We start from the raw sequence: 132232 nt of genomic DNA, 5'->3' as shown, positions 1-132232 counted from the left end.
GTAGTGCACGCTGACACGGTCACCAGGTGTACGGTGTTTCCTCCGACACATTGGTGCAGCTGACTTCCAGGTTAAGTGGGCATTGTGTCAAGAAGCAGTGCGGCTTGGTTGGGTTGTGTTTCCGAGGACGCACGGATCTCGATCTTCGCCTCTCCCGAGTCCGTACGTGAGTTGCAGCGATGAGACAAGACTGTAACTACCAATTGTATACCACAAAATTGGGGAGAAAAAGGTGTAAAAAAAAAACCCAAGGGCATTAAATATGACCATAAACATTATACCCCATTCATTGCATTCCCAAATGCATAGAAACAAATATAGAACAATGGAATCGAGCCATGAATATGCTTATACCAGATATGTTGGTGTGTATCATGCGCTTAAACAGACTAACTTGCATATTACATATCATAATCCCTACCTATACTTACTAAAACATCAGGTACTAACCTTGTTTTTCACATATTTGACATGAATGGCACATACCATTCACTCTCATATCACAGCCGTACAATAACACACAAACTATTCCCAACAGTCTTACCCTTGTAACTAGAGGTCGACTGATTATGATTTGTCAACGCCGATACTGATACCAATTATTGGAGGACCAAAAAAAAGCCGATCTCTGGAGTTGATAGGCTTGAAGTCATAAACATAAACAGCGCAATGCTTGAAGCACTTTCCTGCTGGCAAATGCAGTAAAGTGCTGTTTGAATGAATGCTTACGAGCCTGCTGCTGCCTACCACCGCTCAGTCAGACTGCTCTATCAAATCATAGACTTAATTATAATATAATAACACACAGAAATACGAGCCTTAGGTCATTAGCATGGTAAAATCTGGAAACTACCATTTCGAAAACAAAACGTTTATTTTTCAGTGAAATACGGAACCGTTCCGTATTTTATTGAACGGGTGGCATCCCTAAGTCTAAATATTGCTATTACATTGCACAACCTTCAATGTTATGTCATAATGATGTAAAATTATGGCAAATTAATTACGGTCTTTGTTAGGAAGAAATTGTCTTAACACAGTTCGCAACGGGCCAGGCAACCCAAACTGCTGCATATACCCTGACTCTGCTTGCACAGAACGCAAGAGAAGTGACAGTTACCCTAGTTAAAAGAAATGTTAGCAGGCAATATTAACTAAATATGCAGGTTTAAAAAGATATAATTGTGTATTGATTTTAATAAAGGCATTGATGTTTATGATGTTTATGGTTAGATACAGTGCTTTTTTCGCGAATGCACTTGTTAAATCATCACCCGTTTGGTTTGATAAATTAACAGGCACTGCATCGATTATATGCAACGCAGGACAAGCTAGTTAACTACACATGGTTGATAATATTACTAGTTAAACTAGTAATATCATCAACCATGTGTAGTTAACTAGTGATAATGTTAAGAATGATTGTTTTTTATAAGATAAGTTTAATGCTAGCTAGCAACTTAACTTGGCTCCTTGCTGCACTCGCATTACAGGTAGTCAGCCTGCCACGCAGTCTCCTTGTGGAGTGCAATGTAATCGGCCATAATCGGTGTCCAAAAATGCAGATTACCGATTGTTAGGAAAACTTGAAATCGGCCCTAATTAATTGGCCATTCCGATTAATCGGTCGACCTCTACTTGTAACACCGCTAAGTGAATCCAATTACGCTCACATAAACAGTGCCAATAGAACCACTTCTAAACTCCCAAAACTCTCTCTTGTCTATTCATTGTTCAATTTGTGGCCCAGGAGTAATGAAAAATGTACAGACGTGTCAGAATTACTTTTCTTGGCGCAGGGATACAGAGTTTGTTTTGTGGTTGGATGGATACAGAATGTCAGTAGCTTTATCCTTCTCAACCACAAGGACTCATACAGAAGCACAGGCAGGCATGCATGAATAAAAACACTCACGCATAGATATTTGCATGCAAACCAAATTTCTGTTGAAATCCTATTTCAAATCTTTCAAACACTTATGGTGTCTGGAGCGCCAGACATGGTTTTGTGACTATTCTGTTGGTTCTATTGGGCCAGGTAAGCACAATCAAGCCCAGTTAACGTACATGAAATGATTTAAAATAGTATTTGAACCTGTCTGGTGCAAGCACACACCTACACACACACACACACACACACACACACACACACTCAGCCAAATGTCAATATTAGGAGGCTCTGTTCTGTGTTCTGTGTTTCATTAGCGAAGCTAGCCTACCTTTTACTGACCTAGGCCTCTTTTCTGTTTACCCCTGGTTCTTCTTATTAAGGACTGGGAGATCCTTAAAGACAGTCATGCTTACCTCTTCATATTTTACATCCTGCCTCCCTACCTCGCTGTCCTCATCTTTCAAAATCCCATCTTTCTGTGTCATGACTACCACAGCTGTCATCACCTTTTAATTGCTTCTCCTCGCTCTCACACACTTGCAGAGTTTGACAATCGTATTACGCTCTCGCTGACACACACACACACACACACTTTCAACCCCATCTCTCCATAATGCAATTCTTGAAGTATTCTTGAAGTTTTATCTTTTATATTGAGTTGGACTAGGAGTCCCAAATCAAAGTTTATTGGTCGCGTACACAGATTTACGGATGTTATCGCGGGTGCTGTGAAATGCTTGTGGGATGGGAGGAAAGCCCTTCTCATGGTCTTTTATGCTTGGGGGTGAAGTTTCCCCTAGGTACAGATCTAGGCTCCGCTTCCCCTCCCCCAATCCTAACCTTAACCATTAGTGGGGGAAATGAAAAACGGACCCAAGATCAGCGTCTTGGGGCAAATTCACCTTATTACCGTAACACTCCCCAAAGAGACTTAATTTTCAACTCATGGGACTACATACACAACATAATACATTATGCATGTGTCACAATTGATTGAGTAATAGTACAGTACATGTGTAGAAGTCATGATATGCAGATCCACTATACAGATTTAACAACAACACCGTAAAACAACTTTTATTTATGGGAATTTCATATGTGGTTGGCTCATTCTAGAAATGTGGTTTGCAACCATGGAAAACACTTTAAAATGCCAAATAGTTATATCTGTGAAATGTGATATCTGTCATATCTGTACAGTTCATTTCTGCAGAGACGGATACATTTTTTTGTAGTTGCTGCAGACTCGTGCACGTTCAATCTCAAACTTCATGATTGTACATCTGTTTTCCTCAGATAGACCATTGGTACTCTTGTGGCACCTTAAATAGATTTGCAGTCATGCTTTTGTGATTTGTAGCTCCAGATGCCTTGCCTAGCAGGTTGAAGAGACATTGCTCACTCGTTGACATTTCAGCCAACTGGGAGCTTCCTTTTCCCCGTCCTTTTTGTTTCAGTTTATAGATCTCTTGCTCTATTCCCCTTCCCCTAGCTCTGATCCAAGGTGTTACGCTCGGCTGGCTGATACTCGGCCAGCCGCACGCCCTGAACCAGAGCCCCATCTTCTCTCAGAGCAAAGACATCAGATCACCATACCATTTTGGTTGATATTTGATTGAGTGGTCAGCAAACTTAAATTCAATTTGAAATAAACCAACCATAGGAACTCTATTGGTGAATTGTGGTTGAAATCTGGGTTAAAATGAGACAAAGACTGTGTACGTTGTTCACTTTTAACAAATTCAACCAATCAGCTACGTTTGATGGACCATGATGACGTTGATAAATGAATGGGAAACTAGGTTGACTCAACCAATGTTAGCTCTGGCCTTGAGGGCATTGGGGGCTGCTGATGGATCTATCAGCAAAAGAGTGGCATGCTAACTCATTCAGGTTTATTAGGGCCCCTGATTATTAACTTAGTGGCACACTAACTCCTGATCATCATCATCATCATTGCATTCCCACAAACAAGTTCATTACAGGCAAACACTTCATGAAATCCCAGAGTTCCAGGCTACGAGTATGGACGGATCGTATAGACCTACAAGGAGTTCCAGGGAAAGTCAGTAGGACAGATGTGGTTGGGGAGCCATGTTCGGCATTGACCAAGTTGGCTGTACAGCACAAACCGACATGGGACCAGGCTAATGCTGGGCCTCCAAGTTGGGGATAGCGGTAGAGAGAGATGGTGGAAATGTAGTTTCAAAGCATTACTGGAGATGTCTAGTTCAATTATTTGCAGATTCAGTCCACATTTTTTTTTACCAAAAAGTGAAGTAAAAATGGCTGAACAGTAGATAGTTTGAGGTAACTGGAACCCATTTAGAAAGCAACAAAGAAGAGTATGGGTTGTTTTACAGTCTAGCATAGTGTTTGTGTGGGAGTCTTTACCCTTCAGGTGTCTTGCTTCTTTCTTCCTGTGTAGGCCTCTTCTCTTCTCACCTGAGACAGCTGCTGGGCACTGTCATGTTGGACTCCGATTTCGCTGCTGCTGCTGGTATTGAAATATCTGACCGCTGCTATTTGCTTGTTAAGCATGATCATGACCCTTTACCCTTGTGACAAAGTCACCACAATCGTGTAGCAGTCTAATGCTTGTGGCTAGCTGATGAAGTGGAGCTGCTGCATGGTTTTAGCGGTTGCTGTTTCTGTAATCTGTGAGGTAAGTTCTACAACTGTACAAATCCCCAAATTACCACTACGAATGTCATTTGTATGCAAGAGGAGTAGAAAAGCAGTATGAGGGTCTGCGCTCAGTCTTGAATGAATGGTGGCCGGGTGCGTGAGAGAGAGAATATTCAGCAGGTACTCCCACTCTAACCATAAAAATGAAAAAATAAATCAAGGAGGCTGAGATGCAAAAATATACTTCATTTTATTCCATGCTCAAAAGGATCCAAAAAGTGCCAGTGTAAAGTGCTAAACAAAAAAAGAGCATACCTTTTGTTGCAATGGCATGATTGTGCTGTATATTTTTGTATCTATTCCTCCTTGCCTTTTCCCCTTTTATGGTTTGAATGCGTGTGCCTGCTGAATTCTATGCAAGACGAGTGCCAAAGGTCTGTGGAGGGGAATACAGTTCTGCACACTTAAAGAAAGAATCATGCAAGTGAAAGTTTAATGTGAACCCCCCCCCCCCCCCCCCAAAAAAAATGATTTGGGCTTACACTGATAATAAAGTGTATTAGTTTCTTAACAACTAACTTTTTTGTTGTTTACAGAGGATAGATTTTTACATAAAAAAAAAGTTACATTCATAAAAGCTACCATTCACAGACTTTTGCCACTAAATTCACTCCATTATGTGGAGTGCGTTTTTAGTGCCTAAATACATAAAACATGTATTTAAATAACAGGTTATCAAGTCATTTCACATGCTATGGAACATGTTAGAATTGCAAAAGGAATGTGCTCATTTTGTATCGAACTTCTGTAATTGAATGGTTTGGATCGTAAACAACTTGCCATTAAAAAGATTATGCATGCAGCAGTGTGTAATCGAACAATAGCAGAGACGGACTGTCCATTTTTAGCCTAATGGGCCTGTATAAATTTTGGTTTTTAGTGGATCATTATTTGGCTAATTATTGGATCCTCAAATCAAAAAGTGAGCCGGTGTGGGGGGCGGTCCTCGAAGAAAAAAAATGGCCTGGTGTGTTAGATAGAAAATTCCCACGACGATTTCTGTTCCCAGTCCCTCCCTGAACAATAGTGACCTTGCTGTTGTTAAGAAGCTGCAGCACTATGACATGGAATGTTCCAGAAATTGTTATCGTTTATTCTACATCCACGTAAACGCATATTGAGACATTTGATTATTGTTATGAGGGATCTCAACGGATGTTTAGGATCACTGTATATTATTTACTGATAATTATTATGGCGTATAATAAGATTTCACTTTTAACTTTGAGCGTTCAGCTTTACAGTTCCTGTTACTGTCTTGTTTTAAGCTCCTATCGCCTTACAAGGTGAACATTTTAACCTCGCTTCTGTTGACATAATTACGTGAAAGGAGAGAGGGGTCGGGCCAAGCTTCTGGCAACACCAGTATCGCAGCCAATAATGAGTTGACTCAAATAGAATATATACTGATACTTATCAATGCATAGGCCTATACATCAAAGGGTCAACATTGCGATATTTCCCTTTTAAATGTATTCTTAATTGCATAATTTGGTAGGAAATGGAAAGAGGCAAGCAGCAAGCATTGGTATATTCCCATATTGAAAATAATCTATATGAATCATATAAGGATTCTTATATGGGTACTCCTGAAACATTTTAAGTAACATACAGTTGAAGCCGGAAGTTTACATACACTTAGGTTGGAGTTATTAAAACTTGTTTTTCAACCACTCTACTGTCACGTTCTGACCTTTTATTTTCTTTGTTTTGTCTTTATTTAGTATGGTTGGGGTGGGCAGTCTGTTTGTGTTTCTATGTTTTTTTCTATTTCTGTGTTTGGCCTGATATGGTTCTCAATCAGAGGCAGCTGTTTATCGTTGTCCCTGATTGAGAACCATATTTAGGTAGCCTGGGTTTCACTGTTGGTTTGTGGGTGTTTGTTTCCGTGTGAGTGTTTGTCGCCACACGGTACTGTTTCGGTTTGGTTATTTCACGTATTTGTTTATTGTTTTTGTATTTCATAGTGTTCAGTGCTTTTCTTATTAAAATCGTCTTGAACACTTACCACGCCGCATCTTACCACGCCAATCCTTACTCCTCTTCAGACGAAGAGGAGGAAATCTGCCGTTACATCTACAAATTTCTTGTTAATAACAAACTATGGTTTTGGCAAGACGGTTAGGACATCTACTTTGTGCATGACACAAGTAATTTTTCCAACAATTGTTTACAGACGGATTATTTCACTAATAATTCACTGTATTACAATTCCAGTGGGTCAGAAGTTTATATACACTGACTGTGCCTTTAAACAGCTTGGAAGATTCCTGAAAATGATGACATGGCTTTAGAAGCTTCGTATAGGCTAATTAACATCACTTGAATCAAATGTAGGTGTACCTGTGGATGTATTTTAAGGCCTACCTTCAAACTCAGTGCCTCTTTGATTTATTTGCTTGACATCATGGGAAAATCAAAAGAAATCAGCCAAGACCTCAGAAAAAAATTGTAGGTCTGGTTCATCCTTGGGAGCAATTTCCAAACGCCTGAAGGTACCACGTTCATCTGTACAAACAATAGTACGCAAGTATAAACACCAGGGGCCACACAGCCGTCATTGCTAAAAGTGCAAATCAATCCCAGAACAACAGCAAATAACCTTGTGAAGATGCTGGAGGAAACAGGTACAAAAGTATCTATATAAATACGAGTCCTATATTGACATAACCTGAAAGGCCGCTCAGCAAGGAAGAAGCCACTGCTCCAAAACTGCCATAAAAAAAGCCAGACTACGTTTTGCAACTGCACATGGGGATAAAGATCGTACTTTTTGGAGAAATATCCTCTGGTCTGATGAAACAAAAATATAACTGTTTGGCCATAATGACCATTGTTATGTTTGGAGGAAAAAGGGCGACGCTTGCAAGCCGAAGAACACCATCCCAACCGTGAAGCACGGGGGTGGCAGCATGATGCTGTGGGGGTGCTTTGCTGCAGGAGAGACTGGTGCCCTTCACAGAATAGATCGCATCATGATGAGGGAAAATTATGTGGATATATTGAAGCAACATCTCAAGACATCAGTCAGGAGGTTAAAGCTTGGTCGCAAATGGGTCTTCCAAATGTACAATGACCCCAAGCATACTTCCAAAGTTGTGGCAAAATGGCTTAAGGACAACAAAGTCAAGGTATTGGAGTGGCCATCACAAAGCCCTGACCTCAATCCCATAGAAAATGTGTGGGCAGAACTGAAAAAGCGTGTCCGAGCAAGGAGGCCTACAAACCTGACTCAGTTACACCAGCTCTGTCAGGAGGAATGGGCCAAAATTCACCCAACTTATTGTGGCAAGCTTGTGGAAGGCTACTCGAAACATTTGACCCAAGTTAAACAATTTAAAGGCAATGCTACCAAATACTAATTGAGTGTATGTAAACTTCTGATCCACTGGAAATGTGATGGAAGAAATAAAAGCCGAAATAAATAAAAAATAAATAATAAAGTGGTGATCCTAACTGAACTAAGACAGGGAATTTTTACTATGATTAAATGTCAGGAATTGTGAAAAACTGAGATTAATTGTATTTGGCTAAGGTGTATGTAAACATCCGACTTCGAATGTATGTGGTATGTCTTATAAGACGTAGTCCACAGTCATACACAGCCATAGTACAATATATATATTTTTTTTTACTTATACGTTGTATATACCTACTGTAAATGTGATAAACACAAGAATTCTATAAGAATTATACATGTTTTGTGTGTTTTCTTATATGAAGTAGGCCATAATAATCATATAAGATTGACAAATATGAAGACTGACATAAATAAAAATGTGTATGAATTCTTCCCATATGGATTAGCAGAGAATAGTCTTGTACAGTTTATACTGTAAAAACACAACATCGCTGGTGTACAGCCCTTCTATCTACACACTGTTTAGGGTCTATGTTATCTTCTCATTGTTATCTTTTTGTCACCTGCCTTTGCCAGTTCCATCTAAGGGCAAAATCTGTGAGACTTCCTTATGTTCAATGTTCAGATAATGATATATTGATATTTGAAGAATTATAACTTATTAATTATGAGCTTATTCATTAGTACAAGTGTTTTACTGTATCTTAACTCAACATCTAAGGTTGTATTGCTCCATTTCCGTATTATTATGATTATTTTTTAATTGAACCTTTATTTAAATATGCAAGTCAGTTAAGAACAAATTCTTATTTACAATGACAGCCTACCCCGGCCAAACCCGGACGACGCTGTTTCTCCACCGACTATTGGATAAAGGGAACCGTGAGGTGTTAACAACACTCGGTGGAGACTAAAGATTCTGACTGTCAATGTGTCCAGCCTGAGACATGCCCTTAACACTCGAACCGCTGGGCCTCGAGGGACGCCCCTTCAGAAGCGCTGGGCCTCGGGGGACGCCCTTTCAAGTTAAAGAGCAGTCATTATGATTGCTACATTCTTACAGTGTAATTAATAAATGTCATATATGCTATTGCAAAAATAATAATTTGGTTGTGTTTATGAAGGACTTGGGTAATATTAAAATAATGTTTATTTTATTTCAAATAACACAATAGCCTTTTCATTAGTTTATGTTACTGTAGGCTATATGTAAAAACAAAAAACACCAAAATTCAAGTGTCAATTTTATTCATGAGTGCCTTTGTTACAACTATGAAACAGAAAGCATATGTGTTGGAACACGGTAACAGTTTATTTTTATAACGACAAAATGTCGATGTTTATGACAAAAACGTTATGTTGTGTAATGGTCTGAGTGTAGCTGGTGCAGAGGAGTCAGGCGCAGGACAGCAGAGATGAGTAACACAAGTAACTTTACTCAAATATTCCAATAACATGTCGTAATACAGAGCCCACAATAATGGACCGAACATACATAAAACAATCACGCACAAAAACCATGGGGAAAACAGAGGGTTAAATAATGAACATGTAATTAGGGAATTGAAACCAGGTGTGTAAAACAAAGACAAAACAAATAGAAAATGAAAAGTGGATTGGCGATGGCTAGAAGGCCGGTGACGTCGACCGCCGAACGCCGCCCGAACAAGGAGAGGGACCGACTTCGGCGGAAGTCGTGACATGTTGTTAATGTTGTAATATCTGTATGCCATGGCAGAGCCAGGGTGTGTGTGTGTGTGTGTGTGTGTGTGTGTGTGTTTGGTCAGTAAAAAAATATTTTTTAAGACTTTTCAATGCAGACAAAAATGCTACACTTCCCCCAAAAGAACTGTTGCTGTCTAGGTTCTTGAAACATATTACTTCTTAAAATGGGAAACTGACTTATTAATTACCTTGTAATTACTCTTGTTTATTTCAGCTTCATTTAAACGAGCACCTCTGCACGTCATTTGGCATGTAATCAATTGTGTTTCATCATTCAATGTGTCAAATCACATGAAGTAAGTACGTAAAATTATCTATTGCTACAGTACCACACACTTTCATTATGAAGTGAATTCCAGAAATAGGACTATAAAATAAACTGGATCGACCCCATCCCACATAATCAGTGTACATCATCTTGTCTCTTTCTCTCTACCTCCCACCCTGCTCCCTCTTTCCCTCCATCATTGTCTCCTGCTCTCTCTTTCCCTCTTCCTTTTGCCTTAACCCACTCCTCCCTTCGATGACACCTTCCCACTCCCCCTCCTTCTGCTCTCTTTTTCTCTCTATTGTCTCTCTATCCCCCAGCCAAGACCCCACTCATCCCTAAACCCTCTTATACAACATCCTAAATCAATCAAAGCCCACGTTTGGTTTGTGTCTGCTTCAGGGCACTCCAAACAGCAAATTCACACCAAACTCAAAAGCATGACTACAGTTCTACCAGTCCCTGTTCTCAATGTGTCTGAGCTTGGATACCATTACTGTGTAGTACACATGTTCTTGATCCAACTTGTTAGTGTAACAGTTTTGCTCCCGCCCCTCTCCTTAGTCCAACCTGGGCTCGAACCAGGGACCCTCTGAACACATCGACGACAACCACTCACAAAATAATATTGACTTTCCGCACCGACAAATGAATGATGGCATATATCTTGGCAGGGAACCTTGATTGAATTTGGTGGATGTCTTGAACTGTGCTGCTTTCTCTACCTCTCCCTTTCCCCTCATCCTTGTCTACCTCCCCCCTTCCTGTTCAAATCTCATATTCTCTTCTCAGCTCACTCTCCATGGAAATGTAATCATACAGCGCCCTCTACTGTAAAATGGGATGTATTGTGATTATATTGTGTTAAGCAACGCTGAGCAATAATAGACACTACAGCATCCTTATATTGCTTTATCATGACTTTTTAATGTGAACACTGTGTAGAGAAATGGAAATAATCAAATGAATTCATGTTTGGAAACATTTGCCTGTTACACAAAATGATGTAATGTAAGCACTGTTTTGTTTTGGCTGTGTGTGATAGGATCATAATCCAATCACAACTGGTTTTGGGTCATTTTTAGTTACTTCATTCTTTTGGCTGTTAGTTTCCAGGGTTATGGGAAACAAAACTCTTCCCATGCTGTGAGAAAGTACTCTATGGTTTTACCAGAAACGAAAAGGCTCTGTGCTGAAACGGTGACAGTACAGTTTTTCTCAATCGCGTACAAGCATTTTTCTGGAATAATGTTGTCGGTTTTGAAACCGAGTCCAAAAGACACAGAACTCTGGACTTTTTCAAAACAGTAGTTGCCTTCTCAAAACATAAATACATTAATCAAAGCTATATTATACTATGAAAATTGGAAATACATTAATCAAAAGAACATAACTGTAGGCAAAAATATTAATGCAAGCAGGTAGTCTTTCTTTTCAAAATCCCAGTAGATCAATACATTTTCTTTGCAGTCACTAAATTATGAAAATCAAAACTGGAAGTACAACTATCTATTGCAGAATTATGGGAAATGACTCTCCTTTTATGCATATTCCACCATACAATTTCATACACTTCAAATAAAATATTATTAAAATAAGCACATTGTGTGAAGGATTCCTTCATCGGTATCATCACAATCCAATTCCATGTATTCAATACAAAGGTTGGTTTGCTCAGTTTTCTTGACGTTCCATTGGCGCACAGAAACACAATACACAATAGCAATAAGGAAAGGTAAATGCAATGGAAGAACACAACTGATATGAATGTATAGGAATAAAAAATAAATAAAAAAAAACTCAATAATGGAAGGTCACAATGTTGGAGATGATGATTTAGGACTTAATATTCTGTGAACAAAACACTTAACAGTACATTTGTATTACTGATGACATTTGTATTTTGTATTTCAATTTTACCAAAAGATGGTCGAAGATCTGCAAGTCAGGTACTAAGGCAAGAAAATGATCAGAAGTTCTGTAAATGTAGTTGAGCATTTGATCATCGCTGTCCTGCTATAGATACAGTACATTTCAACACAGACATAAAAATGTACACAATTGATCAAAATGGTTAACGCTCTCAACTATATCCCCACTTCTCGTTTTTCAATGGTATGTAGCCTAAGGGGATGAGCATTGACTGTGTAATGCTGATCTTCTTTATTATTCATTACCGGAAACTCAGTCACAAGTTTTGGCATATCAGGGGGTCCCCTGTGCAAAGCACCAAAAGCAATGGTGTAATTCAACATCATTATTGCCTAGTTAAATAAAGATAATAAAAAATGCCTCATCATGCCTCATCATAATAGATAAAAAAAAAAAAAAAACATCATCCCAATAGTTAGAATTACAGGTTGACCGATTTAATCGGTATCGGCTTTTTTTTGGTCCTCCAATAATCGGTATCGGCGTTGAAAAATCATAGTCGGTCGACCTCTAGTTAGAATGGTCCATTGACAATGGGAAATGCCACTTGTTTCTGAGAGCGCTATGTACAACTGACCATAATGGCACAGATACAAAGATGAGGCCTCTTTATATCTCTATGGTGTCAATTGTTTAGATTGTGACAGTTTCGGATTGGACTAATTATACTTATTTTTTACTGTAATTAATCCCCATAGCTAACATATGGCTGGGTAGATTTCATTTGGACAAATGTATAGTACATACCAGCAAACATATATTTTAGTCCAAAAAGCATACTTTACATATTTCTTGAAATATTAGATGTTCGGTATTGACACTTCTTAAAAATACTTGAAGATTTACCAACTTGCTTATTCACTTTCTCAAATATTTGCAGAGGGACTACTCACCATGTGGCCATGCTGGAGAGGGGTGGAATCTCTTTGCCTCATTATATTTGTAGGGGTGTGGCTTAAGGCACACACATTCTAGTCTTTTAATGTGTGTTTTTTTGAGAAAGATGTTTAAATATAAACTAAATGACTAATTATATCATTATCTTTCTGTTACGGTGCGTGAATGAGGACCCAAAAGCGAATCAACTTAAACAGAGCTTCTTTAATTACCAAACATAGGTAGGCTCAGATGGACCGGCAGATTCCGACAGGACAGGACAAGGTTACAGCAAACATGACGACAGTCTGGTTCAGGCATGAATGACACAAACAAACAAGAATCCGACAAGGACAGGAGCAGAAACAGAGAGAGATATAGGGACCTAATCAGAGGGAAAAAGGGAACAGGTGGGGAACGGGGTGAATGGGTAGTTAGAGGAGACAAGGGACAGCTGGGGGAAAGCGGGGGAGAAAAGGTAACCTAACACGACCAGCAGAGGGAGACAGGGTGAAGGGAAAGGACAGAGACAAGACAACATGACAGTACATGACAGTACCCCCCCACTCACCGAGCGCCTCCTGGCGCACTCGAGGAGGAAACCTGGCGGCAACGGAGGAAATCATCAATCAGCGCACGGTCCAGCACGTCCCGAGAGGGAACCCAACTCCTCTCCTCAGGACCGTACCCCTCCCAGTCAACTAGGTACTGATGACCACGGCCCCGAGGACGCATGTCCAAGATTTTACGGACCCTGTAGATAGGTGCGCCCTCGACAAGGATGGGGGGGGGGGGGGGGGGGAAGACGAGCGGGGGCGCGAAGAACGGGCTTAACACAGGAGACATGGAAGACCGGGTGGACGCGACGAAGATATCGCGGAAGAAGAAGTCGCACTGCGACAGGATTAATGACCTGAGAGATACGGAATGGACCAATGAACCGCGGGGTCAACTTGCGAGAAGCCGTCTTAAGGGGAAGGTTCTGAGTGGAGAGCCAAACTCTCTGACCGCGACAATATCTAGGGCTCTTAGTTCTACGCTTATTAGCAGCTCTCACAGTCTGCGCCCTATAACGGCAAAGTGCAGACCTGACCCTCTTCCAGGTGCGCTCGCAACGTTGGACAAAAGCCTGAGCGGAGGGGACGCTGGACTCGGCGAACTGAGATGAGAACAGCGGAGGCTGGTACCCGAGGCTACTCTGAAAAGGAGATAGCCCGGTCGCAGACGAAGGAAGCGAGTTGTGGGCGTATTCTGCCCAGGGGAGCTGTTCTGACCAAGACGCAGGGTTGCGAAAAGAAAGACTGCGTAAGATGCGACCAATAGTCTGATTGGCCCGTTCTGCTTGACCGTTAGACTGGGGGTGAAAGCCGGAAGAGAGACTGACGGAAGCCCCAATCAAACGGCAAAACTCCCTCCAAAATTGAGACGTGAATTGCGGACCTCTGTCCGAAACGACGTCTGACGGAAGGCCATGAATTCTGAAAACATTCTCGATGATGATTTGTGCCGTCTCTTTAGCAGAAGGAAGCTTAGCAAGGGGAATGAAATGGGCCGCCTTAGAGAACCTATCGACAACCGTAAGAATAACAGTCTTCCCCGCTGACGAAGGCAGTCCGGTGACAAAATCTAAGGCGATGTGAGACCACGGTCGAGAGGGAATAGGAAGCGGCCTGAGACGGCCGGCAGGAGGAGAGTTACCGGACTTAGTCTGCGCGCAGACCGAACAAGCAGCCACGAAACGACGCGTGTCATGCTCCCGGGTGGGCCACCAAAAACGCTGGCGAATGGAAGCAAGCGTACCCCGAACGCCAGGGTGGCCGGCTAACTTGGCAGAGTGAGCCCACTGAAGAACGGCCAGACGAGTAGGAACGGGAACGAAAAGAAGGTTCCTAGGACAAGCGCGCGGCGACGGAGTGTGAGTGAGCGCTTGTTTTACCTGCCTCTCAATTCCCCAGACAGTCAACCCGACAACACGCCCCTCAGGGAGAATCCCCTCGGGGTCAGTGGAGGCTACTGAAGAACTGAAGAGACGAGACAAAGCATCAGGCTTGGTGTTCTTAGAGCCCGGACGATAAGAAATCACGAACTCGAAACGAGCGAAAAACAGCGCCCAACGCGCCTGACGCGCATTAAGTCGTTTGGCAGAACGGATGTACTCAAGGTTCCTATGGTCAGTCCAAACGACAAAAGGAACGGTCGCCCCCTCCAACCACTGTCGCCATTCGCCTAGGGCTAACCGGATGGCGAGCAGTTCGCGGTTACCCACATCATAGTTACGTTCCGACGGCGACAGGCGATGAGAAAAATACGCGCATGGGTGGACCTTGTCGTCAGAGAGGGAGCGCTGAGAAAGAATGGCTCCCACGCCCACCTCTGACGCGTCAACCTCGACAACGAACTGTCTAGAGACGTCAGGTGTAACAAGGATAGGAGCGGATGTAAAACGATTCTTGAGGAGATCAAAAGCTCCCTGGGCGGAAACGGACCACTTAAAGCACGTCTTGACAGAAGTAAGGGCTGTGAGAGGAGCGGCCACCTGACCGAAATTACGGATGAAACGACGATAGAAGTTCGCGAAGCCGAGAAAGCGCTGCAGCTCGACGCGTGACTTAGGGACGGGCCAATCAATGACAGCTTGGACTTTAGCGGGATCCATCTTAATGCCTTCAGCGGAAATAACAGAACCGAGAAATGTGACGGAGGAGGCATGAAAAGTGCACTTCTCAGCCTTCACAAAAAGACAATTCTCTAAAAGGCGCTGGAGGACACGTCGAACGTGCTGAACATGAATCTGGAGTGACGGTGAAAAAATCAGGATATCGTCAAGGTAAACGAAAACAAAGATGTTCAGCATGTCTCTCAGGACATCATTGACTAATGCCTGAAAGACAGCTGGAGCGTTAGCGAGGCCGAAAGGAAGAACCCGGTATTCAAAGTGCCCTAACGGAGTGTTAAACGCCGTCTTCCACTCGTCCCCCTCCCTGATGCGCACGAGATGGTAAGCGTTACGAAGGTCCAACTTAGTGAAAAACCTGGCTCCCTGCAGGATCTCGAAGGCTGAAGACATAAGAGGAAGCGGATAACGATTCTTAACTGTTATGTCATTCAGCCCTCGATAATCTATGCAGGGGCGCAGAGACCCGTCCTTCTTCTTGACAAAAAAAAACCCCGCTCCGGCGGGAGAGGAGGAGGGGACTATGGTACCGGCGTCAAGAGCTACAGACAAATAATCCTCGAGAGCCTTACGTTCGGGAGCCGACAGAGAGTATAGTCTACCCCGGGGGGGAGTGGTTCCCGGAAGGAGATCAATACTACAATCATACGACCGGTGTGGAGGAAGAGAGGTGGCCCTGGACCGACTGAACACCGTGCGCAGATCGTGATATTCCTCCGGCACCCCTTTCAAATCACCAGGCTCCTCCTGTGAAGAAGAGACAGAGGAAACAGGAGGGATAGCAGACATTAAACATTTCACATGACAAGAGACGTTCCAGGAGAGGATAGAATTACTAGACCAATTAATGGAAGGATTATGACAAACTAGCCAGGGATGGCCCAAAACAACAGGTGTAAAAGGTGAACGAAAAATCAAAAAAGAAATGGTTTCGCTATGATTACCAGAAACAGTGAGGGTTAAAGGTAGCGTCTCACGCTGAATCCTGGGGAGAGGACTACCATCCAGGGCGAACAAGGCCGTGGACTCCCTTAACTGTCTGAGAGGAATGTCATGTTCCCGAGCCCAGGTCTCGTCCATAAAACAGCCCTCCGCCCCAGAGTCTATTAAGGCACTGCAGGAAGCTGACGAACCGGTCCAGCGTAGATGGACCGACAAGGTAGTGCAGGATCTTGAAGGAGAGACAGGAGTAGTAGCGCTCACCAGTAGCCCTCCGCTTACTGATGAGCTCTGGCTTTTACTGGACATGAAGTGACAAAATGACCAGCAGAACCGCAATAGAGACAGAGGCGGTTGGTGATTCTCCGTTCCCTCTCCTTAGTCGAGATGCGGATACCTCCCAGCTGCATAGGCTCAGCTCCCGAGCCGGCAGAGGAAGATGGTAGTGATGCGGAGAGGGGGGCAACGGAGAACGCGAGCTCCTTTCCACGAGCTCGGTGACGAAGATCAACCCGTCGCTCAATGCGAATAGCGAGTTCAATCAAGGAATCCACGCTGGAAGGAACCTCCCGGGAGAGAATCTCATCCTTTACCTCTGCGCGGAGACCCTCCAGAAGACGAGCGAGCAAGGCCGGCTCGTTCCAGCCACTGGAGACAACAAGAGTGCGAAACTCAATAGAGTAGTCTGTTATGGATCGATTGCCTTGACATAGGGAAGACAGGGCCCTGGAAGCCTCCTCCCCAAAAACAGATCGATCAAAAACCCGTATCATCTCCTCCTTAAAGTCTTGATACTGGTTAGTACACTCAGCCCTTGCCTCCCAGATTGCCGTGCCCCACTCACGAGCCCGTCCAATAAGGAGAGATATGACGTAGGCGACACGAGCAGTGCTCCTGGAGTAAGTGTTGGGCTGGAGAGAAAACACAATATCACACTGGGTGAGGAACGAGCGGCATTCAGTGGGCTCCCCAGAGTAACACGGCGGGTTATTGATTCTGGGCTCCGGAGATTCGAAAGCCCTGGAAGTGGCCGGTGGATCGAGGCGGAGATGGTGAACCTGTTCTGTGAGGTTGGAGACTTGGGTGGCCAGGGTCTCAACGGCATGTCGAGCAGCAGACAATTCCTGCTTGTGTCTGCCTAGCATCGCTCCCTGGATCTCGACGGCTGAGTGGAGAGGATCCGAAGTCGCTGGGTCCATTCTTGGTCGGATTCTTCTGTTACGGTGCGTGAATGAGGACCCAAAAGCGAATCAACTTAAACAGAGCTTCTTTAATTACCAAACATAGGTAGGCTCAGATGGACCGGCAGATTCCGACAGGACAGGACAAGGTTACAGCAAACATGACGACAGTCTGGTTCAGGCATGAATGACACAAACAAACAAGAATCCGACAAGGACAGGAGCAGAAACAGAGAGAGATATAGGGACCTAATCAGAGGGAAAAAGGGAACAGGTGGGGAACGGGGTGAATGGGTAGTTAGAGGAGACAAGGGACAGCTGGGGGAAAGCGGGGGAGAAAAGGTAACCTAACACGACCAGCAGAGGGAGACAGGGTGAAGGGAAAGGACAGAGACAAGACAACATGACAGTACATGACACTTTCAATGTAATAATAGAACAACTCAAGATGCTCTATAGAAATAAGTGTTGTATAAAATTACAATAATCATTCCTCTTTATTTTCAAAAACTTCAATTATGCGTCAAGAGACAATGATATTTGATATTAATCAAATCATATTATTATATCACTTATCATTAAGATATTCACAAGTCACAGGAACTTTCATGTCTGTTTTATTTCACCTAAGATTGGGGAGCTCAACAGAATTGGTACTGGTACCTATTGGTACTGCAAGAAATGATTAAAAAAAATATGTCCTGGCCAAATATAGTCATACTACTCAGATGTCTAGGTTGCCTACGTCATCACCAGACAGTGACCACTGATATGTCTATGCACAGTAGGCTAATAGTTGATGTGGAACTCAGAGTGAGTCAACCTCAGTAATAGACTTGACATCTGCATGGTAGGCTATTGGCTAAAAGTTTCTTTACGCTACTCTTTCATCATGACGGTGCATTTGCTCATCTTTTGTCTTTAAACTGTCGGCTGCATCTGACGTAGGCTATACGTTGTCCTCCGGTTTCCTGTGGATCGCGGAACATTGGCGTTTTAATCCCCAACAGCTGTGCAGCGTCTCTCGCATTGTCTCGGCTGGACAAACAGCACGGTACCGCATTACCTCATTCATGGCCGTTCCGCCACTTACCCCTGCAGTTTAACTTTTGCGTGCACACTGCTTGCACTAGGACTCTCTCTTTCTCTCTCTCTCTCCCCCTCCCTGATATTACGTCCACCAGTGAAGACGCGGAGACGAGCTGTACAAATTAGGAGAACATTCTAACGTCCTTGCGTAGCCTAGCCCTGGAAGACAGAGTGTTCTGAATGACCGTCGGTGGACGAGAATAGAAGAGGGGGAAAAAACACTCATGATGCCTCATTTTTGCGTAATTTGTCCCGGAGACTGTGCCCTTCCGGCGTTTTGAAGCTTGTGAACCGAGAGAGCGGCTACTCTAAGTCGAGGTGGCTATACGCTATGCTACCTCGCCCAGTGTTGTGATAGTGTGTCCGGATTGCTTGGATTGAGGAAGGCTCCCACCAACCCAAATCAATGAGGATTCTGAGGCCATTCCTTCAGAAAGGAGCGCATATGCTGCAGTGTTTCTGTGGAGAACGATCGAAGTCGACCACAATTACCGCCGGTGAGACATAGCCTCTACCCTTGCATGCTTTCTCTCTTGGGCGATGATGACAAAGAGGGGGGAAACGATTTCATTGGCCACCCGAGTGTGTGAGTAACATCTTCCGAGTCTGCGGTATAACAGGCTCCCCTTGCACTTGCCTCTGTCCCGAGTTTTGCCTCTCGCCCGCCGATGCGCGGCGCAGTGACGGCAGTGCGCGAGACTCGTCATCCCAACACTACTGTAGAAAGACCCAAGTATTTGTGTTCCAAGTCCTCATACAAACTGACACACCTCAGACATGTAGTCTTGTTCATCGGCTTTATGTCATTTATAGAGCTATTAGGAAATGCTATTTTAGGAATGAGTCATTTACAGCACTGCATATTAAGCAGGCCATCAGGACAGCCAATAGGCGACAAAACAGGTTAATGTCTTAAACTTACACGGCCTGGAATGTAATTTCATAACCCCAGACTGCAACCCAGAGCTTTCAATAGTTTAGGTTTAAGCACCAAAGACGAGTCATATCTTTCTATGTATGCTTGCGTTTCAACACCATGGACAGCATACATAGTGGCAGTCTTGAACTCAGTTATGCTGGGAGTAGATTCCCCTGCTTTTACCATTTCACTCAACATTTATGTTTCAGCACCATGGACAGCATACATATTCATAGTCTTTGTTAGTGAAAGATGCCAGCATCAGTTCACCCAGTTAGGCTTGAAGACCCCTGGCAAGTCCTGCAGTCCCCTCGTCCCACAACACACTGCAACGCTGCTCTCTGCAACGATCCAACTCACTTCCTTCATCAATGACACTAAACACTATTAATATTCCTCATCCTGATCTGATCAAATTCAGTTTCTGTTAAATTGAAACAAAGGCAACACCATTCTATCACACTTCCATCTCATCTCATCACATAGGACCTCAAGTTGTTTCAGTTCTAGCGCTTCTCAGATTCAGGGCAGAGACAATTAGAAACTCCATTAAGCACAGTTGATTCCTGGGGGGGTAGTTGGACCAAAAGCAGCATCCACATTGGGATCTCCTGGATAGAGAAGCACAGTCACTGACTATCCTATACAGCAATTTTGAAGAAGTTCAAGTGAACTGATTAGACTTGTAATTATACTTATACAACAAGAGTCAAATCATGGCTAAAACAGCATATGATTATGTCTATTTTGTTATAGTATTCTAGTGTCAATTTAAGACATCACAGATGAGTGGTAAAAAGGACTTAACGGCTTAAATAGTGAAGATACCCTTTAAGAAGTGGAAGTGAAGGGAACTACAACAATCTCCTTCAAAGCGAATTCAGCATTTCATTTTTATTGTAATATAATTGATTTGAGACAGATATGCCCCTATAGATATCAGTATAGGTACCAAAGTCATCCCTGTTATACTGAGGCTTATTGGTGAAACGGTGCCTTATACAGATGTCTTGAAGTTACACTTCCATATTCTTACTTTGTTTTAAGTTTCACAATGAGCATTTTCCATCCTTCCACATGACAGGAAATGGTATCTGCAGCAACTTGTAAATCTTACCGAAGCAACTTAGAATAAAATAAATAAACTAAACTCAGCAAAAAAAGAAACGTCCTCTCACTGTCAACTGCGTTTATTTTCAGCAAACTTAACATGTGTAAATATTTGTATGAATATAACAAGATTCAACAACTGAGATATAAACTGAACAAGTTCCACAGACATGGGACTAACAGAAATTGAATAATGTGTCCCTGAACAAAGGGGGAGGAGGGGGTCAAAATCAAAGTAACAGTCAGTATCTGGTGTGGCCACCAGCTGCATTAAGTACTGCAGTGCACCAGATTTGCCAGTTCTTGCTGCGAGATCTTACCCCACTCTTCCACCAAGGCACCTGCAAGTTCCCGGACATTTCTGGGGGGAATGGCCCTAGCCCTGACCCTCCGATCCAACAGGTCCCAGACGTGCTCAATGGGATTGAGACCCGAGCTCTTCGCTGGCCATGGCAGAACACTGACATTCCTGTCTTGCAGGAAATCATGCACAGAACGAGCAGTATGGCTGTTAGCATTGTCATGCTGGTGGGTCATGTCAGGATGAGCCTGCAGGAAGGGTACCACATGAGGGAGGAGGATGTCTTCCCTGTAACGCACAGCGTTTAGATTGACGGCAATGACAATAAGCTCAGTCGGATGATGCTGTGACACACCGCCCCAGACCATGACGGACCCTCCACCTCCAAATCGATCCCGCTCCAGAGTGCAGGCCTCAGTGTAACGCTCATGCATGTTCACTAATTGTTTATGGTTCATTGAACAAACATGGGAAATAGTGTTTCAACCCTTTACAATGAAGATCTGTGAAGTTATTTTGATTTTTACGAATTATCTTTGAAAGACAGGGTCCTGAAAAAGGACATTTCTTTTTTTGCTGAGTTTAGCTAAGTCGATTTTTATTAAACAATGGTGGATGACTGAGATTTTGCAGACTAAACTAGATTTTCTAAAACAAGCCTACTATTGCAGGTTTCTGACTATGCAATGCAGATTGTTCTTGGGGTTAGCTTTGTTCCCACTTATGAGAACATTGTTCTGTCATTTGTTTCACGACTTCTGTTTGAGAATGTTAGGCGGGGGTTCATTCCTAGCCTCGGCACAACTCCGTTTGTGCGGTCATGCCACTCCTTTCCACTCATTGTCATTTGGCAATGACAAGGAGTCGACATGATAGCACAGCCAGATCTGGGACCAGGCTAGTTCATTCAATAGATACAAGGTACAATCTGTATGATGCTTATAATGCAAATAACCATTTGTGTCCAATGAAATATCTATAGTAGCCCCAGGAAGTGTCTTTTCAATTTACAATGAGGTAGAGGTACAATGAAGCCGTTAAAACCAAGTGCCTGTCTTGCTAAGTGGTTTCACCTGTGCAACGTTTGCACCTGTTTTTCTTTCCATGTTCGTTATCATGTGCAGCCAATTGGTGTAAAAGATGGAGACTCATGATCAATCAGAAAAACAACAGGTACCGAAGAGAAGAGTTTTTCAGTTTTGTTTATAAATATTTGGGTCTTTGGATGAATATATTACCTTTCTTATCGGTAGGTCAGCAGGTAGAGCTCTTGAGGGGGATAAAGAAAAAAAAAAAAGAAACCCTCAAAGATATCGGTTATGCCAAACTGTATCAGACATGCATGTGTCCAGTCGATAACAGAGCAGTGCGTTATTATTTTAGGTCCACAAGCTTGTGCCTATATTGGCAATAACTGGGGACATGGACTGGGAACCATGTGAGGTGAGATGGAAGGTGTGCATGGTGATAGACTGTTGGCTATGCCAATTGCCAGAATAGCCAGCAAAGTTTTTCAATGGGATCTATCCATAGGGGGAGCCTCAGCAATCAAAATGTCTGACCTTTTCCAACAGTCTGACTGTGAGCATTTGTATGAAAACCATATTTAGGGCCTCCCGGGTGGCGCAGTGGTTAAGGGCGCTGTACTGCAACCGGCCGCGACCGGGAGGTCCGTGGGGCGACGCACAATTGGCCTAGCGTCGTCCGGATTAGGGAGGGCTTGGTCGGTAGGGATGTCCTTGTCTCATCGCGCACCAGCGACTCCTGTGGCGGGCCGGGCGCAGTGCGCGCTAGCCAAGGTTGCCGGGTGCACGGTGTAGCCTCCGACACATTGGTGCGGCTGGCTTCCGGGTTGGATGCGCGCTGTGTTAAGAAGCAGTGCGGCTGGTTGGGTTGTGTATCGGAGGACGCATGACATTCAAACCTTCGTCTCTCCCGAGCCCGTAAGGGAGTTGTAGCGATGAGACAAGATAGTACAACAATTGGATACCACGAAATTGGAGAGAAAAAGGGGTAAAAATTCACACAAAAAAAAAAAGAGAACCATATTTAGGGACCCTTACAAAAAAAAAACACGTGTTTTTATTTTATTTTCACGAGTCAGATAAACGATTTCACCATGTAATAACACTATTACTCCCCGCCACAGTTTAAGTTAAAAGCTGGGGGCTGGAGAAATGCAACCACTCTCAAATCTATAGACTACGGCATCGATGCAAGGACATCCATGATGTCAAAATGATAGTTTTAGGGCTGGATTCAATCCGTACCACTGAAGTATTGCGGATCTTCAGCTCTACGGATTGAATAGAGCCCGTAACCATGTTTTTAGGCTAAGCAATGGTTGTTTACATTTACTTTGTTTACAAACATTGGAGTAAAACAAGCTGATATTTTTGGTTTTGATTGGGTACAACAGTTTAAAGCTCATGAGGCATTTAACGTTATATTCTTCAAGAATCAATGGGTACATACAGTATCATTCATTTATCAATCCAAAAATTGATGTAGCAACTAAGGATTACCCGTTTAACAGGAAGCGACCTTCATACAGCAGAACTATGTTACCATTTGAGATTTATCCATTAACCCCCCCCCCCCCCCCAAAAAAAAAAAACAAATATTCTGTTCTGTGAACGTCCCGCAAAATTGTTCCCGTCCCACATTTGTCCTTTTTAGATGTAGTCACCCTAATTCCACCGGTGGAGACATTGCTTCTGTAATATGTTGACACCATCTTTTCACTGAGAATAACAGTATTTCAACCCCACAAAGTGAGATTTTTATAGTTGGAGGTTTCCAACTGCAAATTAGATTTAGAAACTGCAAATTAGATTTTCACATGATTGTTTTTCATATATGAACTTGCAATTCCACATGTGAAAGTGAGATTTTCACATGTTCATGTTTTTTTCACATGTAAAACAGCATATCCAATTTTCATGTGAAATTATATATATATATTATAAATTATATATATTTATTTTTTCCTTTGGTACTTTTTACCTCTTTTTCGTGATATCCAATTGGTAGTTAGTCTTGTCCCATCACTGAAACTCCCATACGGACTCAGGAGAGAGCCATGTGTCCTCTGAAACACGACCCCGCCAAGCCGCACTGCTTCTTGACACACTGCTCGCTTAACCAGCTGCACCAATGCGCCCAGCCCGCCACAAGGAGTCGCTAGAGCGCAATGGGACAACACCGGGGTCTGTAGTGACACCTCTACTTAGACTCCTGTGCCACTCAGGAGGCCCCTTACATGTGAACGTTTTTAACATGTGAAACAGCAAATTTCACATGTGAACCTGCAATTCACGTGAGGTGAAAACATGTTATTCTCCTGCAATATGAAAATAAATGGGTGGAGGAGATTAATCATAAACCCAAATTGAGAACCTTTTTGTTTAATTAACTTTTTACTGCAGTAGGGTAAATCAGGGTCATCCAGAATGTTATTGGTAGTCTTAAACAAATCTACTTTGAAACAAAAGTATACACCTCACACACATGGTTATGGGCTTAAAAAAAATAAGACACCTGTACCATGTCAGATATAGAGTTAAAATGTATTCAATTTTGAGTTTGCATCCCAATATTACACTTCACAAAATACTGAAATATAAACAAAACCGTTTGACATAGAAACACTGAATTCTCTGCTGTTTTTTAAAATAATGTTTAATATTTATTCAAATATAACAAATATTATTAACATTCCACCCATGAGGCCACTAGGCCATTTGACTGCAGGAAAGAGCTTCGAGTGAATTTGTGCTTGCGAGATATATTTTGCACAACCTACCTAAAAGCAAGATATCGCACAGGTAAGATCAGCGTATTGAAACAGGTCAGTATTGTGGTGAAATGGAGGAGGAAAGACTATGTAACCATTGTGACTTTGAAGAGATAGCGAATTAAATAAACGTTATCCTCCATTGAACTTTCTAATACGAAAGTTATTATTATTATTCCAGAAAGCCCACCAGATATACCCTGGTATTATGTGGCTTAGCGATGAGGAGAAACTGAAATGTTTTCTGAATTCTTAGTTAAAGCCTGGGATAAAAGAAAAGCAGTGACCTATAATTAAAGTATACAAATACTTATCTCCAGACATATAGCAAAGTGCACACACTGTATGCGTGTAGGCCAATATCTCTCACACTTGAATCTTCTTTTTGTGCCAGACCGGGTTTAAACGCCTTCCTTTTCATTTTAAATGTAATTTTTAAAAATCCGTGTTTATTTGATGTTTTTTTTTTTTTTACTGCTCTAGGGTTTTTATTATTGCTTGGATAACCTTATTTACTATTATGTATTGATTTATTTTTCAATATTTATGTGGTGCACACTGCACAGAACACCAGAAGAATTATCACTGTGAATCATTGTAATGTTTGTTTATGTGTCATTTAAACCCGTAAGGGATGGGTTGCCAACTGGCAATTTGACACAAAAATTGTCATTCATTCATTCATTCATTCATTCCGAGAGGGACTAAAATGCAAAGAGTGGCACTAAGTGTAAACCAATAATATTTTATTGTAAAGTGTAACTAAAGGTGCATTCTGTGATCTGTTCCCCTCTGTAAATAACAGGTTGATACATGCACACAGATGCAAAGTTTTTGTAAATCGGGCCTCAGGTTCTTTGCTACATCATCTCTTACAGAATAATTTTTTTGTGAACAGTATTGTACTGGTTTTAAAGGTGGATATGCCTGTTGACATCATACACACTTCAAAACCTAATAGCTAAATGACTTTATATTTATATTTGATGTCATTTTCATGTGAAAATAAAAGCAGAGTAGTAGCTGGGTTTCATTTAACTTCCCATCTTTAATTATTTGTGATCAAATGTATTTTATTTTATGTACATTATCAGGGAGTACAGAGAAAGGCAGTATAGAGCATTATTCACATTGATCCTCCCCCATTTCCCTCTCCTCATTGTCCTTTACCACAATTTCATGTCACAGCATATTATAAATCATATAACAGTTACAAATGGACTGGAAGCACATTTTCATTGGTGGAAAAGTAAGACGGCAAATACTGCAGGACAAAATGTAGGCATCCTTTTGATAATCAAACTAAACAAGCCGGATGAGGGATTTGAAACCTTTCACTTTCCCGCCCAGCAACAATGTGTCTATTGACTGCCATTATTACCATCTCCATAAGCAATGGTAACACCAATTCCTCATTAGAATTTCAGCAGGGTATTTGGGAACAGAATCAATAGTAAAAGATGATAGCAACGATTATGTAGGTTGCCAGAGATTTGACCCCATCATGGCCTGCTTTATGTCAGAAGTTGACCTCATCCCATGCATACTTGGAATATCCAAAAGCTGTGTGTGTTTGTGTGTGCATGCTCTATTTCTACTTGAATTAACTTTTTAAAAAGAGGGATTGAGATGTGTCTTGAGATGTGTCTTTCTCATTGTATTTCCTTTACTTTATGAGAGCATGGACAACCTCTTGTCAAGTACACAAGTATAAATGTCTATAAGCAAAATGTTGAGTATTTTTATAAAGGCAAGGCATCTATGGGTAACTGCTATAATTAAGGAAACACCAACATAAAGTAGCTCAATAGGGCATTGGGCCACCGTGAGCTGCCAGATCAGCTCCAATGCACCTTGGCATAGATTCTACAAGTGTCTGGAGCTCTATTGGAGGGATGCGACACCATTATCCTATTATCCTGTTGATGGTGGTAGAAAATGTTGTCTCAGGCTCTGCTCCAGAATCTGCCATAAGTGTTCAATTGGGTTGAGATCTGGTGACTGAGACGCCCGCACACACACACACACACACACACACCCTTTAAACACCCTCCTTATGCTCCTTTGAGACCCTCTCTTTCAAAGTCACTGAGATCTCTTTTTCTAGCGATGTTAGACAAAATAATGGCCAACTGGGCATTTTTATACACGACCCTGAGTATGATGAGAAGTTAATTGCTTACTTTGTATCCCTCATTTACTCAAGTATGCCCTTTATTTCTTCAGTTACCTGTATCTACTCTGACCTTTCACATAATAGGTGGCAGGTAGCCTAGTGGTTAGAGCATTAGACTAGTAACCGAAAGGTTGCAAGATCGAATCAAAATAAAACAAATCTGTGGTTCTGCCCCAGAACAAGGCCCCAGAACAAGGCAGTTAGCCTGTTCCTAGGTCATCATTGAACATTTCAATTTCTCTTAACTGACTTACCTAGTTAAATAAAGTAAAAAAATGGAGATCTGGCCATGAAATGTATACTTTATTTCCCAAGGGCACTAAAACTGACATTCCATCATGCTGCATTCTGTTTATGGAATGGGGGAGAAGATTGCAACTATGTATTCCAATAGTTTACAAGAGTGCCAATCGAGTACACAACATAACACAATCTAAGATGCACTTCTTATTATATCATGAAAAGGTTCAGTATCACACCTCCCTTTGTGTCACATGGTCACATTTCCAGTACAGTAAATAGTTTTATGTACAAGAAAAAACAAATGCAGTATGCTCTAATGACAAGACAACTGAAATTGAGCACTAAAATACTTGACGCATGACAAAGACGCAATGTCCACAAGATGGCGGTAGATATAAGGAAATCTGTAGTGCTCTTCTTGGAACGCCGTGGCCTGCTGTGGCACTGTACCGCGGGGTTGACAGGCTCACAGCTGGTGAACAAGATCACTTTGGCCACGTTGTTGTAAATGTTTCAATATTTTCAGAATTTGAAGGAATCTATTAAAATTCTAATTTTGTTAGTGATATTATGAGTTTCCTGTCTAGTGAAACGAGAATCACTCTACAACAGACTGAATGCTGATTAAAGGCCCAGTGCAGTCAAAAACGTGAAATCTTATGTTATATATGTATATTTCCACACTAGGAGGTTGGAATAATACTGTGTAATTGTAAAAATTATGATAATGCCTTTTTAGTGTAAACGCTGTTTGAAAATATGGCCTGAAATCTCAAACTGTTTTGATGTGATGGAGTTTTGGCCTGCCTGGTGACATCACCAGGCGTTGCATTTGTTAATTAATAGACCAATAAGAAAGAGAGTTCCAAACCTCTCTGCCAATAACAGTTAGTTTTCAGTTTTCCCCTCAGACCACTCCCAGACAGTCCTATCAAAATTCTTGCTTGAGAAATTGATCTTTGCTAAGAAGCTATTTCTGTTTCTTTTTGACAATTTTTAAAGAAATATGTTCACAGTAAGATACTTAATTGTTACCCAGAAATTATTTGATATTGAGGTAAAAACAACTGCATTGGACCTTTAAGCTTTGTTGAGACACAAATGACTTAATTTTATTGAGTAACAAATAAAGGAGCATTTGTATCCCACTGGGCAAAAACTGGTTGAACGTTGTTTCCACATCATTTCAACACTAAAAAACTTTGTGATGTCGTTGAATAAATGTGAAAAACTAATTGTCATCAACGTAAGAGCATTTCTTTTTTTTTTCTCACCCAACTTTTAACCTAAATCCAATGACATGGTGATACATTTATTTGATTTCATGTTGAATTCATGTTAGTTGGACAACTCAACCAAATGATAAATCAAAACTAGACATTGGAACTGATGTCTGTGCCCAGTGGGATTTGAACAGTGACAACTACACAGAAAGTATTTACTAACGTTTACATGCACATACACATGCTGTGTTGATTATTGTCTAAAATATGACAAGTGATGAAGTAGAAAAACATAAAACCTTTAAAAAAAAATGGTTTAAAAGGACTGAAAAAAAAATATCACTCACTTGACTCTGATGGGAGACATTTCAGGGTATTGATAGTAGAAAATAATGAAGGTCAATGCTACACCGTAAACATATTACCTATAGGGGTGTATATACTATAGAGAAAACAAGAATAGGTCATGTTATAGAGACTGTTTAATGTTGACATTTCAGCACAATAATATAGATTGAATAGAGTTATACAATGATAACATCCACAATATGAAAACAAATGATGAGGGGTTTTACTGTAACTACTTGTGTTACAGTAAATCGCACCACACACAAGAAGACATCGTGTGTGGACAGATGGAATGAAGCAGTAGGCATCTTGAGGAGAGAGAACTTACATGTAATGTTCAATTCACTTTGCGTAAAGTAGTTACCCATTAGGGAAAAGCTTTTTTTTTTTTATATAATTTTTTTAAATCTTATTGTGACAATGACATACGTCCCATTTTGGGCCTGGTCTTTATTCGGCACCACAGTGGAGCCACCATAGAGAGCTATTCTATTTGTATTCTGTAAGAGATGATATATAATTTAATTATGTGGGAGCCATTTCCCCTTTCCAAGAATTCTCCATAATACCCATGAACCCCTTCTCCACGGAACGGTATATCAGAGATTTACGTGGGGCGACAGACAGTGAATACATCCTACAGTAAATGGCATCCTAATCCCTACATAGTGAACAACTTTTGACCAAAGCCCTATAGGCCCTGGTTCAAAGTAGTGCACTATTAGGGAAATAGGGTGCCATTCAGGGCGCCAAACAGTAAAAATGATAAATGATGTCATTTGGGATTTGCTATTGATTATATTTTCTGGTAGTAATTAAATATCAGTTTTGACATATATGCGCTTGGACCCCCCCACCTAACAATATGCATGAACACTTTGGCACTAACTCACAAGGCGAACACACACACACACACACACACACACACACACACACACACACACACACACACACACTCAAACCCCTTTCACCGCCCCAGACTTATAAGCTATGGATCCCAATGGCCCCTTGATTGACAATTTTGTCTTTTACTCTGAAACTTACTTGAGAAGACAGGGGGTAGAGTCGAGACAAGGAGCGAGACAGTAGCTTCCTCAATCATTGATTCCGTTTTCAGAGAAGAGATGTCAAACCCAGACAAAGTTTACCCCTGAATGTTTCATGCCAACTCTCTGTGGCAGGGAGGCAAGAGGTTTTCCATGTACTGTATGACTCACGTCATTCTCCCTCCCACCCTCTAAGCCGCTGTCGCTTGTGTGCTCCTACATGTGGACACACACGTGATATAGGACACAGCACCAGAAAAATAAAACACACACACACACACACCGCCATTCATCAGTTAATGCAACAGAGGTCAGGAGTTAGCACTTTCATTGAGAGGGCCTGCCACTGCCAGAACACTAACACTGGCAGACTTGATATAACACTTGTTATAACGTGTCATGACACCCTTGTAATGTAATGACACTGTAATAACGCATGGAACAGAATATTACTTTCACCAAATTAGAATTCACATAAAGTCACTGTATTTCATGTGATTCATGTGTGTGTGTGTATATGTCTGTAATTTAGTCCTGTTGTGTTGTCGCTGCCTTATCAATATGTGCTTTATTTCTACCAGTATATGTGCATTGTGCGCTGGGATTCGTATAGGGTGATGTTGCATAAACTCTTTCGCCATCACGTGTCCATAGACACTTCGAACTAATGTGAGACCCAATTAAATAGGGATGTACTTGAATGCTGCAGTGTATAAAACAATATCATATAAAACTGATGTTTGCGAAATGGACTCATAAACCAATGGAATTTCAACGGTATAGTCTGAATACCATTGGGCCAAGTTGTCCCTGTAGCACCAGATGATATAGCATTCTTCACTGCTCCATTTCAAACTGAAGAAAGACTCTTGTCCCATGAAAAAAAAATGTGGCACCGAAGTGCTTCTCAAATCCGTGGACAGTTTGGGGTTGACCGCGTGTAGAGACCACAGCACACCGTTATTTTGGAGATCCGCGCTCTCCGTCTCTCCCTTACGCATACACTCTCTCTCTCTCTCTAACATGCACGTGTACAGACACACACTCTCTCCCTTACTCCGCTGCCTCTCGCTCTCTCCGTGCCCCTCTCATTTATTCTGTGCCCCGGAGAATTCCTCATCCAAACCTCAATCACGTATGATTGCGTAGAGTGAGAGAGATCGAAAGGTGAGCCCATTCACGCTTGACTGTTCGGCGATAGCACACGCAACACATCCATACGGAACGCATTGGAAATACTCCTTTAGGCTACACTAATGGTTTTGTGGGCAATAAGAAAAAAAAGGCGTTTGGGGAAATCTTTATAGCCTACCTACGGACAATAATAACAACAACACGCATATTTGTTTTCTCTCATCGTAAAAGCCCAAATCACCATGTTGCTGCTGCATTCTCGCAGACCATTGTCTTTCCCCGACAGTGCTCGCGGTGTCTGCTACTGGTAGAGGCGCTGGCACAAATGCCCGTAGTCCTCGAGAGCGAGTGGGGCAGCCAAACAGACAGTCGCCTAGCTCTCGTCGCCTCTCGATTCGGCGTTGTATTTGGCTTATGGCTTAATACGTTGAAAAGTTACGAGGCGTTGCATTAACGCAGCTGTTGATGAAATTGTTTACAGTGGAGTTTAAGGTGTCTCGAATGCATTACGGTGCTGGATATTTTGCCACTTACCGACTTTCCGTGCACATGAGGATTGCACAGACAGAGTCGATCTTGTCAGACTTGGCGCCATTCAACTGGAATACCTGAGACTCAATTGTGTGCACGCACGCACGCTCCGACAACACACAAACTTATTTACCACTGTTGTGACATTTTTTTTGAATAGCCTACATTTTGCAGCCATGCTTTTATCCGTGCGTAAATTTGCGGCATATGTTTTATGAGTCAATGGCATTTGACGCTTTCCCTGCAAGGAATTTGTGACTTGTAGGCTGGTATCGTTCCCCAGGATGCAGTATGGATGCCCGATGATGCGCGGGACTTGGTGGATTTTCTAAAGGGGATCGGAATGACATTTGAGTAAACCCCCGTGGACCGTAAATTCGATTTTCTCCACCCGGTTCCTTTTGCACCAAACAGCCGCACACAACTCGACATCTGTCCAACGATTCTGGGCTCGGTTTCGGTTCGGCTCGCCCGCGAGGGAGATGGCCGCAATCGCCAGCTCCTTGATCCGACAGAAACGCCAGGCGAGGGAGTCAAACAGTGACCGGGTCTCCACTACTAAACGGCGCCCCAGCCCCAGCAAAGACCCACGTTCCATATGCGAGCGGCATTTCTTGGGGGTCTTCAGCAAAGTCCGTTTCTGCAGTGGCAAGAAAAGACCAGCCGCTCGGCGGCGACCAGGTCAGTGCTGTAGTTTTGTGTGCAACGGTTCCCCCTGCCCCTCGACCGAGCCAAGCTAAGGCATTACCGCAGTCGAAGGCTCTAGCTAGCCCATCTGAAAGGCTGCAGGTAGATTTATCCGCGGTGCCTGAGAATGCGATGCGAAAATTCCACCTGTTCCATAGCTCACATAGCTCTGTCGAGAACCACCGCAAGACACAACAGTTTACCCACATCCTGCCGTATCAGCCTCAATGTAAAACGATGTATATGTTGTGACGTTACCAATATGTATGTTATATTGCTGTGGTCAGAATGATCGTTTATCTTGGCACCATTATTGCCATCCTATCATATAGTCAAATGCTGTGCATTTCTATTAGAAGGCAAGGCAAATATTGGCTTACATATATTAACATATATTTTTAATCCAGATTTCTTTTTTACATCCTCCTTGCCAAGTAGAATAATGCTACCTTAAAGAATTCAATAATGAATGCAAATTGAGACTTAGTGAAGATAAGTTGCACCGCAGTGCACCAAGGCTCTTTTGAGATGAAATGTTTAATGGTAAATGTTTATTGCAGTGGGGATGTTTATTGCAGTTTAGTGAGGTAGCTATAGTGATTAAGAGGCTACCCCGGCGTATTGATGGACACAGGCTCTGTTCCTACTATGCTAAGGTATCATTCTTCCCATCCTCCTGGTGCACAGATAAAGAGGAACGGGCAAATCATTCCTCTCCTTATCGAACGAAAGGCTGTCATGTGATGAACAGCAGGTGCACCATCCCCACAGACAGACAGGGAGACAGACAGACAGGCCAAAACCACAGACAGACAGGCAGGCAGACCAGAACCAAATACAGACAGACAGAACAAAACCACAGACAGACAGAAGAGAAACACATGCAGACAGACCAGAATCACAGACAAACCAAAATCACAGCAGAGAGTCCAGAACCATAGACAAACTGACAGACCAAAACCACAGACAGACAGACCGGAACCATAGACAAACTGACAGACCGGAACCATAGACAAACTGACAGACCAGAACCACAGACAGGCGGACCAGAATCACAGACAGAACAGGACCGTAGACAGACAGACAGAACAGGACCATAGACAGACAGACAGAACAGGACCATAGACAGACAGACAGAACAGGACCATAGACAGACAGACAGAACAGGACCATAGACAGACAGACAGAACAGGACCATAGACAGACAGACAGAACAGGACCATAGACTGATAGACAGACAGAACAGGACTATAGACCGATAGACAGAACAGGACTATAGACCGATAGACAGACAGACATAACAGGACCATAGACAGACAGACCGAACTGGACCATAGACAGACAGACAGCACATGTCCTTTACCTCATATCCCTATACTGCTATAATGATTTTAGCATTTTGACAAACAGCCAATGCTGGAGGAATTTGTCTGTTAAAAGAATCTTGTTTTTCCTTTTATCCCCTGTAAGATGCACCCTCCAAACCTCCACAGGTGTCCCGTAAGGGCGGCAGGCTAGGTTAGTAGCTCAGCCTCCATCCGTGTGTGCTGTGTTTTTTTCCGTCTCCACCCCCCGCCCCATCTCGCGCCCATGTCGATACCCCTGTTGCGAGGGAGGGGAGGTGGGTGGGAGATGGCTTATAGCACCTGTCTGGTGCCGGTGACCCCTCTGCTGATTTGTTTGACACTATGCTTTCAATTTTTATTTCTTTTATTTTTCTTTACTCCTTGTTACGCTCTCTTCCAGTAGTCTCTTTGTCTTTGGCTACTCTCTCCCTCTCGTTTTTTGTCTCAGTCTTTCAGTTCGTATGTGTCAGATCAGTTTTTATTCTCTCTCTTCGTTTTCCTCCTCCAGTGTGTCTTTGTTTGTGTTTAACATGTATGTCACATGTGGAGTATTGCTGTGTGACTGGGTGGCGGTCTGTTTATTTGTGTGCATCGACCTGCTGTGTTTTCCCTGTCTAACTTGTCGACGGTAGCAGTTGAGGTGATCATTCACCATTTCATGGTCATAACGCCATTCGTCAACATACCCAAATGTCCCTGTGTATGTCTCTGCATCGGTACACGTAATGTTGTGCCATTTTGAATGGCTCCAGTCAGCATTCATACACACAGGCACATTCTCCCATACTAGGCATATCCCAAGCGCAAAAAACAGGTAATTTGCTCCTTCAATGTCCACCCGTCTCTCTCAAACTCATACTTAAACACTCCCTCGCCCTCTATTTCTTTCCCCTCTCACACATACCAGCATACTTCACTTGCACGTAAACGCACGTCCATTCTGTTTCCCGCCCCTCTGAATGGAGCTGACGTGCTCTGCTGTCAGTGATTACTTAGCCCTTTATTTACAGAAGTGCAGTTATCACATGTGATTTAGTGAGACCCCCCCAGTTAGCCCCCACTCTCTCTGCCCTACCCATGATGGATGATGGCGGGCCTGTCCCAGAGATTGATGGCTCCACCCCCGAAGGGAAGTGAGTTGTGGGTTGATGGACAGAATAGTGTACAGCTGAGGCGACATGAACCTCCACTGCTGCGAGGTCAGCTTGCAGGCCAACCCTGGGCTCAACTACAGTATGGATCAAATGCCACTAATCTGCTCCAGGACCAGCTCTGGAAGCCTACAGATCCACTGTGGACACTAGCCCTGATTCTGATGCTACACCACCAGCCCTATCTGAACCCGTCCACATATTCACACTACACCTCGAAAGATCTGATCTTGATCAATGAATGGTTTGTTTAATTTAAAGACCAAGAAAATTCAATTGAATAATGAACTTGCATCCAAACACAATTTTGTTTGTTTAGCTCAGGCAAAGTGAAGGATTCATTATTTCCAGATTGCGACTTTCCATTCACTCTCAGTTTGATGATGAACGTTATTTTACACTTTCACAGATTATACGATGGTTGATCCAGTTGGATCACAACTGCCTTAACTTCAACCGTGCTTCAAATTAACCTTTGCATGACTCCATAAGCAGCATCACTTCCATAATATACAGTGCCTTTGGAAAGTATTCAGCCCCCTTGACTTTTTCCACATTTAGTTAGGTCACAGCCTTATTCTAAAATGTATCAAATATTTTCCCCCCCTCATCAATCTACACACAATAGACAATAATGACAAAGCAAAAACAGGCTTTTAGAAATGTATGCTAATTTATAATAACATTTAAAAAAGGATAAAAAGGAAATAAAAATGAAATAGCACATTTACACAAGTATTCAGACTCAGTACTTTGTTGAGTCTTCTTGGGTATGACACTACACGCTTGGCACACCTGTATATAGAGAGTTTCTCCCATTCTTCTCTGCAGATCCTCTCAAGCCCTGTCAGGTTTGATGGACAGCTATTTTCAGGTCTCTCCAGAGATGTTCGATCGGGTTCAAGTCCGGGCTCTGGCTGGCCCACTCTAGGATTTTCAGAGACTTGTCCCGAAACCACTCCTGCATTGTCTTGGCTTTGTGCTTAGGGTCGTTGTCCCGTTGGAAGGTAAACCTTCTCCCCAGTCTGAGGTCCTGAGTGCTCTGGAGCAGGTTTTCATCAAGGATCTCTGTATTTTGCTCCGTTCATCTTTGCCTTGATCCTGACTAGTCTCCCAATCCCTGCCACTGAAAAACATCCCCACAGCATGATGCTGCCACCACCATGCTTCACCGTAGGGATGGTTCCAGGTTTCCTCCAGATGTAACGCTTAGCATTCAGGTCAAAGAGTTTAATCTTGATTTCATTAGACCAGAGAACATTGTTTCTCATGGTCTTAGAGTCTTTAGGTGCCTTTTGGCAAACTCCAAGCGGGCTGTCATGTGCCTTTTACTGAGGAGTGGCTTCCGTCTGGTCACTCTACCATAAAGGCCTAATTGGTGGAGTGCTGCAGAGATGGTTGTCCTTCTGGAAGTTTCCCCCATTTCCACAGAGGAACTCTAGAGCTCTGTCAGAGTGACCATTTGGGTTCTCGGTCACCTCCCTGACCAAGGCCCTTCTCCCCCGATTTCATGTTTGGCCAGGGGGGCAGCTCTAGAAATAGTTTGGTGGTTCCAAACTTCTTCCATTTAAGAACGATGGAGGCCACTGCGTTCTTGGGAACCTTCGATGCTGCAGACATTTTTTTGGTACCCTTCCCCAGGGACAATTCCTTCAGCCTCATGGCTTGGTTTTTGCACAGACATGTACTGTCAACTGTGAGACCTTATATAGACAGGTGTGTGCCTTTCCAAATCATGTCCAATTAATTGAATTTACCACAGGTGGACTCCAATCAAGTTGTAGAATCATTTCAAGGATGAACAATGGAAACAGGATGCACCTGAGCTCAATTTTGTGTCTCATAGCAATGGGTCTGAATACTTATGTAAATAAGTATATTTTTGATAAATGAACAAACATTTTTCAAAATCTGTTTTATCTTTGTCATTATGGGGTATTGTGTGTAGATTGCTGAAGATTTTGTATTTATTTAATACATTTTAGACTAAGGCCGTAACGTAACAAAATGTGGAAAAAGTCAACGGGTCTCAGTACTTACCGAAGGCACTGTAGGTGCTCCTTTCATGCCTCTGCTGTTCAATCCAAATCTAACACATAAAGGCCAAATATTAAACGACCAAAAATCCCAAATGCAAGATCGTTTACTCCAAATCTATTTTCACTGCTAAGTGCTACTGGTGATGAGCTCCATCGAAGTGAAACTATCCACACAATCAAAATAACTGCATGTGAATCATTCCTGAGAGTCCGCAGATTATTGTTTCTCACAACGTGATCTTCTAGCACCCCCACCCTTTCCCAAACGATAAACAGTCTCATTCACACATACATTTTTTTCTTGCCTTGGGAGAGAAGACTCCCATAGCCTTGGGCTAAAACTCCGTATCCACCTGCTCCCTCACAAGTGTTGATTGCTGCAACCTGAGCCCAGCGCTAGCTCGGCTCTCCTCCAAATATCATCAGCACCACCAAGTTGGAAGGTAAACTCAGAGTTATTTATAGATGGTATAACATTTTGGGCTGACTCTCCTCAGGATATAACCATAGCCTTTGATTGGGGATCAGTTGTGGTGTTGAAAGCCCTAAACGGCACAATCAACATACAGTTGTGGATTTTTGTTACTCAAACCCACATTATGAAGTCCCGGTTCACGAACGTTACCAGGCCCATCTAGGAGCAAACAGTTACTTAGGGCAGAATACCAGTTTGAGATGATTGTGCACAACTGTTGTTTTTGCACAAATATCCCAACGACATCCGTTCATTATTTACGCAAAAGTTCAAGTTAAGCACATAAAAGGTTAGGATTCATCCCTTGGTGAACAGTGACAATGTGAATATTCCCACAAGGCAATCATCTCATCAAAATTGTGAAGAACAGGTCAATCTCAACCCTCAAAACCCCAAAACTTAGGCCGGTTGCTGTTGCACCATAATATACTGTATTACATTTCAGATTACATCATTACCTTCAAGAACCACTCATTAACATCACCAGTCTACAAGACTGCAGTAGATATGCATCCGTATTCGAGGGTCAGTTTGTCTTATAAATGTTAGGAGATACCTTAGCTAGCAAGTTGGCAGTACAACAAGGTAACAGTTCAGATGCATAGGTTACTGTCGTGACTACGAGCCCACCCATTGATTCTCTTGAATTGTCTTATTCTACGCCAAGTCAATTCTCACCCCTGACCCCAATCTGGTACCCAGGCTTTTTACCGTTAACCACATCCCCAACATCTGTTTTACTAGTTTGTCAATGTGAGCAGCAGTGGCGAGGTGTGAAGTGATAGGGGTGTGGTCTGACATGCCCCTGGGGGGTGGGGCGTGGTGGGGGTCTGTCCTTTGTTTCAGAGCCGCAGCTGAAAGGCATCGTGACACGATTGTTCAGCCAGCAGGGCTTCTACCTGCAGATGCAGCCGGACGGCTCTATCGATGGCAGCAAGGACGAGAACAGCGACTACAGTGAGTAATTGGGTTAGACACTACGACTCCCAGCATGCCGCATGGTTACCACTAGTCACTGGCCCAATTCCAGTTTCTTAAAAGTGTGTCCTTCCTTTCTTGACAGAATAGTGGTTAGACATGATTTGACAGGTGAACGCAAGGGCTCCGCCACATAGCTTTCACCTGTCTAGTCATTTCTAATCAGTGATTACTTTAAGGAAGGAAGGAAGGATGCACTTTTAAAGACTCTGAACTGGGATACTCACGTTACCCCATTTAGTATGACTTCCTTTATGGTATTGTATGATCAAAGCATGACAGACTTGCTAAGCTAACCAATTTGGCCTGCTATTTAGTATTTACTGTGAAACAAAATGTGTGCGCAAATGTGTGTGCAGTTTTGTTATAGCTAAGTGCCAACATCTACTGCCAAGATATATAACTATGTAAAATACACCAGCTGCGAACAATCAATTGGGTCGAACTTTTAAACAAAGTCTTGCAGATTAGCAATTTGCATATATCATTTTTTTGCCTCGCGTGACAGTTTTAGACAATATTACACATCAGTGTAATATTGAGAAATAAACAGCCTAGAGTTTGTGTCAAATCCATTATAATTTTGATAGAAAAGAAAAACAATTTGGATTAAAATTTGCATGTTCAACTGAGAACACTAAAATATGTTTTTTTTTTATATATCAAATGGAAGCACCTCCCGGCGCCTAGCAAAACATCCCTTGTGTGCCACTGTGTGGATGTAAGTGCCACATTAACCAGGTTTCCATTCAACCCTTTTATGCAAGTCAAGCACTTTGTATAAAGAATGTCAAAACGCCTGATGGAAACAATAAACGTTCCAATTGTCGACAAAACAAAATATGCTAGACAAGGTTGGGATCTTTTTGTCAGTAAAATGAATTATGCGAGAAATGTCGGTGGAAATACTTTTATGGACAAATATTTCTATAATAACCATATATATCGAAGTAAACTTGGATTCATGCGGTGACATGTGGTCCTCCCACTACAACTTGTCCGGAAAGCATGCAGTTTATTAGGCTACAGATTAAATAAGTTATAATGAACTTCACAGGGTGGTGAAAGTGCAAGGTGATGAGCTTGATGCTCCTTTCCAATAAATATCGAGGGTCTTATTCTGGTGACATAATCATCGATGCTTAGCTGCCGTTTGACAAATTCAAATAATTTAGCTCTTTTGTCCATAATTATCTCATAATGTAGGCTATACCCACGCTGTTGGCTAGAGCACAAGTGCCAATACCAGAGTGGGCACACGCTATATAACTCAACATTCATGGTGAGAAAACCCATCAGTAGAGTTGAAAATGCGATGAAAACCCATTTAACTTGTATTTTTTATTCAATGCATGGGAATTTAACCGCAAAAGGTATTTTTTATGTGCATTACATTATCACGCACAGCCTTTTATCCACAAGTCAAATTCATGGTAAACCCATCTGGTGGGAAATTGCGCATATTGTTTTAATGCAAATTTTCTGTCACCAATTGGATGGAAACCTAGTTAGTGTTTTGATTTATTCAGGTCTAAAGCCTGTGATTATCACAACTGCACTTTCGCTGTGGATGTTCATGGCGGGGAATAAATCCAATCGAAGGAACTTCATTCTCAGGAGAAATCTGGTCAAAGTCATTTCCCTCCACTTTTACAGTGGTTGCTCTCTCCAAGTCGGTTTGCCATGCACCGAAGCAGTAATCTTTACAGTGTCTCCCTATGAACCTTGTCACAGTGAAGAAACAGCTTTCCCTAAAGGAGTCACCCTGGAGGAATGTGTCTCGGGGGGTAACAGTCTCTGCATTGTGAACAATCCCTCAGGAATAGGTTAAGCCCCAGGATCAGTATTTATGTCGGACGGACAACAGTTTCCTAGGGGCGCTACTCAAGGATTACTTTGCCCTCTAGGAACATTGAGAGAATGCCAAGAGTGTGCAAAGCTGTCATAAAGGCAAAGGGTGGCTACTTTGAAGAATCTAAAATATATTTGTTTAACAGTTTTTTGGTTACTACATGATGTGGTTACTTCTATATGTGTTATTTCATAGTTATCCTACAATGTAGAAAATAGTAAAAATAAAGAAAAACCCTTGAATTAGTAGGTGTGTCCAAACTTTTGACTGGTACTCTATATTATATATATATATATATATAATATATATATACTACCGTTCAGAAGTTTGGGGTCACTTAAAAATGTCCATGTTTTTGAAAGAAAAGCACTTTTTTTTTTGTCCATTAAAATACATGAAAATTCATCAGAATTACAGTGTAGACATTGTTAATGTTGTAAATGACTATTGTAGCTGGAAACTGACGATTTTTAATGGAATATCTACATAGGCGTACAGAGGTCTATTATCAGCAACCATCACTCCTGTGTTCCAATGGCACGTTGTGTTAGCTAATCCAAGTTTATCATTTTAAAAGGCTAATTGATCATTAGAAAACCCTTTTGCAATTATGTTAGCACAGCTGAAAACTGTTGTTCTGATTAAAGAAGCAATAAAACTGGCCTTATTCAGACTAGTTGTGTATCTGGAGCATCAGCATTTGTGGGTTCGATTACAGCTCAAAATGGCCAGAAATAAATAACTTTCTTCTGAAACTCGTCAGTCTATTCTTGTTCTGAGAAATGAAAGCTATTCCATGCAAGAAATTGCCAAGAAACTGAAGATCTCATACAACGCTGTGTACTACTCTATTCACAGAACAGCTCAAACTGGATCTAACCAGAATAGAAAGGAGTTAGAGGCCCCGGTACACAACTGAGCAAGAGGACAAGTACATTAGAGTGCCTAGTTTGAGAAACAGACGCCTCACAAGTCCTCAACTGGCAGCTTCATTAAATAGTACCTGCAAAACACCAGTCCCAATGTCAAGTGAAGAGGCAACTCCGGGATGCTGGCATCAATTTGATGTTATTTTAATGGACAAAAAATGTGCTTATGTTTCAAAAACAAGGACATTTCTAAGTGACCCCAAACTTTATAACGGTAGTGTATATGACAATTTTATCAGTTGTGTAATTGCGTGAGATGATAGCATTTTGCAAACCATCTCCCCCCATCGCCCCAAGATGAATGGTTCTGACCACAAAAGTTTTCCTTCACTACACGCTCCACTGCTTTGATTGGTGTAACGTTAGCTAGAAAAAAGTGTCTATCCAGATATTGAAAAGGCACATGCAAAAAAAAAATCAAGGAACTTATAGGACAAGAACTGTGACTTCCCTTCCTCTCTGGAGCAGGGCTCTGCTGAAAGGAGTGATAACTGGAGTGGTGTTGAGGAGGATCAACTGAAGTTCGCCGTGTCTGTGACACCCGCCGTTTGGTGCGACGCAGACCCAGTGGAGAGTGTGGTGAAACAGAGCAGACACTATCTGTACTACTGAGTTCAGATAAAGTTAAGTTAGGATGGGTCAGTTATCCCGTGAGAGCTTTTGTCTCGAATCCATTACGTTGTTTTAGGTGTCAAGCTTATAGTCATGTGGCAGCAGTGTGTATGAGGGAGTTTCCTAGATGTGAGAAAAGTTGTGTGCGTAAACTGTAGGGGTTCCCATGGTGCTGGAGATCAGAGGTGTCTGGTGAGAGAAAGGCAGGTTGAGGATTCCAGGATCAGAGTAGTACAGAAGGTGTCGTATGATGAGGCAGTGAGGAGAGTAGTAGAGAAAGATGGGTCCAGGGTGAGGGATCTTAAGAGGCTACCTGTGAGTAGACCGGGGCCAATAGAGAGTGATAGGAATAACGTGCTTCAGTAAGGTTGTTTTTTTGGCATTCATGGCCACGGTTGTCAATTGTACCGCAGGACTGGAATGTAAATCACAGAGGATAGATGTTGTGGTGGAAGCTGCAGAGAAGTACTTGGGTGTACGCAGTGGCGATTTTAGCAGATAAATCTTGGTGGGGCAAAAAAATTATGTGGGATGCATGCCAGCATAGCCACTACACAACACAACACTAAACAAAACATTAATTGCACTATAACGGTGACAAACGGTTAGGGCCTACATAAAGCTGTCCCAACAGCAGAGTCCCAACAGCTGTCCCAACACCTTACCATTGCTACACCTAGCGGAGCCTAGTCTGGCAGCGAAACAGTTTATTCATCCTCATTTACTGCCTTTTAAAAAAACATAGCTGATATGGCTGACTTGCTTAAACAAATGTGGGTTCTACTGACAATTGAGATGTACAAACTATGGCATAAGCGGATAAGAGGCAATCCGTAATTTCGATTAAAACATTAATTAGCGAGCGAGGACGGACGTAGTCAATATAACTATTTGTTCAGCACTTTTGAAATGTACAGGGACAGAATTCAGAACATGGGCCGTTCTTCCAGTGTACTCCCTGTACACCAAGTCAGAACCTTAGGATAAATAAAGGGGGCATATAAGCAGACAACGAAAGCTCATTTTCGATGATTACATTTCTCTAAAACAGGTTATAGGCTACATGTGCACCACCAAGTTAGAACAGTAGGCGAAATTAAGAGGTGAAAATAGACCAAATTATTAGGGTGAATGCCATTTGGGTCTTTGCATGTCAAATAAGATACACTTCAAATAACACGGATTCCTTCGAAACCACTCATTGTTGAATTTGCAAATTTCCAATTTTTTGTTTAATGTTTATGTCCGATGGCCGATGAGCAGCATACATTTTATCTATTATTTCTCGTCTTTATTTCTCTTCATATGATAAGGATTAAAAAGGATTTGCCAGTAGATTGTCGACTTGATTCATGATGATGACTGCTAGCTAAGATTTTGAAAGTAAGATGTTGACATGATCTGCTACTGTACATACAACGTGATTTGATTTCATTATATCTGTGGCCAATGAACTTGAGCCTTCTTGGCTCTTGGCTCAAGGGCTCTTCTAATGTAACTCTATGACAGGACCCAAAGGGTATAAATGTTCGATGTCTACCCTTACTAAGGACTTAGACTTGAGAGCCAGTTTCTCATGAGAGACAGTTTCATCATAGTGCTTGATGGTTTTTGTGACTGCACTTGAAGAAACTTTCAAAGTTCTTGAAACTTTCCGTATTGACTGACCTTCATGTCTTAAAGTAATGATAATGACTCTTTGCTTATTTGAGCTGTTCTTGCCATAATATGGACTTGGTCTTTTACCAAATAGAGCTATCTTCTGTTTTCCAACCATGTCACAACACAAATGATTGGCTCAAACGCATTAAGGAAAGAAATTCCACAAATTAACTTTTAACAAGGCACACCTGTTAATTGAAATGCATTCCAGGTGACTACCTCATGAATCTGGTTGAGAGAATGCCAAGAGTGTGCAAAGCTGTCATCAAGGCAAAGGGTGGCTATTTGAAGAATCTCAAATATAAAATACGTTTTGATTTGTTTAACACTTTTTTGGTTACTACATGATTCCATATGTGTTATTTCTTCGAAAGTAGTAAAAATAAAGAAAAACACTTGCATCTCGAGTGGCACTGCATCACAGTGCTATCTGTGCCAGTAGAGATCCTGGTTCGAATCCAGGCTCTGTCGCAGCCGACCGTGACCGGTAGACCCATGGGGCAGTGCACAATTGGCCCAACGTCATTCGGGTTACAGGCTGACTACACCGTGCGCTCTCATTGCAAAATAAATTTAGAAATCTATATTATTAAATTATTACACCCACACTGCTCGCGCACGCCAACAAGCGTATGAGTTGCCAAGGGTTAAAATAGAAGTCAGTTCTATTTGTGACGCAGATCGTACTGCAAGTCCTGCCTCTCCCATCTCCTCATTGGTTTATAGAAGCAGGTACAGGTTATACCCACGTGGGTGACTGAAAGACGAACAAGATCGGTGGCGGTAATGCACCTAATTTATGAAAGTTGCCAATCGCAATATAAAGTCCAGAGAAGAAAAGCCTGGAAGGAGGAGAGATGACTAGAAACGATTCGGTTGACCATTTTATGTATGGATTAATTGTCGGAGTAGAGGACCTTGTGCATTTCAGGTAAAATAACAAGTCAATGTTTATATCCCAGGACAAATTAGCTAGCAACAGCAAGCTAGCTAAATAGGACAAATTAGCTAGCAAGTGCAAGCTAGCTAGCTAAATTGCCAGAAATGTTTAATGCTTTTCGACCTGTCTCCAAATTAATGTAATTGTTTCAGAGTTTGTTTTGATATTTTAACCTGCGTGTCGTGATCGCGTTTGGTGAGGGGGGGGACAAAATACATTTATGCACGATGGTGCACGATGGCACATGCGCGCAGCCGGTTTGGGTTCCGTGTTAGGGGAGGGTTTGGCCGGCAGGGATGTTCTTGTCCCATCGCGCACTAGCGACTCCTGTGGCTGGCCAGGAGCAATGCACATTGACAAGGTCGCCAGGTGTCCGGTGTTTCCTCCGACACATTTGTGCGGCTGGCTTCCGGGTTAAGTGGGCATTGTGTCAAGAAGCAGAGCGGCTTGGCTGGGTTGTGTTTTGGAGGACGCACGGCTCTCGACCTTCGCCTCTCCCAAGTCTGTACGGGACTTGCAGCGATGGGACAAGACTGTAACTACCAATTGGATACCACAAAATTATGGAGAAAAAGGGGGTAAATTTTTTAAATAATAATAGGAAGAAATAGAAAAACCCTTGAATGAGTAGGTGTTATAAAACTTTTGACTGGTAGTGTATATATTTTATTTTTTATTTTGTTTGCCCCACCAGCCCTGAATGATGGGTCGCCACAGGGTGTACAAGATGTTACTACAGAAAATATGTTTTGAACGACAGTGTCCCGTCCTCCCAGGCTGCTGGCCTGGAGTAGGATCAGATAGGGCCAAAGTAGTGGAATAGTGGTGAGGTTTCAATGGGTGCAGGGTTATTTGGTAATTTTGCACAAAGTATAATGAATTCATACTTAAGCAATAAGGCCTGAGGATGTGTGGTATATTGCCAATATAGCACGGCTAAATGCTGTTCTTAGGCACGACGCAACGCGGAGGTGTACACAGCCCTTAGCCATGGTATATTGGCCATACAGTATATCACAACCCCCCGATGTGTCTTATTGCTATTATAAACTGGTTACCAACGTAATTAGAGCAGTAAATGTTTTATCATACCCATTGTATACGGTCTGATATACCACAGCCAATCAACATTCAGTGCTCAAACCAACCAGTTTATAATATAGAATAGTAGGCTGATACACAGCCAATATAGTAGGTGGCAGCCTGCACCTATAACATTTGTTTGCGGATTGCCATAATACCAAAGAAGAAGAAGGAATTTACAGTTAGTTACGTGTTATTTGTGGCGTGCATGATCATGAGAAAAGTCATTGTAGTCTATCATTTGTGAGAACCATGAGTCATGAGCATGGGCTGACTTTGCTTTGCTGTACCGCGGTCCATTACAATGTAGAGAAACGCATATCAGCCATATTACCATTGCTTCATTTTATTATTTCTAACTATTTCTGTGTTGGATTCGTGGCCATAATTTATGGAAGATGACAAAACTTTGGAGAAAACAATAGATGGCGAAGTCAAAGATAGGACAGTGGTTGCCATCTGTGGCAATATTTTCCCTAAATCAATGCTTATGACAAATCCAGCTCCAGAACCATCCATAGAGCCAGCTGGCTAATCTTTTGAATCTTTTGAATACGGTGTAGTACTTTTTTTAAATATCCAACAACAGATTAGCTAGCTAGCTAGATAAGGTTAGCAAAATAGCTAGTTAGCTATCTAGATAAGGTTAGCATGCTAGCTAGCCCTATTAGTGCGGCAGGGTAGCCTAGTGGTTAGAGCATTGGACTAGTAACTGAAATGTTGCAAGTTCAAATCCCCGAGCTGACAAGGTACAAATCTGTTGTTCTGCCCCTGAACAGGCAGTTAACCCACTGTTCCTAGGCCATCATTGAAAATAAGAATTTGTTCTTAATTAACTGACTTGCCTAGTTAAATAAAGGAAAAATAAAATAAAAATTAGTTGATGTTCATCAACTCCACTGGGAAATTACCACATCCAATTCTTGAATGTGTATACGTAGCCTTGGTCATTCTTCGGAGGTGGAACCTAAACATGCATTTCATCGCTAGGACAGGAAATTATATTGAAATATTGGCGACAACTTCCTCTGGGGGGGGTCCTTTAAATGAGTTATTGGGAACGTAACTGTTGCAGTGTTCTAGGAGTGATGCTGCACTGTAAAGGGTTTTCCGTGAATTTGACAGCATGTTATAGGCAGATCAGTGGCTTGTAAAATTCTGTGTTTCATATTACAGTACACCTACTGTAATATAAACACAGCAAGTACTGTGTAATGACACACAGTACAATACCATAGAATTGTCTGTATTTTATGGTAAAAATAATCAGAATGAATGAATTAATTAATTAATGAAATTCATTGAGAGGAGGGGTTTGCATTTCACTGTAGTTTACTGTAATTACGGGATTGGTGAAACTGCTACACTGTAAAACAGTAACTTGTTTTTACAGTAACTTACTGGCAGACAGTTACCTGCAAGTTACTGTAAAAAAAAAAGTGTTACTGTAAATTCCAAATAAACTTTGGTTAAACAATACATTCTTTGGAATTCAGGGTAACATACTGTATTTTTTTTTGTATTAACCAACAGGTTATTGGCTGCCAGTAAGATACCGTGAAAACAACAGGATTTTTTTTACAGTGTAGGTAAAATGTTTACACATTCCAGCATAGGGCGGCAGGTAGTCTTACGGTTAGAGAGGTGAGCCAGCAGCCGGAGGGTTGCCAGTTCGAATCCCTACAATCAGGATTGAGCACCCAGATAAGTAGATCAGCATCAAACTACTTCAGTTTGGAAAGTTTGCCCCAAAAATCTTTTGGGAAGTGAGTTGTATCAAATCCTAGATTCCGTTGCTTGCCGTTGTGTCCTGTCCAGCTCCCTGTGTGGCCACACCTCTTTTAAAACATATGTATGTCTATTTTTAAGCAGAAGTTAAATTTCAGTTGGACCTTGTGTGCAATTGACCAATAAAGTGATCTTAATTAATATTTTGTGTTTTATATCACTTACACTTCTAGAGGCCTTAACAGAAGCTTCCAGACTGGCAGCAACTACAGGGCAAAACAGACAAAAAACACAGCAATTATTTCCCCACCCACAGCATTATCCCACAATGCACCATCATTTACAGTATGCTGCAGTAAAAACATTTCTGAGTATTTTACTGTTGATAATACCCCAAATGACCGTATAAATAACCGTTTTCCATTACAGTGTGGTTTGGGTCAGTGGTATCTGGGAAATCTTCTCAATACCCAGTAATGCTGGCCCAGGGATGGAGGAGTGCAGTAAACTGCAGTAAATAATTCAGTAAATAGAACTAAAAATACCTCCTTCTCCATTTGTACCAAATTAATAATTCCCTCTGCGAGAAGCTTCATGCTCAGAGACAGACTGAAGAGGACACAGAGAGGAAAGGAGAGAAGAACCTGGCCTAGCTGGCTCATGATGTCTTAATGCTTTAATTTCTGTTTAAGAAATGATTGTATAACCAGATTGCAACCAACTGCACTGTTGTTCATCAAGTGCTTTTACTGATTGGAATGATTGAAAATTGGTTCATTCAACCTTCTATTCATTTTTTTTCTGAAATCAAATTATGATTTTGTCAGATCAATGTGATTTTTTAAATTAATGAACACTTCTAAGTTGCTTTCAACACCTTGCGCATGTGCGTTGAATTGCGGTGGGGGCAATATAGCGGCAGCAGCCTATCAGAGGAGTTGGAGGCATGGCTAATTTGGGGTGTGGCTTTCAGGTTATAATTTTAAGAGCCTGATTTTTTTTTAAGAGCCTGATAAGTTTTCTGTGTTAAGGTAGCCTTTGCTTGGTTATGATATTGTGCTTGCTAAATGTGAAGGTCTTCTGTAAAGAATATTATATTTTATTATTACAATTTTTCAAGTTGTTGAATAAACTTAGTTTACAGGGAATTTATTTAATTCCAAAGTCAAAACAAGATGGTTTGTATTTACATGAAATTTTTGTCTGTATTTGTTATTTATTAGGTTTAACCAAAGGGGAAAAGTTAAACATGAAATATAGGTTTGTTAATAATCAAATATAACAGTTGACATTGAATCATATAGTTGGTTTCAACAAATGTAGTTTCTTTCAATTGGGAAAAACAAACTTATTCACTAGTAACCAATTGAGGTATCATTTTTTACATTGTGGTCTCTTTCAAAACCAGGTAAAGATGCATTTTGCCATGATGAAATCAAATTATTCAAATTGTCATGGTAAAGACGTCATATTTTGGTTGTTATCTGGTTAGATATCCAGATTACAACCAGATAGAAACTGCTTGCTAAAAACCTTTCTCTAGACAACCACCATACAACGTGACCATGATGTCTGTTTTTCCCATTGGGGAAAAGATAGAACACTTTGGAATACAGTAAGAGAGAGCTGGAGAACTGTTGAGCAATAGTTACTAATAGGCATGTAGGGAGGGAGGGTTGAGAGATGAGAGATCGAGAGGGAGAGAAATGCAAAGTGAAAGCTTGGCATTCAGGACCTATTGATCTGTGTGATGGATTATTAGAATAATAGATTACCTCCACCCTTGAACTGCTCGACCTCCTGACCTCTGCTACATTATGTGATGCCAAGATGGCAGGAATAATTTACTTTCAGGAGGCGGTTTGGTTGTACTTTTGGGATCAGAGGAAAAAACTAACTGCATACTAGATGTGACCAGCTATGGTGAAACCAGACATTTCAGTTACATTTATTTGGCCTCTAATTTTCCTCCAATAAAGAATGGTCCATGCTTATTCTTTAGGCAGCGAGCTGAAGGAAAATCTGACAAGGATAAACTGTTGGTTTCAGAGAACAGGAGGATTTCATGCACAAATACAAAACATTCTATTTAATTGTCCAAAATTAGGAATTTGGTTTCTAAATGTCATGATATTTGTTGGTGGGCTGATGAAGCTGGTTTAGGGTGCAGGCGGCTGCATTTACAGTACTGAGTGGGCGTCTTATTGGTAATATGATTGACTGGTAGGTTAGTACACAATTGCAAGAGAGTGCTGGAAACCACCATTAAATTCATTAACAACCGTGTTCAATTTTGAGTCAGCAACCCGACACTAATTTCATCGCATATTCGGTTGCTCGCTCCTCTATAAGTACCTGCACAAATTGAGGTTTATGAAGCCATCGCTGGTTGTGGAAGACCAACTCTATATACAGTGCTAGTTCTTCGCCTGCTCCATCTTCTCCATGGCTAATGCTCTTGTTTAGCATTAGCTGTTAGTGCAGCTGAGAGAGCCTTCTCTATCTGTCACAGTAAGCCCCCCCCCCCCCACACTTTCTCCCACCAAATTTCACCCAAAGGATGTCCCTCAGGATTATAGGAACTGCCCTTCCCATTTGCACGGCCCAGCACTTTCTAAACTGTCCCGGGGTTGTATTATCTACCGAGCCCATATTAGCGCATCAAACAGGCTTACCTTCCTTTTTGGATTCGCCTTGGCCGATTACAGCTCCTTCAGAGGGCTGACATTCCTAGGAGTTGGCGTTCTTGAGTCACTTTGACACGTTTGTCTGCCCTTTTGAAGAATGAATATTTCTGGAAATCTTTTTACACTCGCATATGGCAGGTTAGGCCAGCTTTAGCTGGTGTCTGTCAGATATTATAGACGCGTGAGTTACAGGCTCGTCGTTAACGCTTGCCTAGTTAAATAAAGGTTAAATAAATCAAATGAAATAAAAACTCAATGTTTGCCAATGTCTTTGCATGCTTAAAGGACATGATTGTTGAATCATTCGATAAAGTAGACAAAAGCAGGGTTTTCTCTTACGGATTCGAATGTAGGACAGCTCCTGTCTCATTAGTTAAGTCACAGTTGTTGAACAAGTCAAATGAGAGCTCTGGCAGCTATTAATCATTTCATGATTTCTACTCCACACGTCCTACCACTTCTCTGATCTCAGGCAATGGCAATGTAGGTCTGTCTGAGGGGACTGCATCTGGTCTGATTGAACCCTACAATATGTCTAGGTCTGTCTGAGGGCACTGCATCTGATCTGATTGAACCCTACAATATGTCTGTGCGGTTGATGGCTGATGTAGCGGCAGCTCTCGTCCAGAACATTCTGTCTCACGCTCATGAAGTCATGCACGAATCCTCGGAGAGACAAGTTTTGGGCATCAAAGCAACAGAGGGAACGCGTCAGAAAGTGCAACCGAGCGACGGATGAATGAAAGAGAGAGCGAGAAAATGGAAAAGAGAGGAAAGTATGAGGTGGTGGACAACCCCGACACATTGGGCCCAGAGTACAGTAGCTGAAAGATCCAACAAAGCCTTTTCAGTGTAAGTATACATCTCCTGCCTGGAGATCCTCAGAGGACAATTTATACTATAGCTAGGCGAAAGCGGCATGTCGATTTTTATTGAGTGAAATTGAATCTGCTGGGCGGACAGACGCGTGTTGGCACCTCTCCTCTCATCCCTGTGAGCTTTATCTGAGCTTTATCTGATTCCGTCACCACTTACAATCTTCTTAGTGCTCGTGCTGTATCCCTAACCACTCAACATGGAAATTCACCACTAGAGGAAGTCCTTTTTAGGAAAGAGGGAATTCTGCCTCAGAAGGAAAATGCATGCTGTATAACTGCAATGTCAGCCACTGTTCAAAAACCCCACTTTAAGAGGTGCCATACAGGAACATCAGTCAGGTCACACTGGTGTCAGAAGTGGGATCCATCTCCCGGGTAATTCAGTTATAAATGCGCACAGCAGGCCTTTCACAGGTAAAAGTTAAATACTAGAAGTGCGAGATCAAAAGGTCTCCGGTGAGTAATACCTGTCTTTTCTCTCTCTCTCTCTCTGTCTCGCTCTCTCTCTCTCAGCACTGTTTAATCTAATTCCTGTGGGTCTGAGGGTGGTGGCCATCCAAGGGGTGAAGGCTGGCCTCTACATTGGAATGAACGGAGAAGGATTCCTCTACAGCTCAGTAAGAGCCACCGCCTCTCACAGGCGTGTGTGTATGTGTGTTTGTGCCTGTTTGTTTATGAGTCCATGCGTGTCTTTTTGTGTGTGTATGAATACATGCTAATGTTGTGCAGTGTGCATGCATTCTTGTTTTGTTTCGTAAAATGTTTTCCTTCATTGCACATTACCACATTCATTCTACATTGATACATATCAATTTCAATTTTTGTGTGGAGCTGTGTAAAACACTTGTTTTATTGTGCAATAATTGCTACCTTGTTCATTATTTCTTTCTAGTACCTTGCATGCACTTAATGCAAACTTTAGAGAAAAAGACTAACTGCCCCTAAAATCAAACTTCTCCTTTGACAACTGCCTATGTGGCATCAATATGTGTCAGAAACATTTATTCTTGTGTGAAATGTATTTATTTTTTATTATTATTCATATTTTTTTCTCCCCAATTTCGTGATATCAAATTGGTACAGTCTTGTCCCATCGCTGCAACTCCCGTACGGACTCGGGAGAGGCGAAGGTCGAGAGCCATGCGTCCTCTGAAACACGACCCTGCCAAGCTGCACTGCTTCTTGACACACTGCTCGCTTACCCCGAGAAGCCAGCTGCACCAATGTGTCGGAGGAAACACCGTCCAACCTGCGACCGTGTCAGCGTGCATGCGCCCGGCCCGCCACAGGAGTCGCAAGAGTGCGATGGGACAAGGGAAACCTGGCCGGCCAAACCCTCACCTAACCCGGACAGTGCTGGGCCAGATCTGTAGTGACGCCTCTAGTACTGCGATGCAGTGCCTTAGACCTCTGCGCTACTCGGGAAGCCCTCTTGTCTCAAAATTGACTACAAAGTGTAAATAGGATAGTTTTGGTCATGAAGTCAGTCTCGTCCAACACAGAGTTTGTAAGTGAGTTCGTTACGACTTACTGGAGGGTTGGGTATGGGCTACTTACAATTGAAGTTGGAAGTTTACATACACCTTAGCCAAATACATTTAAACTCAGTTTTTCACAATTCCTGACATTTAATCTGAGTAAAAATTCCCTGTCTTAGGTTAGTTAGGATCACCATTTTATTTTAAGAATGTGAAATGTCAGAATAATAGTAGAGAATGATTTATTTCAGATTGTATTTCTTTCATCACATTCCGAGTGGGCCAGAAGTTTGCATACACTCAATTAGTATTTGGTAGCTTTGCCTTTAAATTGTTTAACTTGGGTCAAATGTTTTGGGTAGCCTTCCACAAGCTTCCCACAATAAGTTAGGTGAATTTTGTACCATTCCTCCTGACAGAGCTGGTGTAACCGAGTCAGGTTTGTAGGCATCCTTGCTCGGACACGCTTTTTCAGTTCTTCCCACAGATTGTCTATGGGATTGAGGTCAGGACTTTGTGATGGCCACTCCAATACCTTGACTTTGTTGTCCTTAAGCCATTTTGCCACAACTTTGGAAGTATGCTTGGGGTCATTGTCCATTTGGAAGACCCATTTGCGACCAAGCTTTAACTTCCTGACTGATGTCTTGAGATTTTGCTTCAATATATCCACATAATTTCTCCCCCTCATGATGCCATCTATTTTGTGAAGTGCACCAGTCCCTCCTGCAGCAAAGCACCCCCACAACATGATGCTGCCACCCCGTGCTTCACGGTTGGGATGGTGTTCTTCGGCTTGCAAGCCTCCCTCTTTTTCCTCCAAACATAATGATGGTCATTATGGCCAAACAGTTCTATTTTTGTTTCATCAGACCAGAGGACATTTCTCCAAAAAGTACGATCTTTGTCCCCGTGTGCAGTTGCAAACCGTAGTCTGGTATTTTTATGGTGGTTTTGGAGCAGTGGCTTCTTCCATTGCTGAGCGGCCTTTCAGGTTATGTCGATGTATGACAAATTTTACTGTGGATATAGATACTTTTGTACCTGTTTCCTCCATCATCTTCACAAGGTCCTTTGCTGTTGTTCTGGGATTGATTTGCACTTTTCGCACCAAAGTGCGTTCATCTCTAGGAGACAGAACGCGTCTCCTTCCTGAGCGGTATGACGGCTGCGTGGTCCCATGGTGTTTATACTTGCGTACTACTATGTTTGAACAGATGAACGTGGTACCTTCAGGCGTTTGGAAATTGCACCCAATGATGAACCAGACTTGTGGAGGTCTACAATTTTTTGGCTGAGGTCTTGGCTGATTTCTTTTGCTTTTCCCATGATGTCAAGCAAAGAGGCACTGAGTTTGAAGGTAGGCCTTGAAATACATCCACAGGTACACCTCCAATTGACTCAAATGATGTCAATTAGCCTTTCAGAAGAGTCTAAAGCCATGACATAATTTTCTGGAATTTACCAAAATGTTTAAAGGCACGGTCAATTTAGTGTATGTAAATTTCTAACCCACTGGAATTGTGATACAGTGAATTATAAGTGAAATAATCTGTCTGTAAACAATTGCTGTAAAAATTACTTGTGTCATGCACAAAGTAGATGTCCTATACGACTTGCCAGAACTATAGTTTCGGTGGAGTGGTTGAAAAACGAGTTTTAATGACTCCAACCTAAGTGTATGTAAACTTCCGAATTCAACTGTACATGCCCACTTTTGCCGATGATGCCCAATTGCCCAGAGACAACACATTGTGGTCTTTCCCCAGCTGCCATGTGGACATTTGTTGTCAAGTTTGCATATGGGTGCCACGCACGCACATTTCACTCGGCAAATTGGAGGGATAATTGGCTTCCATAAAGTTGATGCAAACCTCCAATGCAGTTCAACAATATTGCCAAATGGCCAGGAATGGATTACCTCCGACACGGTCACTTCTGCCGCATGTCAACCGTGTAACCGCTGGTGTTGGTGAGTACTTTAGCAAAGTAAATAGCTGGTACTAGCTAGTAGCGACGTTTGGTTATACAACATATACAACATGATAACGCTAGCGAGCCAGGCTAGCTATGATACCACAGATGAAAGAGGAATGATACTGTACTGTAGCTAGCTAAATGTATGAAGCTAACGTGTAATGTGATGTAGCTTGTCAGAGGAAGATATGCAGCTCATGTTAGCTAGCTACCTTGCTAACAACAGCTGACTGTAGCCCATTGGCATTTAGGGTCAATACAGGGCAGGCACTTGGGAACTAGCTTGCTAGCTAATCAGAGGATGTAGCAAGCTTGCTTTCAATAATGTTTCATCTCGAACTGGCTAGTTAACGTTAGCTGGCTGGCCAACTTATTTCAACTCATGCAAAGATTTATAACTTACCCTGATTTGCAAGAGTTAGCTAGCATTTGGGGTCTCCGTCTGCTAACCCAAAACAACATGCCTGTTCTCATAAAAGTTGATTGTGTATTTTCTAGGGCAAAAATAAATATAGCTATGGCTCTGTCAGCAAGCATTCAGCAAAGCACACAGTTGGTTGCATATTAACTGTGTCAGCATCACCGGCCTTAATCTATTTTGTCGTGACAGCCCCTCTATTAGCATATAAATGACTTCCAAACTAAAGTAAGTTATTTTTCTCGCTAAATGTTTATTGATGATATTTTATTTAATTCACAGGCTACGTACAAAACCTACCATATTAGGAGCTGTTACAGAAGGCTGAGGCAGTGGCCAGACACCAGTCCTGCTTCAGAGTAATGGAGGACACTTGAATAAGGTTGGTCACATTTGATTTGGTTAAAAGTCCTGGAATTCACCTAACCACCATTGATCATGTAACCAGTGCTGTATGATGGAGGAAGTCCCCAAAAAATCTGAGGAAGGCCCGAAACATTTTCAAAGACTCCAGCCACTCAAGTCATAGACTGTTCTCTCTGCTACCGCACGGTAAGCAGTGCCAGAGCGCCAAGTCTAGGACCAAAAGGCTCCTTAACAGCTTCTACGCCCAAGCCTTAAGACTGCTGAACAATGAATAAAATGGCCACCTGGACTATTTACATTGACCCCCCCCCAACCCTTGCTTTTTACACTGCTGCTACTCGCTGTTTATTATCTATGCATAGTCACTTTACAAATTACCCTGACTAACCTGTACCCCCTGTATATAGCCTCGTTATTGTTTATTTTGTAAATATTTTCTTAACTATATTTAATCAACTGCATTGTTGGATAAGGGCTTGTAAGTAAGCATGCCACGGTAAGGTCTACACATGTTTTATTCACTGCATGCAACAAATAAAATTGGATTTGATTTTTGTACAGTATGTGTGTCTTGTATGTTGTAAGGAGGTGCCCCCTTCCACTGTGCCAATGGACTACTCCTGGGCTGGAGTGAGTAATGTCAACCAGTCAGTGCCATGCTGGCACGTGTCCCTTGTGAATTAGCTGTGAATCATAATCTCTGATTGGCTATGTTCAACAGTGTATTTACTGTTGGCTTCCATGACTGTATGGTGACAGACTTTCTCTCTCCCTCCCTCTGTGATATAAGAGCTGGGTCAGATATAGGAGCCTAAGTCAGGCTCCTTTATGACCAGTATCTGTGACGAGGGACCTGGAGCCGATCTACGCTGCCATAGACATCAGGTATTGGCAAACACCTCAGAAGGGACAGAAGTTGATAAGTCATAAGAAATTACTAAATACTTGTGATGTACTATCACTCTTTCAATACATGTCACTCATCAACTCATCCTTGTTTTACTACAGGTGGAAGACAGAAAGAGGTGCTTTTGAAATGGAGTCCTCAGGTTGATACTGATGTCTGAACCGGGACAGAGATCTTGCACTCAGCATTCAAATTATACAAGATATCTATTACTTGTTGTGGTCTTTTGTTATTATTGAATCGGACTGTACTATCCATGTGGGACACACACACACACCATACAGAAAGGTATAATATTTGCACATTGTTATATTAGCAGAACACTGCTTCTATAGTGTTATGTGAAGTAGGGTTTATTCTACATGGAACTGTTACACTTGAACGTTATCTACGTAAGTGGCTCTGGATAAGAGCGTCTGCTAAATGACTAAAATATCAAATGTAAATGTAATAAGTTCAGCAATTGCACTCTAATATTACTGATTAGGCTACTAACCTTCTGGAGGAAGCTTTGAATTGGTCAGTAGCCTACAGAGTGGTATGAGAAGTGCGCCATTCTCCAGTAGTTATTGAACTCTGCCTACTGGACCCATGGGTTGAAGCAAACTCTGTCACATCCGGGATGGAGTGTCATGCACTCCACTTCTCCTGTCCCCTGACTGCACCTGTCCAAAACTTCTAAAACATTACATAGATGGAAGGGACTTCAAGTCTCCAGTGGGTGATGAAGATAGAACCTCACCCAGAGAGCTGTATATCTCAGATGTAGTTCTGGTTAGACAGCTGAAGTTGTACAATACATACAACATATTTTTTATTTGCTAGGCAAGTGTAGGCATACTGTCTTAATCAGCACATCAATATGATATTTACAGCATAAAATGTTTTGTCTTTGGAACAGGAACACACAATTTTGTTGTTGATAAATGTATCTACACTCAAGCTTGGCGGTATTTGTGCGAAGTTGACATGTAGCCTACACCTGTTGGGATATTAGTAGATCTAACAGCAGGCATAAGGAGAGACAAGACGATAAATATTGTGCCAGTTAAAGAACTAGTGTTGTAGGAGAGCTGAGCTGACTCAAGACCGGGCATTGAACTCACAGTTGACACCATTTCCACAGTAACATGTCTTTACATGAAGTGATGAAACATTGAAACTAAGTTGCAAGCTATTTTGGTAGCAAGGTGTTCTAGAACAAGTGTCTTGTGAAACTCACACCAGACACTGGCTCTTGCTATCTTGCCTTAAACTGATTTCACTTAGAAATATCAGCTCGATAGGCTAGACAGCTACAGCTATCCTCAAGCTATACTAGCTAGCTGCTGTCAGCTTGGCTAAACATAAGGTCAGCCCAGGCTTTAGCCTACACATAGAACTGAATTAGCTGACCTTGTTTGTTGTGATTGAATGGATGGCAAAGAAACACCCACATCAAACCACTCCCCCAAGACAACTCTCGTTTGGATCCAGTCATGGCCGCTAACATTTTATTAGACCAAACTTCAAAACGAGGCCAAATCAGGAAGTTCAGTCGATCTTTAAGTTTAGGATGATACAATGTTTCTGTGGGGCTCAATTGTGGGGTGTGTGTGTGTGATAGCTATGGGGAGGGCGTCATAGCTGTTCCCATTGGTGACGAATGCATGCCTCTGCACTGACAGGAGAGGCTTGAGCACGTTTGTGGGAATGTGGTGCAGCAGAGAGGAGGATCACAGATTGGTTACGTAACGGACAGCAGCACAACTTTCTAATCCCGTTAGTCTATGTACGGGGAGAAGAGGGGTATGTGGTCCCCCAGGAGTGTCTGACTGCTGAGGGACTTGTGGTGCGGCTGTAATGGCCATCTGATCACTGCTCAGCCGTGATGAGTCTGTCAGAGAGGGTAGCTCGGCTTTCGACGTCTCTGGTGGCAACAAGTTAAACAGAAATACACATACACACATAACGTATGCCTGCACGTACACACACATGTCCACACAAATGTATATAAATCCATAAATAGAGATAAGAATGCTAAAATATTCATAATCACATGATGCTAGTACACTCACATACAGATACATAAATTCACCAATACTTTTGCAAATATACTCACACAATCACTGATACACAATATATATACAGAGACAAATAAATTACCACGTACACACCAACCAGTACAAACACACTTAAACTTAAAAGATACAAATCACACATTATTGTGTACGTTACATTACAGTTGAATTAAACAGTAATTTAACAAACATTAACTCAATGCAACAGCTAATTTAAAGAGTTTGTGACAGTGGAACTGCATTTTCCGACTTCTCCCCTATAGTCAGCCAGGTTAAAACATTCAATTACCATCATCTTGGGAGCCAGACGGACTTTAACCCCAGTGTCAAACAGCAGCTTTTTTAAGGCTCTGCTACACAATCCTTCATCATCACTCTTATGGGCTGGAGCACACATCTTTCCCCTTACACAAAGAGGATAAGGAATCTGTCAGAAGCCATGAAGGCTTTTACAGTAGTGTCTGAAAGACCCATTTTAATTAAACAGAGAGCAGCCGTATACAGTGGCCCATCTCTCCAGACATGCATCATGGGAAATTAGCATGACCTGGCAGATCACAGAGGCCTTGGCAAACAGCCGAACCGGATAGTTAACCCGTGCTGCCCTCAAACCAAGACTGCTAATTATTTATAGGCTTTGTTTCAACATTTCAAATTCCAAACGGTTTGAATTGAGGTGTGTTCCGCCTCCTCATGAATTCACGTAGAAGGCTTTGAGGCTTTACTAAGCCGGACAAACTATTTTCGAGGAGAGCCCAAACACTTTCACAGTGTTTCCGCAGATCAAGTATGCAGACATTTGCGCAGTCTAGCACAAACTTTTTCCCCCTAGCGTGTTTTATTGCTGCCGCTCACATTGCCTTCAAATGCTGTTTTCCTTATAAATAATAACTTTGGACATGTGTGCGTTCCTAAGTGCCTTATTTTCTGTTGTGTTGTCGTTTCTAGTGGAGCATACTGTATGTATGTATGGAGCATAATGTATTTACAGTTTTATTCACGTTTTCAAGTATTGGGTGACAAATCATGCTTTCCGATTCTTGCATAGATTTTAATGGACACATACAATGTGTGTAAAATACTTTTTGGCAAGTTGTACTGATTATGATGAGCTAATGCTAAGCCACACTACATGACCAAAAGTATGTGGACACCTGCTCGTCGAACATCTCACTCCAAAATCATAGGCATTAATATGGAGTTTGTCCCCTCTTTGCTGCTATAACAGCCTCCACTCTTCTGGGAAGGCTTTCTACCAGATGTTGGAACATTGCTGCAGGGACTTGCTTCCATTCAGCCACAAAAGCATTAGTGAGGTCGGGCACTGATGTTGGGCTATTAGGCATGGCTCACAGTCAGCGTTCCAATTCATACCCAGGTGTTCGATGGGGTTGAGGTCAGGGCTTTGTGCAGGCTAGTCAAGTTATTTCACACAAATCTCAACAAACCATTTCTGTATGGAACTTGCTTTGTGCATGGGGCATTGTCATGCTTGAAACAAGAAAGTGCCTTCCCCAAACTGTTGCCACAAAGTTGGAAGCACAGAATCGTCTATAATGTTATTGTATGCTGTAGCGTTAAGATTTCCCTTCACTGAAACTAAGGGCCCTAGCCCAAACCATGAAAAACAGCCCCAGACCATTATTCCTCCTCCATCAAACTTTAGAGTTGACACTATGCTTTGGGGCAGGTAGCGTTCTCCTGTCATCTGCCAAACCCAGATTCGTCCATCGGACTGCCAGATGGTGAAGCGTGATTCATCACTCCAGAGAGTGCGTTCCACTACTCCAGAGTCCAATGTCGGCGAGCCTTACACCACTCTAGCCGAAGCTTGGCTTTGCACATGGTGATCTTTGGCTTGTGTGCAGCTGCTCGGCCATGGAAACCCATTTAATGAAACTCCCGACGAACAGTTCTTGTGCCGACGTGTCTCCCAGAGGCAGTTTGGAACTCTGTAGTGAGTGCTACAGGGCGATTATCATTTAGTTCAGTTACCTTCGCTTTCTTGGGTACAGGAACAATGGTGGACATCTTTAAGCAAGTGGGGACAGCAGACTGGGACAGGGAGAGATTGAATATGTCCGTAAACAATCCAGCCAACCAGTCGGCGCATGCTCTGGGGATGTGACTAGGGATGTCGTCTGGGCCTGCAGACATGCGAGGGTTAACACGCTTAAATGCCTTACTCATGTCGGCCATGGAGAACGAGAGCTCACTGTCCTCGGGGGATGTGCTGGCCCACATCGGCAGCACTGTGTTTTCCTCGAAGCGGGAGGAAAAGGTGTTTAGTTTGTCCGGTAGAAAGATATTGGTGTTCACGACGTGGTTCGATTTCCCTTTATAATCCGTGATTGTCTAGAGTCCCTACCACAATCTCATGTCTGAGCCTTTGAATTGTGACTCCACTGTGTCGCTGTACTGAAGTTTTGCCTGTTTGATTGCCTTACGAGGGTATAACTGAACTGTTCATACTCAACCATATTCCCAGTCACCTTTCCGTGGTTAAATGCAGTGGTTCGCCCTTTCAGTTTTGTGTGAATGTTGGCATCAATCTATGTTTTTTTGGTTTGAATAGGTTTTAATCGTCACAGTGGGAAAAACATCCCCTATACACTTCCTGATGAACTCAGTTACCGTGTCAGTATATGCGTTAGTGTTATTCTCGAAGGCAACCTGGAACATATCCCAGTCCGGAATTATCAAAACAATCTTGAAGCATGGATTCCGATTGGTGAGACCAGCGTTGAACAGTCCTTACCATGGGTACATCTTGTTTGAGGTTCTGCCTATAGGAAAGGAGGAGCAGAATGGAGGCGTGATCTGATTTGCCAAAGGGAGGGTGGGGGAGGGCCTTGTAGCCGTCCCAGAAGGGATAGTAGCAATGTTTTTCATGTGCGAATAGCACAGGCAATATGTTGGTAAAACTGCGGTAGCATTTTCCTCAAATTTGCTTTGTTAAACTCTCCAGCTACAATAATAGAATATGTGGTTTCCAGTTTGCATAAAGTTCAGTGAAGTTCTTTGAGGGCTGTCGTAGTATCCAAAAGTTGTTTCCAGCTGTATGTAATAATGCCAAAACCTTCTGATGTAATAATATGAGAAGTAACACAAAACATATATATTTAATGCAAAGTTGTTTAGGAGCCAGGCACGAGGCGACCATGTCTATCTATCTTGTTCAGGTGAATAAAAATTCCAAGTGTTGGAAATCCCTAACTCCGGCTGGATTCCAATAGGAATTACACAAATACTTTGCAAGCCAGCATAATGTGACATGCAAGTAGGGTTTCAAAATTCCAGTTGGAAGATTCCTGGAAATCCTTCAACCATGACTTTTGCGAAAATCTGGGAATTTTAGGAAAGTCTATTCAGAGATTATTTTAAGAAGATGGGAAACTCCATTGGATTCGTTTTGAGGTTGCTAGGCCTCAAAATAAGGCCTTATGAGACACATAATGTATTTTCATAAAGAGTTTAATTATAATGAAAACGTTTTTTCACAGTGACTATTATCATTTTGAGTAATGACTACAAAATCACTTTAAGTAACTGTACTCGGGTATATTAAGTGCAAAGTGGTTTCCTCAAGGTTTGTCTAACGACACCACATTGGGGTTTACAATGGAGTCAACTTGACCTCTGATTGGCATTAGGCATGCTGCTCATGCTACCACGAATGAGATACTTCACATGTGGTGGATGGGGAGACGTTATTCACCATAATGGAAGGAGTGGGAATGGTAAAACATTCTAACTTCTTTCACTCTTTTGTTTTTTTTATGGTCTCCTCAAGTGTTGCTGTCTGCGTGGCTTTTCTAATGCTCTTCTTTTCTAATGTATCAGACCAGAGCTGCAGTGTTGTGTTCCCCTTGGGAAGTAATTACAGAGGGGTATCCTCCTACCTCTCTATACCCCCCCCCCTCCCGCCTGTGCTCCGGACCAGTGGGGAGAAGTTTCAGTGTTTCTTTGGTTCTTTGACCTGTGAACTTGGAGAAGGGCTGGGTGTGAGTGTGAGTTAAAGAATTGTGGATGAAAGTTGGAGTTGGTGATCTCACTGATCTGTGGGAAAGGGTGTTGAGTGATCGGTGTGATGTTGCTCGATGGTGTTAAGGTCTGTGTTGAAGAGGGTATCTTGGAAAGTTAAGTGTTTTCAGTTGAGTAATTATATTCTGAGGTTGGTTATCGTCCTGGAGATCATTTCTGGACCCCAAATGTATTGTTAAGTGTAACAACATAATTTTTGTGGGCTTACATGTTATGTTTTCAGAGCTTGGCTAAAAAGAAAGTGACATCTGTGGTTTTATACAAGCTTAAGTTGGTAATTGGTAACACCTCATGGAAGGCAATTAAGTTAACTCCCTGGTCAGAGGCTTGCATTTTTCAGAGCAAGTAAAATACACTGAGTGTACAAAACATTATGAACACATGCTCTTTCCATGACATAGACTGATCAGGTGAATCCAGGTGAAGGCTATGATCCCTTATTAATGTCACTTGTTAAATCCACTTCAGTCAGTGTAGCTGAAGGGGAGGAGACAGGTTAAAGAATGATTTTTAAGTCTTGAAACATTCGAGACATAGATTGTGTATGCGTACCATTCAGAGGGTGAATGGGCAAGACAAAATATTTAAGTGCCTTTGAACGGGGCATGGTAGGAGGTGCTGGGTTTTTTCGTCAAGAATGGTTCACCACCCAAAGGACATCCAGCCAACTTGACAGAGCTGTGAAAAGCATTGGAGTCAACATGAGCCAGCATCCCTTTCAACACCTTGTAGAGTCCATGCCTCGACGAATTGAGGCTGTTCTTAGGGCAACAGGAGGGGGGGGGGGGGTGTAGCTCAATATTAGGAAGTTACTCTTAATGTTTTGTACACTCTGTGTATGGGGAATAGTGGTACTTACTGCAATGTTCAAGAAAACCAGTTCCACCTAAGAACATAAATGACATCATGTCAGCTGTTCAACAAAGATAAATGGTGGCAGAATTTTGGGTTTGATTCTTTGCATTCACCCCAGGTAATATCACCACGTTTCGGTTTCGTTTAGATTATTAAACAATAATCACCGTTTTCAATTGTTGTGCTTTTATTGCGACTTTTTCATTGAATGCGTTATGTGGGTTGAATGCTGTAACAACACAGAATAAAACAATACAAGGGGAAAAATACAATGAATGGTAGTGACTGCCTAGTACTGCTAGTTTTATTGGATGACTTAATTATTTAAGTCCAAGACATCTCGTCTCTATAGAGATGCTGCCTATACTGTCTGACAATATACTGTCTGATCTACGTAAATAAGGCATACTTGAACACTGAATATCAACTATCAATCACTTAGATCCTGTATTTTCAGGTATAGATACCTTGCGAAGCAAATGCTTTCTATCCCTCTCGATCGCTCGTTCTCTCTTCTCTGTTTGCTCTGTCTGCTACACACTGCTCTTAGGATTTTCTCTACTTTTGCATATTTTTGATACTGAATGTTATCAGATCTTCAACCAAAACCTAACATTAGATAAAGGGAACACAAGCGAACAAATAACACAAGCATTACATACTTATTTCATTTATTTCATAAACAATGCAACACCCAATACCCCTGTGTGAAAAAGTAATTGCCCCCATACACTCAATAACTGGTTGTGCCACCTTTAGCTGCAATGACTCCAACCAAACACTTCCTGTAGTTGTTGATCAGTCTCTCACGTCGCTGTGGAGTAATTTTGGCCCACTCTTCCATGCAGAACTGCTGTAACTCAGCGACATTTGTGAGTTTTCAAGCATGAACTGCTTGTTTCAAATCCTGCTGCAACATCTCAATTGAGATTAGGTCTGGACTTTGACTAGGCCATTCCAAAACTTCAAATTGGTTGCTTTTTAGCCATTTCCATGTAGACTTGATTGTGTGTTTTGGATCATTGGCTTGCTACATGACCCACCCAACTGTGCATCAGCTCACAGACGGGTGGCATGACATTCTCCCGTAGAATTATCTGATACAGAGCAGAATTCATGATTCCTTCTATTAAGCAAGTCATCCAGGTTGCTGAGGCAGCAAAGCATCCCCAAACTATCACACTACCACCACCATGCTTGACCGTTTGTATGAGGTTCTTACTGTGGAATGTAAGTGTTTGGTTTTCGCCAGACATAATGGGACCCATGTCATCCAAAAAGTTATCCTTTTGAATCATCTGTCCATAGAGCATTCTTCCAAGAGTTGATCATCCAGGTGCTTTTTTGACAAACTTGAGTCAACTTTTTTGGACGAAATGGGTCCCATTATGCCCGGTGAAAACCAAACACTGCATTCCACTTTAAGAACGTAAATCCAACGGTCAAGCATGGTGGTATATTAGGTTTTGGTTGAAGATCTGATAACATTCAGTATAAAAAAATATGCAAAAATAGGGAAATGGGGGGGCAAATACTTTTCACGGCAATGTAGCTCAGTGCTCCACACAGACCGGACAAGTAGGCAGGTGCACAATGGATTATGGTCATTGTAGTTAAACTATGTTGAAAATTGGCCTCTTGGAAACTACAACTCAATACGACATCGCACAGTTCAGGCTTGATCTGATTTATCGCTATAGAAACGGCACATTGAGCTCACAGAAGAAGAAAAAACGGAGCGAAGTGGAATTAAAATAATTGAACTGAAGTCGGTCAATTAGTTGTTTAAAAAACGGTTTATCACTCAGCACTATAAAACGGCCACCATATTTCAACTTTTTCAACAGAAATCAACAAACTTAGGACTTTTTGTGTGTTATTTTGAGTACTGTATATGTTGAAGTATTGAGTGTATTGACTATCAGTAAGTGCAGTGTGGATGTGAGATTACAAAGTTCAGATGTTGAGTACTGTAGCTGTTGAGTACTGTAGATATTGAGTATTGTAGCTAGCCTTGGTGTCCTACAGTCTATGGACTTGGAATCCAGAACGATGATCAACAATGCTGATGTTGGTTTGAAGGGAGATGTTGAGTGTTGAGAGCTGGGAGGTGTGGGGGTTCATCTCCAGTGAGGAGATCTCCATTATTTATAACACTCACTGTGACCTACTTTGCAGCACAGCAGTAACCACTCGCCCGCTGTATTTCAAAAAGCATCTATCTTTAACTAAGGGATAGGGGGCGCGTACACACTTACACTCTCAAGCAACATACATGCGCACATGAAAGTGAAGCCTTATAAACGCAAAGCCTCACATAAAGCATACCGTTTATGTGCAACCTACCACTCGAGCACTCATACATACCATTAGGCACGCACGAGCGTGCAGACGCACACACTCACACATTTACACACACACACACACACACACACACACACGGACGGACTGCTGATAATCCCGCCCTGCATCTGCCCTCTCTCCTGTTGTACCTGGCCTTCTAAATGGTGTCTAAATTGTTCCCATTGTTTCTCTCAATCACCCACTGACTTTATTGCTTCTTATTTATGCCTGTGCCGCCGGAGAAAAAAAATTGTGCCGCAGTAAAACCGTAGAGGAGAGGAGGGGAAGGCAAGACTCCAGTTTTTCTTTTTAGGGATGGGGCCTCCACACCGCAAATGAGAAAATATCATTTTTTGCGAGAGAGTGCTGTGCAGTGTCTCTGTTCTCCAACCAAAGACTGATGTGAGTATGTGGAATGGAGAGGATTACTGTGAAGGTGCAAGCTCTGCAGTCTGATAAAGCGATAAGACTGTGTTGCGGCTACTAATGAGATGTAGCCTGGTGGCCTTCTGTTAGAGAGAGAACACTGGAACAGAACTATTCATTTCATTCTCTCTCAGAGGGAGCCCCATAAAAATAGTTATTGCTGTAAATTCTGTGTGTGTGTGTGTGTGTCTGTCTGCGTGTGTGTGTGTGTCTGCGTGCGTATTTCTCTGTATGTACGAACATGTCCTTGTGCATGTGTAGGTTCTGTATATGTGTGTGTTGTGTCTGTTTTCATCTGTGTGTGTGCATATGTGCGTTTTCTCTGTGTCCGTTTTCATGTGTGTCTGTGTCCGTTTGTGGGTGTGTGTGTTTGGTCATTAACTGTGTAATATATGTCCTCTTTGTGGGTTCTGTGTCGTTCCCACACTCCCAATGTCACTGAGGTAGCTGTCTAGACTAGAGTGGTACAGCTCCGAGCTGGAATAGTAATGATACCGAGTAGAGGGGATTCAGACCCGCAGAACAACACATCTCGATTCAGATTAAATTGAAGGGCCTTTATATTCTGATGTTGTTTCAATTGCTGTATGGTTTCAACATGAGAAGGGGAATTCTAAAGCCTGAGGAAAGGTATGGGCTAGGCAGGCAATACAGGATTTTATAATGGTGAGTCAACTGGATTCACTCTCTGTCAGTTTACACTGAACTGGATTCACTCTTAGGCTGGGAGTCAATCTGTTTGTGCGTTGATTGAGCCGAGATATACAGCGTTTCCTGTGAATGCGATCTCTGTGAACGCAGGAACATTGCTGTTAAAAGGCACATTGACAACAACGTGCTGTTGGATCGTATCCCGGCCTTAATCTATTTACACTGAACTGCATTCCATTTCAGTCTGTTTAACTGAACTGGATTCATTCTCAGTCTTTCCACAAACGACTTTACATTCTCTACCCTTGCTGTGTGCTTGGTCTACCATGTTTACACCACATGCTGTGCATATATCTACGCATCCGTCTGACTATTGTTGTACATACAGTATACGTTGAAGCTCCGCATGTACAGACCACTCGGTCTTGTTTGTATACTCTTGTGTCCATTCTGTGTCCGTCTACTCTATTTCTATCTTTCGTCTGTCTGTCCTGTCTATGTGCTCTACACTCTTAGAAGTAAAGGAGCCTGGAAGAACCATTTGGGTTCTAAACATTGCCACACTGGAGGAACCTTTCCAGTCCAAAACGATTCCTCGAGGAGCCCCCATGTAAAGGTTCAAACCGGAACCTTTTTTATGATGGAAGGGTTCCATTTTGAACCTTTTAAATAATATATTGTAGAGGTGGCAGCATATCAGAAGATTGGAGTCATGGCTTATTGGAGGCGTGGCTTTTCAGCTAGTTCTTTTTGGCCACCCGTTACAGTAAATGTAATTCCTGTTCCTCATGTTAAGTTTGTACACTGCAGCTTTCAATTTCCTTGAATATTTACACATATTACATGTTTGAACATAATAAAGTAATAAAGTGGTAACTATTTACATTTTGGGATTTGAAGCTACAAAATTGTCAGTGTTCAACTTTAACATGTGATGACAATACAACAGAACAGGAAGGGCATTTACTCCCACCGGTGGCCTAAAAAGATCTAGCTGAAAGCCACGCGCCTACTAAGCCATGCCTCCAGTCCAGAGTTTCTTCTGGAATGGTTCCTTGAATAACTCCAGGGTTCCTTGAGGACCTCTAGGGTTCATCGAATCACAACTAATTCTTAGAGTGTATATCTGCTCCTCCTGCATTTACCAGTTTTTTTTTCTCCACTGTTTCTCCACTGGGCTCCGGGCTAGTTGTTTATCCTGCCCAAGTGCCCTGTAATGGAGGCGCGTGAGAGCCCCCGTCATGTGCCCAGTTTCACTGACAAGTTCTTTCCTTCTCCTTCAGAATTGGGGCTGGAAATAAACGAGCGTCCTTTTAATCCATTTAAACTCCCCAAGCACAGCTTGTTATTCAGAAAAATGGTGGGGTGTTTTTTTTTTTACCTTCCTCTGTGAGCTAGTAACAGCTTCTGTCCATTATGCATTCCTGGCAGAGGAGCCAACTTTTAGCACGCCACAAGACCTGTGTACGTGTGTGTTAATGCAAATGTGGGTTCTTATCTCTTTGTTTATACCTGTTTTTTCCCCCCACAAACTTGTGCACAATGTACGCTCATGTCCTTACAATCTCACACCTCTATCACCATCCCATTCACTATCCATTCAACAACATACAAGATAACAAATACCATTACACACCTCTATCATTCCCCCATCGAAGCCTCCTACCGTATAACCTTCCCTGCTATGCTACAGGAATACTAGACATTAATAGAGCGATGTCCTTGTGGCCAAGTTTGGAGGGGATTTCAGAATATGTCCGTGTGGTTGACAAAGGGAGGGGTGGTTCGGGGGTGTGGGAGCAAGTTGTGAGGGGACCTTGGCATAGATGGGGGAAAAAGGGAGATGGAGGTGGAGTAACCCTGGCTGAGTTGCCCACCGTGGGACAGGAAGGATGTGACCCCGCGACCTCGCACATAGAGAGGCGTCTGTTTTCTGACAGAGTGTCATCAGGTCCAGATAAAACCGACCACTCCAACTCCCCACTGCGGCCCGTCCACAGTCGCACGCCTGCTGACCGGCTTACACGCCCGACACGTACCGAGAGTCCTTCAGACTGCCGCCGCGTGTCGAACACCGCCAGGTGTTATAAACGAGCACTCACACAAACAGTGTGTGATAGTGCCATGCAGTCTCATGCACGCACCTATTCACATATTAAGTATTCATATTCAGGCTTGAATGCACAAACATGCATCTCTCTCTGACTCTAACACACACACACACACACTCTCACTCACACACAAGTTTGCCTGTGGAACATCTCCTGCAGTGAGCAGAATTGGGCTGTCAGTCAAAGGGACATCCTTAAAAGGGCACATAACCCTGAAGGAGACAGAGATGAATGAAATATCACCACACACACTGCTGAATCACTTAGCCCAGCAGTTCCAAACAAACTCATTCACCTGGACCATACACAGTCTGATACACCAATCCAAGAGAACCCAACCAAACCTTGTCAACACACACACAGTAGCTAGTTCCATCTCCATTTGGCAATGGAGTTTTGTTGGATTTGAATGACAGCAGTGCCTTCTACCCAATATCATCCTCAAAACAATATAATCCAAAGATGATTTCTCATAGGCTTGTCTATTCCGCCCATCTCTCCATCATCTGTTGACCTGTGTCCGTTTGTCTGTCGAATGCCTTGTGGATCACCAACGTCTCGTAACTCAAACCATCTCGTTACCGCAATAACAACCCTCACTTGCCTCGTCATGTTCAGTGGGGAGAAAACAGTTTGAAACGTGAGAGTGAAATCTGATTTTGTCTAATAAGAACACAGATTTCCAATTCCGTTGGCAAAACATTTTGGGTGATGTTCCCTACTGAACATGATCCGACTTCCTGAACTTTGATCCGACTTCATGAACATTACTCTAACAACAAACTCCCTTTGTTGTTTGGCACCAAAACAGGAAATGTTCACGCCGGAGTGCAAGTTTAAGGAGTCGGTGTTTGAGAATTACTACGTGATCTACTCGTCCACTGTGTACCGGCAGCAGGAGTCCGGTCGGGCCTGGTTTCTAGGCCTTACCAAGGAAGGCCAGGTCATGAAGGGGAACAGGGTCAAGAAAACCAAGCCCTCCTCACACTTTGTCCCCAGGCCCATTGAAGGTAAGGCATCTGAATGAATCTGCTGTCTCATCTGTGTATTGTCTTTTGCAGGTTTTGCTCGCCTGGAGTAAGTTGGTTGAAGCCCTATATGGTGAAATCAGGGCCCTCTTTCAAAAAATATTTTAAAAAAATTCACGCACAGATTTGATCGTACATTGTGCGTACGATGAAATCCACAGCAACATTGTGATTTATAAATCTTGAACTTGACGAACGGAAATAAGTGATTTACTTGGATTTGCATGACAATTTCTTGATTTATAAACGAAACGCTTTTATGTGATATACACGACATTATTAGAGTGTATACCGGTACTCATTTTACAAATTGCATTTCTTCACACTGCCGCTACAGTTTTCCTCATTCTAATATTAAGTACAAAAGGTTTTATAAGCATGGTCCCTGGGGGATAATGTTTGACCTATGTGGTCAAATACTTTAGCTGTATTTATTTACTTTGCACAATGGAACCAATTAAATACTCACACAAGTGGGTAACACTTTATAATTATGTCCTGTGATAAATAATGTATATGTTTTTTTAGAAATAGTCTGCCCACCATTTTAGTATTCATTATTCCTACACTTTTTTTTTATGTCAGTAAGCTAGTTATTCATGCATTTTTAAACAATGTATTGCTGGGTTATAAGGTCATGTAAAAGGTGTTTAATATAAATACTTATTTATATTAGACGTTTGCAGTAGGCTACCTGACCTAAAGAAAAGCACTATCTATACTTTATAAACAACCTGTTTATAAAGGACCTGAGTTATTACTCCCAAAAAGCTGGACATGCCATTAGTAGACATTCCAGCAGTACCTGAGGTCTCAAAATTACCTAAAACATATCCATGGTGAAAGAGTAACCACCCAACACAGGAAGTTACATTTTTAAGGACAGATATTTAATATTTTATTCCAAAACAGGTCCCAAGAGTAACTTCCTACACTCTGTGGGAGTCCCTGAGCTCGATCTGACTTTGTCTCTCTGTTTGCCCATCCATCTCCTCATTATTTGTCCTCCATGTTCTCCTCTATCCCCCACTGCTTCCTGCTTCGTACTCTACTACATACACTCTGTGCAGTGTGTATGTACAGGGAGCCGTCGCTGCATGAGATTGAGGAGAAACAGCGCTCCAGGAAGAGCTCAGGGACTCCCACCATGAACGGAGGGAAAGCTGTCAACCAGAACTCCTAGCAGCAGGGCCCCAAGGGTGGGGGGCCCGGGTCCCCCCTCTCTTAAATAGAGGGGAGAGAGGCTACAGACCTCCTCACCAACATGCCCTCTGAAGGGATGGGCCGCCACGAGGGGGAGGAGCTACACCCAAGATGACAAAAAACTGAACTCTCGCCTGTGAAAATCTTTTAGACGAATATCAAGATAAACCCAGAGGAAAACAACAACAAAAAACAACGACAAACATTTTCAATCAGGAGTTGACCTACGTTTTATGCAAAAAAGAAGAAAAAAAGCTGTGACAAAGGAATGGTGGTCTCTTCACAATACAAATATCTATCGTTTCCAATTTAAGCTGTGAAAAATTAGCTTTAAAGACATGTTTAATTTCCCATGCATTGATTTTATGAATGCTATGGCACCCTCACATGCTTAATTGTGTTACTGTTGTCCAATAATAACAATATTACTTATGTGCTGATAACTCTTCATCCCAATTTAGTATCATGGGTATTCTGTTTTTCGTTTGAGACTGTAGACATGAAAAATTGTTGGTATTTTTTTATTGCTTGACATTGACTGCACTTTCACACTGCATACACTGGTGTGAGGGTAAAGAATGAATATATATGAGAAGTCGCTGGTGGGCTCGGTAGGAACAGGAATGGGTGAGTGGGATGGCTTTTGCTCAGGTGATGTACTGTCGGAGTGGAATATCTCCTATCTCCACATACTCTTTGATATGACAGGACTAGACAACTAAAATCAATATGGCGGCTACTCCACCAAGCCTCATAGTAGTCCTCTAGCATATTATGGTGCGTTCGAGTGCGGATGGAAATGTGGAAATACAAGTTCCCGACCCAGAAATAATGATTGAACGACCCTCAAAGTCTGAGTTCCAAGTGGGAAACACGGCCCAGAATGAAGATACTGAAGTTTACGAGGTGTGACCTTTCACCTTTTTCGACCACTAGACGATAAAAGAAAGCCATTTACAACCTTAACCATCTGATTAATGTAGCTCGGTGGATCCATACAGTATATAGTTTGACATATTGTCAACATAAGCAACGTTAGCTAGATTAGCCATCTAGCAAGAATGTCATTGGTTGAAGAGTTATTCTGACTTCAAAAGCACTTGAAAGCACTCATGTTGTATATACAACTTCACCAACTGGGAAATATTAGATTCCGAGGACCGTTCGAACGCACCATTACTCTCAATGATCCAGTCCTGTGAACTTAATGGTCAAGAGGGAAAGGATAGCCTTGTAATAGTATGAATACTCTGGCAAAGTGGATATAGCCAGGAGGAAAAAAGACTGATAGAGCTTCTGGTTGTTTTTGTTTGGTGTGCCAGTACTAATAAGGGCATTTCTTTCTAATAAGGTCTGGGTTGGCCAATCCTGGGGGGAAATGCAATATTCTCTTCAGAAAAGGAAACTTGGCTAGCATCCGCCAATCAAGGATTCTTTCATGAACAGGTCTACTTCACCTCTTTATGAGCTTTGACAAGACTTTCTTCGAAGTGCGTCAGAGAATGCTTTTAGTCGGTACAAATAAATCATGAAAATGTCCTTGGGAAGGCACGTTGTTGTGGCTTGTGTAAGGGCTCAGCAGACTCAGGCTGCTTGGGGCTAAGGTGATTGTGAAAGATATCCAAGTCCCAATACTCTTAAGAAGCTTCCTCTCCTTGTGTCTTTATCTTTGTTATCAGTGCACTGAGCAGACTAGAAATGTCACAATAATCGGTTGATGGGGTGTAGTGCATTCATTTGATGTAATTAGTCTCTTTATATCTGTGGCCATTGAAGGAAAAGAAACAAAGGAAGTGTTCTAAGGTACTTTTCAACAAAGCCCCTGTGAGCTCCTCCTCTTCCATCAATACCCTTTCTCCTACGACACTGTAATCAATAATAACCTAGCACAATGCAACGGAAAGGAGCCCAGTCATCCAAAACCAACAAAAACAAAATGTGGATGCCGGAAGGTTCTTTTGCCCTGAGAGTCTGTAAATATTTCACTTTTTTGTACTTACAGGCTGGCTTCCCAATGGCTTCCATCTCAGTAGGTTTTGTGAGCCATGAAATGAGCCGATTGCTGCATTGTGGAAATGAGCCCCCGCCATTTCATAATTCAAATGTAGGAGAGTGGCTGTATATATGAAGAGTAAAAAGGCTGGTTAAACCAGCAGGAAAGGCAGGGATGAATCTCCCCCATCACCAAGATGGAGAAGTCACCATGTCCACTGATCCTATTGTTCGCCTAACTCAGGAAGTCCCACTCCAGTCTTATGAACGGAGTCTGACAACAAGGCGGGCCACCCTTGCCCAGCACCTAATGCACAAAGCCTGGCCAAAGGTGTGGTCTTGGGGGGGTTGGGTCAGGGGTGTTGGTGGCAGAGTGGGGGGTCTGGAAGTCTTGGGATCTGGCCAGGGCATGAGATAGGGGATGTCAGGGTGTCATGTCAGACACTTCCTCATTTAACTGCGGCAGGTAATGGCAGAAGACCAGCACAAGTCTTCCACTGGGATCAGGAGAGAGCTGGGCTCAGTTCTGCAGTAGTTGCTCCAGTTTAAATAGCCCAAAGGCACAGATCTAGTAATCGGCTTACTCTTCCTCAGTTATAACCTTAACCATTAGGGGATAGGGACGCAAAACTGACCTTGGATCAGCATCAACTTCATACTACTCGGAAGGATGTACTTTACATAACATGCTGGCAGAGAAAAGAAGGGAAGATAGAAATGAGAGGTTAAGAATAGGGAGTGAGAGTAAAATAGGGGATATGCGAGTGAACTAAGAGAGCACTTTTGGGGGACAAAATGAAAATGCCAGAGCGACAGCGCAGGGGCTCAATACTGTGTGAAGAGATATTATATTTATGTTTAAGTTTGCAAATGATTTCACCGTAAATGGAACACAGGCATATATGCATTATGAATTGTGAGATGAAAAAAAAAATGCATTGATATTTAAAAATCAGAATGAAGTTAGTGATTGTTTAAGAATAAAAAATACATTATCAAAAGCTTTCACTTATTTATTGTACCGCTGTGTTCTTGTTCATAGCCTTGTGCACTGTATTCTTCCCCCTGGTGACAACATCCCCAAAAAGACTCGATTTCATGTAGAGTATAACTTCTTCTACCCTCTCTCCCAGATTTCATGTAGAGTATAACTTCTTCTACCCTCTCTCCCAGATTTCATGTAGAGTATAACTTCTTCTACCCTCTCTCCCAGATTTCATGTAGAGTATAACTTATTCTACCCTCTCTCCCAGATTTCATGTAGAGTATAACTTCTTCTACCCTCTCTCCCAGATTTCATGTAGAGTATAACTTATTCTACCCTCTCTCCCAGATTTCATGTAGAGTACAACTTCTTCTACCCTCTCTCCTAGATTTCATGTAGAGTATAACTTATTCTACCCTCTCTCCCAGATTTCATGTAGAGTATAACTTCTTCTACCCTCTCTCCCAGATTTCATGTAGAGTATAACTTCTTCTACCCTCTCTCCCAGATTTCATGTAGAGTATAACTTCTTCTACCCTCTCTCCCAGATTTCATGTAGAGTATAACTTATTCTACCCTCTCTCCCAGATTTCATGTAGAGTATAACTTATTCTACCCTCTCTCCCAGATTTCATGTAGAGTATAACTTATTCTACCCTCTCTCCCAGATTTCATGTAGAGTATAACTTATTCTACCCTCTCTCCCAGATTTCATGTAGAGTATAACTTATTTTACCCTCTCTCCTAGATTTCATGTAGAGTATAACTTCTTCTACCCTCTCTCCCAGATTTCATGTAGAGTATAACGTCTTCTACCCTCTCTCCCAGATTTCATGTAGAGTATAACTTATTCTACCCTCTCTCCCAGATTTCATGTAGTATAACTTCTTTTACCCTCTCTCCCAGATTTCATGTAGAGTATAACTTATTCTACCCTCTCTCCTAGATTTCATGTAGAGTATAACTTATTCTACCCTCTCTCCCAGATTTCATGTAGAGTATAACTTATTTTACCCTCTCTCCCAGATTTCATGTAGAGTATAACTTATTCTACCCTCTCTCTCAGATTTCATGTAGAGTATAACTTATTCTACCCTCTCTCCTAGATTTCATGTAGAGTATAACGTCTTCTACCCTCTCTCCCAGATTTCATGTAGTATAACTTCTTCTACCCTCTCTCCCAGATTTCATGTAGAGTATAACTTCTTCTACCCCCTCTCCTAGATTTCATGTAGTATAACTTCTTCTACCCTCTCTCCCAGATTTCATGTAGAGTATAACTTATTCTACCCTCTCTCCCAGATTTCATGTAGAGTATAACTTATTCTACCCTCTCTCCCAGATTTCATGTAGTATAACTTCTTCTACCCTCTCTCCCAGATTTCATGTAGTATAACTTCTTCTACCCTCTCTCCCAGATTTCATGTAGAGTATAACTTATTCTACCCTCTCTCCCAGATTTCATGTAGAGTATAACTTATTCTACCCTCTCTCCCAGATTTCATGTAGAGTATAACTTATTCTACCCTCTCTCCCAGATTTCATGTAGAGTATAACGTCTTCTACCCTCTCTCCCAGATTTCATGTAGAGTATAACTTATTCTACCCTCTCTCCCAGATTTCATGTAGAGTATAACTTCTTCTACCCTCTCTCCCAGATTTCATGTAGAGTATAACTTATTCTACCCTCTCTCCCAGATTTCATGTAGAGTATAACTTATTCTACCCTCTCTCCCAGATTTCATGTAGAGTATAACTTATTCTACCCTCTCTCCCAGATTTCATGTAGTAAAACTTCTTCTACCCTCTCTCCCAGATTTCATGTAGAGTATAACTTATTCTACCCTCTCTCCCAGATTTCATGTAGAGTATAACTTATTCTACCCTCTCTCCCAGATTTCATGTAGTATAACTTCTTCTACCCTCTCTCCCAGATTTCATGTAGAGTATAACTTATTTTACCCTCTCTCCTAGATTTCATGTAGAGTATAACTTCTTCTACCCTCTCTCCCAGATTTCATGTAGAGTATAACGTCTTCTACCCTCTCTCCCAGATTTCATGTAGAGTATAACTTATTCTACCCTCTCTCCCAGATTTCATGTAGAGTATAACTTATTTTACCCTCTCTCCCAGATTTCATGTAGAGTATAACTTATTCTACCCTCTCTCCTAGATTTCATGTAGAGTATAACGTCTTCTACCCTCTCTCCCAGATTTCGTGTAGAGTATAACTTATTCTACCCTCTCTCCTAGATTTCATGTAGAGTATAACGTCTTCTACCCTCTCTCCCAGATTTCATGTAGTATAACTTCTTCTACCCTCTCTCCCAGATTTCATGTAGTATAACTTCTTCTACCCTCTCTCCCAGATTTCATGTAGAGTATAACTTCTTCTACCCTCTCTCCCAGATTTCATGTAGAGTATAACTTATTCTACCCTCTCTCCCAGATTTCATGTAGAGTATAACTTATTCTACCCTCTCTCCCAGATTTCATGTAGAGTATAACTTATTCTACCCTCTCTCCCAGATTTCATGTTGAGTATAACTTATTCTACCCTCTCTCCCAGATTTCATGTAGAGTATAACGTCTTCTACCCTCTCTCCCAGATTTCATGTAGAGTATAACTTATTCTACCCTCTCTCCCAGATTTCATGTAGAGTATAACTTATTCTACCCTCTCTCCCAGATTTCATGTAGAGTATAACTTATTCTACCCTCTCTCCCAGATTTCATGTAGAGTATAACTTATTCTACCCTCTCTCCCAGATTTCATGTAGAGTATAACTTCTTCTACCCTTTCTCCCAGATTTCGTGTAGTATCCTTTATGTACGAGAGAGCTCCCAGTATCAAATCAGTGAAGGTGATTTATCATATCATTTAGGCTCGAGTCCAATGTGTCATTTTGGGATTGCGCTCCTGCGCCCCATAATTCCACTGTTGTCATGGAAACAGACTTTCCCTACCGTCTGCAAGGAGAATGAGGAGGATGAAGGCCCCATATGACTTTCAGGGCTGTCTTCTCAGCCTGATGACTGCTGCACAGAGAACGGTTTCTTTTTTTGGGGGGGGGGGTTGTGTTTTCTCTTTTTATATTTGGATTTCCTCCCTTGTTTTAGGTTAGCACCTGAAAGAAATGTGGTACTTCAACAAGGGATAAGTGTACACCCACACACTCACAGAGAGAGAGGGGAAGATAGACCCAATTATCGCTCTAATCTCTCTTGCTCCCATATACACAGGCACACAATTCACTCACAAAACCCTCACACACGTGGACACCTCTCACAAAAGGCTTGCTCCCTTCTCTCTCTCTCCCTCAATTCAATTCAAGGGGCTTTATTGGCATGAGAAACATATGTTTATATTGCCAAAGCAAGTGAACTGGATAAACAAAAGTGAAATAAACAATAAAACGTGAACAGTAAATATTACACTTACACAAGTTCCAAAAGAATAAAGACACTTCAAATGGCATATGTATATATACAGTCTCTCTCTCTCTCACACACACACACACACACTGTCTAACTCATTCATTAGATTTGAAGAAACAAAAAAATATTTGGACTTCAAAGAAAGCTCTTTTATCCCTGGCTCTCCCCGATGAAATCATTTTCAAGCTGTGCTAATTTCTATGTTAGACTGGAGTAGTATTGCACTACGATGTTTTAGTCTATAGAGCTGGATAGATTTGTACTTTTGATTGAATGAATGTCCAACTCTGACATGGGTACTGGAACAAATTCATCAGTTATTACTGTGTTTAAGTGATAGTTTGTTTTTAAAAAAATGTATGAACCTTTATAAGTCCAGTATGTAGCTTTGTGTTCGACCCGTCCAAATACACATAGAAATGGGAGTTATACTGTAGATCTGTCATTCTTATTGAAAGCAAGTCTGATAAGCGGTGGATCCTTTCAAAGGGTAGTATTTCTATGCTTTCCTTCTTAAGTTTTGTTTTTGCGTCTTTTTACTTTTGGTTTTGTACACCAGGTTCCAACAGCTAAAAATACAATATTTTAGGTTATTGAAAAGATATTTCACAGCAATTTCTGTCTACATTATATAACGCATGTTTTGTCACATAAAAGGAAAGTAGGTGAACACGCCATTTGTTCCATGCTATCTGTTGTTTAGATCCAGCTTTTGTTATTACTGTGTAATATATGTCAATCACAAATTAATGGGAAATATATATCTAAAGCAGGGGTTCAACGAGCCCATTTTGATATCTGAACATACTCGCCACCTCAACCATGTGAAAAACATTATGTAATTAACAGACAATTTTTACTTTATTTGGTGCTATGGCAGTCAATTGAAAAACAGTATTTCTGATTGTCTTCTCAACTCAGACATTACACACTTTTAATGTGGGGCTATGACAGTCAATTGCAAATTAATCTGACATAATGTCTCTTTATCTCACCACCACTAATGAGATGTGTGTGCTTGATGCATGTCGCGTCTGAGTTTCTCAAAGTCAGGGGGCGTGTTCGACAGTGCACACCTCATCTTTGCTGTCTCATCCAACCTGGATCGATATTTAGGTTGTAATGCAGACGAGAGTACTGAATCCAGCTCCACACATGAGCTGGCGAAGGGTAGCCTACCATGAGTTTTGTGGTACTTTTAAGGGAACTGGGAACTCTGAGCTCTAGAAAGAGGCCTGAGTTCCCAAGTTGGAATTCCGAGTTGGATGACCTTTCAAAACTATTTTTCCCAGTCTGAGCTTTTTTCTTTCCGAGTTCCCAGTTGTCTTGAACGCACTTAAGTCGGAAGTCTGAGATTTCTGAGTTCCCAGTTCCGTGTTCCCAGTTGTTTTGAACGTGGCCTTAATGCTCAGAGGGAGACGGCAGGATACTATTCCCTGGATATTATAGTCGGGAACCAAAACTCCTCCGTAGTAACCTGTGGATGCGTTGTTTGCAGCAGACAGGTCGATCACCTGTTGGATTTGACCTCCCGGCATGTCAACTGAGCCAGGATCACAGTCAAACGGATTGGAAAGTAGGTCCCAAAGTGCTCTTCCAAGCGTTGGAGGTGAGCATTTTATTTTTAGGGATAGATCAACTTTAGTATTGAAGATAGATTGTAGCTTCCATCAATGTAATTGTCTGCACCATATTGTTAAATATATTTTCCTTTATTATTTTCCCCTAACCCTCCACCCCTCACCAAATTGGAGTAAACTAATGGACAACATTTAGGCTTCTACTTCCACTTATACACACAATATACTGTACATTTGACACACACCGATTATTTTACAATAATTATATTTTGCTTGTTTCTAGTCCCGTCCTTTAGCTACCCTCAACCCCTCCCATCTATCGCTGAACACCATCCAGTTTTGATTTCTATTTGCATTCTATTTTTCAACTGGGCTGTGATGTTTCACAAAAGTTCTGAACCTTTCTATTCTCATAGTTTCTACAGATTGCAAATTAAAGAGAGAACATTTATTCTATAATTTATTGATTGACTATGACTTTGTAAGTGCTATTTGCAGAGTTCCAGGTAAATGTTGTAATTCTTCAGCCATTCCTGAATCTGCGACCAAAAACAAGCTACATATGAAACTGCAACAAAACAAATGATCTGATGATTCTGTCTCTTCGTAGCAAAATCTGCAGAGCTGGGATGGTTGTATCCACCATATATATAATGTTGCAAGAATTTTGTATAATAATGTAAATGGGAAAACTCTTGAATCCAGCATCGGTTTGTGTATCAGTTCATAAACCATGTGCCATGGAATCGGTACATCAAAAGTCTTCCCAACTATTTTGCAATTTTTATGGCACAGCTGTCAATTTTTTGGTCCTCAAATGAAACTGTTATACTTTTTTATTTATCACAATGTTCTTTAACCAATTTTGTTCTTTAATGCAGGGCCAACAGACAAGTTCCTTACTTTTTCCCCCTTCCACTTGCCTCTTCCATTTTTGCGGTAATGATTCAATTAGTTGGTTGTAATTTTGAAGGAGAGCCGACATTTCCATATATATTTGTTACTGTAGCTGCATGTGTGACATAACTCCATATTCATGATATAATTTACAGAGATTATACAGTTTTTAAACGTTTGAAACATTCTGACTTTTCTGGTGGTTAAACTGAAATTGCAACCAACTTTCTATGGCTTGTTTTAAAAATAGCGACAGTTTGGAGATGATTTCATTTTATTATTTCATTATTTCATATAAATAGGCCCGTTTAAGTTTGTCTGGGTTGCCGTTCCAAATAAAATGTAATAAATTTTGCTCATATAATTTTTAAAAACTGGTAGCTAGCTGTAGGCGAGGCCATACGGAAATAGGTAAACTGGGATATGACTAAAGAGTTAATCAGGGTGATTTTTCCACAAATAGATTTTAATTTCCATGGTAGCAAGATCTTATCTATGTTTGCTAACTTTCCAAAAATATATTGTAGTGAGATAATTTCTTTCTTTCGGGATATGAATTGTTTCATGTCCACTTCACAGTCAGACCATTTTATTAGTAAACTACACAGTAATGTAAAAGTTGTGTTTTTTTAGTTATCCAATACGTAATATAATTTGGTTGTAACTTTTGTAAACATTTTTTTTTAGATCCGCTATGAGGCTGTGGAGGGATCCAAATTGTGGATTTAAAAGAATGAATTATCAGTGTACAATGTCACCTTTGTTTGTAAGCACTGGATTTCTAGGCCCTTGATAATATTGTTGGATCTGATTTTAACAGCTAACATTTCAATGGCCATAATAAATAGATATGATGATAGTGGACAACCTTGTTTCACTCCTCTTGACAGTTTAATACTTTCTGAGAGGTAGCCATTATTTACTATTTTACTAGGGTTAACAATACATAACTTTAACCCCATCGTATAAGAGATTCTCCAAAATTGAAATATTCTAGGCATTTATATATAAATTCCAGTCATACTTTATCAAAAACCTTTTCAAAGTCAGCTATGAATACCAGGCCTGGTTTCCCCATATTGGATGGCGACGCCTAGTTTGGGGACAGTTGATATTAGAGGTCGACCGATTAATCGGAATGGCCGATTAATTAGGGCCGATTTCAAGTTTTCATAACAATCGGTAATCGGCATTTTTGGACACCGATTGTGAGCGATTACATTGCACTCCACCTAGGAGACTGCGTTTCAATCAGTGACGTCACTCGCCCTGAGCCCTTGAAGTAGTTGTTCCTCTTGCTCTGCAAGGGCCGCGGCTTTTGTGGAGCGATGGGTAACGATGCTTCGAGGGTGGCTGTTGTCGATGTGTCCCTGGCTCGAGCCCGGGTAGGGGCGAGGAGAGGGACGGAAGCTTTACTGTTACACTGGCAATGTAACATGTTAAAGTGTTCTTTGTTTCTATAAGAACATCCAATAGTCAAAGGTATATGAAATACAAATGGTATAGAGAGAAATAGTTCTATAATAACTACAACCTAAAACATCTTACCTGGGAACATATTGCACTTATTGCACTTTTACTTTCTTCTCCAACACTTTGTTTTTGCCTTATTTAAACCAAATTTAACAGGTTTCATTATTTATTAGAGCTAAATTGATTTTATTGATGTATTATATTAAGTTAAAATTAAAGTGTTCATTCAGTATTGTTGAAATTGTCATTAATACAAATAAATAAATACAAATATTAATCAGCTTTTTTGGTCCTCCAATAATCGGTATCGGTGTTGAAAAATCATAATCGGTCGACCTCTAAGCAGGGTAGCCTAGTGGTTAGAGTGTTGGACTAGCAGCCGAAAGGTTGACAAGTACAAATCTGTCGTTCTGCCCCTGAACAAGGCAGTTAACCCACTGTTCCTAGGCCGTCCTTGAAAACAAGAATTTGTTCTTAACTGACTTGCCTAGTTAAATAAAAATATAAAGGCTCAAGTTTATTTGGGATTGAGGCATAGAGCATACATTTTTTTATTTCACCTTTATTTAACCAGGTAGGCAAGTTGAGAACAAGTTCTCATTTACAATTGCGACCTGGCCAAGATAAAGCAAAGCAGTTCGACACATACAACAACACATGGATTAAAACAAACATACAGTCAATAACACAGTAGAAAAATAAGTCTATATACACAATGTGAGCAAGTGAGGTGAGATAAAGGGAAGTAAAGGCAAAAAAAGGTCATGGTGGCGAAGTAAATACAATATTGCAAGTAAAACATTGGAATGGTTGATTTGCAGTGGAAGAATGTGCAAAGTAGAGATAGAAATTATGGGGTGCAAAATAATATCGTTGTCACGCCCTGACCTTAGTTATCTTTGTTTTCTTTATTATTTTGGTTAGGTCAGGGTGTGACGAGGGTGGTATGTGTGTTTTGTCTTCTCTAGGGTTTTTTGTACATCTATGGGGTTTTGGTATGTCTAGGTATATGTAGGTCTATGGTGGCCTGAATTGGTTCCCACTCAGAGACAGCTGTTTATCGTTGTCTCTGATTGGGGTTTCTATTTAGGTTGCCATTTTCCATTTTGGTTTTGTGGGTTACTGTCTATGTGTAGTTGCATGTCAGCACTAGTTGTTTATAGCGTCACGGTCATTTTGTTTGTTAAAGTGTTCTTTGTTTTAATAAAAGGAGAATGTATTCCAATCACGCTGCGCCTTGGTCTCCTCGTTACGACGAACGTGACAATCGTGGGACCCATCTTGACATTTGACCCCTCTTGAGAAAGCTGTCTAAAAGTAACTGACAAACATTGTTAAGTGAATTGTGCCTTTTAATATTATGCTTCACAGAAATACAAGATCTCTATGGCCTTATAGGAATCTATGTTGCCCTTTTCAGCTTGCCTACTGATCAACTTTTTTAATAGGAAGAAAACTGCTCACAGAAAACCTTTCCTCTGTAAGTAGAAAACAGGGTCAGCTGTTTAGACTCCCTTGGCACCCGAGGTGAGTGAGGTCAAGGGCTGCACTCTGCCCAACTCTGCACCCTCCGACATGTAAACATGGAACAATGCAAGTTATCAGACTGCAGCCCTGCCTCGCACCTCGTCTCTACTGCGTGAGCATGAGGAAACACTGGATCGACAGCAAGTTTCCGTCCTCCGTTGATTTTCTGAATACATTTAATGAATTACACCCAATTTGAGTTGATACCAGAGTGAGTCATCTTCAGAAAATCATCAAAGCCTTATAAATATCACATTTCTACATGTCTCTCTTTGTTTGCCTCATTATCTTTCTTTTCTTTTTCTCTCTATTCCCTATATAGGGCACCCTATTCTCTATATAGGGCACTACTTTTGACCAGAGCCCTATGGGCACTATAAAGGATGCAATTTGAGACACATCCTCCTTGTTGTTTAGATATGGGTTAGAGCCTTGGGAACCTTCCTTGTTTTCTTCTCCTCCCCTCTCCAGACAGAAAGGGGAATTCCTAGCTCTGAAGTAGAACAAACATCCTCATTAAAAATAATTGGTCTCCATTCAATTAAGACTTCAGCGGTCTGCCTTTGATCTAAATGAGCTAGCAGGTGTTTCTCATGTCTTTTCATCCAAATCTACTGTTCAGAAGTTAAGAAAGTATTGGATAATAGGCTTTAATTCTTCTATTTCCTGGAGCAAGGGAGAAAAGCAAGTTGGCTGTAAATGAAGAGTTATACAAGTGGAAGAGACTGCACAGAAGTCTTGGACGTTTTGTGTAAGTCAGAAAAGACAGATGTTACCACAGAGAAAACAGAATTTCGTCCTTTATATGCTATGAAGCATTTTCTCCTTCGTGTGTTGTAGTATTCACCCAAAGACACACACACAGACTCATGAAGCACCCACACAAACACTGATATATTTCATCCAAAACACACACCTAAAAAACACACACTTTTATTTTATTTACCGTCATTTAACTAGGCAAGTCTGAACAAATTCTTATTTACAATGATGGCCTACCCTGGCCAAACCCGGATGACACTGGGCCAACTGTGCGTCGCCCTATGGGACTCCCAATCGCGGCCGGATGTGATACAGGCAAAGACACAAATATATTCTAATATACGTACACTTCAACAGAGACACGCATGTTCACACACGGCGGTCCCACATTGTTGAGGATTACATCAGTCAGGCTTATGTTATCGAAGGTGTGTGTACATTCCAACACACATACACACACAACAAGCTCTGCAGTATGATCATGTAATTCTGCTGTTTCCTGTTACATTGCGACGCTGCTCTGCTCAATCCCAGTAGCCCAGGGACAGAACAGACACTAAGCCAAGCTCTGGCGTAAACTCTGCTACACTGCTGCTTTAATGATTCACACACTCTCTCCATCTTACTCCTTCTCTCTCTCGCTCTTTCGCTCCTCTATTCACTAAAATTGTTCTTTCTACATTTCTTGCCTCTCTCCCCCTCTCCTCTTTTCTCTCTCCATCTCTCCACCTCTCTCTCTTTCTCTTGCTGTGTCTCTTATCTCTCTAGTCTCACACTCTCTTGCGACTTTCTGGCTACTTTCTCTTTCAGCCCAATTTGATATTAATTAATGCATATTTATTTCTCTGGGGCTTAATTTTAAGCCCGTGCAGTATTAAATACATAATATACAGTGCATTCGGAAAGTATTCAGACCCTTTGACTTTTTCCACATTTTCTTACGTGACAGCCTTTTTCTAAAATTGATTAAAAAATGTTTTTGCCTTCGTCAATCTACACACAATACCACATAATGACAAAGCAAAAACAGGTTTTATTTATTTTTAAAATGCAAATGTATTTTAAAAAAAATACAGAAATATAACATTTACATAAGTATTCAGACGCTTTACTGTTGAAGCACCTTTGGCAGCGATTACATCCTTCAGTCTTCTTGGGTCTGACACACACCTGTATTTGGGGAGTTTATTTCATTCTTCTCTGCAGATCCTCTCAATCTCTGTCAGGTTGGATGGGGAACGTTACTGCACAGGTATTTTCAGGTCTCTACAGAGATCAATTTCAAGTCCGGTCTCTGGCTGGGCCACTCATGGACATTCAGAGACTTGTCCCGAAGCCACTCCTGCATTGTCTTGGCTGTGTGCTTAGGGTTGTGGTCCTTTTGGAAATTGAACCTTCGCCCCAGTCTGAGGTCCTGGGTGTTCTGGAGCAGGTTTTCATCAAGGATCTCTCTGTACTTTTTTCCCTCAATCCTGACCAATCTCCCAGTCCTTGCCACTGAAAATCATCCCCACAGCATGATGCCGCCCCCATGCTTCACCGTAGGGATGGTGCCAGGTTTCCTCCAGAAGTGACGCTTGGCATTTAGGCCAAAGAGTTCAATCTTGGTTTCATCAGACTAGAGAATATTGTTTCTCATGAGTCTGAGAGTCTTTAGGTGCCTTTTAGCAAACTACAAGCGGGTTGTCATGTGCCTTTTAATGAGGAGTGTCTTCCGTCTGGCCACTCTACCACAACGGCCTGTGCTGCAGAGATGGTTGTCCTTCTGGATGATTCTCCCATCTCCACAGAGGAACTCTAGAGCTCTGTCAGAATGACCATCAGGTTCTTGGTAACCACCCTGATCAAGGCCCTTCTCCCCTGATTTCTCAGTTTGGCTGGGCGGCTAGCTCTAGGAAGAGTTGGTGGTTCCAAACTTCTTCCACTGAATGATGGAGTCAATGCTGCAGATTTGTTTGGTACACTTCCCCAGATCTGTGCCTCGACACAATCCTGTCTCAGAGCTCTACGGACAATTCCTTTGACCTCATGGCTTGGTTGTTGCTCTGACATGCACTGTCAACTGTGAGACCATACATAGACAGGTGTGTGCATTTCCAAATCATGTCCATTCAATTGAATTTACCACAGGTGGACTCTTGTCAAGTTGTAGAAACATCTCAAGCATGATCAATGGACACAGGATGCACCTGAGCTCAATTTCGAATCTCATAGCAAAGGGTCTGAATGCTTATGTAAATAAGGTATTTCTGCATATATGTATCAAGTATAGTCAGAAACACAGACTACCCAGCACAGGCAGCAAAGGAAGTTGTCAGAGCAGCTTACCCAGCCCATCTGTAAATAGCCCATCAAACCAACTACCTACCTCATCCCTATATTTGTTTTTGTTTTTCTGCTCTTTTGCACACCAGTATTTTTTGCACATCCTCATCTGCACATATATCACTCAAGTGTAAATTGCTAAATTGTAATTACTTCGCCACTATTTATTGCCTTACCTCCTTACTTCATTTGCACACACTGTATACAGATTGTTCTAGTGTGTTATTGACTGTTGATTTTTGTCGCACTGCTTTGCTTTATCTTGGCCAGGTCGCAGTTGTAAATGAGAACTTGTTCTCAACTGGCCTACCTGGTTTAATAAAGGTGAAATTAAAAAAATACAAAAATATAATCCAGTTAATGTCATATAGTGCACGGGCAACTGAATATCCATATAGAACGATGGGTGTTTATATTTACTACTGTAGTGCATAGATCATTGAAGTAAATCTGGGGTACTGCAGACATTTGATGGATTTCAGGTAGATTCATTGAAGCACCAGGCAAAGAGCCCCCCCTGTTGATGATGAAGTGCTATAGCGCATGACACACCAGCTATCAAAAAATAAAACAAGGAATAAACCCTCCTTGATTTTAATCAATGATAAAGGGGCAATCTGCAGTTCGAACACTAAAAAAAGTGGCCGCCCCACCTGTAGTGACTTCGTATCCAAATCAAATGTTCTATAGCCACGGCCGACCGGGGACAGGCGTGACCACGTGTATTCCAAAGAAAATAGTTTCTTATTTGAAAATCACTGTATTTCTATTCACCTTAGGCTAGGCCTACTCACTGTTTAGTGATGAGTGCGTCGGGTCCAACAGGTGGTTGATAGCGGGGGTATAGCTCATACAAACTAAAATCATATAAAGTTCTCATACATGATGCCTTATATTAAACATGAATCATAAAAGCCTGAAATGAAAAGCATGATTCGAAATCAAACAAAACTGTGTCTCTTCCCCCGGACTAACAATCCCGCCCACGGAGTAGGCTACCCCATCACTCTTCTTATAGAATGGGTAGGCTACCCCATCCCTCTTCTTATAGAACGGGTAGGCTACCCCATCACTCTTCTTATAGAATGGGTAGGCTACCCCATCACTCTTCTTATAGAATGGGTAGGCTACTTCACAGGGATATCAAAGCCTATTTGGCATTTCGGGTAAGTAGATATTTCCTACATATAACAAGATTTTCTTCAAACATAAAGGTAAATATTTTCCTATGGATATTATTTTTCGCTCAAAATTATAAACATCAGCTTTTTCATAAATGGCTCCAACACCACCACTGTTTCGGTAAACAGCTGAGGGGTGGAGCCGGAGTAATGTAACCACTCTGAAATTCATAGACAGAGATGTGGATACAAGGCTTGACCATCCATGATATTACAATTATAGTTTGAACCATGATTTGAGGTGTTTGTTTACAATTATATTGTATACAAACTATGGAGTAACAGTTGAACTTAGCTCGTGAGACGTTTATAAGTTATATTCTTCAAGAATCAATCGGTAGCCTATACATCATTAATATATACGTTTTAAAAAGTATATATACATTTGCAGATTGGCCCTTTAAAGTGCAGTCCAATCTGGATGATAACATTCTGTTCTGTTCTGAGAGAGAGAGAGAGAGATTCTGGATACAAACAATGAATAAATAACTCACATTTTATTACAACTTGACATTCGTAGCCTCACAACCACGTCAATAAGTTGATAAGTTACTATTCATAAAAATAATAAGTTACATTAGTAATTGCAGACAAAACTTTGGTAAGCTGATTTGGAGGCTCTCGATTCGAAAACCATCTGCATTTTGGAGTAAAAAGTAGACAAGTCTGTCAGCATGCAGTCCATGACTTCCAAAAGAACATTCTGCATCCGGCTTTGCGAATGCGCTTGTCCTTCTGTGGCGTAGTCTCGCGCCTACTCTCCTGTATCCCGCCACTCTCTGGTCCAGGAGGGAGAAAGTTGGATTTGAACTGGTCGCTGTGTGACTTTAAAAGCTTGTATAGCAGCCAGGCGAGGTGGTATTTGTCGTCGGTGGTTACCTGTGAAAGGAAAAAGATATGTTCTTATAGCTTATTGTCATATCCTGTAAAGTAAGTTAAGTTTGCAAAAATGGACAGAGGACAGTGTTAGCAATATTTGATGTGTAGAATATAGGATAAATATAAGATGTTAAATGCATTCCTTGTTAGCAATATTTGATGTGTAGAATACAGGCTAAATATAAGATCTTAAATGCATTCCTTGTTAATTAAATTAGTCTATAGGCTAGCATAGGTAGGCTAGCCTACTAAAAGAAAACATCTAAAGTGAAGCAGCTTATCATTTTGTGTGTTTACTACCAATAAGCAATTTCAGCACCATGGACAGATCCACTCATTTAATTCAATGCAAACATGTTCCACAAAGTAAACTTTATATCGCTTAACGTTCACAAACCCTAAAAAAAGGGGGAACAGAACACCATACTCCTTACCCTTTTCTCCTGTAATGTTTCGAGCCATGTTAGTTTATCTTGGTGGTTGAGATTGCGATCCGACAAACCTCCGACAGAGTCAATCTTCTCTGCCTGACACAGCGTGACACGTACAAAGGCAAATGCACACAAGACTCCGGTGAGGGCCATCTGGTATTTCTCTTCAGCTAGTAGGTGAGATGTCCCAAGATTGAATAAGGAAGGATACTGTGACTAAATTCCAACTACCTAGGTAGCCGGTCTTTTTAAACCAATGTATTGCGTCAGATGAGGGTGAGGTAATGAAGATAGTTCTCAAATTGTATTTGTCCTTAGTGATGCACTAAAGCACGTGACAGATAATTTACAACAGTCATTAAGGGTCAAAATATAACGGTTGAAGCTAAACGCAACTCGTGTTGTTATATTATTTGCAATACTGACTATTCTACAAGAAGTTAACATGTTGGACCATAATTAAAAACGTTACAGCTAATTAAAGGCCTATAGCCTATTAACGTGTGTGTGTGGGGGGGGGTGAGAACCAGGGTTTGGGGTTAGGGAAAATAGGATCTTGAATGGGACTGAATTGTGAGTCCCCACAAGGTTAGTTATACAAGACTGTGTGTGTGTGTGTGGGTGTGTGGGTGTGTATGGGTATGGGTGTGTGTGGCCTAAACATATAATATACTAGCCTAAACAAAAGTACATCACAATTCACAGAATACTAAAAGTCGCACAATATTTGGTGGGAGAATGACTGAGAAAGACAGTTCTGGTAACTTTTTTAAAAGAACATTCTACTCCAAAATGAATGAAAATAAAATCATGCTGACATCTAAAATATAATTCACCCCTCCAGAAATGAGCCCAATAACATATTGGTCCATATTATAAGGCAGGTGTGCTATTTAGCAATAAGCATTATCACCTGATGGAGCAACTGATGGAGCATAATGGTGATAAATGCATAGGCTGAGGGTTGCCCATATGCATTTACCCCATTGAGCAAATCATTGTAGCCTACCTGTTACCCCTAACCCATGCTACATTTAGCCCTGGTCTTCCCTATGAATTCAACGCCATTGGCAAGCACTGACGCACATAAACCATGCTAAAAACTCCACTTCTAAAATGGTGCATTTGACCAATTTATTTGACAAATTAAGTGTAGCCTAGTAACACTAGAAAGCTCAAAGATCCTCCTCTTTTAACAATGGCAATTGTTCTGTTCTGCTGTCACGGCCGGCTGTGACACAGCCTGGGATCGAACCCAGGTCTGTAGTGACGCCTCAACACTGCGATGCGGTGCCTTAGACCGCTGCACAACTCGGGATGGCCCCGCAACTCCATTATCAACAATTGAATAGGTAACTATTCTACTATGGAGATAACAATTTTTCATTTGATATAAATTCAAATAACCAAAAGGTACCATGTCTTAGCATCTGCCTGGCTCTAATTTGGATCATAGGTGCCAGGACTTGGACCCCGCAGGACCCTGCCATGTCCGTTCACATGAAATAAAACATTGATGACACACACTCATTAACCAGCTTTCCACTCCATAAAGTTGAGGCAACGGATGTCCACTCGACTGGAGCACATTAGGGAATCCAGAGGTCATGGAAGTCAATAACCATCGCGGCATGTTCCCTTTGCCTAGCCCATTAATGAGATTTACGCTCTGTTTGACATTCGTCGTTGTCCCACCTGTCCCACCTCTCTAATTACAGTTGTAACCTACACAGCTGGAGACATTCCATGGACGATCTGTGAGATCTATTATGGGTATCCGGTGGCAAGAAAAGGTCTCCAACTGGGAGGTAATGCAGCAAGCTAACAGCACTAGCATTGAGGCTAACATCAGCTTCGATGGACCGGCCACACCATCAAGATTCCCCAACACTGTCTCCCAAGATGGATCTTCTTCGGCGAGCTGCAGCAGAGGCACCGGAAGACAGGCTGACCCAAAAAGCGCTTCAAAGACAACCTTAAACACAGCCTCAAGTTCCGCTATATCCAGCCCAGCCAACTCACAGACATCGTCTCTACCCGATCCACCTGGCACTCCAAAACCCTCACAGGAGTAGACAACCTTTAGAGGGTCAGAAAAACTGTCTTACTGCAGCCAGAGCAAAGCTTCCTTCACCCAAAACCGGACCAACAAGACCAGCGAAAGCACATGTCTGTCCCTCATGCCTCAGTCTATGCTTCAAAACTTGGACGCCTGAGCCACTCAAGAACCCACAATTAATCGAAGTGACATGCACGAGTCGTCATCGAAACTGACGGACTACCAGAAAGAAGACTGACGGACAACACTAAGAAGTAAAGGAGCCTCAAAGAAACCTTTGGGTTCATAATGGGGGAACCTTTTCAGTTCAAAGGTTCTTTGAGGAACCACTCTGAAAAGGTTACTTGAGAAACCCCTTTGTAAAGGTTCAAACAGAAACTTTTTTGTGATGGGAGGTTCAATTATTAACCTTTAATTCATATATTGTAGGTACAGCAGCCAGATTGGAGGTCAGAAGATTGGGGGTGTGGCATTCAGATATATATTATGGCCACCTGTGAGAGTAAACGTCATGCCTGTTAATCTGTTCTGCTGTATTAACATTATAGGTTGAACTTGTACATAGCTAGTTCTGAAGCATTGTTAAAGGCTTATATAAATGCATGTGATATACCAAAAGGTCAAATAGTCACCATAAGAATCTACCTTAAATCACCTCACCTTTATGAAAACACAGCAGAACAACAGGCATGGCATTAAGGGTTCAATTCAATCCGTAGCACTGAAAATGCTGCATGTGTTGGCTCAATCAGAAATTACCTTTAAATTCCAATCACTTCTACACCTGCATTGCTTGCTGTTTGGGGTTTTAGGCTGGGTTTCTGTACAGCACTTTGAGATATCAGCTGATGTACGAAGGGCTATATGAATAAATTTGATTTGATTTGATTTGAATCACGCTATAGCGCTGAACTTTAGCAATACGTATTGAATCAAGCCCTTACTCTCACGGTTGGCCAAAAGTAACTATCTGAAATCCACGTCTCCAATAAACCACGCCTCCAATCTTCTGATAGGCTGCTGCCACTTCAATATTATTGCTGTTATCCATATTATTATTATTGTTATTTATAGTAAATATCTTGTGTGTTAATCAACCCAAGAAAACACACCCACTGTGTGGGTTATCAATTTGATCAGGGAGTTTTTGTTCAATTACTTTTTCTGCTCATTTATCTCAAGCAAACCCTTTAGATACTGTGTACCTTTAATTTGAATTTGATTGGCAGAAGACTACAATGTAGACTATGGAGAATGCTTTCAGAATATGGAAAGGTAGCAATGCAAACATATACATATTTGTCTCCGTTTCAGAACCCATGGTACATTTAAAAACACAGATTTGACACATTATTTATGTTTTGGGAATCATCATGAATCCTACTTCATGGAAAAATAGATAGGTTTTATTCATTCTGAAAGTTGTCACGTTCAGTGAATCAATGGCAATGTTGAAAGTAGTATACAATATTATTATAATATGGAGAATAGTATACAACAGTATAATATAATAAATATCGCCTAAAACCTTCTTAGGGCTAGGCGGGACACCTTGACAACTTCCGGTGAAATTGGAGGGCGCACAATTCAAATAAATAATCATAAAAATGATGGATATTAAACATTTAGGTATATGCAAGTGTCTTATATCGGTTAAAAGCTTAAAGTCTTGTTCATGTAACTGCATTGTCCGATTTACAATAGGCTTTACAGCGAAAGCATGCCATGCGATTGTTTGAGGAACCCGCGCCCCACATCAAAATATTTTGCAACCAGCACAGGCTTCATAAAATCCCAAATCCCAAATAAAATCCCAAATAGCGATTAAATATTCCCTTACTTTCTGATTTGCAATCCATAAGTTCCCAGCTACAACATGCATGGTCGTTTTGTTAGATAAAATCCTACTTTATATCCCAAAAGGTCAGTTTAGTTGGTGTCATCGATTTGAGTAATCCACTCGTTCAACATGCAGGGAAAGGAATCCAAAAAGCGCTAAACTTTGTTAAAACAAGTCAAAATACGTTTCTATTAAATCCTCAGGTACCCTAAAATGTAATTAAACTATAATTTTTCATACGGAAAGAAGTATGTTCAATAGGAAAGCAAAATTAGCAGGTGCACGTCCTCTTCGTCGTGTGCGCACAGATAATAATTACAACTCTGACTCCCTGCACTGATCATGGAACTGTTTGAGGACAAGTGCCAAGTTAAAATTCTCCATAGTCTACAATTGTTGCCTTCTGCCAGTCAAATTCAAATTAGAAGGTACAAGTCCTGATTTATTTCTACTACAATTTCTATTCTGCCTTCATTAAATAGTATCCACTATTACTTGACCGTGGGCAACAACCACAACAAATTGACAGCATTTACAGAGGAAACACATACAGCTAGGCTAAATCGAACGATGTAATGGAAGGATACGAATTTAGGGTAGGGCCTACCAACTGAAGGGAACGTACAGTAAATTGGCAGTTAAATAGAGTATACGTAGTTATTACTTACAGTTGCTACTGATAGTGGCTAAGAATATTTAACATGCTGTATAGCCTACAGATGGAAAGAAACAGGAAAAGTCAGGGCATATGATTCAAACGTTCTAAACAGCACAAAGGTTCAACTTGGCGCAACTCTTTGCATTGTCATCCCATTGGTTTGGGTCTCCAAATTTAAATGTTAGTTATAAGGCCATAAAATTCAAATTCTGCATAATGACACAGCATTTCATATTTCACTGTGGGAAAGGGGCATAAATACCTGTCATTTTGATATGCTCCCCAGTTTCCTGCCACATGACTGGTTTCACATTTATCTCCAACGATCATAAGACAAAATACTGTAGATCTAAAACAAATTTGGCCTATATTTACATTCCCCTTATCCAAACGGATTACTCGTTTACATAGCTCGTATCAATAGCTATGGTCAATTTATAAATTACAGTGCATGGTTAATGCTGTTATTTCTATCAGGAAAAAATGAAGAAAATGTTTTTCCACTTGGAACCGGTAGGTTCGCTGAACCTTATTCATGGTTTCCTCACGCGTAAAGGTGGTGGAATTTTGAGGGAATTACAGTAAATCAAGTTCAGAATAATACGTATCTGTAGACACACCTCTGCCACACCTTAAATGTGTATTTTCTCCACCCAAAATGTGTACCTGGCTGGCACTGGGATTTCCCCATGCTTAAATTCAAGGTCAGAATACGCATAGAGAGAAAAGTGCATAAAAAGTTAGCTAAATTCCATTTACGTGCGAGTAACTCCGGTCTGAATTGTCCCCACAGCCCATAACTGACCATAACTGACCAGTCACTTAGATTATGTTTCATGAAAACGCATTCAGAATTCCCATACCTAGAAAGTCATGCTTGGCAAACCCAAGACAAAATAATGTGGCTCCTTTTATTGAAGTTCACCTTGAAAGGGAAGGAGGCAGGCCGGTAAGGGGATAGCACACGACTTTATATGATTAGATACTGTTGGAGCCCAGTGTAGCGACCCTGCCATTAGTAAGTACTACCTCTTCGACTGAGTGGATTAATCCTATTAGTGCAGAAGGTAGTAGTGCACTTCCCTAACAAGTTCATGGCACCGTGCATGGTGTTGACAAGGTCCAATGAAGACTACTATAAGGCGCAAATTACAAAATGTCTTTATACTGAAGGTATTTTAAGATTAGAAGAGGTAGTGCCGTAACCTCGCGAGCCACCTGATCGTGCGAGTTTACAGTACATGAATGGTTTGCTACTAGTGCCGTGCACACTCTTGGAAAAAAGGTTTCTTTTTTTTTTCCTCTGTAAATGCTGCAGAGGGATACGGTTCTACCAAGAACCGTTTTCTTCTGAAGAACCCATTTTGGAAGAGAAGGGTTTTTTGTAAAGCATAAATCATAGCCCACAGACACTGAGACGCGACAGTTCGGCCTCCCATTGCGACATAGCAATGTGGCTCTGAGACCACCATACATGGGGGACGGACAGCCCGCACGACCCCACAATTCCCAACCAACAAATATCCAGTACGCATCCTCTATTTGAATGTGTTAACAGTTAGAGAAATTGCTTGAGCTGCCCTAAGAATTCGAAAAGCATGAAAGCCAACGGTCCAATATTCTAGGACTCTGCTGTGCATACATGTGCACATTTGGTACTCTGATAGACCCTTTTGGATATCACATTGCAAACCACCATAATGTGACAAATTAAGAAATATTTTAAAAGGCTTTACACCTGTATAATTAAAAGAAAGTAAACAGAAAAATAAATGTACTCTGCTGGAGTTGATTGTTAATTCAAAACAACACTGAAAATTAGTAAAATAGCAACTCTTTGAGAGTTGTATATTTACTATATTTTGTGTCATTTTAACTCCAAAAATATCAACACCATGACCAGAGTAGTTTTAACATAAAATGGGGGTGGGACCATATAAACCCCACAAATTGTTACATTTGACTCCATAGGTGTTGCAACTTTACTGTGTACACACCATTATGACTCCACCATCGAAAGGTGAGACTCTCACGAATATCTCATTTTGCTCTAGGATGCCCACAAGCCTCATAAGACTCATCTGAAGGTAGCCCGGTACCAGTTTAAAAAATGTATAAAAGTATATATGGAAGTACTTTAGTGGCAAAAAAGGGTTCAATATGGGTTAAAAAATATATAATAATTTCCTGAGATTTCTTATATATCTCAGATATAAGACACACACTTTAAAACACTTCCTTTGGATGCATTTTTTGACTCTCTGTTTTGCCATGTATGAATATGTTATTCAATGCATTTCTATGGGCCAAATCTATTTCTAAGGCCAAATAAAAAAAATATACAATACCAATGAAAAATGTGGACACACCTACTCATTCAAGGGTTTTTCTTTATTTTTTATTATTTTCTATATTGTAGAATAATAGTGAAGACCTCAAAACTATGAAATGACACATATGGAATCGTGTAGTAACCAAAAAAGTGTTAAACAAATCAAAACATATTTTATATTTCAGAGTCTTCAAAGTAGCCACCCTTTGCCTTGATGACAGCTTTGCACACTCTTGCCATTCTCTCAACCAGCTTCATGAGGAAATTTCTAACAGTCTTGAAGGAGTTCCCACATATGCTGAGCACTTGTTCGCTGCTTTTCCTTCACTCTGTTCCAACTCATCCCAAACCATCTCAATTGTGTTGAGCTTGGGTGATTGTGGAGGCTAGGTCATCTGATGCAGCACTCCATCACTCTCCTTGGTCAAATAGCCCTTACACAGCCTGGAGGTGTGTTGGGTCATTGTCCTGTTGAAAAACAAATGATAGTCCTACTAAGCACAAACCAGATGGGATGGCGTATTGCTGCAGAATGCTGTAGGCTTGCAGGCCTGGCGTGGCCTGTAAACTAGAAGTTTCCTAACACCACTATGTTAGGGTATAACTAATTGTGTATATAAACCCTGGATTGCTGATGCAATTGATTGGCTAATGAGAGGCTTTGAAGCCACTGGTCAGCCATATTGACACTCCCCAAAATAACCATAGGAATGAATGGAATTCTACAGTATTTCAATTCATTGTTTCAAGGCCAACATGAAATGTATTTAAGTATTGGGGACAGTGACATTAGAACTTTAAAAAATATATATACTTTAATAAAAATGTTTTTATATTACATATTATTTCGCTCACATAATATATTTAAAAGTATGCATGAAGGTGTAAAAATGTAGACATTAATATTTTAATTTCTATAGCTTTCAAAAATAAATACAATGGGAGAGTACCAAGATGGAGGAGCGGTGGCTTCAAAACTACGCCCCCTGTCAGTCATCTAGTGAACATGTAATTCATTGGGTATAACTAGGCCCTCAAAGAAAGGTATATGTAATGTACGGTTAAATATGTAATGTATTGTCATAAATAGCTAATATGAGGCTAATATGGCTGGTGGAACCGTTTATAGAGGGTTCTAGGAGGAACACTTAAAATATAAAAGGCTTCTTGGTAGAACCCTTCCTAGAGGGTTCTAGGTAGAACTCTCTGCAAAGAGATCTACTCAGAGTCATATATAGAGAGTTCAGATAGGTTTTAAAACGGCTTTCATGTTAGCGCCTTTATTCTCCAAATTTTGGTGATGTAACAATACTAGAGCGCCTCTGACAATTTCCTACGAAATGACCCGCTCGCTGGCAAAACAGAGCTCAATTTTACAGACTATTTATTGATTAGCATTCGGGATAATGTGTATCCAAATCTGTACTATGTTGAGGTGTCAACAAATTGCATATCTGCTTTCACTGGAGATCTTAATAGGTTCAGAAAACTATAAAAAATAAACAACACAATCCGGAAGTGTTATTACTTAGCAACGGCTATTTAGGAGAAATTGGCACTCTCAGAACATTTACACAGAAACCGCATTGGCCCAACTCTCTATTCATGGGTTGCACCTCCGTCACTTGGTCGCGTCATTGACATTTTTATTAACGTTCTACAGATGCCGCAGCATATTGATGTCCGACTGATGGTTAAACAGTCTTTCTGAACGGGGGCTAATGACTGTTTCATCAACATTACACTATAGTGGCTTGGAAATATAATGACATTGCTAAAGTAGACAAATAATTAGTAGAAAACAAATTTGCCATCATTATGATTTCGTCAAGTTAGCTTTAGCGAGATGGCAATGTTGCCAATATACTCAAAAGTGAATCAGCAATAGCTAGCAATGCTAAAGTTAGCTACCTCAAATTCCGGTGCACTCCCCTCAATCTTAGCTAGCTAGCTAGCTAGCTAAAGTTCTACTGCATCTCAAGTCAATCTGGCAACATCACAATAATGACAAAAGTTTGCCCTACTGATTATTAGCCTTCTTTTGTCACCAGGTTTCCAAGCCAAAGTAAAGCACTTTAGACTAAATCTTAATCAATACCTATTGAGACCGAATTTAGTAGAACGCTCAGCAGGACATCAGTCCTAAAACAAATGTTAAAAACAATCTTATAATGAATATGGCTCTGTTTCTACCTAGCACTAAAAAGGGTACAAACCGAAAAAGCCTATATAGGTGTACTTAGCACCTTTTTTTTCTAAGAGTGTATGGCTTCTTATGGTGCCTTCGGTCAAAGCAGTGTTAGGGTGCAAATGACAAAGTGTCTTTCTAGGCTTTGGTAGTACAGTATCTTCATTGAGCTTCCTATGCTCTGCAACCGGGCCTCATTAGAATATGTAATTAAAAAAAAAAATTTAACCATTGAAGTTGTATGTCACTTATGTCTGTAATTTCCTTACGTTAAAAGTACTACATGTAACAATTCAACCCCGAACCATCTCTTGCTGTAAAGTTGACAGGGGCCAGCAAATCACTTGTTGTCAAATTGACTGTGGACAGCAAATCTGTTGCTGTAACATTGACTGGTCGGTTGTTGACTTGACAACAAGATATTTGCTCCCGAGTGACGCAGCGGTCTAAGGCACTGCATCGCAGCGCTAGAGGTATCACTACAGACCCTGGTTCAATCTCGGACTGTATCACAGCTGTGATTGGGATTCACATAGGGTGGAGCACAATTGGCCCTGCGTCGTCGGTGTTAGGGGAAGGTTTGGCAGGGGTTAGGCCGGCATTGTAAATAAGAATCTGTTCTTATCTGACTTGCCTAGTTAAATAAAGGTTCAAATTAATATTACATTTGCTGACCACAGACTATTTGACAACAAGACCCCGGTCCTTCTTTTGTTGATCAATAAAAAGGCTACAACATTAGAATGCAATTTTGTGTGGGCCCAATTCACGAGTTTAAGGACCAGACAGTAAAATGGGTTTCCAATATTTATTGAGGAAATGGAATGGATGTGAGAATGAGGATTCAGGAGGGGAATGAGAATGGACCGGATAAAGCAGAGGGCTGCAGATGAATGGATTTGGGGGTGTGGACTCTGTCTCAGGCAGATATCATCATCAGGCCGTGGTAGTTAGGCGGCTGTGGTGATGGCAATCCCCCAAGGACATCCTTGGAAGAACGTAAGATATACAAGATAGAAGGTGGGATGCAAAACTTGATATGGCTAGTAACACACATTGTCATGCAACACGGCAGAACAAGAGGAGGAATGGTCAGGTTTGTACAACCTCGCCAGTTGTACAACTGAATGCATTCAACTAATATGTTGTCTGCCACATTTAACCCAACCGCTCTGAATCAGAGAGGTGCGGGGGCTGCCTTAATCGACATCCACGTCTTCAGCACCTGGGGAACAGTGGGTTAACTGCCTTGCTCAGGGGCAGAATGACAGATTTTTTACCTTATCAGCTCGGGGATTCGATCCAGCAACCTTTCGGTTACTGGCCCAACACTCAAATCACTAGGCTACCTGCCATAGGATGGCAGTGGTGATTAAGGCTATTAAGGATACGTGGGGGAGGCTGATTATTATTTCTATATTTTTCTCTGCATTGTTGGGAAGGGCATGTAAGGAAGAGTTTCACTGTTAGTCTACCTGTTATTTACTAAGCGTGTGACACATTTAAAAAAAAATTATTAGCAATGAGTTATAGCTGATGCTTGTTGAGGAGCTGTGTTCAAGGCAACTAATAGTTAGTGTTGCGTTTAAGTCTGGTCCCCTCTCCTGAATTTTTGTTATCATTCCACCATTACTGTAGATGTATTAAGGACAATTTCTGAAATTACAATGCAAAAGTATTGCAAATAGCTTCTTTAAAGCAGTGTGTGTTAAATATGCTGGGGCTTTGTTATCCACTGTGATATAGGGATTTTCAAGCTATTGACCACAGCCATTGCAATGGTTGAGTGAGTTGAAGTGTTCTACCATAGGGGGCCAATACTGCTCTTCTGATGATAGTGTGACCTAATGACTTATTTTCTACAGAATAAAGGAGAAAAGAGACGATGGAATCATCACAGACAGTTCAACACACTAGAAGTTGATAGAATGAAAAGTGGCACATAATACAACATTATATTTTCTCCTACCATGCACCATTGGTTCAGGTAGCCTGTGGAATTAGCTGTTTAAAATGTGCAGCTACCCGGCTGGCATTCACACGCACAAATACAGACACACAGACATACTGCACTCACACACTGGCGCATGCCTACACCTTTCTATTGGCCTTCAGCTCGTTGGACAGCTACAGTATGTTGCTTGTCTTGTTAATGAGGAAATGAAGGGATACTTGTTCTAAGGATTCTGGCTGTGGAATTTAACAAACCAATAATGTCACAACAGGACATTTCAGGAACAGGATGCTGGCAGTTTGGTCTACAATAAGTGGTCATTTTAGTATGTTACGCACCATAAAACCGTGGAGTATAATTCAAGTGTGGAAAAACAAAACAATATAGGAGTTCATGTAGACAGACGTACAGTAGCATGTGTATTTTCAAATTCACAACATAATTTGTTATTTACAAATTGCTCCTATTTCCTGTCAAGACCTGAGGGGTATTCTACGAAGCAAGCTAGATCTACTCTGGGTTTTTAAAAGCTATCCAGCTTGACTGTCTACACCCGGTTACTCAGCCCTGGTTAGAGGCTGCTGCCCTATGTACAGTACAAAGACATGAAATCACTGGTCACTTTAATAGTAGAACACTGGGGACTATAATGTTTACATACTGTTCTAGTCAATGCCACTCTGACATTGCTTGTCCTAATATTTATATATTTCATAATTCCATTATTTTACTTTGAGATTTGTGTGCATTGTTGTGAATTGTTTGATACTACTGCACTGTTGGAGCTAGGAACACAAGCATTTAGCTTCAGCCGCAATATCATCTGCTAAATATGTGTATGTGACCAATACAACTAGATTTGATTTGATTCAGTTAGATTCACATTCCAGCTCAGGCTTCATCTGTTCTACAATGGTGGATATTGCTCGTCCACCTGCCGCTAACTCTAGCAGGCTTGTAACTGCTCGTGCATGTCGCACATGGCTAGTGGAACGCCAAACTCTTCTTTGAGACAATGCTGAAACATCAATCTCATGGGCGAGTCAGTGCCACATTTCTATTTGTGCCTAAATCAAAATGAAAAAAGTTATTTAGCGAATTCAGCAGGCTATGGTGTGAAATAGTGTTTTAAAAGCGCAGTCTTTATTTTAAATTATTTTGAATGCCGACTTTGTTGTGCTTTGGTGTGCTTATCAATGTACAACCACAAGCACCTTTTCCCCCACTCCTATCGATAAAATACTAGTCATACAAAAGTGTTACATTAGTGCGCATGAAGTTTAAAATGCATTCTGTCATTACTAAATGTGTAATGTAATATATTTTCAATTACTATTTTTTACACAAAAAATGATTCATAAAATATTTAATCACTTGTCTTGCTCAAATAAAGGGGATGATGACACAATCTTTTCAAGATGGAGGGAATCCGATTTCTTTGGTCCTCAACTCAGTCATTTCATTCAGGGTGAGTGGAGTAAGTCCTGAGAGCTTTCCCTGAAGCAGGTTAGTTCTGAAGGATTCCTTTCCATAAAAATTGACCTGGCTAAAAGGTGAGCCACTCTCATATGACCAGTTGACCCAAGTTGAACTCAGAGTTGACCAAAGTTACCTCGCTAACTCCTCAAACCTGCTTCGTATGATACCCTTCTGTTCTCATAGTAAGCTATAAAGGTGGTTTCTGTCACGAATATCACCGAAGGTGGCTCCCCTTCCCGTTCGGGTGGTGCTCGGCGATCGTCGTCGCCGGTCTACTAGCTGCCACCGGTCCCTTTTTTCCCTTTTTCGTTTGGTTTTGTCTAATTGGTTTCACCTGTTCCTTGTTGGCGTTTTTGGGTTGGGGTTATTTAAGTTCGGTTAGCCTGCCTGTGTTGGTGCGGGCTTGTTACTGTTATGTAAAGAGGTGTTCCTGATTATTGTGGGTTTTTTCGCTGTCCGTTGAGATACCAGTTTGTACTTGGGTAGAGTGTATTGCGCCTGTGTTCGGCGTTACCCGTTGTACGTTTTTCTGTTGGACATTAAAGCGTGTTTTTCCGAATCCTCTGCTCTCTGCGCCTGACTCCACACCCATCACTCTTTGAGCATTACAGTTTCCCTGCAACCAAAGTGATGTGTAACCTTCTCAAGTGTAATAAAAAAATCTAAGCAAACATGTTTTAATTTTTTAACTTGCCTTTCGTAAACTAAAACTCACACTTGACTCCCCCTTCCTACTTGTTCTGACTTTGCGGATAGCTACTTTGAGCACAAAGGCCTAAAAAGGTAGAGACAACAATACATCATGCGAAGCAGCCAAAAGTGTCAGTAAGAGTGTCCATGATTGAGTCTTTGAATGTAGAGATGGAGATAAAACTGTCCACTTTGAGTGTTTGTTGCAGCTCGTTCCAGTCGCTAGCTGCAGCGAACTGAAAAGAGGAACAACCCAGGGATGTGTATGCTTTGGGGACCTTTAACAGAATGTGACTGGCAGAACAGGTGTTGTATGTGGAGAATGAGGGTTGCAGTAGATATCGCAGATAGGTGGGAGTGAGGCCAAAGAGGGTTTTATAAATAAGCATCAACCAGTGGGTCTTGCGCCGGGTATACAGAGATGGCCAGTTTACAGAGAAGTATAGAGTGCAGTGATATGTCCTATAAGGAGCATTTGGGCCAAATCTGATGGCTGAATGGTAAAGAACATCTAGTTGCTCAAGAGCACCCTTACCTGCCGATCTATAAATCATCTGAATCAGCGTTAGTTTGGCAGCTGGGGAGAAAGAGGAGTGATTACGATAGAGGAAACCAAGTCTATATTTAACCTTAGCTTGCAGCTTGGATATGTGCTGAGAGAAGGACAGTGTACCGTCTAGCCATACTCCCAAGTACTTGTATGAGGTGACTATCTCAATCTCTAAACCCTCAAAAGTAGTAATGGTGGTGGTAAGGGGGGGGGGGGGAGGTTCTTCTTACCGAACCACATGACCTTTGTTTTGGATGTGTTCAGAACAAGGTTAAGGGCAGAGAAAGCTTTTTGGATACTAAGAAAGCTTTGCTGTAGAGCATTTACCAGAAAATCCGGGGAGGGGGCAGCTGAGTATAAGACTGTATCATCTGCATATAAATGGATGAGAGAGCTTCCTACTGCCTGAGCTATGCTGTTGATGTAAATTGAGAAGAGCATGGGGCCTAGGATCGAGCCATGAGGTACACCCTAGGTGACAAGCAGTGGCTGAGACAGCAGATGTTCTGACTTTATACACTGCACTTGAGAGAGGTAGTTAGCAAACCAGGCCAAACACCCCTCAGACACCAGTACTCCTTAGCCAACACACAAGAATGGAATGGTCTATGGTATCAAAAGCTTTTGCCAAGTCAATAAAAAGAGTAACACAACATTGCTTAGAATCAACGTCTGTCACACCCTGATCTGTTGCACTTGTCTTGTGCTTGTCTTCACCCCCCACCAGATGTATCCAATTTTCACACATTTTCCCCTGTGTACTTATACCTTAGTTTCCTGTTGGCCTGTTGCCAGTTCGTCTTATTTTGTCAGGTCGTCCCAGTGTATTTCATGTTTTTCCCTGCTCTCTAGTTTCTGTTTCTAGCCTTTCCAGTTCTGACCTTTCTGTTTGCCCTGAATCTGAGCCCGCATGCCATTCTGTACCTGCATGATTCTGACCTGGTTACGAAACTCTGCCTGCCCTCAACCTGCCCTTTGCCTGCCCCCATGTCATAATACATTCTGAGAATTGAACCATCCGCCTGCTGGGTCTGCATCTAGGTCATATCCTGAGTCGTGATAGTACGAACTGGCTATGACTGACCCAGGAGACTCGGACCAGCTGTCTCCATCCAAGGAGTCTTATGGAAAGACTCCAGAGGAATGCGATGACCATGCTTTCACTGCGTTGCTGGAGCAATTCCGTGAGTTATCTACTAACCAGCAAGCCACAACAGTAACCCCCCAGACTGTCAGTTACCCTGCTACCTGGTTTCCAGAGAAAGCCGCTTACCTCCTCCGGAGCGCTACGCTGGAGATCCAGGATCCTGCCGGGTCACTCAGTCTGGAGGAGTTTGTGGTGGAGGTAAGAAAGGTGTTCGATTCTCCGTTGTCCAGGAGAGAGGCTGCTCGTAAGCTACTGCAACTGTGTCAAAACTTCCGTAGTGTGACAGACTAGATTTAACTCGAACCCTGGTGCTCTGTTTGACATGTTCCTGCCTGGATTATCGGAGGTGGTTAAAGACGAGCTCGCAGCCTGGGAGCTTCCCATGGATCTCGACTCTCCCATAGTCTTTACCATTCCGATCGATGAGAGGCTACAGAAACGTAGGAGGGAGAGGAGGTCTGCTCCCGGTCACACTCACTCGACCACGGCGTCCACCTTGCCGCCGAGGATTTCCGGAAGTCCCCGGGAGAATCCGATGTCACCTGAGTTCCCTCGAGAATTACCGAAGGCTGTTGACTCGCTTCCTCCGTAGCCCATGCAACTGGGCAGGGCCAGATTGTCTCCTGCTCAACACTTATGCAGACTGAGCACCAAGAGCTGTCTGTATTGTGGAACATCAGGACATTACATATCTACCTGTCAATTAAAAGACCAGGCTTATCAAGTAGGTACGAGTATGCTGGTGAGCCCTCCATTACTTGTGCCCAACTCCATGCCATCCTGTTGTGGGGTGACCAGTCCAAATCTCTCTGGGTGCTCATTGACTCTGGGGCCGATGAGAGCTTGATGGACGCTACCTTGGTGTCGTAGCTGGGAATCCCCACACAACCCCTCTCCATTCCTATGGACATCAAAGCGCTGGATGGGCGCTCTATTGGCAGAGTCACCCACAATATGTTTCCCATTAACCTAAGAGTATCAGGTAATGAGCAGTTCCTGCTCATTGAATCCCCTGATGCACCCATGGTTTTGGGGGTTTCATGGCTCCAGAGGCACAATCCCCTGATCGATTGGGCTACTGGTTCTATCATGGGTTGGAGCCCGTTCTGCAACGCGCATTGCCAGAAGTCGGCACAGCCTGATATAACTTTTCACACAAGGGTGCCTTTCCTTTGCCGGGTGGCCTATTGGGAAACGTTTTGGCAAAATGAGTGTATACCAACTTCTCTAAGCTATGCCGACAGCGCTTAGCTGTATGTCTCCACAAACAGACACTGCCAATGCTACTGCACTCCTGGTCAGCTGCCTGCAGGACATCAAAGTGTGGATGCAGTTGAGTTTCCTGCAGTTAAACAGCAAAGACAGAGGTCGTCCTGATTGCCAGTCGCACCATCATAACTAAATCAACAGCTACAGCCTCAATATGGGTGGTGTCAAGGTCCTCCCCTGAGGTTCGCAAGCAGGGTGTGATAGCTCTCGTTTGTGGCCCACATCAAGAGTGTGACCAATGTCACATTTTTCCATCTACGGAACACTCCCAGGTTACGGCCTATGCCATCACAACTGCAGCTGAGTGACTCAATCACGCCTTTATTTCATTCCGTCTGGACTATTGTAACACCCTTTATGGTGGCGCATCTACCAAGTGCCAAAACAGGCTACAATATGTCCAGAACTCTGTTGCATGTGACCTCAAGCACACGTCCACTGCGAGCACATCACTCCGGTGCTGTTCAACCTCCGCTGGCTCCCCATATGCTCACTCATCAACTACAAAAGCCTGGTTCACACCTACCAAGCTATCCACAACTCTGGACCCAAGTACCTGTCTGACCTCCTTCTACCCTCCTGCCCAGCACGGCACCCTTCGCTCCTCTAGGTCTGTCTCCCTACAGCAGCCCCGCAGCAGGCTAAAAACTATGGGTGACAGAGCTTTCAGTTGCACGGCTCCGCGGCTGTCGAACGCACTTCCAGATACTATTAGGGCTGCAGAGTCTATGTTTTCCTTTTAAGGCATACCTCAAGACCGTGCTGTTCAGAAAAGCTTTCAATGACCTCTGCTAATTCTGTTCTCCAGTCCACCGAATCTGACGACGCCTGTATATAACTTTGTTTGTTGTCTGTGTTCTTGATTGTTTTAATTATTATTCATTATTATTAAAATATATATATATATATAATTTTGAGTGCCTTGGGTGTGATAAAAGTGCTTTTCAAATTAATGGAATTATTATTGCCAACTGTTGTGATTGGCCATAAAGATTATTGAAGATGATCCTGCAGCCTCGGATCAAAGTCATTCCACAAGGGTGAATGGGCTTCAGTGGGCCTTGGGGGCCTATTGACCTACTCATAAATACTACTGTACCCTGACAGCATGACAAGGAGAGACATTACACAACAACACCAAGTAAGCAGAGATGGGTTAGGGCTTTTATTTGTATTGCATTTAGACCAAAGACCTAAATCTAGGAAATGTACAGAAATCTATCTACAAGTGAATGTTCATTTGGCATCATGCAAACAGTGTAATAAAAAAAATGTGTAAATGCAAAAATCACATTGTTTTTTGTGAGAGCACCTTTGTTGAAGCGCATAACTAAGACACATTATCAAACATACTTGATGAAATGGCAAAAGACCTGAAAAATATATACATTTCAATTTAAACTAACCAAACACAAAGTATGCTACATACACACACAATACAGTTTCATAACACTCGAGGCTTAGTCCTGAATACCAGGGGCTGAGGGGTTTGCGGGTCCAAGAAAAAAATGGCCTTTTCTGAAAGAATTTCCTGCAATTCTATGTCATTTTACACGACTAGAAACAATAATCTTTTTTTATACCACACAAATGACAAGCCACTCTGACATTGACATACTGAGATCAGTAAAACAAATGGCCCATGTCTTCAACGCAACCAATATCATACACCAATGAAAATCCCTTTAGATGAAAACACTTTGTTTAGAATATCTATGTCACGCCCTGACCTTAGATCCTTTCATTTCTCTATTTGGTTAGGTCAGGGTGTGATTAGGGTGGGCATTCTAGTTTTTAGTTTCTATGTTGGCCAGGTACGGTTCCCAATCAGAGGCAGCTGTCTATCGTTGTCTCTGATTGGGGATCATATTTGATCATATTTGATTGGGGATCATATCTAACCTCCAAACGAGCTTCAATGCCATACAACACTCTTTCCGTGGCCTCCAACTGCTCTTAAACGCTAGTAAAACCAAATGCATGCTTTTCAACCGTTCGCTGCCTGCACCCGCACGCCCGACTAGCATCACCACCCTGGATAGTTCCGACCTAGAATATGTGGACAACTATAAGTACCTAGGTGTCTGGCTAGACTGTAAACTCTCCTTCCAGACTCATATCAAACATCTCCAATCTAAAATCAAAATCTAGAGTCGGCTTTCTATTCCGCAACAAAGCCTCCTTCACTCACGCCACCAAACTTACCCTAGTAAAACTGACTATCCTACCGATCCTCGACTTCATCTACAAAATAGCTTCCAATACTCTACTCAGCAAACTGGATGCAGTTTATCCTAGTGCCATCCGTTTTGTTACTAAAGCACCTTATACCACCCACCACTGCGACCTGTATGCTCTAGTCGGCTGGCCCTCGCTACATATTCGTCGCCAGACCCACTGGCTCCAGTTCATCTACAAGTACATGCTTGGTAAAGCTCCGCCTTATCTCAGTTCACTGGTCACGATGGCAACACCCACCAGTAGCACGCGCTCCAGCAGGTGTATCTCACTGATCATCCCTAAAGCCAACACCTCATTTGGCCGCCTTTCCTTCCAGTTCTCTGCTGCCTGTGACTGGAACGAATTGCAAAAATCGTTGAAGTTGGAGACTTTTATCTCCCTCACCAACTTTAAACATCTGCTATCTGAGCAGCTAACCGATCACTGCAGCTGTACATAGTCCATCGGTAAATAGCCCACCCAATTTACCTACCTCATCCCCATACTGTTTTTTTTTATTTACTTTTCTGCTCTTTTGCACACCACACATGACCATCTGATCACTTATCACTCCAGTGTAAATCTGCAAAATTGTAATTATTCGCCTACCTCCTCATGCCTTTTACACACAATGTATATAGACTCTTTTTTTCTTTTTTTCTATTGTATTATTGACTTGTTTATTGTTTACTCCATGTGTAACTCTGTGTTGTTGTCTGTTCACACTGCTATACTTTTTCTTGGCCAGGTCGCAGTTGTAAATGAGAACCTTTTCTCAACTAGCCTACCTGGTTAAATAAAGGTGAAATAAAAAATAAATATTTAGGCAACCTTTTCTTTTTGTATCGTTGCTTTTTAGCCCTACAAAGCTGTACGTTTCGTTTGTTACTCTTTCTTGTTTTGTGCCGGTTATCATAAATAAAAATGATTAACCTACCCCACGCTGCATCTTGGTCCGACCATCCTTCCAACAACGATCGTTACAATCTACTTCAGTGCAATAGCTGAAATAATGTAGATATCCTAAACAAAGTGTTTTGTTAACTTTCAAGCGTAACAGTTCCCGAGTACAATAAACCATCCTTTATATTTGAAGCTTTGGCTGTGTTTGCTTTAGGATGTACGGTATGTAGTAAAGCAATTGTACACGAGAGGGCTTGTTAAACAACTTTTTTTAGCATGTCTGTGAAGCGGTCATAGGTAGAGTACGAGGAGGAGCAGAGTACCGTAGATCAGCACAACCTCGAGTGTACAATTGCTTCTCTACAAGAGGTTACCAATTAAATAAAATATGTTATTTTGATGTATTCATAGGCCACTCATTTCATCCCTCAATGAAAATATAGGCCTAGTCCAGATATCTATAGTTGCAAAACAATTGTGGGAACTCACAGGGCAGGTAAATGGGATTGTAGGGACAGCGACAGCAGTTCAACGTCTGGTCCCTGATCAGTAAACAGTGATGTTTCCCACTAGTAGCAGGGTCTCGCTCCTGTCTGATCATAGTGAAACCAGCTGGCTCCACTTCGCTGTTATTCACCCGATCATACAGCCAGCTCTTAGTGATTGCCAGGATGTAGGTGTCCCGGTAGTCATGCAGGTAGCGCAGGTTAGCCGTTAGCTCGTCCACTTTCCCCTTCAAGGATTGGGCATTGATTGGCAGAGTAGTCGGCAAGGGAAGTTTATTCCTCATTGCTTTCAATCACCACTGCATCCCACCGCATTTCCCTTGTTTGCATTGTCAAAGCTGAGTCTATGTGTGCTTGCAAATATACTTAAAAGTTCCACAACTTAATTGCTATGATTAAACACTGACGATCGAGTGCAGTTGATAAAACATCACAATCACATGAAAACAATAAAAAGACGCCAAACCCCAACACAAGCTGCGGGTTAGTTACCACTTTATTACTATACTAAATAAGCAATGTTATTATTATTAGAATATGTAATATGCATAAATATTCAAGGACTTTTTTGTTGCAGTGTACAAACTTAACATCAACAGGAATTACATTTATTCTAACCGGTGGTCTGAAAGAACTACCTGAAAGCCACACTTCAAATAAGCCACGGCTTCAATGTTCTGATGGGCTACCACCTCTACAGTATGTTATTAAAAAGGGGAAAAAATGGAACCCCTCCATCACAAAAAGGTTCCGGTTTGAAACACGGGGGTTCCTTAAGGAACCTTTTTGAACTGGAAAGGTTCCAACAGTGTGAAAATGTGTATAGCGTCAAAATATGGCTAAAAGTAGAATTTTGATATCAATGATGCATCCATAGCTCTGTCTATTAATTTGAGAGGGGTTACATTTATCCAGGTCCATCCCACAGCTTTTTACCAAAACAGAACTGGGGTGACCGCTTTGTTATGGTTTCAATTCAGGATTCTAGCTTTAACGACATACTGTCACTATGTCAGTCTGAATTACATGTTTTATGTCAGTCTGAATGACAGTGTTATGAAGGCAAGTATATTTCCTGTGTCATTAACCACACAAACCAAGCTATTGTCTGAATACCCCCGTATGGAGGTCATGATTAGTCTCTCTGGTCAGCCATGTATGTTGGACTTGGTACCAGACATGGGTTAAAATAGTATTAGACAGCTTCAAAACACTCAATTGAGCTTGTCTGGTAAAATCGAACTAATGGAATAGTCCCAAAAGTGCAATCCCTGCCACCTGGCAGTCCAGGCAGGCTCTACCACTCTCAGCTAAAGTATTTTCAAAGAAAACCAATGCCATTTGAACCAAAGTTTGTTGGACACCATGTGGTGACCTGTGGTGGTAGTGTATTACCCTGCATACAGCCTCAGTCAGTGTAAAATGAACCGTTACTTTGATGGGACTTTAACAATGATGGGATAATAATCATATTGCAATGTCTTTATAATGGGGTGTTCTTTCGGACATACTCTAACCACACAGTTCCTTAGAAACATGGCTGATGGCTGAGGACAAGGTGATCACACACAAAAACAATTAAAACCGTTCCACATCCGTACCCTTCAAGACCCGGAGTGAGGGTAGCACTTTATTTTACAGTACAGAAAATAACAAGGTATTGTTATGGTGATTTCACATTAATAACATATGCATGGCTGTCACGCCCTGACCATAGAGAGCCCGTGTTTCTATATGGTGTAGTAGGTCAGGGCATGACTAGGGGCTATTCTAGTTTACTATTTCTATGTTGCGTTCTAGTTTAATTTTTCTATGTTGGTGTCTTGTATGATTCCCAATTAGAGGCAGCTGGTAATCGTTGTCTCTAATTGGGATCATATTTAAGTAGCTATTTTTCCCACATGTGTTTGTGGGATATTGTTTTGTGTTTGTGCATGTGCACCACGTAGTCACATTTCGTTGTTTGTTTATTGATTTATTGTTTTTACTTTAAGTTTCACTTTGAAATAAATATGTGGAACTCAACATCCGCTGCGCCTTGGTCCCGTTCTTACGACAACCGTGACAATGACTTATTTGGGATTCAGCAAAACAACCATTCAATACCAGGTAGTTACAGTGTGGTGAATTCTTGAAGAAAATACCAGAAAGTAGCTGTTGTTAGCAAATAAACTCCTATTAAATAATAGTGGAAACAGTACCATAAAATAAAGTGCTACTGACCACTGATCTACACTACCTGTCAGTCAATTTCCTTAGCCCCTCCTCCCGATGGTAATTTACCCAACTCTTGTTCCGGCCCCTGGCAATGTTCAATAGGGTTTCCTGCAGACGCGGCAACGACTGATGACATTCTCTAGAAGACGTCCCTTCACAGTCTGGGGCACAGGCTTACTGCAGGTGAGGAGATCAAAGAAGAGGAGTTTAGTGTGGTGTATAGGTAAGGCCAGACGGAATCTGTAGAGGCAGAATTACCTAAACTACCCTAAAAGTATTAGAATGATACTAAACACTGTCACAAAACATAAATAACTAGTTGATAAAAAGACAATGCTGTACAGGCATTGAAAAGAACACATCCCTGTATGTGGCCATAAATATAAGCTTTATTTATACAGCATATCTCAGACATGGAATGCAACACAATCTGCTTCACAGGAAAAAACGAATGAAAACAATGAAAATAAAAACAGAAATATTTACTACACAACAAACATAAGAGGATAAAAAAAACAAAAGAATAACAATAAAAACGGAACAACTAAAAAGCACTCTACTGAAAAGCAAAGCTAACAAAAAACAATTGGTGGCTAAACGCTAATCACCGTTCGCGGTGAATAAAGTAACGCTCGCTACATCTTCTACGCATTTTTTTTTTACTACACCGCTGATCGTATTGTATAGACACTGAATCGATCTCTGAGGTGATGATTCTAACCTGAACATGCGGTTCGGGTCGAGCGAGGCCAGCCAGTAGCTGTAGGAGTCTGGGAAGTAGTTGCAGGTTCCCCGGCCGTGGCACTCGATGAAGGGGACCTGGCGGAAGTGTTCCAGGCACGAGCCTGGGGAGACTAGCGGCTGCCCCGACCCCTCAGCACCCGCACCCGTTTGCTGGGAGGAAGAGAGATGAGGAGCAATGGGGTATGGAAAGGTGGAGAGGAGTATAGAAAACAAGCAGAGATGAGGAGAAAGGGACAGAGGAAAGAGATGACACGGTGAAGGGCAGGATGGGGCAGAAGAAGTGAAGAGGAGAGAAGTATAGAGAAGGTAGAGTGAGCTACATTGAGTTTTGAATGGTCACAATGGAGTGCGCAACATTATGCTCCTACTATGATGCTTAATTTGCAGCATTATCATTCGTATCATTATCATTCAACCACAAATCCAGATGTGCAAAGCTGATACAGACATACCCAAGGCGACTCAAAGGTGCTTCTACAAAGTATTGACTCAGGGCTGTGAATATTTCTGCAAATGTATATTTATGTATTTCCTTTTCAATAAATGTGCAAACATTTCTAAAAAATATGATTTCCCTTTGTCATTATGGGTGAGTGTGTAGAAGGGAGAGAGAAAAATAACGATTGAATCTGTTTTGAATTCAGGCTGTAGCACAACAAAAATGTTGGAACCTGTCAAGTGGTGTGGATACTTTCTGAAGGCACTGCAGGTACAGACATTAAACAGTATATCGATATACTATACGGAGCAGGTCGTTACCATGACAAAGGAGTATCCAGGCCAGAGGGATTCCCAGTCACGAGGACAGTCTGGGGTCTGGGTGGTCTGGCTGTGGATGGCGATGGCATTGGAGCTGCCCTCACACACTGAACACCTAAATCACACACCACCAACAAGTGTAGCGTAGTGTCACTTCTGTGCAACACGTTAAAATGTGTTCCAAAATAAAGAGGGCAAACTGTAGAGACCCTGTATTTTATTAGCCTGCAAGTATGTGTGTGTGTGTCTGTTCCTCCTCCCAGGGCTGTGTACCTGCTGATGTAGCTCCCTATCTCATCTCCTCTGATTAGGTCCATGCTGCGAGGCATGGGCTTCTCCGTCGACAGCCAATAGGAGTAGTCGTTGCGGGCGGCGTAGCGACAGGTGTTGTCCGTGTCACAGAACAAGAAGGGCATGGTGGAGAAACGTGGTAGGCAGCTGCCCATGGAGCCTGGGGGGGGGGGGGGGCAGTGGTGAGGTCATCAAAGAGAGACGATGTCAAATTAACAGGAAAAGTAAGAGTGCCGAGTTAACAATTTTAGAAACTACATTGCTCAATCCCAAATTGAACTGTACCCTCTAGATCTGAGATGATTGGATGCGTTAGGTATTAACCAATATGCTATTAACACCACACTGCCTTTTGATATGCTTTGTAAGAATTTCACCATATTGATAACTTACACCTATTCACGGGTTGCATGTTTCATCACAATATTGTTTTGAACTTTCATTTTGGGCTGATGCATTCTACTCAATGCATCGTCTAAGATTTCATCAAAATCTTTGCTTGGAAATACAATGACATTCAAAAGGAGGCAAAAAAAATTGTAGGAAAACCTTTTGTCATGCCTAGCCTTTTATTTATTTTTTTAACAAACTTTGCTAGCTAATGACAACATTGCCATCTGTCTAAAGTAAATTTAATAACATGGTAATGCTGCTTCCTACTAAATATTTGACTACTTTAGCAATGCCATTGTATTTCCAGGCACTATAGTGTAATTTAGACACTCCGCCCAGAACGACTGGGCTTATCATGACTTTAGAGCACCACTGTTGTGCCGCTGGTAGAGGCCAGCTTGAGAACGTTCAGACCAATGGCATGACGCGCCCGAGTGACGGAGGTGCAACCTATGAATACAACCGCTCTGCGTTTGGTGAGTTTTTTGTTGTTGTGTTGAGCAGTGTGTGTGTGTGTGCCTCATTAGTATTAATGTGTGTCTCCATGCTGTTTACCTAGGTCTTGTCCGTGGGCTCTCTCATTGCCATTGATGAAGAGCAGAGAGTATCCAGAGTAGATGAGGGTGGTACCTCTGGGGCAGTCAGGCACTCTGATCGTCTGGCTGTGTCGGGCAAGCAGGAAACTGTCAGCCAGGCCTGCCGTGCTGGAGCCCCACGGGCCACGAGAACCCTTCTGTCCCGGAGACCCCTGGTAGCCCACCGGCCCTGCCAGAGCCAAAACACTTAGATAAAATACATGTTTTCCAACTGTTCGCCTCATGTTCAACAGGATCACTGCCACACACATGTATATAAATACCTGTCCGTCCCGGTGATCCCTTGTCCCCCTTGCGTCCAGGGAACCCAGGCAGGCCTGGAGGGCTGTGTCCATGCTGACCCTTCGGGCCCGTGGGGCCTGGCAGTGAGAGGGAACACTTGATTTTGGTAAGCAATTTAGTTAGCCAAAGCTAAAGTAGGAGCTATTGTGCTAATGTTAGCATGCCGGTCCCCACAGGCTAAGACATGGCATAGGTTGAATTCACTCCTTCCCCATAGACTATTTCATTCGTAAGAAAGAATGTGACATTTGGTTGAAGTGAACCACGGTTGGCCTGACCATGTGGCTTGTAGTTGCAGATGATAAAAGGATAGTGAACCTGCAAATCCTGGCCGTCCTGGCAGCCCACTTGGACCTGGAAGTCCTTGGTTCCCGGGGAGACCAAGTGGGCCTGGATCCCCTTGATAGAATCTCACTTGTCCAGACACGTCAAGCCCTGGACGACCTGTAGATGTGCATGAAAAAAAAACTTTGATTCGTTTTGACTAACCACTTGAGAATAAATTCTGCTCAAGATTCCGTTTAGAGTTAGGATGCATTGACAAATTGAATATTGACCCAATGGTTTTCAGTGTTAAATGTACAGATTTCAGTGTTAAATGTACAGGTTTCAGTGTTAAATGTTGAGTTGTTAAAGTTGAATGTTGAGTGTTAAATATTGACCTGGTGGTCCTGGCCGGCCTTTGGCCCCGTTTGGTCCTTTCGTGCCGGGGTTATAACTATGATCACCCGTCTCACCTAAAACAACACAGTTCATCAAGATACACTGAATCACCAACTGCACCACACACAGTTGGGTAAGGTTACTTTCGAAATGTAATACTTTACAGTTACAAGCACATGTCCAAAATTGTAATCAGTAACTTAACGTTTGGATTACCCAAACACAGTAACTTAATCAAATTCCTTTTTGGATACTTTCCCCTTAAGAGGCATTAGAAGAAGGCCAAAACGATCCATCAAACACATTTGGTGTCATCATAGTGGTATCAGACTTGTGGTCAAAATATCTCAATTGAAACAAACCAAACACATTTCCTACACACACACACACATCACACACTATCTAGCATGTCATAACTAAAAAACCTAGGGATGACATGTTGATGGCTACAACACATGGAGTATTCCCAGAGCATGTGACCTTACTAGGGAAAACTCTTTGCCCTAGAACTAGAACCCAGTGTTCTTCATGGTCAGGATAAACACCTGGCCACACTCAATACTATGGTGTAATGACTGATTTGTTTTTTTGTAAATAAAAAATGACAATGCAGAGGATTGTTGTCGATGCAATAAGATTACCGGGGAATCCTGGGGGTCCAGGGTGACCTGGGTCACCTATTGGTCCTGGAGGTCCAGGGATGGCTCTTGGTCCCTAGGGGGTAGAAAGCAATTCAAGCAATAATTCAATACTTCAAATTATACATATAATTACTTATAACACCTATATTTTCCAGCGTTCAAGGGATATCCCAAAACGTAAACAACATTTAGTTGGTCTTGTACTCTTCAATGGAGTGACTCACCCATGGCCCTGGAAGCCCTGGGTCCCCTCTGGGCCCGTCGAAGCCTCGGCCCCCTGGAGAGCCCGTGTCTCCCCTGTCCCCTTTATATCCATAACCTCCAGACCCTGGCTGTCCCCGTGGACCCCGTCGCCCTGCAGACAGAAAGACCCTAAATGTGTCATAATTTCAGTCAGAGGCATGTTTTGGTAGAGCAGCATTCAGGGCCGGTGGGAATAAGGGAGAGGTTGAGTTAGAGTCAGAGATAGAGTTTGACTTACCAAGTCATAACTATTTTGTTTTGGTTAGTCAGGAGGAATAAGAGTTTGAAGAGGTTGAATGAGTGAGTTAAAACTAACCAATGGTGTGAGTGAATCAGGGACAGTTGTTCATAATGAGTTTGAACCTAGTAATTGACTAAGAAGCACATTCTCTGTACTGGCCTACAGAGTCAAGGATAGAGATTGAATTTGATTCAAGGGTAGAGTTTGTGTCAGCACAACTGACACAGTTTCAATTAGATTCAGGTATAGAGCTAATCAGTGACAGAGTTGGTGTTCAAAGCCACAAAGAACAGTGCGTCCTCACCAGGGCTTCCAGGTCTGCCATGAGGACCAGTGTCTCCTTTCAGCCCCTTGAGACAAATGGCTCGGTGCCCAGGCTCACCACGAGGACCTTGGGGTCCTTCAATGCCTTGGTCTCCAGTAAACCCTGGGGGCCCCAAAACAGTGGGGCCAGGAAAACCCACATCTCCCTTTGGACCTATAGGGAAACAGAAAACAAACCATTTTAGCCAATTACATCAATTTTAGCCATGAACGGAGCCAAGTTTATTACAAGTTTATTACAGAACCAATTCTAATTAATAACACCAATAACAAATTGAAATGTTGAGCCAGTGGTACATGTCTGAAGGTATAGGAATGATGTCATCAGTCTGAGACTCACCTGGCTGTCCATTCTCTCCACGTAGGCCAGGAGTCGACCCCACAATCACTAGAGAGAGCACAGAAGATATATTATATCCACAAAATGTCAAATTATTACATATGCATGGGGCAAGAAGTGTAGATATAAACACAACGCAAGTAGAAGTCAAGGAGTCTGTCTTACATGTCTCTCCCTTCTGACCAGCAGGTCCAGGAATGCCATCGCGACCCTGGTTACCTTTAGGACCACAGAGACCAGGAGGGCCAGGTAACCCTGGTTGTCCTATGAAAGAGGATATGGTCAGACACCTCAAAAACATATACACATAAGTCATAGAGACACAAAAACATACACATACTGTATTTTCATTGATATACAGTATTTCCTGAATAAACCTTAGTGACGTTCTGACCTGGAGCTCCATATGACGGAGTGGGTCCTGGGGGGCCTGGAGGACCATCGGTACCTGGTGGCCCTGCAGGACCTAGGGGTCCTGGATCACAGAAAGAAAGATGGAAAGAAATAACATTATCCTCATAATCATCTATCATAACTATCATTACTAGTATTTCAGTGGTAGTAACCATGATGTCCATGATGTCCTGGGTCTCCTTTGGCTCCAGTGGGCCCTTGGGAGCCTGGACGACCTGCGCAACCAGGAGAGCCTCTCTCTCCCTTGGAACCATGGCTGTCACACAAGGCTGGCTCGCCCTAAAGAGAAGGCGGAGGGAAGGGAGAGAGAAAGAGAAAAAGAGACACAGAGAGAGAAGGGTGTTATCAGAGCCAAGGAACAGTCACCCTGGTGTTTAATTGGTATCTGTAGTTTTACAGTGTTGTGTTGCACAGTGGCAGTGATTTGAATTGCTGGTAATAGACTGTGGTTCTGTTTGTTGAACACACCTTTTGTCCAGGTGGTCCTATGCGGCCTGGTTGAGCATAACTAGGCTCTCCTTTAGTTCCTTTAGGCCCGTATGGACCGGGTCTACCGTCTTGTCCCAGGCCTCCATGGTAACCCAGAACTCCCTTTATTCCATGGGGACCTAAAAGATTACATCGACACAACTCAATAAGAACATAATCAATTGGCTTTTAATTCATTTGAACCATTTTCAGTATGATATCATAAGCTGGTATGCGATGCAGTATGCCAAGCATACAAGAATACTTTTTGTGATTGTGTGTGTGAGGGAGTGTGTGTGTGCGTGCACATCTGTGAGTGTGTGTGTCATTGTGTGCGTGTGTGTTAGTTACCTGGTAAACCCATGCTCCCAATATCTCCCCTGGGTCCAGATGGGCCTGGTCCTCCTACTGAATATAGGTCATCGGCTCCATGATCACCTGGGGGACCTAACATACACACGTCATTAGTGTCCTTGTTATGATTTATTTATTTTTACTCTAGAAATCTGACATACTCTTGCTATAAAGCATACTAAAACAGTTACTACTATTACTACTCCTGCTGAAGTCACTACCAATTGAATGACTACTGCAGTCATTACCACTTCCACTGCACATGTTGTTTAACCCCACTGACATTTATTTCACAAGTAAAAAAATATTCCAAGACAAGCAAGCACACACATTTTATTTAGAGAATGTCCTTTTCTATTTTTTTTTTCGGAGAAAGGTAAATAACGGGGTTAAGTGCACATTGCACAGTCATCCTTCTATTTGTTTTGCATGTCCATAATCCTTAGGATGAGCTGCATTAGGTTACAATGATGACACAGGTGTGTGGTGTCACTGGGTTTGTTCAGCCCATCCTCCACCTCCACAGGGTTGGAAAGCTGCCCTGTATCAGTGGTTCCTAATAGCCCATGGGTGGTAGGGCTTCTGCAGGGCTCCTAACATTGAGGAATGCTTTGCTAGAAAGCATAAAAAGTGCACCATCTGCATAATCGCCTTATCAGATTGGAATATGATTTATTATGAATTTGCTATCATCAATATGTTTTACCACCGGTATCGGCAGTGTGATTTATTTGTCTTAAGTCATTCTTAAGATTATTAAGCTAATTTTAAATTATTATTTGAAAAAAATAAAATAATGTAACCCTGAAATGTATCCGGTTAAACTCGGTTCATGTACTTTAGGGTTCCGGTGGGTTCATTAGCATTAGTTCAGCTATTATAGTATAGCTGAACTCTGTGTGAACTCTTGTTGATGGTTCTGTCTTCTGAAAATCAGGTTCCGGACAATTACCACTCCCACTTTATCCTTGATCGATAGTGACTACCTTGATTGATAGCGTGCCGCTTCTTGTGCTGAGTCTACATACAGGAGGTTGAGTGTGTGTCTGTAATGCTGAACTTTGCTTTACCTCTGGGCACCGCTGTACTATTGATTATGTTATAAATATTTTTAATTTAGTGCTTTTTTTATTACATTTGTGTGAACAGCGTGTGCAATGTCAATCTTGCCCACCTGCCATCTTGTTTGCCAAAGAGGATCACAATGGAAATAAGCCTTCAGACTTTTTTAGCTAACATTGTGCTAACATTGTGTTAGCTAATCCAAGTTTATCATTTTAAAAGGCTAATTGGTCATTAGAAAACCCTTTGCAATTATGTTAGCACAGCTGAAAACTGTTGTCTGATTAAAGAAGCAATACAACTGGCCTTCTTTAGACTAGTTAAGTATCTGGAGCATCAGCATTTGTGGGTTCGATTACAGGCTCAAAATGTCTAGAAATAAATAACTTCTGAAACTTGTCAGTCTATTCTTGTTCTGAGAAATGAAGACTGAGGATCTCGTGCAACACTGTGTACTACTCCCTTCACAGAACAGCACAAACGGGCTCTAACCAGAATAAAAATACTTTTTCCTCAACTGGCAGCTTCATTAAATAGCACCTGTAAAACACCAGTCTCAATGTCAACAGTGAAAAGGCAACTCCGGGATGCTGGCCTTCTAGGCAGAGTTGCAAAGAAAAGCCATATCTCAGACTGGTGAATGAAAAGAAAATATAAAGACGGGCAAAATAACACAGACACTGGACAGAGGAACTCTGCCTAGAAGGCGAGCATCCCGGAGTTGCCTCTTCACTGTTGACATTGAGACTGATGTTTTGCGGGTACTATTTAATGAACCTGCCAGTTGAGGACTTGCGAGGCGTCTGTTTCTCATACTAGACACACTAATGTACTTGTTTTATTGCTCAGATGTGCACCGGTGCCTCCCTCTCCTCTTTTTATTCTGGTTAGAGCCAGTTTGTGCTGTTCTGTGAAGGGAGTAGTACACAGTGTTGCAAGAGATCCTCAGTTTCTTGGCAATTTCTCGCATGGAATAGCCTTCATTTCGCAGAGCAAGAATAGACTGACAAGTTTTTTTTATTTTACCTTTATTTAACTAGGCAAATCTGTTAAAGAACAAATTCTTATTTTCAATGACGGCCTAGGAACAGTGGGTTAACTGCCTTGTTCAGGGGCAGAACGACAGATTATTACCTTGTCAGCTCGGGGATTCGATCTTGCAACCTTTCTGTTACTAGTCCAACGCTCTAACCACTAAGCTACCTGCCAAAAACTTTCAGAAGGAAGTTTTTTGTTTCTGGCCTGTAATCGAACCCACAAATGCTGATGCTCCAGATACTCAACTAGTCTGAAGAAGGCCAGTTTTATTGCTTCTTTAAATCAGCACAACAGTTTTCAGCTGTGCTAACATGATTGCAAATGGGTTTTCTAATGATCAATTATTATTTTAAAATTATAAACTTGGATTAGCTAACACAACGTGCCATTGGAACACAGGAATGATGGTTGCTGATAATGGGTCTCTGTACGCTTATGTAGATATTCCATATTAACAATGTCTACACTGTATTTCTGATCAATTTGATGTTATTTAATGGACAAAAAATATTGCTTTTCTTTCAAAAACAAGGACATTTCTAAGTGACCCCAAACTTTTGAATGGTAGTGTATATATAGGTATGGTTTTTAGGCAAAATAACCCAACCAAAACAGTCACCACCACAAAGCAGGAAATGTCATTTTCGCACGTGCGCACGCGCACACACACACACACACACACACACACACACACCTATAGGCCCATGTTTTCCTGGGTCACCATCCCTCCCATCAATGCCTTTTGGTCCAGGATATCCAGGGTCTCCTCTTGCACCAGGAAAACCAAGCAGACCTATTGTACAACAGATAATCCACATTAAATGACCATATTACTCACAATATTTGATTACATTTTTTGGTCCGTGATTCAAATGGAACCTGTCATAGTATTTTTTTGCACAGTGTCCTTGTGTATTTGCACTCTGACAACTGGAAACATCTGCCCACTGTACCGGTGAGCTGAGTATACCTCATAGTAGTAGTAGTAGTAGTTTTTTACACAAACTGCGTAAATACTGAATTGTGTGTTTGATTGAATTCATCGCAGAGTCTCTATGGTGCTCACCAAGCTTTCCAGGGTCCCCTGGGAGCCCATATAAGTCTGTGATAGGTGCTGGTCCAGAAGGGCCTGTGGTTCCTTTGTCCCCCACAGGGCCTGGTACACCTCTATGGCCTTTATCCCCATCACGGCCATCCGACCCTGCCCAGAAACACACAGCATAATAATCCTTATACTGTATATCAGTATCGTCATCATCACGTTTATCATCATTGTGTTTTACAGTATATATGGTACTTGTGAGTGTGTGTGTCTGTGTGAGCGCACGCCCATGTGTGTAAGGCTTGTCTGTACATATGTGTGACCTCTGGGGCCGGGTTGTCCTCCAGATCCAGGGAATCCGTCAGGGCCCGATCCAGATCTTCCATTCAGCCCAGGATCACCTCGAGGACCTGTGGTAGGTAACATCAGCTACTTTAGTAGTAAAAAATCAATTACTTAGGTCCCTGTGAGGCATTAGACTAACTAAATGTAATGACACTGGAACACTCAATGTCTTTGCAGATTACATTTAATCAAACTTTATTTGTGACTGGACCAAATACTAAACTTTTGACTGCTTTAATACACTATAAGTGAATTTCACACCTTCAAATAGGGGTACTAGATACATAAAATGCTTTCATTTCTAAAAGGTAAAATAGATATATATGAAAATACCCTTAAATGAAAAGGTGACATTCTGTACTGTCGCCTCATACACTGAGCAAAAATCTAAATGCAACACTGTTGGTCCCATGTTTCATGAGCCGAAATAAAAGATCCCAGAAATGTTCCATATGCACAAAAATATTATTTCTCTCCAATTTTGTTTACATCCCTGTTAGTGGCCACTTCTCCTTTGCCAAGATAATCCACCTGAAAGGTGTGGATTTTTCTAAATTGAACCTTTAACTAGGCAAGAACAAATACTTATATACAATGACGGCCAACACCAGCCAACCCAGACGACGCTGGGCCAATTGTGCGCCGCCCTATGGGACTCCCAATCACGGCCCAGATGTGATACAGCCTGACTTCGAACCAGGGTGTCTGTAGTTACGCCTCTAGCACTGAGATGCAGTGCCTTAGACCACTAAGCCACTCAGGAGCCCTTGTGCTTGGGGACAATAAAGGGCCACTCTAAAACTAGCAGTTTTGCCACACAACACAATGCCACAGATTTCTCAAGTTTTGAGGGAGCACGCAATTGGCATGCTGACTGCAGGAATGTCCGCCAGAGCTGTTACCAGAAAATGTCATGTTCATTTCACTGCCATAAACCGCCTCCAATGTAGTTTTAAAGAATTTGGCAGTACGTCAAACCGGCCTCACATCCGCAGAACACGTGTAACCACGCTAGCTCAGGACCACCTCAGGACTTTCAGTGGGCAAATGCTCACCTTCGACAGGCCGCTGGCACACTGGAGAAGTGTGCTCTTCACGGATGAATCCCGGTTTCAACTGTACCGGGCAGATGGCAGACAGCGTGTATGGCATCGTGTGGGCGAGCGGTTGGCTGATGCCAACCTTGTGAACAGATTGCCCCATGGTGGTGGGGTTATGCATGGGCAGGCATAAGCGACGGACAATGAACACAATTGCATTTTATTGATGTCAATTAGAATGCACAGAGATAACGTGATGAGATCCTGAGGCCCATTGTCGTGCCGTTCATCTGCCGCCATCACCTCATGTTTCAGTATGATAATGCACAGCCCCATTTCGCAAGGATCTGTTCACATTTCTTGGAAGCTGAACATTTCCCAGTTCTTCCCTGGTCTGCAGCCTCACCAGACATGTCACCCATTGAGCATGTTTAGGATGCTGTACGACAGCGTGTTCCAGTTCCCACCAACATCCAGCAATTTTACACAGCCATTGAAGAGGATTGGGACAACATTCCTCAGGCCACAAATCAGCAGCCTGATAAACCCTATGCAAAAGAGATGTGCTGAGCTGTATGAGGCAAATGGTGATCACACCAGATACTGACTGGTTTTCTGATCCACGCCCCTACCTTTAAAAAAAAAGTATTTGTGAGCCAACAGATGCATATCTGTATTCCCAGTCATGTGAAATCCATAGACTAGGGCCTAAGGAATATATTTCAATTGACTGATTTCCTTATATGAACTGTAACTCTGTAAAATCGTTGAAATTATTTCATGTTGCGTTTATATTTTTGTTCAGTTTATAAAACATTTGATCTCAAAAGTTGGTAAACCCGTTTTTACATTTTCAAAGCAGCATTACTTTCCCATTACTTTCTCAAATTGCAGTGTATGATATACTATTTTGAAGCTCCAACTGTACTTTTATAAAATGTAAAGAACAGTTTTTGTCAAAAAATTACAACAAGCCTAGGATCCTGTAACCAGACACATTTGTCCCCTAGGTGCATTTCCTATTAGGGCTATGGGGATGCATCAGACACAAACAACAAACAGGGACAGACATTACATAGACAAGAACATTCTTTCATTTGAGACCACTGTAACTTTGCTCATCCATATAATAAGACAGTATAATATAAATGCTCATACATGCTTATAACATATCTTAGCACATTATATCTGTTAGCTTTGAAGTGTTACCAATGTGTTGAATGTGTCCGTTCTGTTAATGTACCTGGTGTGCCTGTTAACCCATCTCTCCCTCTGCCTCCCTTCTGTCCATCTAGTCCCTGCACTCCGGGTCCGGAGACCCCAGGGGGCCCAGGGTCACCAGTCGGGCCTGAACGTCCAAAACCTGGAGCGCCAGGGGCCCCAAGCGCACCCGTCGGTCCATTTAAACCTGGATGAGGGGAGGGACAGTGGTCGATTAGTGGATGAGAGCCAAACAATGTAATTTGACAACGTATTGTGATGTGGAATCTACATGGAATAGACAGTGGATTTTAAAAAGTAATCAACATAAACTTTTGTTTTGAGGGTGAAATTTCAACCACAGGATTGTCATCATGCTAACCAAATTTAAACATAGAAAAACCTTGAATAAAATATGTTGAATTTGTACTTTTAAAACAATTTCAGATCTTCAACGTTATATCCATTATCAAAAAAAAACTAAAAACTATAGTCTGGGCACCCTTTGGTCTCCTATCCAGGTTCTTAATCCAATCCCTGCTAAATGATTTATATTTGTCAATGACTATTACCAACGTTCTATTGTGAGAATGATTGTTGCGAGATCGCTACTTAAAAACTAAACAGATTTACTGTTACTATTGAAGTCATTCCAAAGGGTAGCTTTAACAGAGCAAATTAAATGTAACCATTCTTGATCACTCTTTTCATCAATGATGTTATTTAAATATATAGGATTTGATGCTATATAGCATTTGCAGTCATCAACAGCTATTGTTTCAATTCAACTACAAATAGACAATACAATAGGACTAGGATGTCAAGCTCTGGTTGATTTTAAATGTAGTGATGTTGAATTTGTCACGCCCTGATCTGTTTCACCTGTCTCGTTATTGTCTCCACCCCCTCCTGGTGTCGCTTGTTTTCCCCAGTGTATTCATCCCTGTGTTTCCTGTCTCTCTGGGCCAGTTCGTCTTGTATGTTTTCAAGTCTACCAGCGTTTTTCCCTTGCTCCTGCTTTCTATTTCTCTTTGCTAGTCCTCCTGGTTTTGAACCTTGCATGTTTTCTGGTCTCTGTGCCTGCCTGCCTGACCACTCTGCCTGCCCCCGACCCTGAACCTGCCCGCCGACCTGTACCTCTGCCTGCCCCCGACCCTGAACCTGCCCGCCGACCTGTACCTCTGCCTGCCCCCGACCCTGAACCTGCCCGCCGACCTGTACCTCTGGCTTCCTCTGGATTACCGACCTCTGCCTGCCTTGACCTGTCTTCTGCTTGTCCCTGTTGGAACATTAAATATTGTTACTCCGACAGTCTGCATCTGGGTCTTACTTTGATTCCTGATAGAATTACGTTTGGTTGTAAATACAACCAGATATCAACATTTGACGGAGATGTTTCTTTTGCTTGGATAGTTTCATCTGTGCCACTGATTTAGTCTGGCTTTAATTCCATTTTTGTCTACAATGAATAAACGATGTTGCATACTCAACCAAAAATCTAAGTTAAAGTATAGGACTAAATACAATGAACCTTTTTAAAGTGCATTTAACATTTGATTTGATCCTATTTTTTAACAGAGTTTTGGTTGAGATGGAAACGTGAATCCAACATATCAATTATTCATTTGTAGAGAAACTGGAATTAATTAGTCAGTGGCACAGGTGGAACTATCCAAGCAGTAGATAAATCTCCGTTAAATAATTATATTTAGTTGCGTTTGTCAACGAAACACAATTCAATATTACTTTTATAGTATAGTGACCAGCATAAAGTTAAGGCTATCTTACAAACACACTAATGTAACATTAAATCTTAAAATGTGACCATGGATGTGTTACTCATTTTAAGGTCATTAGCTATACATTTCTTCTGATGTAATCATATAAAGTGTGAATGTTCAAATTAGCATGCATAGGTCATCGCAGGTCTGTGGAAATTCAACACCATGTCGTGGAAATTACCACCAGGGACACTCGAAGTCAATCTTAAATGAATCATCCTTTATTATCAGCGCGCTGGAGAGGTTCCAACCAACTCAATGCACCATAGTACACGTCAATCAGGAGCTCTGCTGGGGCAGTCCCAGCAGTTGTCTTATATACAGCTATACACAGACAAGTTATATTCACATGATTTAGCATAATTAATTCATCATTACTATTTTGTTTCATAACATGTGACAGACCAATACCTCCCGAGTCTTCTTCTCTCTAAGCTGAGACCTTGACACTGAGATATCTTTTGTTCTAAAAACAAAGGTCTGGGCGTACTGCCAGCTACTGATAGTGAGGATTTGTACAGTCAGTCACTTGCATGATCACAGAAAACGGTTAATAGAAAAGCACATGAATAGGACACAGAAATGAGTTATTAGAAAAGCACAGACATCAAAAAATTCCAGCACACAATCTTCACACTTGCTGTAATAATCTGATCACTTGCACCATGTACTTTTAATGTAACCTCAGCTGTAATCGAAGTCATTTGGTTCTGCTATTAGATTAAGCACAGCGACAACACAATCTGTCATATAAATAATGAAAGTATCTGACAATGTATTCCCATTTGAACTTTGCTGGGCTTTTAAAATGGTTGAAATCGCAGTGATAGACATTTGGGTGACAATTTGACCAAAAAGCTGACATTGTTTCCCCATTGGAATTTGGTGGTGCTTTTAGATGTTTGAAAGCACAGTGATAACACAGTGGAAATGCAACTATCTTGTGGCTGTCTTTTTGAATGGGTGAATATAGATTGTAATCTGATTGATCAATGTCTCAACCAAATATTACTCAATTATCCATGTTGAAATCACATGGTGCACACAGTGGTGAAAGAGAAGGAAGAGAGAAGACAACGGGAAGAAGCCACATAAGAATAATCAAGAATGAAAGAAAATGAGTGAAATGCCTTGAAGAAAGATGTATTTTCTGACATGATGTGGGGACATTAGCAGGCTCCATGGGCTCACCTGGAGGTCCGGGTCTGCCTGCTGGTCCTGGCGGACCAGGTGGTCCGGTTGTGGCTCCTGTACAGTCAGTATGTGCGTAACCAGGTGGTCCTTGGGAACCTACCACACCTTTACTTCCTACAAACAGACAAGGCCATAACTGCTTTGGGAGTATATGCACCAGTATGTAAATGCATCTGTGTGTATGCTGTTGAGTGTGGATGAAATCGTTCAGAGAGCTTAAGTGAAGTGTGTGATAGAAATGGATTTTGCAAAATGTGGGTGTGTCCCACATCTGTATCTGTGTGTGTGTGTCCCATGCCCATCCCGTGTCTGAGTCTTGTCTGACCCTGTCCTATCTCTGTGTCCATCTGTGTGTACAGTAAGTACCTTTGGGGCCTGGTGACCCATTGAGGCCTATTGGTCCTGGATTCCCCGGTCGTCCCAGTAGCCCTGGGTCTCCTGGAGGTCCCCGGGCCCCAACACCACCTTGGAAACCTTTAGGGCCGACTGGAGCTGGGGCCCCAAACCCAACATCACCCTGAAAGTAGATGGAAGGATGCATAATGGTTAGCGGGATGGATGGACCGACTGAGGGAATTTTGAAGGCTAGATGGATGAAAGGATGGAATGGTGGGTGGATGAATGGGTAATGACAGACATAGTTCGACAGACAAACATGGCAGGTTTGGTGTTCAGTATTGACCTTTGACCCTGGAACCCCAGGGATTCCCAGTGTGCCGGGTCGGCCAGGGTAGCCGCTTCCAGAGGTACCTGGGGGTCCCGGGTGCCCTTTGTCACCTAGGAGACAGACAGCAACACAAGTCCTACTAACAAATGCACACACACATACATTCACAAGTAACTGGATGTAACATTTTGAAAAAAACATGAATACAATGTCAAATGTATATTTAAAAGAGATGTAGGCATGACTCACCTTTCGTTCCAGTGGGTCCTCGTCCTCCCAGGGTGGAGAATCCACCACTGTCTCCTTTCTCCCCCTGGTAACCATGTACTCCATGTAAACCAACACTACCACGAGGACCTGTGTGGACAAACTCAACTCAATGATTATTTCCTATCATGTTTTGATCATAACGGTCTTTGTCAGGTGCTAATGCAGTAAAGCTACTAAAAGCAAAACTTCAATTTGGGTCGGAGTGGCTCCACACAACATGGAGTTTGGTGGCATTTCAGTTCTAGCCTGGAACCAAAGATGATTTGCTCCGTTTAACCGTTGTAACAAAGCATATCGGTTTGGAAATGCCACCAAGCTCAGCGTAGTATAGACCTCCAGCCACCCCTCTCATGCTGTGGTTAGGGCCCCATTTTGGTTGCTCACCTGGGGGGCCCTGTAACCCAGGCAGACCCATCTGTCCTGGTGGGCCTGGGACTCCCTGGTAAGCCACTCTTTTGCTGGGCTCACCTTTCTGACCTGGTGGGGATAGAGGGGGGGGAGAACATTGGGTCGGACCATCAGCATAAATAGGGGCAATTATCAGGAAGACAGTCATCATAGACACACACACAATTAAAGAGTATAATATACGCAAAGGAGGCTCAAATGTGGTACAAGTGTATGTGTGAGCCATGGACTGTATATGGATGGTCAAAACCATAGATCACGTGACACCATTCATTCCTATGCAAAGACTCAATAGCGCATTTGAAGCCAAGTAAGTTGATTTTAGTGACTAAGATGGCGTCTCATGGGGGAGATTTTCAAGACATAACATGCGTTTGAGCTACTCCAGGAAGCGACGTTGCAGGCTAGCACTATGTTGCCCCCTCATTGAGTATCTCAAGTTGGTCAACCTGGGTACTGCAAGCTGCTGCTATAAGCCACTAAATTATCCTGCAATTAAAAAAATAAATAATTGAAGGACATACAGTTGAAATTGGAAGTTTACATACATCTTAACCAAATATATTTAAACTCAGTTTCCACAATTTCTGACATTTAATCTTTGTAAAAGTCTTAGGCCTGTTAGGATCACCACTTTATTTTTAAGAATGTGAAATGTCAGAATAATAGTAGAGAGAATGATTTATTTCAGCTTGTATTTCTTTCATCACATTCCCAGTAAGTCAGACGTTTACATACACTCAATTAGTATATGGTAGCATTGCCTTTAAATGATTCGTTTCGGGTAAACTTCCACAAGCTTCCCACAATAAGTTGGGTGAATTTTGGCCCATTCCTACTGACAGATCTGGTGTAACTGAGTCAGGTTTGTAGGCCTCCTTGCTCGCACACGCTTTTTCAGTTTTGCCCACAGATTTTCTATGGGATTGAGGTCAGGGCTTTGTGATGGCCACTCCAATACCTGGACTTTGTTGTCCTTAACTTCTTTGAGACTGGGGGCAGTATTGGGTGGCTTGGATAAAAAGGTGCCCAGAGTAAACTGCCTGCTACTCAGCCATAAAAGCTAGAATATGCATTTTTGGATAGAAAACACTGAAGTCTCTAAAACTGTTTGAATGATGTCTGTGAGTACAACATAACTCATTTGGCAGGCAAAAACCTGAGAAAAAATCCAACCAGGAAGTGGGAAATCTGAGGTTTGTAGTTTTTCAATTCATTGCCCATCGAATATACAGTGTCTATGGGGTCATATTGCACTTCCTAAGGCTTCCACTAGATGTCAACAGTCTTTAGAACCTTGTTTGATGCTTCTACTGTGAAGGAGGGGGGAATGGGAGCTGAATGAGTCAGAGGTCTGGCAGAGTGCCATGAGCTGACCACGCGCGTTCACGTGAGAGTTGCAGTTCCATTGCAGTTCTACAGACAAAGGAATTTTCCGGTTGGAACATTATTGAAGATTTATAATAAAAACATCCTAAAGATTGATTCTATACTTCGTTTGACATGTTTCTACGAACTGTAATATAACTTTTCGTCTGAACTTTCGCTTGGATTGTGTACTAAATGCGCAAACAAAAAGGAGGTATTTGGACATAAATTATGGACTTTATCGAACAAATCAAACATTTATCGTGGAACTGGGATTCCTGGGAGTGCATTCTGATGAAGATCATCAAATGTAAGTGAATATTTATAATGCTATTTCTGACTTCTGTTGACTGCACAACATGGCGGATTTCTGTTTGGCTGTTTTGTTGTCTGAGCACTGTACTCAGATTATTTAATGGTGTGCTTTTTCGGTAAAGCTTTTTTGAAATCTGACACAGCGGTTGCATTAAGGAGAAGTTTATCTAAAGTTCCATGTATAACAATTGTATTTTCATCAGCATTTATGATGAGTATTTCTGTAAATTGATGTGGCTCTCAAAATCACCGGATGTTTTGGAACTACTGAACATAACATGCCGATATAAACTCAGATTTTTGGATATAAATATGAACTTTATCGAACAAAACATACATGTATTGTGTAACATGAAGTCCTATGAGTGTCACCTGATATAGATCATCAAATCATTCGCCGTAAAGCCTTTTTGAAATCAGACACTGTGGCTGGATTAACGAGAAGTTTATCTTTAAAATAGTGTAAAATAGTTGTATGCTTGAGGAATTTTGATTATGAGATTTCTGTTGTTTTGAATTTGGTGCCCTGCACTTTCACTGGCTGTTGTTGAGGTGGGACGCTACCGCGTCCTGAATATCCCAGAGGTTAAGACATTTTGCCACAACTTTGTAAGTATGCTTGGGGTCATTGTCCATTTGGAAGACCCATTTGCGACCAAGCTTTAAAGCTTTAACTTCCTGACTGATGTCTTGAGATGTTGCTTCAATATATATACATCATTTTCCCCCCTCATAATGCCATCTATTTAGTGAAGTTCACCAGTCCCTCCTGCAGCAAAGCACCCTCACAACATGATGCTGCCACCCCGTGCTTTAAGGTTGGGATGGTGTTTTTCGGCTTGCAAGGCTCCCCCTTTTTCCTCCAGACATAACGATTGTCATGATGGCCACACAGTTCTATTTTTGTTTCATCAGACTAGAGGACATTTCTCCAAAAGTATGATCTTTGTCCCCATGTGCAGTTGCAAATCGTAATCTGGATTTTTTATGGCGGGTTTGGAGCAGTGGCTTCTTCCTTGCTGAGCGGCCTTTCAGGTTATGTCGATATAGGACTTGTTTTACTGTGGATATAGACACTTTTGTACCTGTTTCCTCCAGCATCTTCACAAGGTCCTTTGCTGTTGATTTGGGATTGATTTGCACTTTTTGCCCCAAAGTATGTTCATCTCTAGAAGACAGAATGCATCTCTTTCCTGAGCGGTATGACGGCTGCGTGGTCCCATGGTCTTTATACTTGCGTACTATTGTTTGTTATTGATGAACGTGGTACCAACAGGCGTTTGGAAATTGCTCCCAAGGATGAGCCAGACTTGTGGTCTTGGCTGATTTCTTTTGATTTTCCCATGATGAGTTTGAAGCTAGGCCTTGAAATACATCCACAGGTAAACCTCCAATTGACTCAAATGATGTCAATTAGAAGCTTCTAAAGCATGATATAATTTTCTGGAATTTTCCAATCTGTTTATTAAAGGCAGTTAACTTAGTGTATGTAAATTTCTGACCAACTGGAATAGTGAATTATAAGTTAAATAATCTGTCTGTAAACAATTATTGGAAAAATTACATGTGTCATGCACAAAGTAGATGTCCTAACTGACTTGCCAAAACTATAGTTTGTTAACTAACAAGAAATTTGTGGAGTGGTTGAAAAACGAGTTTTAATGACTCCACCCTAAGTGTATGTAAACTTCTGACTGTTCTGGTGTAATAGAAGTAATTATTGTTTCCATGATCGTCTTCACATTTGTTGTTTATTTACACAAATATTGCCCAAGAAGATTGCAATTTTCACAATGACTATAGGGGAGGATTCTGCTTTCGAAAAAACAACAGCTTGCAGTACCCCGGTCTGCCGGGGTACTTCATGGCTTCAATGAGAGGTGGTGTGTGCATGCAAGTGTTTTGCTTTACCTGGGTAGCCAGCTATGCCAGGTAGACCTGGTACCCCACTATTGCCTTTGGATCCTGGGTGGCCAAGAGGTCCTATGCCTACTGGACCTGGCAACCCATCTGGTCCTTGGTATCCCTGTGGTCCGGGAGGGCCTGGGACACCAACATCTCCCTTCAGACCCGTCGGCCCATAGTACTGGCAGAGGGGACAGACTATAACCTCAGTCCGTCATCAAACATCAGTTCTTCACAAAACATTAGTTGGCATAACATTACTGCTTCACAGTAACAAATGTTGAACATTCATAAAGTGTCATTTCCATGTAAAAGGACCCATTAGCACCAAAATGTAAAGTTAATTGGAAAATGTCAAATTGGGCTTCAAATGAAAGCTAAGAGACTATATTTTTGGGAAATGAAGGCATAGATACATTTTTCAACCATATTCACCCGAAAAAAAAATCGGGCATTAGCAAAGGCTTTGATTTCAAGTCAAACAGATGGAAAAGGGGTCTACCAGAGGTCTAACCCTAACCCTAACCCTATTGGAAATCCATCAAAACACAATAATGTTGAAGTAAAGACCCCTGCTAACTAATATCAACATTTATATTTAGTTAGATAAATTATTTGATACTGATACTGTAGCTAGCTAAGGAACGGCAAGCCTAGTGGTAGATCGAATCCCTGAGCTGACAAGGTAAAAGTATGTCGATCTACCCCTGAACAAGGCAGTAAACCCACTGTTCCTAGGCTGTCATTGTAAATAATAATATTTTTTCTCAACTGACTGATCTAGTTAAAAAATACATCAATCAAAAATATATAATATGGCTTTGGCAGAAAATAACAACACTTGTTAGCAAGCATTCAGCAACGTACACAGCTGGCAGTTTCATAGTAACGGTGTCACCGGCCTGAATCTATTCTCTTTATTAAGCATATATAATTACACACACACACACACACATATATAATAATCTAGGCACCGAAGAGCCCGGATCTCAATCTCATTGAGCACGTCTGGGACCTGTTGGATCGGAGGGTGAGGACTAGGGCCATTCCCCCAGAAATGTCCGGGAACTTGCAGGTGACTTGGTGGAAGAGTGGGGTAACATCTCACAGCAAATCTGGTGCAGTCCATGAGGAGGAGATGCACTGCAGTACTTAATGCAGCTGGTGGCCACACTGTTACTTTTGATTTTGACCCCCCTTTGTTCAGGGACACATTATTCAATTTATGTTAGCCACATGTCTGTGGAATTTGTTCAGTTTATGTCTCAGTTGTTGAATCTTGCTAAGTTCATAAAAATATTCACACATGTTAAGTTTGCTGAAAATTAACACAGTTGATAGTGAGAGAACGTTTCTTTTTTTGCTGAGTTTATATAAGAACCAGGATTGTCGGTGAGGTTAAACTCTCTGCAACACACTTAAGAGTGTGCGGTCGACCAGCTTCATCGTTGCAATAATTAATCAATATTAAATAAAGATGATTGTTTGAAGAAATGAGAAAGTCTCTCTCACTTGATTAGAATATTCCACGACAGGAGAAGTCTTCAACTTCAAAACTTTTCTCCATAGCAAAGCTAGCTTCGCTTTCCTCTCCATTAAATCAAATCAAATTTTATTTGTCACATACACATGGTTAGCAGATGTTAATGCGAGTGTAGCGAAATGCTTGTGCTTCTAGTTCCGACAATGCAGTAATAACAAGTAATCTAACTAACAATTCCAAAACTACTGTCTTGTACACAGTGTAAGGGGATAAAGAATATGTACATAAGGATATATGAATGAGTGATGGTACAGAGCAGCATAGGCAAGATACAGTAGATGGTATCGGGTACAGTATGTACAAATGAGATGAGTATGTAAACAAAGTGGCATAGTATAGTATAAAGTGGCTAGTGATACATGTATTACATAAGGATACCGTCGATGATATAGAGTACAGTATATACGTATGCGTATGAGATGAATAATGTAGGGTAAGTAACATTTATATAAG

General features: G+C 41.8%; 2 protein-coding genes across 2 annotated transcripts in view; one reads left to right on the top strand and one right to left on the bottom strand.

The window, feature by feature from the left end:
- Window positions 1-31301: 31301 nt before the first annotated feature.
- Window positions 31302-70737, top strand: LOC139386693 (fibroblast growth factor 12-like). The gene is made up of 6 exons (XM_071132514.1): window positions 31302-32132; window positions 33609-33656; window positions 37996-38106; window positions 51012-51115; window positions 68946-69144; window positions 70233-70737. Exons 1-6 carry the CDS (start codon window positions 31934-31936, stop codon window positions 70343-70345), a joined length of 774 nt encoding a protein of 257 aa, XP_070988615.1. The 5' UTR covers window positions 31302-31933; the 3' UTR covers window positions 70346-70737.
- A 37473-nt stretch (window positions 70738-108210) lies between these two features.
- The window catches only part of LOC139387545 (collagen alpha-3(IV) chain-like), a 66636-nt gene continuing 42614 nt past the window's right edge, over window positions 108211-132232 (bottom strand). The window contains exons 26-52 of the mRNA XM_071133849.1: window positions 130243-130417; window positions 126625-126717; window positions 126220-126327; window positions 125986-126080; window positions 125670-125820; window positions 125301-125417; window positions 122372-122536; window positions 120067-120153; window positions 119768-119902; window positions 119396-119494; window positions 116599-116694; window positions 116248-116387; window positions 115932-116058; window positions 115760-115840; window positions 115531-115629; window positions 115366-115413; window positions 115006-115179; window positions 114442-114572; window positions 114218-114290; window positions 113576-113650; window positions 113232-113357; window positions 112895-112990; window positions 112591-112800; window positions 111625-111802; window positions 111352-111466; window positions 110570-110742; window positions 108211-110025 (exon numbers count right to left, since the gene is read on the bottom strand). Coding sequence (XP_070989950.1) covers window positions 109944-110025; window positions 110570-110742; window positions 111352-111466; window positions 111625-111802; window positions 112591-112800; window positions 112895-112990; window positions 113232-113357; window positions 113576-113650; window positions 114218-114290; window positions 114442-114572; window positions 115006-115179; window positions 115366-115413; window positions 115531-115629; window positions 115760-115840; window positions 115932-116058; window positions 116248-116387; window positions 116599-116694; window positions 119396-119494; window positions 119768-119902; window positions 120067-120153; window positions 122372-122536; window positions 125301-125417; window positions 125670-125820; window positions 125986-126080; window positions 126220-126327; window positions 126625-126717; window positions 130243-130417 — 3249 coding nt within the window. The 3' untranslated portion in view covers window positions 108211-109943. The remainder of the gene's footprint in view (window positions 110026-110569; window positions 110743-111351; window positions 111467-111624; window positions 111803-112590; window positions 112801-112894; window positions 112991-113231; window positions 113358-113575; window positions 113651-114217; window positions 114291-114441; window positions 114573-115005; window positions 115180-115365; window positions 115414-115530; window positions 115630-115759; window positions 115841-115931; window positions 116059-116247; window positions 116388-116598; window positions 116695-119395; window positions 119495-119767; window positions 119903-120066; window positions 120154-122371; window positions 122537-125300; window positions 125418-125669; window positions 125821-125985; window positions 126081-126219; window positions 126328-126624; window positions 126718-130242; window positions 130418-132232) is intronic.

The sequence above is a fragment of the Oncorhynchus clarkii genome, chromosome 28 (genome assembly GCF_045791955.1).
Source record: "Oncorhynchus clarkii lewisi isolate Uvic-CL-2024 chromosome 28, UVic_Ocla_1.0, whole genome shotgun sequence".
Lineage (NCBI taxonomy): Eukaryota > Metazoa > Chordata > Actinopteri > Salmoniformes > Salmonidae > Oncorhynchus > Oncorhynchus clarkii.
This window is presented reverse-complemented; position numbering and strand designations above follow the sequence as displayed.

Bases quoted from the DNA above. Each gene is read 5' to 3' on its own strand.
- LOC139386693 (XM_071132514.1), top strand. From the start codon at position 31,934: ATGGCCGCAATCGCCAGCTCCTTGATCCGACAGAAACGCCAGGCGAGG. The intron at 32,133-33,608 runs GTCAGTGCTGTA...ATCCCCTGTAAG, and splicing joins AGCCGCTCGGCGGCGACCAG to ATGCACCCTCCAAACCTCCA. The intron at 38,107-51,011 runs GTGAGTAATTGG...TCTCTCTCTCAG, and splicing joins GGACGAGAACAGCGACTACA to CACTGTTTAATCTAATTCCT.